At 37.9% G+C, this 144,179-nt stretch overlaps 1 protein-coding gene across 2 annotated transcripts; it reads right to left on the reverse strand.

Annotated features, from left to right (window-relative positions):
- Window positions 1–34,656: 34,656 nt before the first annotated feature.
- Window positions 34,657–121,562, reverse strand: LOC149845657 (uncharacterized). 2 transcript variants are annotated; one of them, XM_089995893.1, is made up of 10 exons: window positions 121,293–121,562; window positions 121,001–121,123; window positions 119,475–119,595; window positions 81,702–81,830; window positions 81,072–81,181; window positions 80,788–80,971; window positions 50,656–50,856; window positions 37,190–37,426; window positions 36,881–37,073; window positions 34,657–35,026 (listed from the first exon to the last, which is right to left on the reverse strand). In XM_089995893.1, the coding sequence occupies exons 1-10, from the start codon at window positions 121,349–121,351 to the stop codon at window positions 34,932–34,934; spliced, it is 1,452 nt and encodes a 483-aa protein (XP_089852019.1). In that variant the 5' UTR covers window positions 121,352–121,562; the 3' UTR covers window positions 34,657–34,931. The 2 variants fall into 2 exon arrangements, with proteins under 2 accessions (XP_089852019.1, XP_089852020.1); XM_089995894.1 differs by lacking the exon at window positions 81,702–81,830 and having other exon boundaries at window positions 121,293–121,553.
- Window positions 121,563–144,179: the final 22,617 nt, after the last annotated feature.

The following is a 144,179-nucleotide window of genomic DNA, read 5'->3' on the forward strand; positions in this document are numbered from 1 at the left end:
AAACTAAACAAAGTAAAATATGCTAAATGAGAATGAACATTAAATTATGAAATTAAAATTCCAATGAAATGAATGTGAAAACGTCAAAACAAAATGCGGAATGAAATGTGATATGAAAATTCACAAAATAAAAAGAAAACCCAAAACTAGAATGCAAGATGTGCGAAAAGGGAAAATTAGGAACATGTAAAATATGCAAAGTGTAAATGCGCAAGTGCGAAACAGTGAAACACAAATAAAAATTAGCAACGACAGGAAATGAAAGAGGAAAATAAAAATCAAAACAGTGAAACGCAAATAAAAAACAACAGAGGAAAATCAAACTTCACCCAGATGCAAAAATAAAAAACACAGCAGATGCAGATGAACAAAATGATGTGGATGATGAAATTGAAACACAATGCATATGATGAAACAGAGAAATGCAATAGAACACGATACAATGAAATGCAACACGATGCAAGTAAAAAGATGAAACAGAGAAAAAAATAAACAATGTTGTGCAGGAATTTCATGGATGAACAGGATGCAATGCACAAATGATGTTGTGATGCATATGCAGAAAGGGGAAATATGATGAATGATGAATGCAAAATCTGATGTATGGATGATGCGATGAATGAGTTTGATGGAGATGATGGAATGCGATGTGATGCAAAAAATGATGCACAAAATAAAAGAACAAATAACAATGTGAACAAAATACAGAAAATCCAATTGATGCAATGAAATGCACTGCATACAGGGATGCAGACGCAGGATGAACACGATGCTCAGACAATGAAGTGCAATGACGCTGAATAGAATGATATGCAGGTGATGGAAATGTACAAAAAGTAAAATGTGAGATGCGATAGTGAGCAGAACGTGAAATCGATGCAATGAAATAAATGAAAACAAATTGCTGAAACAAAATGAAATAGAAATCGCAGAATGAGAAGGGAGGAGAGGAGAAGAGAAGATGAGGAAGAAGACTTACCATGTGAACCAGATTGGGTTGGGAAGAGAATGGCCTCTCCCTTGCGTCACCACTTTTGTTAAGAGGAGCCATCGGTGAAGGAGAGTTTGGGAGAGAGAGGAGGGGGAAAGAAGGGGCAAGAAGAACCGATGGAGAGGGATTGGGAAGAAGAGGGAAGACCACTTGGAAATGGAGGACCCCTCTTTCAATCCCATACGTGAGATATTTAAAGAGAAGGGGTTTTGTTCTAACTCCTATTAATTTTTACCATTTCCAAAAAGGAGCTTAAAACAAAACTTTTTCCTAAAAAACTCAAAATCTACACTATTTGCCTAAACTACTAAATTTCCTAAAAACTATTGCACCAATTTATTTATTTTCAAACCTAATTAGATTAAAAATCTAAATCTTAAAGAAGAATGTGAAAAACTAATTTATAAACAACACTACTTCACAAAATTAACTTGCAATTTATGCTTTTTTCGAATTTTATCTTTTTTGCACATTTTCTCGAAACTAACAATAAACGTGGGATTTTAATGCAATTTTTTATTAGATCATGCATGAATTAGTATAAATTAAATGCTAAAATAAATGCATGATCACTTCTTAGTGAGAGAGACCAGGATTGCTTTGATATTTACTTACTAGATTTATAACAAAACTTAAATCAGATCTAGTGCAAAGCATTGCATACATCAGGCTTCTGATTGCTTGAGTATAGGGAATATTCAACTTTTCTTATCCATCTTTTGAACAATCAGCTCTTGTTAAATGGCTAATTGCAGAGGGAGCTTAGTTAGAGTAAGACTTTTTTGGTTTAATTTCATGGTAATTAGCACCATCTTCTAAGTTAGAGGAAGGTTATTTAGTATGGTAGAGATTTGCATTCATTCAAAAATATCATTTTCATCTATGGCTAAGTCCTTAGCCATTACCAGCATTCGATTTGCATGATCGACTACGTTGTCTAACTCTTTCATCCAGCATGAGTCATATTGCTCTATAAGAAGTTGAATGTGGGTTTCTGAAGTCATATTATACTTTTTTGTAACTTTTTTCATCATTCTCATTGCAGTGTCAAAGTCTTCAAACACTTGGATGAGGTCATCTTGCATAAATGTTAGAAGAGTTGCTTGAGCAACATAATCATCTTCTCTTCTTTACTTGATTTATCAGTTAGTGAAGATTTTACATTACTCAATATATATAGAGTCATGTCATGTCATGTGTTAATAAATATTCTATCTCTCTTCTCCATATTCTAAAGTTTGTCTCATTGAGTTTTTTGATTTTGGACAACTCAGTCATGACTATTTGATTGATCGTATTTTTAATTATGAATAAATATTAGAATTAATAAAACTTATTTCAATTAATGTTTATAAATGTAACTAGTTTTGATCCTTCTAAATTAGTTTAACATGCAATATGGTCTTTAAGAATGCAAGAAGTTCACAAAAATTGCTAAATATTATGCAGTATTTGACAAAAAATAGTAGGTGGTTTTCATAAACACATGACCACTTTTCTGCAATTTAAATAAAATAAAATAAGAGGTTTTGTATAAACAATCATCATATAAACCTATTTATGTAGCTTTTTGAGTTAAATAGAAAGTTTTGACCCTCTTTTTGTAATATCAGAAAAGATAAGATGCTTTGTTCTGTAGAAATTCAATAAAGCAGAACACTTTCTAAAATTTTTTAGTTTATAAAAAAAGATAAATCACCTTTCTGCAATTTTTAGAAAAGCAGAAGCCTTTCTAAGCAAAAACAAAAATAGAAACTTTAAATTTTTTTTTTTGAGTTAAACAGAAAGATTTAACCCTCTTTCTATAATTTCAAAAAATATCAATAGTATTTCCATAATTATTCAGCAAGCTCTTTATGTATATGAAATTTCTTGAGTTTAACAAAAAAAGAAGGAACCACTTTTCTATAATTTTTGAAAAATTGGTGTACTGGTTTTCTATTTTTTTTTTCAGAAAAAATGAATTAACAAAGATCATTTTTCGAAATTTTCAGAAAATTTTAGTTTCAAACTGATTTTTTTTTAGTGTCCTCCCTCTGCCATTGCAGTCACTCTCCGGTGAGAGGGCAGATGCCAAAAAGAAATAGAGAAGAAGGCAGCAACCGAACCCTCTTCATCTCCCCCTGCCTTTTTTTTTTCTTTCAGCACTATGACCCTTCCATGAAACCGGGTGGTTCGACGACAGCGTACTGCTACCTTTCTTCGTCAAGGGGCCAGGAAACCCCTATCGTCTGGTGCACATGGAGAGAGTGAGAACGACTGGGTCACCACCGGTGGTGATTTTTTTTCTTTTCTCTAACCAGAAAAAACAAAAATCGAAGAGGGCTGAACCCTTTTGCCTATTTTTTTTCAAGTTTATGCAAATTGGGAACCCTTAGTATACTGATTTTTCTAAATCCGAAAATAAAACTGACATTTTTTTTTATTTATGTGCCGATTTTCTAGCGATGAGTCTTTGTCGTGAAAGGGGTGTTCCGGTCTAATGTCACCGACATTCGATTCCTGCATCAATACACCCTCACGCACAGGCAACTTTCGACACCGTCAGAGATCTGTCGAGCCCGCTTTGATACCAATGTAGAAACTTGGATGCTCGAATGCAGAATTGCAGCGGGGTAAAGAACATGTTATGCTCGAAATCGTCAATGAGGTCAAGACTTGCAACTCTTTTACAATTTGAATATCTTTCTGTAACGGTAATTGTTACTTTTTTGTGTATGTCTGGGTATGTGTATCGTATCCTTTCACTACATTTATAGTTGTGTAAAGAGATAAAGTTTGAGACATATCACTGAGAGAAATTCCTTTATCTTTCAAGAGGCATGTCTCTTTATATTTGATTGTGATTGTTAGAATAGCCCCCAAGAGTTACCTTATGTCCTTATAGCCTTAAGTGGTCAACACTTTTGACTGTAGCATCCAGTTGGTAGGTTTAGGATGCGAAAGTACAAGGATTGCTAAGCAAATGTCATGGTGAATATTTTGCATGACAAGTGTAGTTCTAAAGGTTGTTGAGTGAGATTATATCTGCACTTGAAAGTTATGTTGCTAGTATAGCGTTCTACTAGGGGATGCCGGGGTCGCTGCTTCAATCTTCATGAGACACCAAGATTGCACCATGGTTTCTTAATCTAATTTGTTTTCATGCATCTTATATTGAAGCGTTCTTTTAGATTGTAGATTTACTGTAAATGCCATCTTCCATTAATCTTGTTTGAAGTTTTTTTTTTCAAAGGTTGTTTGCTTCTAACATGACAATTGTTAATAGTCCTGCATCTTCATACTTTTTAGTTATTTGATTCATCACTTTCTCTTCTAATTTTCGTTTAAGCTTTATCAACCTTTTATTATCTTTGAATGTTGCTAGCCGACTTCATCGACTATGGCAGAAAGGAGATTTCCTGCTATGATGGAGGAAGCAACCTTTAAAATAACAAAGACTAAAAAAGAAATATACAGAGCAAGCACGAAGTTATCTTCCAGAAATCGGAACTAGAACTTTTTTTGTCTTTAATGAGAGTCGGTGAAGTACTGGTCTGCTAAGGCAGGACAGCCACGCCCCTCTTTTTCTGTCTTAAAATATGTTATGTTACACATGGCAACCTTTTATGCTCTTTTTGGTTTGTTTTTGTTGACACGGTCATGTTCGTCGTGGCAGCACATTATCCTTTTATACAAGGTTCTGTCACTTCTGGGGTTCTAATGCTTCGTTTGATATAAGGCTGGAAAACACTAGAATCATGTTGTTGCAGTGTTATTGTTGTGCCAAGGAAGTTTACTGAGAGAGAAGAAGAAGAAAGCTTCATGGGTCCGAAACACTCTGGCAAGTTGGTAGGCTCAGTGGTGAAAACCAGGATGGTTGTGGAAGTGACGGTAAAGGTTGCATCCGGTGTCGGCACCAACAGCAACAACAAAGATTCTGCTCCCATCGAGTCCTTGGCTGCAAGCTCTGCCCCTGCTGAGCCCATGGAAGTTAACAATTCTGCTGCTGCTAAGCGGCCTCCTGACGTTGCTGATGCTGCTGCTAACGTTGGTCGGGCGACCACCATCTCTGCCAGAACCAGGACAGTGGTGGCTGTGGTTGGAGTTAATGGGAATCATGGTGTGCCAATAAAGATAGGGAAGCAAGAACAAAGGGTGCCAGCTCGAGAAGCTCCTCCCGTTAAGAGAAAAAAGGAGAAACAAAAGGAGGTAGGAAAGACTAAAGTGGAGGAGGAAGAGTCGCATGTTGAAGACAAAGAAGAGAAGCAAACACCAGCTGAAAAAGCTCCTCCGATTGAGAGCCAAAACGAGAAACAAAAGGAGGTAGAGGAGACTCAAGAGGAAGAAGGGAAGCAAAGAGCACCAGCTCAGGAAGCTCCTCTGGTTGAGAGTGAAAAGGAGAAACCAAAGGTGATAGAAAAGATTCGAGAAGAAGAAGGGCATGCTGAAGATAAAGGGAAGAAAAGGGAATCAGTTCAAGAAGCTCCTCCGGTTGAGAGAGAAAAGGAGAAACAAGAGGATGTAGAAGAGACTCAAGAAGAAGAGGGGCATGCTGAAGATAAAGGAAAGAAAAGAGCACCAGATGAGGAGCTAGAAGAGACTCAAGAGGAAGAAGAAGAGGGGCATGCTGAGGGTAAAGAAAGGAAGGAAAGAGCACCAGATGAGGAGCTAGAAGAGACTCAAGCGGAAGAAGAGGGGCATCTTAAAATTAAAGAAGGGAAGGAAAGAGCACCAAATGAGGAGCTAGAAGAGACTCAAGAGGAAGAAGAAGAAGAAGGAGCACCAGATGAGGAGCTAGAAGAGACTCAAGAGGAAGAAGAAGAAGGAGCACCAGATGAGGAGCTAGAAAAGACTCAAGAGGAAGGAGAGGGGCGTGCTAAAGGTAAAGAAGGGAAGGAAAGAGTACCAGAGGAGGAACTAGAAGAGACTCAAGAGGAAGAAGAAGAGGGGCTCTTTAAAGATAAAGAAGGGAAGGAAAGAGCACAAGATGAAGAAGCCACCCCAGTTGAGACCAAAAAAAACCAGCAGGAGGAGGTACAGGCGGAGGGAGAAGAGGGGCATGTTGAAAATAAAAAAAGAAAGCAAAGAGAAGCAGATGAAGAAGCCGCCACCATAGAGAGCCAGAAGAAACAAAGGGAGGTAGAAGAGACTCGTGGGAAAGAGGAAAAGAGCCCTGTTGAGAAGAAAGAAGGGAAACAAGAGCAAACTAGAAAAAGAAAGAGAAAAAGGAGAGGTGAAGACAAAGGAGTTGGAGCCTACAAAAGCTATGTGTACAAGGTGTTGAGGCAGGTGCACCCAGAGCTGAGCATATCTTCAAAGGCCATGGCTGTTTTGAATGGTTTCATGGCGGATATGTTTGAGAGGTTGGTCGAGGAGGCTGCGAACCTGTCGAAGCACACCGGCAAGCACACACTGTCTTCCCGGGAGATTCAAACAGCAGTCAGGTTGGTGCTGCCTGGGGAGTTAGGAAAGCATGCGGTTGCAGAAGGAAACAAGGCTGTCACCAAATATTGCGCGTATCCTGAGAGTTAGCCTTCATGTCAGTGTTAGTGTTGGTGGAATCTGGATTTTGTTTGCCTGCAGGGTTCAAATATTTCTGTACTTTTTGCCTTCTGTTTCGTACCTGTATCTTAATGTATATAGTGGGACTGTGTACCTGGTGCCATATTTTGTTGTATCCTAATGTATATAGTGGGACTTCACTTCGTGCCAATTTTGTTATATGATATCCCCTTGCTTTCTGGTTTTAAATTGAATCATAGTTCCTCTGGTTATAGTTTTGCTGTTTCCTGCCGGGCTTTTTTATCTTCTTGCATTCTCAATGTTACCAAACACCTGTGCATGAGGGGGGAGATAGAGAGAGAGAAAATTGTTTGTACTTCACTTTTATCATATTATTTACATAGTTGTTTTTTATTGTAATCATCACAAACTCGATGCTGCAAATCCCATCCTTTCCCTTCAAACAAAACCATGGTCATCAAACTGTAGGGGATGTAAAATTGAACTTCCCACGTCCTGATGAAGTACAGAGTCGTGAATCCCAGCCTGGACTTTTCCAAATCGAACAGTACGAAACTGTCCTGTATCTGGTATGATCCAATTACATCATCATACTCTGTTTTATATCCATCATCTACGAAAGTCAAGCACGTGGTGTCCTCATTAACCTGCTTCATTGAATTCACGCTAATATCGTCCAATTCTTACCGTCCAGCATCAGAAGGCACACCAATTTCTCTAGTATCAATTGCTATGGCTGTGTGATCATAGCAAATTTTTTCCTCTTTTGGTATTTCTTCTTTCTTTTTCTCTTTTCCTTTCCAACCTCTATTTTTTTGTTTTGAAGGAAAAAATGAAAGACAGAAAAGAAGAGAGAAGAGAAAAGAAATGGAAGAAGAGAGAGAGGAACACTTTTGCGAAGGACTCACTTGACCTTAATTTTTGAAAAAAGATTTAAAAGATTACTAGCCTCCGTTTTGAAATATTTGCGAGAAAAATTAGGAGACGGGGCTCGCTCGTCGGTATGAGGTTCGACCGTTCCTGACGCCTTTATCAAGGATAATCGAACCAAGAATCGAATTTATGTCTTTTGCTTTGTCTTAATATTGTCTAAGAATTTATTCTAAGTCTAAAGATGCACAAGGAATCATGCTTGTGTAAATGCAAAAGATGTGTGCTCTTTTGAGAAGAATTTTTACCCAAGTGATTTTGAAATTATGAAAAATATGATGAAGAAATGGTTTTTGAAAGTTGAAGACGGATTTGGAGAATTTAGATTTTCTAACTTAAGATTTGAGTTTTGAAATAATCAAAGATTGGGATGAACTTAAATTTTGAAGAAGGGAGTTTAGGAAATAAGAATTGAAAGTTGAATATGGACTTCAAAATGGATCTAGAATTGAGAGTCAAGATGGGATTTGAAAAGTAGAATTGGATCTAAAATCTAAAGTCCTATATGGAGTTGGATCTGAAGTCTGGAATCCAAGATGACATTGGATCCGAAGTCCAAGATAGAGTTGAATTCGGAGTCTGGAATCCTAAATGGAGTTGGATCCGAAATCTGGAATCCTAAATGGAATTTAGAAGATGGATCTCGATTTTGGAAATCCAGATGAGATTTGAAGATGGACCTGGATTTTAGAAATCCAAATGAGATCTGAAGATGGATCTGGGTTTTGGAAACACAAATGGGATTTTGATTTTGGGAACCCAGATAAAATTTGAAATTGGATTTGAGAAACCTTAGATCAATTTTCAAAATTTGGGAAGAAGGATAGAGAATGAAACTTGATTTTTAAACTTTGAGTTTTGAAATCAGGAGATGAATCTGAAAATTTCAAAGTTGAATTTGAACTTTGAAATTTGATTTGAATATTGAATTGAATCCTGGAAACGAATTTGGAATTCAAGGGTTGAATTTGAACTTTGAGATTTGATTTGAAATTGGAAATTGAATTTTGAATATGAAGTTGAAATTTCAAAGTCAAATTTGACTTTGAATTTGAAGTTTGAACTTAAAAATGAGATAAAATTTTGAGAATAGAAGATGAATTTTGAATTTATAAATAAGGATTGAAGATTGATGAAGAAGGCATTTGAAGATACATCTAAAAATCACTTGGGTTTTAAAAAAAAAAATCAAAAATATAATGAAATTCTATCCTAAATGATGAATGAATTAAAAAGAATTTTGAAATTGGGTTTTGAACAACATATTTCATTCTTTAAATGAATTGAAATAAGATTGAGAACATAATACATACATCTCTGACTATGGTCATAAGATGTATTATACAATAATCGTATTTAAATTCAAGTGAAGGATAAAACACATTTCAGTGCCTTTATAGAGTTTAAAATAAAAATAACTCTCAATATACCCTGACTATGGCTATTGGTATATATTTCGAGTTAGTTTTAAGTTAAATTATAATAAAAGAAGGAAATTTCAGAAAATAAGATGATTTTTGAAAAAGATCTAGTGTGGATCTAGTGTTTTTTCATAAAAGATAAAAATCTTAAGCATTGCCCACATTTTGACTATGGACATCAATGTGAGTCATTTGCTTAGGATTAATTTCCTCTTATTAAAATGGTGCACGTGTCATTCATGTTTTACCATTTGTAGATTTTGAGAAATAAGATGAAATTAGTATGAAACAAATAATTTATGATATCTACAATGCTCATACATTTTATTCTAAGACTGAAAAACAAAGAATGCTTATTAATATCTAGCTATTACATCTTTGAATTAAAATGGAAATTAAAATTCCTATTCTAAGGAGTAAGATAGTATTTTCCACAGATCTCCTGCAACAATCAAGTTATCAAAAGGTAAATGAAAGATATTATGTTAAAAGACAAATGCTCATGCCTATATCTACTCTAAATGGAGAATACATGCATGAGGTGCTATACCCAGGCTAAAATAAAGAAATGTATGTGTGTATGCTCATGGAAGTGCCAACATGACAATAACATGTCAAATAGGAGGCTATGCAAAGGCGAAATGGAGAAGTATCAAATGGCTATGCAAATGTACTATAGATATGTAAATATAATTTGCGGAAATGATGAAATATGAATGCAGTACTGATGACGTGATTAAGGTGTGAAAATATAGTAAGAAATGATGAAGGTGTAATAGAGTATAGTGTGACATATATATGTTGTGAAGGTGAAGGTGTCACAAGTGCAGGGGGAAGCATGTAACAGGGTAAGGGGAAGAGGGTACATAGTGGTAGTGGTTGTTGGAAGGTGAAGCATAGCAGCAATGAGGTGGAGGACACATGTTGTGATATGGGATGTATTACTACAGTAGGTAAATGTTACACTGAAGATGTTGTTTTGAAGAAAGCATTAAGTGCCCAAATGTTGTGGGCAGGTGCAACAACAAGTTGTATGCTGCAAGTGGCATGCTGCAAATGGGGTGTATATGTACTGCTGCAAGTGGAGTGGTAGTGATGATAGCAAACTACAGTGAAGGGTGTTGTAGGTGAAGAGGGCAATGAGGCTGCAGCAAGGATGCATGAATGTTGTGTATAGGAGAATGAAGTGAAAGATCACTGCTACAATTATAGTAATTAGATAGTGCTAAGTGTGAAGGTGGATATGTGCAAGATGGTTGTTGTGAAATGCCATGGCATGTGCAACAAGAAGCACAGAGGTTGCAGCTGAGTGTTGCAACAGTGAATGCATGAGGGTGAATGGTAGGTATTGTTGTAATTGTAGAAATGAGGTGAGGCATTGTGTGTAGGGAAAGATAGGGGTGTAGCAGATGGAGATGGCGGGAATATGAAGATGGTGTTGCGAACTATATTGATATCCAGAGGGGATAACAAGCAGGAGAGATTATGACTATCGAAGATGGTGAAAACAACAACTAAGATGCAGTAAGGCGGAATGAGGTGTTGGAAGTGAAGTGATAGGTGCAACAGGGGTGATATAGATATTGTGGAGAGTGTGTGAGGAAATATACTGAATATGAACTATAAAATGAAATGAACAAGCTGTGTGGTTAATTTTAACCTTAGTGTTTATAAACCAAGATTTGACTCAACAACATGTCTAAAGCTCATATCCGATTCAACAACATACTTAATAGGCTCAATCAAGATCATTTTGGTACCATCCATTGGGGTATTATAACTACATATCATCATGGACAATCTCATTGCCTGCAGATCTCAAACTCCCACCTGATTTGGAAATATTGTAGAAGACGATGATTCTTTGGATTTTTACTGTTGGGTCAGACTTGTTGGGAAAAACCCTTTTGGATGTTGTTGGGACATGCTTATGAGAGTCAAAACGTAAACTAGATGTAGACACCTAACCAACAAATTATTACTTTATATTAATTAAATTACAACTAGCAACATAAACTGATCCAGGGGAGCAAACAACCAAATGAACTAAATAACTAATATGTGATCACCTTAACACAGGTACAAAGAGAAAATATGAAAAGATAATTTCATTAAATCAGGAACGCCATCAGATTAATGTTGATTCAAAAGAGGTATATAGAAGAGGCATGCTGGTATAATCAGACTAATATATTCGATATGAACAACTAATGAAATGAGAGGACAGATTTAATACTATTTAGCCTACAAGAAAAGAATTAACATCAACTGGCACAACGTATGTAGGGAAGAGCTGCATAAGCTAAAAAAAAATGAAAAGACATTTAGATGATATGTAATAAAGCAAAATGTATGACAGGGAATTAAGCAAAGATCAGTGATGTTGTGATAGCTTGTATTTGTAAGCAAATGTAGAGTATAGAGAGTGCTAAACAAAATATGCGATGAGGTGGTGGGTGACTTTCAGTAACATGGGGAATTTTCTGGAGGGAACCATGAAGTATGACCAAAGGTTGCCATTGGTGGAGTTTCCTTTATCCCATCAATCAGAAATTGCTCTCTCTCCTGAAGTATTCGAGAGCAAGGCCCAACCTTAAAAGATCGAGTGTCATGTTCTAAGCAAAAGGAAAGAAAATGTCAGTATTTAAACTAATCAAACCCTGGTCATCAATGTCACAATGTGGCCAATCATTATGAGGTAATTCTGAGGGAGACGCTCCACTGAATTTTCCATTACCCTCAGCTTCAGATATGCCATATCCACTTCCAGATGTCGACTCTGGGAATTGCATGGCCTCCACTTCATTAATCATTCTAGTGCTTGGAGGTGATACACTAACTGCCTTTATCTTACTAGGGTAGGACCCGGCCTTGGCGTGACTGTTAGGTGAAAGTTAGCAGAGAGAGAGATATGCAGGGATATGGGTCATGGATGGAATGCTTTACAGAAAATGGAATGTTGAGACTATAGCTAACAAAATGCTACTACTAGTGATGATATGCTCATGGTACAAGGACTGCAAGTGAAAAGGGAATGATATAGAAGTAAAACAGATATTGTGAGTGTGGTAAGTGAAGGTGTGTGCACTAGTGCTAGGTGTTTGGTAGGTGCAAAAAGGTAGATGTAAAGATAACATGCTACTGTTGCTGTAATAGAAGCAGCAGAGGGTTTTGCAGTAGTGTGAAAGGATATCATTATACGCAATGGCTGAAGCAACCGATTCATCTAAGTCTCAGAATTATCGATGCCTATTGTGCCACCATGTCCAACAATATGGGAACCTTGTGGATTCAGGTGTTTTCGCAAGTCAGGTTAACCTTTTATACTAACAAACCTGGTGAGTTGTTTGAATAGATTACCATGGCCATTTATGTTTGCTAAGACCTGATCTACTTGAACCTTATTTTATAATGAGACAAAAGCCTGTTGGGATTTGACAGGAGCCTCAAGCCATCTCTCCCATGTCATTCTTTGAGAAAGAAAAAAAAACAAAGAATAAATAAGAAAACCCATTACAGGATAATTAACTAAAAAAAATACATACTCAGAGTAGATAGAACAGTGTCCTTTGATATTTCTAAAGTTGTGAAACAAATAAACGTCAATGGGATTGTAAAAAAAATTATTGCAAACGACCCAATTGAACTGTATTTGATCCTGGAATTCTGAATGATTCATATTATCCCTGAAATGATTTCCTAATTAAGATCTGTTATGACTCCAGCCCTTATTCTTGATGGATCCAACAGGGCCCTTCTCAGAGGAATCAACATGCAATGTTCCAAAAAAATCCTTCATGACAACAGATTCTATGTGGATTGAATGAGCAATTCAAGGCTAAACAAGTGAAGACACTGGGTAAAAGGGGACGAGTGCATTGCTATAATAAAAATAAATCAGAAAAGACATTTGGATATCACCATTCAACAGATTTCAGAGAAAAATAAAATAAAATAAAATAAAATCTAGCGCTAGTCAGTTACAGACAATATGATGCATAACATAAAGCAACAAATGGAACATAAAGCAGAGATTTGGAATAAACTAGGAAAATCGATAGGGTAACTGAGAAATCATGTACAATAAGCAATTGGACTGAAAACAGGAAGCAATAAAAGGGATGACAGGGGATAAAACAGGAAATTAATGGGAGATCGTCAATAGGCATCAAAGCTAACCAGAATAAAAATGGAAATCAGAAAACATATAGAAATCCAAATAAAAGTAAAACAAGAAAGAAGTGATTAAGAAGCAAAGTATGATCCGAAACAGGAACCAGACAAAAGAAATAATAAAAAATAATAATAATAATAATAAAAAAGAGAAACAGGAAAGAAAACAGAAATCAGAATAGATTAACACGAAATAAAATAGCAGTTGAAGCTAGGATGAAAGTAAAAGATGAAGTGACTCCAAGACAGGAAGCAGAGCGTGGATCAAAACAAGAATTGAACAACAAAAAAAGAAAAGAAAAGAAATCTAAACAAATTAAAATAGAATGTCAAGCAAAAATTGAAAATAAGCTAAAAACAGGAAAGAAACAACTCAAAGAAAAGGAAGCAAATGCTAATTAGAATCAGAATAGATAGAAAATCGGAATAATAGTAGAAAATCAGATAAGATAAAAATCGGCTATAGACTGAAATCATAAAGAAAACAATAAAATATTAAAGAAGAACTAAAAATATATTGGAATCGATCATTCCCTTGATGTTGCACAGTGTAATCCGACATTGCTATATGCAAATCGGGGTTACAGGGTATGCATTAATGGGGCAAAACCGAGGAATCTAAGAAATTGAAAACGACAACAGGAAAGAAAGGAGAGGTTCTTACCGGATTCTTTGCTTTAACTGAAGGAAGAGAGGTGTCTTCTATATTCTTGTTTGCAGAAGACGATTGATGCCTTCAGTTGATCAGATATAACAGGGGAAAAGAGAAAACTCAGAGTGGAAGAAGAAGGGAGGCAGAAGAAGAGGTAAGAAGGGCATGTGATTGTCGATCAGAGTAATAGAGGGGTGAAGTGCGGTCGTGCAAAGAGAAGAGGAGTGCAGGGGTGAGAAGCGGTTTTTCATAAAGTAGATAAACTATTTTTTCCTGAATTTTGGATGGAAAATCCAAAAATATGAGAAAAGTATGAGTACTTTTATCAAGCGGGACCCAAACGAGGCTTTTGAAATTTTCTTGTAAAAATATTTGTTTTTGAAATTTAAAAATTTTTTGAAAATAAGGTTTTGGAAAAAACACTGGGTTAAATTTGGAAATTGATTTTCAGAAATGGATCTGGATCCAAGTGTTTCAGAAAATATTGGGTTTGGATCTCAATTTGAGATTGAATCCAAAAAATATTTTTTTTTTATTTTTTGAAAAATAAGAGATCCGGGATCAGAATTGGATCTAGATATCCGATTTGGATCAGAAATTGGGTTAGAATTGAGTCTGGATTCCAGTGAATCCGAGAAATAAATAGATTTTTGATTAAAGATTGACCTGATTTATTCAGAGAATGGGCCCAGGGTCAAAAAGGGTTTTTTTTGGAAATTTTGGGGTGTTCACAGGCTACCAGCCCTATCCCTCATTAATGGTGTGGGGAAGTGAAATAGCCATCCACTGCTTCCCATTAATGCAGGAAAAGTTGAAGGGTCATCCCTATCCCTCCATTAATGATGTGGGGAAGTGTAATAGCCACCCATTTTCCATTAATGTAGAAAGTTGAAGGGTCAAAACCTCTTTAGTTTCTGGGATGAGTCTAGAAAGCTCACATATAAAAGGTTCACATCTAGAAGGCTCAATGACATCTATAAATAGGGGTGCAGAGGCTGTGTGCTAGGAAAAAAAGAGCAGAGTGTTCTGAGTAGAGTGGATGTGTGTAGCATGAAGAGAGAGAAGTAAGAGAGTGGAGAGAAGAAGAGGAAGGAAGAAGGTTCATCACCACACATTGATCCTTAGAGAGATGTGTTGGTTGGGGTGTGGGTTTTGACTCGGGTTGTACACCCGAGAGGTAATCTTGTATTCCTCTCTTCCTGTGATTCTTTTGTTGTTATTCTCTTTAGCTTTGGGCATTTGACATTGTACTCTCTACTCTTATTATAGTGGATTATTCTCTTTGTGCCCCGTAGATGTAGGTCGTGTTGACCGAACCACGTAAACCCTTGTATCATAATTTGATTGTGCCTTTGTTAAATTCTATATTGCTTCCGCGTGAGTTTTTGTTACCCTCATTACTCAACAAGTGGTATCAGAGGTAGTTCATGAAAAGTCATGTCTTCTAAGTCAGTTAGCTCCAAGTTTGAGGTGGAGAGTTTTGATGACAAAAAAAACTTCTCCTTATGGCAAAGAAGGGTGAAGGCTCTACTTGCACAAGCAAGGGTTGCACAAGGCTCTTGTCAAGAAGGCAAATAAGTCATAGACCATAACCGATGATGAATGAGATGATCTTGACTTGAGGTTGCTGGTGTGATTGAGTTGTGTCTATCAGATGATGTCATATGTAATGTGATGGAAGAGAGAACATTGGCGGGATTGTGGTTGCGGCTAGAGAGCCTTTATATGACCAAGAACTTGTTCAACAAGTTACACCTCAATAAACAACTTTATAGTCTTCGTATGAAGGAAGGTACTCTCATTCTTGACCATCTCAGTGTGTTTAATAAGATTATTATTGGTCTGTTTAGTTTGGATGTTAAACTTGAAAATGAGGATAAAGCTTTGTTGTTACTAACCTCATTGTCCCCGTCCTATGAATATCTTATGACAACCATAATTTATGAAAAAAAATATTGGATATGGAAGATGTCACATGTGCGCTCATTTCAAATGAAATTAGGAGAAGACCATCATCAAATGAGGATTCTGGTGAAGGATTGATGGTGAGTTCATCCAAAGGCAGGGGTCGGTCAAAGGACAGAAAAAATAACCGCAGATATAGGAGCAACTCCAGGTCAAGGAAGGGCATCACTTGCTATAATTGTGGAAAGAAAGGGCACTTCTAGAATCAATGCAAAGAGCCAAAGAAAAATCAGGAAAAAGGAAAACAAAAAAGAATCATTAGAAACCAAAGAAGATACCACAACCATAGTTGAAGGTAAACTTGTGATTTTGTCTACTACTAATGATCCATGTATCTGTGTGTGTCAGGATATAGATTGGGTCATAAACACAGAAGCCTCATACCATGCCACACCACAGAGAGAGTATTTCAGTACATACAAGACCGATAATTTTGGTGTTGTCCGAATGAGAAACACAAAAACATCAAAAATTGTAGGGATTGTAGATATTCATCTCCAAACCAGTCTTGGGTACATGTTGGTGCTCAAGGATGTCAGACATATTCCAGACTTGAGGTTGAATTCGCTTTCAGTAGGAAAGCTTGATGAAGATGACAAAAGCAGTGCTTTTAGCCAAGGACAGTAGAAACTAAGCAGCGGGTTATTAGTTTAGGCCAGAGGAAAGAGATGTTGTACTCTTTACAAAATGTAAGGTAAGGTATACAATGAACAGTTGAGGACTCTTCTATTGATTTGTGGCACAGTCAATTAGGCCACATGAGTGAGAAGGGCTTGCACATTCTTGCTAAGGGGGAGCAACTTCTAGAGTTAAAAGGTACGCATCTAAATCCGTGTATTCATTGCTTAGCTGGTAAGCAACATAGAGTATCTTTTGTTAGAAATATCTTTCATAGAAAATCTCATATTCTGGAGCGAGTTTATACTAAGGTTTGTGCTCCTGTGAGAACAAAAACTGTTAATGGTTTTACTGATATGAAAATTGTCAGTGGTGCACTTTATTTTGTTACTTTTATAGATGACTTCTTCAGGAAAGTTTGGGCATACCCTCTGAAAACCAAGGATCAGATTTTTGATATATTCAAGCAATTCCATGCTATGGTTGAGAGGGAAACAGGAAAACAACTTAAATGCATTAGGTCAGATAATGGTGGTGAGTACACAGGTTCATTCCATGAATATTATAAAATTCAAGGAATTCTCCACGAGTTGACAGTTCCAGGTACCGCTCAGCATAATGCAGTTGCAGAAAGGATGAACCGTACAATAGCAGAAAGAATCGGGTGTATGCTTGCGCAGTTCAAGTTACCAAAGAAATTCTGGAGTGAGGCTTTAATGACAACAATTGATGTGATCAACTTGTCTCCTGCTCATGCCTTAGCAAATGATGTTGCAAATAGGATGTGGTCAGGAAAGGATGTGTCCTATAAGCACCTTAGGGTATTTGGATGTAGGGCATTTACACATATCTCCAAGGAGGAGAGGTCCAAGCTTGATGATAAGACGAGGCAATGCATTTTTCTGGGATATGGTGATACTGAATTCGGCTACAGGCTATGGGATCCAGAGAAGCAGAAGGTATTCAGATCCAAAGATGTGGTATTCTTTGAAGACCAGACACTTGAAGATATCAAGAAAGATGTATCAATTCAGACTTCTGCAGGTGGATCTATCCACTTGGATTCAGTTACTTCTCAAATGGCACAAGTTGAAGGAAGAGTAGTGTAGGAAGATGATGCAGAGGCTGATGTTGATTTACCTGCAGGCCATGTTGAACAGGAAGAAGTTGAAGAACAATCTCTTCCAGAACCTCAGCTGAGAAGATTTTCCAGAGAGTCACAACCTTCCAGAATGTATTCTCCACATGAGTATGTAATGCTTACTGATGCAGGTGAACCAGAGAGTTACCAGGAAGCACAGGAGTGCGAGCAAAAAGAGCAGTGGCTAATAGCTATGCATGATGAGATGGATACATTGCAGAAGAACCACACTTATGACTTGGTGGAACTACCAGAAAGCAGAAAGGCCTTGAAGAACAAGTGGATTTTCAGGTTGAAGACTAAAAAAGAAAGTTCTCAACCAAAGTACAAAGTCAGATTGGTTGTGAAAGGCTTTGGTCAAAAGCAAGGTATTAACTTTGAAGAGATTTTCTCTCCTGTTATTAAAATATCTTCTATTTGTGTTGCTCTAGGTATTGTTGCTAGCCTGGACTTGGAGATTAAGCTGCTAGATGTGAAAACTGCTTTTCTCCATGGTGATTTGGAGGAGGAGACATACATGGAGCAACCAGAAGGCTTCAAAGTCAAAGGTAAAGAAAATCTTGTATGCAAGTTGAAAAAGAGTTTGTATGGGCTGAAGCAAGCTCCAAGACAGTGGTACAAGAAATTTGATTCATTTATGGCTAAAAATGGATACAAAAGATCGACTTCAGATCATTGTGTCTACATAAAATGGTTCAGTGAGAATTTTGTTATTCTCTTGTTATATGTTAATGATATGCTTATCCTTGAAAAAGATATGTCTATAATTGACAGGCTCAAGAAGGAACTGAGTAAGACCTTTGCAATGAAGGACATGGGGCCAGCAAAGAAAATATTGGGCATGCAGATCTCTAGTGATAGAAAAACCAAGAAGATATGGTTATCACAGGAGAAGTACATCGAGAAGGTGTTGGACAGGTTCAGTATAAACAATGCAAAGCCAGTTGGTTCTCCTTTTGCAAGTCACTTTAAGCTGAACTTAGAGCAGAGTCCATCAAGTGACGAGGAGAAGGAGAAAATGAAGAAAGTTCATTATGCTTCAGTAGTCGGAAGTTTGGTGTACGCAATGGTATGTACGAGACCAAACATCACATATGTAGTAGGTGTTGCTAGCATATTTCTTGCAAATTCAGGAAAAGAGCATTGGACAACAGTAAAGTGGATCTTTAGATATCTTAGAGGAAGCTCCAAAGTTTGTTTAAGCTTTGGGGGTGGACCACATGTCTTAACAGGTTACACAGATGCAGATATGGCTGGAGATATTGATACAAGGAAGTCCACATCAGATTTTGTACTCACTTTTGCAGGGAGAGCTGTATCATGGCAGTCAAAATTGCAAAGGTGTATTGCTTTGTCTACTACTGAGGCAGAGTACATTGCTCTTACAGAAGCTTACAAAGAGATGCTATGGATGAAAAGATTCTTGAAGGAGTTGGGTTTAGAGCAAGACAAGTACTTGGTGTACTACGACAGTCAGAGTGTCATTCATCTCGCCAAGAATCTAAGTTTTCACTCAAAGTCAAAGTATATAGATATCATGTTCTATTGGATCCGAGATGTGTTTGAGAAAAATGTACTTCATCTTGCAAAGATCTCCATAAATGATAATGGTGCAGATATGCTGACAAAAACCTTATCGATGGAGAAACAAAATACATGTCGGCAGCTGGCTGGCATGGACTCTAGTTGATTAGTTAAATTGGAGTATCCCCTTGGGTTGGAAGGGGAGATTGTTGGGTCCAGCCCTATCCCTCATTAATGGTGTGAGAAAATGGAATAGCCACCCACTACTTCCCATTAATGCAGAAGAAGTTGAAGGACCAGCCCTATCCCTCCATTAATGATGTGGGAAAGTGTAATAGCCACCCACTTCCCATTAATACAGGAAGTTGATGGGTCAAAACCCCTTCAATTTCTGGGATGAGTCTAGAAGGCTCACATCTAGAAGGTTTACATCTAGAAGACTCTATGACATCTATAAATAAGGGTGCAAAGGCTGTGTGCTAGGAAGAAAAGAGCAGAGTGGCTGTGTGCAGCATGCAGAGAGAGAAGAAGTAAGAGAGAGAGAGAGTGGAGAGAAGAAGAGGAAGGAAGAAGGTTCATTACCACACATTGATCCTCAGAGAGAGGTGTTGGTTGTAGTGTGGGTTTTGACTCGGGTTGTGCACCCGAGAGGTAATCTTGTATCTCTCTCTTTCTGTGATTTCTTTGTTGTTATTCTCTTTAGCTTTGGGCAAGCTATTGAATGTTGTACTCTCTACATTGTACTATCTACTCTTATTATAGTGGATTATTCTCTCTGTGCCCCATGGATGTAGGTCGTGTTGACTGAACCACGTAAACCCTTGTGTTGTGATTTGATTGTGCCTTTGTTAAATCCTATATTGCTTCGGCATGAATTTTTGTTACCCTCATTACTCAACAATGGCCTTGAGTGGGATGAAGTCGTCAAGGGGGTGATTTGGATACTTTACAAGTTGAGTGTAGGCAAGCATAGAGGTGATCTCAAGCTGTGTTGGTGGTAGGAGGAAGAATGGTCCATCACCAAAGAATAGCACTCCTTGCGAGGTTGCTGTGCTTGGCAAACAAACAACAAACTTCTTCTTGAGCTCAGGCATGGCCGTCGCGAAGAGTGATGGACGAGTGAATTTAGTAGGACTAAAGGGAGCCACACCTTGGTCATGGTTGGGCAAGGAAGCAGAGAAGGGGGGGAGGGGCACAGGCAGAGAGCAGATGTGGGATGGGAACTGGTCTAGTTGGGTTTTTTCCATTGGTGGAGTTTAGTGTGAGGGTGGAGTGGGAGAGGTCTGTTGTGGTGCACTTTTGATTGATGGTGTTCTGCAGAGGAATGGTACAGGCATCTCTTGTATTGAGGGGGGTCAGCATGAAAAGTTGACAGAAGGGTCAGATAGTGCAGAGCATTGAGGAGAGTTGCAGGGGAAGGTGGGGTAGGATGGTAGGCAGGATTGCCACAGTACGCAGCTACTTAGATCTATAACAAACGAACGACCATTGTTGACAGATAAAGTGTAGAGGGAAGTAGACTGGTCTATCTTGATCGGTGAAGTGAGGGCGCGGGTGCAAAGAGGTGAGTTGGCGGTTAGTATACAAGGGATGATGGTAGACAGGAAGATGGCCTGAGTTTGTGCCATGGTGATTGGTGTTGCAAGGATGAATGGTTGCAGAGATGGGAAGATATATGTGGTCGAGTTGAGTTGACTTTGTTAATGAGATTAGTCTCTTAGCTTGAATGCATATAATTAATGAAGCCAAAGCAAATTGTGGCATCACTCGGTCAACCATGAGGAAGACATGATGTAAGACCCACAATTTTTTAGAAAATTTCTGAATAAAATTCATGAGGCATTTACCAATAAAAATAGCATTTTTTCTCAAAATGCGAAACAAATCAATTCCTTTGAGCCAGTTATACTTAGGATATTCGTCGATTCGCGAATATATGCTCAAACACTCTGGAATCCATAACTTCCTACCTGAACGAAATCAAGAGATTTCCTCGAGCCAACTTTCTTAGTTACGTCAATACGAGGAGAATGGCGTACTCAGAATTTTTTAGAAAAAAAAATCGTCGAAAACCCAAAATTTTTGCAGGACCCACGAAAATATTGGTGGAACCCATAGAAATATTTCTCAGAAAAATATTCTAGAATATTCTAGAATGTGTCAGCACCTTGCAGCACCTTCCAGAGCCTTCCAGCATGTTATAGCACCTTCCATGGAAGGAATTCTCAGAAAAGCCAGAGGCATTTGGGTAAATGGGGTTGCTTAGCCCCTAAGCAACCTCCCCTATAAATAGAGGAGCCCCCCTCTCTCTAAAAATCGCCACCCCTTTTCTCTCTCTAGCTTCTCTCTCTAGAAAAACCTCCCCTACCTAGCTTAGCCCACCTGAGCCCACCTAACCTGGTCTGAGTCTGCCTGATCTGGTCTTAGCCTACCTGACCTAGTCCTAACCCACCTGACCTAGGTCTGAACCCACCTGATCTATCTTAAACCCAGTTGACTTGACTTGAACCTGGTTTGATTCAAAGTCAAAGTCCAAGTCCTTTTTTGTCCGAAGTCCAGAGTTGATCCTTTTCGAAGTTGAGCCTCGTTCGAAGCATCGAAGCGTTCTGGAGTCGTTTCTTCCTCAAATCGAAGTAAGTTCGCTTTATTGATACATCTCTCTCAAGTATTTGATTGTTTGTATATAGCATATACTTTCTGAAGTAGTATCTTGCTTTAGTTCTTGATTGAGCCCTTTTTGGACACATCGGTGTTCACTCACTCATCTCGTAACTATCGTCGGATATATATATGTTCAAATACGCAGTATATGCGTTCTTTAAAATGGTATCTTGCCTTAGTTCTTGGTTGAGCCCTTCAGAACATTTCGATGTTCACCCGCTTGCCTTGTAACTATCGTTGGATGTGGATCTAAGTGTATATCTGTTGATTCTGCCGACGCGTCCTATATCACACAGGCTATGTAATTTACCTTTGTCGTTGCGTCGTATGATGCCAAGGCTCATGCTTTCTGCAATTTCCGATTATGCATTTACTTACAATGTCGTGTTGAATGACACCAAGGCTCCTGCTTTCTGCAAATATATATGTAGAATATTTCATTCAGTTACACACCCTGAACAATAGTATATGCATTTTCTTACGCCGCCGCTGTATAAAGCACAAGCTTCTGCTTATACTAAATATATGGCGCGTAAATGAGCGTTCAAATGGAGACCAACTCCAAATCGCCAATGCGATTCCCTTACCCCTCCTCGTTCAAGATTCTGCTTGACAAATGAACCCCTATTGAAAAGGCTTCGCTTTTTGGCAAAATGCTCTTTACGTAAAGACTAAGTCAATTATGTATGGCCTGGCTATGACCCAAGGTTCCTGCAACCTTGATGGATGCAAAGTACGCACAACGGTGCACATTCATTTCCCGAGTTAAGCGTAGCGATTTCCTGCCAAAGAGGGGAGATGTCGCTGAAATGGATAAAAGAAACGCACGCTTTCTCTGTTAAAGAGAGGAAGTACTGCTGAAATTTCTGAAGAAGCCAAGAATGGCTCAGAAAGAACATAGCAGGATACTTTGTCATACAGCAGAGTGCTACCCAGTTCATGGAATGCCTTCTACAACGTAGAAGGGTTCGTCGCACCGCTGCCGATAGAGCAGGGGAGGTGCTGACGAAATGGTTGGCAGAAGAGCTGCCGGAACCAGTTGAACGGCATAATGATGTTCGTTGATAAAACGATGCCAGAACGGCTCGTATCCCTGTGCCTGCAAGGGCACCTTACTCGTAAGGGCCGCTGAGCCAGAGTAGAGGTTGCACCTTGGCTAAGTTTGGACTCATTGCGTAAAAATACGCCGAGTAGCCGATCTATTTAGATCGAGTCATATGCATGCTCATTAAGAACGATTACGCAACCAGACTCGTAAGGGCCGAAGAGCCAGAGTGTGTTGTTTCCACCCAAAGAGGTGTGATGCTCGTGGTGGCCGCAGTGCCAAGAGAGGTGTTCTGCATGCATATGAATAAGACTTAAGGTCGCACATACCCCGCGGTTGAAAATCATGTTAGGGGTACCCCCTCAGTTAATGACTGTGTTGGGGCAGACTGAATGGGGTCGGGTACATACTTCCGTAGTGATGAGGCATGGGCTGCCTGAATGGCATGCTTATATTTGTCCAAGTAATTGTAAGACTGGCAGACCCCTTCAGGAATTATGCTCACTGTAGAATGACAGTGATGGTACAACCTTGAGTGACACGTATTTTACTTTGGACCTGCTAGAGTTCACGATGACCTTAGTCACTCATGGGGTTTGGGGTCGTGGTTATCCTTAAGATCTAAGGATTGAACCCAACTACTGCAAGTAGAGGATGCATCCGAATATGGGCCTAGTAGGGTTCTCCCAGTTGAAACACACTGCCCTACTATAGATAGGGTCAACAAGCCTCTGAGGTATCTAAAATACATAGAATAATCAACCCCCAGAATGTCGAGTTGATGCCTGGACAATTGTTTCGCCTGCGTACCAAGGGTGGAAGAGGTTAAATATCGAAATAATGCATTAGCTTAGGTACAACAATGTTTGAATGTATGAGTGGATGTACGTGTTGAGTCAGTCTTGCATAACCTTTGTGAAGGTGTCATGATCGGTATACGAATGGACCGACTGGGCAAAGACCCGTGTTGTATCCGCACGACTAAGCGAAGCTCGAGGAGCTATCCTTAGATACGTGGGATACTGATGTGTCAAGTATGAAGACTTGAGCTAGACATCCCTTTGAGACCCTGAAGAGGCTTGCTCTAAGTCATGAAGACTTGAGCGGATGTTCAACTCATAGCCCTGAGGAGGCTCTTACAATATACGCTAAGTCTTAGAGGCTTGAGCGTCGTATTACGAACTGCGACCCTGAGTGGTCATTGTATGTACTTGAGTTGAATGGATATGTGATTGCATGCTTACCAGACCATCAGTGGTTCTGACCCCGTTTAATGGAGATTTCAGGTGTTGGACCTGCATGGCAATATGCAGAACAAGGCGGCATCGAGTTCCAGGGTTTCTCTAGACAGAGTTGTACTGCTTCCTTTTATTGAACCTATACTGCATTTTCAAGCAGTGATGTTATAATAAACATGTGGTTTTCGATAAAATGGAACACTTCGGTGGTCAATGAGTTGCTTGGCTACATACCTGCAACATGCTCGGAGTTTTCTAAATCTGACGACTCATTATCGTCTGATTCCGCTGCTAAAAGCTTTTCTAAGTTCCGCTGCAAAGAAAAAAAAATCATGAAAATTTTTAACTTAGCTTTGTTTTGGAAATCTGGGGCGTTACACATAATGTGAGGCAACTGGTCTTTAATTACTTTTTATGCATAACTGGATTAGGATTTGACAATAACCACTACTCCATTGATTGTAAACTTTGACAAGAGAGCAAACGACGCTAAGGTTGCCAAGATATAGGATGAAGTTGTTTAATTGGTTCAAACAGGGAAACGTGTTGATGAGGGTGTCATACTGTATAAGGAAAATTTATATGGGGAAAAATGATGATCGCACTATACGACAAAAATGTGTTTTTTTGAAATGCTAATAACTTTTAAAATCCCCCATGTCCAAATTTGTAAATATCTGCCTTTAAAAGACCTTTTTATTTTTTGCTCATGCAAATTTTCACTAGATATATAAATTTTCTTTCAAATATATGATTGTTTTTTGAAAAATAGTCTTTGTTCTTAAATCTATATATCTTCAATCCGATATTGAGAACTTGAGTTTTTACGATCGTTGAAAAGCTAAGATATATACCTACAACTTTCTTGTTTTGAGATAGAACCGAAAAACCCTCTAGGGTTCACGTTTATGAGTTCTAAAACTAGAACTGAAACATGCACTATACTGGAACAACTGAACAATTATATATCTTTCGAAGGACGTTTTGACTGAGAAAATAAAGTATTTCAGAAAAAAACTAGACAGAAATTTCTTTTCAACAACACCTGATTTGCTGGAAAATGATGATAAGTCTATGACACATCCTCGACAAAGTTCCTAAAACAGAAAATGAACAGGCGCAGTTGCACTTGTTCTATCTATTTTATGTTATTTTCGATCACAAGCACCAAAAATCCAAAAAAAACAAAAACAAAAAGGATAGAGACAAATCAAGACATTAGTTTTTTAATACCACCAAGATCACCTTGATATGACGAGTAGTTTATAAAAAACATCATTTGAAAGATAGTTCGATTGTTTAAGTTTGTAGAGCATATTTTTATTTCAATTTTGGAACTCAAAAACATGAACCCTAGAAGGATTCTCGGTTCTAGCACAGAATAGATAAGTTAGAGGCATGTGGTTCAGCTTTCTAATGACTACAAAAATGTAGGTTTTCAATATTAGATAAGAAATATACATATAACATAGATTATTCTACAAAAAATATGTGAATATGCAAATTTTCTCCTAAATACATGTGATTTTCTTTCCAAATATGTGATCTTCTTAAATATATAAATATGTAAATTTTCTTTCAAGTATGCATATTTTCTCACAAATATATGCAAATTTTTTTCTGAATATGCGATTTTTCTCCTATATATACAATTTTTCACCCAAATATGTGATTTTCTCTTAAATATATGTGATTTTTTTTTCAAATATACGATTTTTCTACAAAATATGTGAATGTACACATTTGAGATAAAATATATATATTTGGAAAGAAATTCACATGTTTGAGAGAAAAATCACATAATTTATGAGAAAGTTCACATATTTAAGAGAAAAATCACATATACACGATGAAAATCACACATATTTAGGAAAAAAATCACATATATTTGAGAGAAAAATCATATATTTATATATTTGAGTGAAAATTCACATATATTTAGGAATAAATTCGCATATTTGAGACGAAAAGAGTATATATATGAGGAAAAACACATTTAGGAGTAAATTCACTTATATTTGAAAGTAAATGTGCATATTTGAGAAGAAATTCACATATTTAAGAAAAAATTTGCTTGTTTGAGGAAAATCACATATATTTAGAAGAAAATTTACATATTTGGGTGAAAAATGCATATAATTAAGAGAAAATTCATATATTTAGGGAAAAAATCACATATTTGTATATTTTTTACATAACAATATCCGTTTTCATATATGTATCCCTTTAATCTAACATCGAAAACCTATATTTTTATAGTAATTAGAAAGTTGAGTCACATGCCTATAATTATCCTATTTTGAGTCAAAATCAAAAACCCATCTAGGGTTCTCATTTTTTTGTTTCAAAATCGTAATAGAAACATGCTCTACAAACTAAAATAACCAAGCCATCTATCTTTCAGAGACGTTTCTCTCCAACCACTCATCAAATCAAGGTGATCTTAGTGACATTGAAAAGCTAACATGTTGATCCATCTTTGTCCTTTTTTTCGTTTTTCCAAATTTTTGGTGCATGTGGCAGGAAAATAGCATACAATAGACAGAAAATGTGCAATTATGCATGTTCATCTTCTGTTTTAGGAACACAGTCAAAGATGTATCTCAAAGACTGTCTATCAATTTTCAGCAAATCAAGTGTCATTGAAAATGAATTTTTATCTAGTTTCTTTATTTTTTTGTATTTTTGCAAAATCTTTCATTTTTGGGTCAAAATGTCCTCTAGAAGATAGATTATTTGATTGTTATAGTTTGTAGAGCATGTTTGAGTTCTGGTTTTGGAATTCAAAAATAAGAATCGTTTAGGGATTTTTGGTTCTAACTCAAAACAAGAAAGTTATTGGCATGTATCTCACTTTTTCAATGACTATAAAAATGCAAGTCTTCAACATCGGATCAGAGAGATATAGATCTAAGAACAGAGACAGTTTTGCAAAGAAATAATAAAAGAAAATTCAAATGTGTGAAGGGTAAAAAGCTCTTTTTAAAGTCAGATATTTGCAAATTTGGACATAAGAAAGAATTTAAAAATTATGAGCATTTCAAGAAATACATTACTTTTGTTGTGCAATACGATCATTTTTTTATATATTTAAGTCTCTTAGCTTAGTGGTGTTGGCCTTGTTTTATTTATAGATCATCCAACATGGACAATATATTTAAAGAGCCTTGTTTGCTTGCCTTTGTCAACATATCCTTCAAAGTCTCTTTGCTAGATAGAAAAATATGGTGGCAAACTTTTGTTTGGATCATCGTCAATGTCTGGTTGCTTCAGGGGTCGTTCATTTCATATTGGAGAAAAAAAATCAACGAAAATTGAAATCCACTCAAAGCTCTCCCTTGAGTGAAAAATGCTTCCCCAGGGGAGGTGTGACATGTTTCCAAGAAAATAATTTATTTGAGTGAAAAATATGTGATCCCCACTTACTCTTTTCTGCCGATGTTTGTTTCAACCTAGGCAGAAAAGAGTGTTACTTTCATGTGAAAGATGTATTTCACGTGAAAGTAGGGGTGAAATAAATGACTCCTAAGAAAAGTGCTTATGCTGCTTGAAAATGAGGAAGGTTCTTTCAAAAAAGATTCTATGATATAAGGTCAGTAAAGTTAAAGAAACTTAAAGGTCTTAAGTTAGCAACCGGATCAAGTAAAACTTTTTATGTAAAATGCCTAATAATAAAGTGACACCTATCCATCTATCCTCACTCATGGGACCCACATATATTTTTGACCTAAGATAGCTTAGAACATAGGTTGTGTAAGGAGAGATGGGCCAATGAACATAGATACTAGATGGGGGTTTAGACATAGATCATAAATGCTTGAAATGGGGGCACAAGATCCCTATTTATAGTTGTAGAGATGGATCTTGAACCTAGGTTTAGTGGATTATGAGCCACAAAAAATGGATTCAGATGCCTACATTTGATTGGCCAAGGATTTGAGGTAGCACAATAATGTTGGAAAGGGTTTTTAGCTTAGGGGGCAAGAAATCAGGTTTGGCAGGCGGAGGGGGCTAAGAATTTGGTTTTAGAAGGCAGAATGGGAGGGTGACTTTTGGGCTTTTAGGTAATCTTAGGGTCCAAAACGCCTTCCAAGGGTGAGCTAGGCCTAAAATAGGCAACACTGGCTTGGGCACTGCCTAGGTTGCTTTGGCAACAACCTAGGTTTTTGCCTGTGCACAGACTATAACCTAGGTTGTCACAAATGAAATAGATTTGGATCCTGTTTGAATCCAATCCCTAGACGAAAATTGGGTTTATATAAGCACCAACTCAAACTAGATTTAGCCCAGATCCATACTGCTTGGGCCACAACTTGGCTTGGATCTAATCCAAATCCAAATTGCAAGGGCGCCAACAAAACTGGATATGATCCATATCCAATCAATTCAAATGACAACTTCAGTTTAGATCCATACTGAAATGATAATTGAGATCCAGATCCAAATAAGATGAGCGACAACGTATGTGCAACATTTCAGTATGAGTGACGACCTAGAATGGATCTGGATCCAAAACTATATTCAAATAGGTTTAAAACCTTGTTTTGGCTATAACTTATATTCTCAATATTCACTTGAAGTGATTTTTGATGTGTTGGAAAGATTATGATAACCTCTTCAACCCTTATTTTGGATAAAAAGCTTGAAAACATCATTTTTAGGCCAAAAAATGCATTTAATAGTTTTAGATAAAAGACATCAGTGTTTTAAAAAAACAAATATTTTAAAAAAATTGTAAGAATATGATTGGTCAAAATTAAGGTCGCTACAGATGTTCCTCTTTATTGTGGAGCGTGTAGAACTCAGTAATTAACAAAGAAGTATACATCGATTTTGAATAACAGGGGATAATTGAAAAAGTTGGACAACCATGAGATCTTTTCAAAAGGATTTTCTGACAATTGACAAGAAATGAAGTGCATTCCGTACCTTTGGTATATGTGTGGCTTTACACGAGGGTCTCCTAAACTTTGTACCTAACAAAGTCGGATTTACAAGACAAAGCCAAGATCTTGTCTCACACAAGGGTCTCCTTGGCTTTGTGCCTAATGTGTGTAGGTCTTGCGGAACGAGGTTACATTTATAAGACAAAACAAGTGCTTGTCAGCATGTGAAAAACATAACAAAAAAAACTATGAAAGATACATTGAAAAGATAATCATTAGTGACAGACTTTGTTTGAAAGACACTTGACTTTGAATGCTAACCAAATCATTTTGAAAAATGCACTAGTTCTTCTCTCAAAGAAGACACTGGTTTGCTTGAAGAGGATGTTTCAGATTGATTGTGTTCATCTTTTAGGACTCAGATTTCTCCTTCAGTCTGCAGGACAACCTATGAATCTAATGTTCTTTTATCTACGTGATAATTATAAGATAGGATTGGGTGGGTTTACCTAAGGTATGGTTTGCGACAAAACAGAGAACAGTTAGCATAATAATTGCAAAGATTAATGGGAATGCATGTGAAAATGGAAAGATGCATGTGACACAACTGATTGGACTCAGTTATGAACTCATAGTTAGTTCATCTGACAACTCAGATAGAACAACTCAAACTTGGATGACAAGTTGGCTAAAACAACTTAGCTTAGATGACAAGCAAGCTCAAATAACAACTTAGCTCAAACAAAAACTCAGCTCAGATGACAACGCATCTTAGACGACAACCTGGGTTGTCGCCCGGGCTGGGTTTCCTTATTTCTCAACTGTTTTCAATTTTTTAGCCTTGCCAAACTTATTTGAAGTCATTTTCTGATGAATTTCTCACTATTCTAAACTTGATTCTTCTCTAATTCGCTATGGAGATTAGATGAGAGCATGTTTTCCCTTCCTTTTGTGGCCATGAGCACGAATATTGTCAAATTTGTAGGGGAGACTATAAAACATTGAGACTTTTATGCATTTCTTCTACTTTTCATGCTTTTTTTTCGTTAATTAGGACTCCTTGCTTCTTTTGGCATGTGAAGAACATGAATCAAGTCTTTCCTTCGCGCGAGCGCGTGTGTGTGTGATTTCTTTGGGTTGGTTCCAAGCATGTGAAGGACTTTCTCATTCATCACCAATGGTACTTGACTTCGTATCCTCTTTATCGAGCAATTTGTCTTAGCAAGATTGAGTTAGACAAGAACCTTCTCAAGACATTGATGGAGCATTGGAATCCTTGCACTAGCACTTTTTGGCTTCCTTTGTTGAGATGACAATTAGGTTGGTCAAGACTGTTCATACTCTCATGCTTCGCCCTCCTACTCATGGTTCAGACATGGACAAGACTTTCTTCGTGATTAAGGGAGATTACAAGCCCTTGAGGATACTTGGGAAGCTCACGAGCAATTCTTATTGGCAACTTTCATTTCAACCTTCAGACAGGAAAAAAGGAGTTTCTTCTTTTGCCTCTTGAGCAACTCTATAATCACTTTCGCCCCCAAAAATTTTTTATGCACTCTATGCTCTAGAGAGGAACCACCTTCATGCATCATTCGTGCTTTGCACTATAGTAGTCTTCTTTTTCAATGCGGGCAACGAGATGTTTGATTTATGCTATGCTCACATGATCCAGCACTGACAGCGACTTAGCGACCGTGTCAACTTGTCAATGCCAGTGTTAGCATTCTTGTATTGGGGTACGAGTGATTTTGCTTATTCTCGTTCCCACAACTTTTTTTGATGTACTTCTTCATATATGGACCCGGGAAAAACGGGGATCTATTCAAACCGGTTCTGTTTGGACTGGGGATGGAAGATATAAAACGGGGAATAAACGGGGGTGAAGGTGAAAATCAAAACCCATACGGGGATGGACTTACTCTTGCGTCTGCCCTGCCCCGTCCCCATTTCTATCCCCGATCTCCCCGTTAATGAAATTATTAATATACACTTATATATATATAACCCTAAACCCTTTCTCTCCTTATTTTCTTTTTATTCTTCTCAAAATAGAAATAAAGTTATTTTGAGATGGGGATGAGGACAGGGACCGGGATGGAGACAGCTATTTTGAGATGGGGATGGAGGGCAAAATTTTGAGATGAGAATGGACCGGGGATGGAGGGCAAAGAGAATAGACAGGGATGGAGGGCAAAATTTTGAGACAAGGCAGGGGTAGAGACCTTGTCCCCGCACCCACTGCCATCCCTAGTCTCTTGCCATGAAATTATTCTTTGTGAGCTAAATTACTAAATTTAATTGTGATGTTTTTACGCCTGACCATTGTTTCGTGTAGGATCAGTCATTCGGGAGGAAGATTGGGATTGTGCACAAGTGAGGTCACCTCTACTTGTTTTATTACCTAGGCTAAAGACCGCAGAGTATTGTTGAGATCAATGTTGTAATTATCGTTACACTTCTATTGAAAGGGTTGGCGATACAGGTGTATTGTACCATATCGTGAGATACAGAAAAAAAAAAATCATCTGAAAATTTACAAAAAACAAGAAATATATAAAAAGTAAAAATTAGAAAATTTATAAAATAAAACAAAAAAATTAAGCATTATGAAAAATTAAATATACACATGTACTACTATAATAAGTGAACCGTGTTGTTACAACCTAAAAACTAACAAAACAAAAGGTTTACTATTAAACAGTCACATTAGATAACAACCAAAAGAAAATAGATTTGAGTAAACAAACTATAACAATCACATAATTAAAAAATAAAATAAAATTTAAAATAACTATAAAAATTATAAATATAACCACAAAGAGAAATAAAAGACATTTAAGTAGTTAAACTATATTATTAAGTAAACTTAATTATAAAATAAATTGAGCATGAATAAATATGTAACAACTATCATAAAAACTATATTTATGATGTTATAATAATGTGTCCATTACATATATCAAAAGAGTCTAAAATTAAACATTAAAAAGTAAAAGAAAAAAAAGTAATGGGTCATTTCATAGGTAGTAAGCATAAGTTTCATAATGTCTTTCACTAATTAATTTCAAATTACAATAAGCAGAAAAGTTGAATAATGTTTGCTCTTACATAATAATACTTCTATTCTTTCTTGTCTTAACTAATCACAATAAATTAATAAGAACTTTCTACTTGTTTGTTCCCATAGCTTATGAAATAAGTGAATAAGACTACTAAAATCTTATTTATGTAAAAAGTTATCATTAAAAGTGAAAAGAATCCAAAATAAATTACCTGAAATTTTACAACAAAAAAGTGAAAAAATAGTTGTATCTTACGATACAACATACGGTGTGATACTGTCCGATACACTGCATTTTCAGATTCGCAGGGGTATATCATATGACATGGGCCAGAGTTACTACGATACATTAGGATACGATACTATACTGGTAATATTGATTGAGACCACTTTTGTTGTATTCAATATTGTGACACCTTCATCTTGGTCATGTGTCTAAGTCGAAACTTCAGTTTATGTTATCTTCTACTCTTCTTAGCAATTGTAACAATGATGTGTCCAGTGGTGATAGTTGTTGAGAGAGCTATAAACTAGCTAAGAGTCATGTTCTCTCTTTCTGTCATAGGAAAGTTGAGTTTAGTGACTCTTTTGAGTTGTTCACTTTGATACATAGAGTCCCTCTCCTGTTATGTTTAGAAGAAATACATCATGCCTTGTGACTTTTATTGATGACTTTGATGCGAACCCCGTTAGGCGTTCATCAAAATCTCTAATTAAAGATATTTGATTCAAGGTCCTAATCAATGAAAGTCAAAGGAAAAAAATCTCTAATAAAAAAATAAAATAAAATACCCTAATTAAATCAACGAAAACCCTAATCAAACTAAGTATAAAAAACCCTAATTAAAAAAAATGATTCAAAGACCTAATCAAAGAAATTTCTTATTCAGAGCTAGAGCAGGCATTTCGCCACCAGCCTCTCGTTGCCCAGCCGCTGCATGGGGGGGGGGGGGGGGGGGAGAGTCAGGATTAGACCCCCTCTGGCTGAGGTTTTTTTATTTTTTTAAGTAGTGTTACCATCGTATATGTTCCCAGCATAACGGGGGGAGGCAGGGCTCACCGTTCCACGGACCCGATACATGTATTCAACATGGTTTGGCTGTTGGTGACCCCACCCACTGATTACTTGCTTCGGTGGGAAACTTTATCATAGCAAACATAATCATTCCGAGTATTAGGGCCGCCCGTGTGGCCAGCAGGGTATGTGTGAAGGTGTTAAGACGAAGATGCCGTATCAAATTCTGCTGGCGCGTGGGTGTGTTCTTAGCTTTATGGAGTATTGGGGCATGTAAGGCATGGTGGTCGTGCCCTCAGGGTTTTACCTCACAAGGGGGCAGGCCCATTAAGTAACCCCGTCTTGGTGAAGGTTTCCTAGTCTAAAAAAAAAATTTGTTCGGAGTCAACCATTAAATCGTATTTTTAATTTTTTATAATTAAAAGATAGTATTTTTAGTGAAAAATTTTAATACGCCTACTCACAGATTTTGGCATTGACAACAACAACAACGACAACAAAAACTGCTGGAACGTCGGGGTAATGGCAAAATGTGTACGTTATGTGAATGTGGTGCTGGTTTGATGGAGTTGGAATTAGAACGTGGGTATGTATGTGTCCATTGTAATTCAATTTGGAAAAAGTTCTGCTAATTATGAGTTCCATTGGACTAATTCAAACACATGCTTATGTTCACAGTTGGTATTAAAGATCGCATGCGTTAATTCCAAATTTTAGCTGGCATGGCCTGATCTCATCCTTTATAAACTTTGAGAAAAGTTTGGTTTAAAAATAGTTAAAACAGATAAGGCTGTCAACAGGTCCGGTTTGTATCAGGTACCGACCCTATCTGAACCTGAATTCCCAGGTATGGGCATGGAAATGGCTGACCTTAGTAATATTTGGGTCGACCTGAACCCGACCCAAGCAATATGCGGGTGCGGTTTGGGTCATGTTTTTTCCAAGTATCCAACTAGACCTGATTTTTTTGCCGGATACCTGACCCAACTATTATATATTGTTAATAAAAATAAAATTTTAAGATTATGTGAGTCCGGGTTTGGGATTCCATTTTCCATGACCCGACAAAATCCAAACCCGAACCCAGTTATTAGTTATCTGGATGGGTCCGGGTAAACCCTGACACGGACTTGACCCAACCCGTTGATAGCCCTAAAAAACAGAACCATGTTTTGAGAGCGGTTTTGGGGATTTTTACTTTTGCAAAATTAACATGATAGATTTGAATGACATTACGGCTCTCTTTGGTTTCTAAACATGCTTACAAAGCCCAATTGCAATACAGCAATGCAAAAACACGCTTATAAAGCCTAATTGCAACTTGAAAGACAGCATTGTGCGAGGCCCATAGTACACGAATACCGGCTTCAATCAAATCCAGGCTTTGTTATTCGCATTATGAACTTGCTTATGAGATTTACTGATGTTTGGATCCTGTTCATCCCCAAACAAACCTGACCACTCATATGATTCAACTCATCTCAAGTAGTCTCTTGACCACAAAGTTAATCTTTAGAGTTAGACATCGAATTTAATCAACCAAACATTCTAACCTTGTCTGGGTCTGGATCCCCTTGGGTCCATTTCAAATCCAACTTGTAAACTCCATTCTCAGGGTTTATACTCTCGCTGGTGTTTTCTTTCTATGCTATCACGCAGACAAACCTTCATATATCAAGGCCTCTTCCAATTTATATGAACATATCATAAACACTAGAGCTGGACCCAGATTATATTCACAGATAAGGGGTGTGCAATCGGGTCAGGCATGCGTCAGGATAAAGTTGATCTGCATTTAGATCCAAAAAGAAATGTGCAAACCGGGAAGAAAATGAATAGGACTTCTGACTTATAAAGAAGGATATCAGATCTTGGCTCGTCTATAAAGTTGCTGTTACTGCAAACCTATGTTAGGCGCTTGTTACACTCAATTACTGTGTTACATTTTAAAACTAACGAGGTCACATAATTACTAAACCAAATGAGCAATTCAACGGCAACCAGTCATCTAGACTGTGATTGGTCAAACTTACTGCATCAGTTTCTTAGTACAACAATTTCAAACCACAGTTGAATGCTTGCATGTAAGATACGCCTGAATTCTTTTAGCCTTCCTCCCAGTCTATTTCATCCTCATCTTCACCTGATTCCTCAGCTAGCGCATTCAAGTCTTGAACCTTGTGAACCTCATTTGCATTACCTGTGATGGATAATTTTTTGTCAGAATATTTTAGTGACAAAACATTTTAGCTCTCCACAGAAATTGGTGTTTGCATTCAATTTACATGTTATCAAGCTAACGTCTAGAGTCATTTTGCAGTAGATACATTAATGGACATAAGATGGGAAAAGAAAAGAAAATGACATGTAAAATAGGCAAGTGCTAAAAGATTTTCAACCATCACCAAGTTCATGGTAAATTTACAAGAGCATTAGCTAATTCCATATCATCAGAATACGAAAAGAGACATGGAAAAGATCCAATAATCCAATCAAAAGACAGTTGCATCATCATTTACATGCAAACGTCCTTTTAAATAATGCATTGTTGCTACCAAGGACCATTATATCATGAAGATGACTAACCCATGGTGCCATGAGTACAGAGAGTTATAGGCAGAAAATGTTCAGATATAAACTGTCAGAATGTCTGCAACGTCATAACCAACAGAATAGGGCTTCAATTCACCAGAACTATCTAGCTTCTCGTTTTCACCTGAACTTTTTCATTTTGCTAATAGCCAATATATTATCTTTTAACAATTCCAAATTTCCAAGTGATTGCCATCATTAAACCTGATGGTCATAAGTTCACGTCTTTTGAACATCATTATAGTCCCCACTAAGACTTATTCGTTTTGCTTTGACCAGCTATATTTATGAGACAACTCTACATGGTCAGGGAAATAGCACAAATTCTGTAGTAGTTTTATCCCTAAATTCACTTGGTGAAAATAGGTAGATGTTTAGGCAACAGCCACCCATTGACAGATCTCGGTCTTGCTTTTTCACACAACTACATTCTTACGGGGGCCCTATTTATCATGCTCCTAATAAATCTAGACAACAGTAACAGCCTTTTAGCACCTTAAGAAAACCCTGATACATGCACATGCACATGCACACACACACCCAAGAAGCTAACACAATCATTAAACTTGCACAAGTCTTCAATTCCCTTCAATTAATACTGCAATAAACGTCGTGCTGCAAACCATCCAGAAATAAATCTAACCTACATTTCAAACTACATAAGCTCATCTTTATCAGGCTCTTCATAAATCTAAACTAATGTAACCTCCATTTAGAACAAAAAACAAGGAAAAAAGACGTATATTAATTCCACAATGAACCCGAAAAAGCTATTCCATTTAAAACAAATTAGCTTTGCACTTCCACCACAGATCCAAACTAATCCCAAGACATCCACCCTTAAAATTCAGACTTTATATAATGTAACTACTGCAATTCATAATCTTGAGAGAGCATAGAATGGCAGTGGTTAGTTCACACATGAAGAACATCAGACTTGACAGAGAGTTACAACCTCTTTTAAAGAAAAAATCAACTGGCCTGGAATAAGGCTCCAATACCAGTGTTCTCCAGGGACTGAAAGACTGAAACAGGAAAGGAAGAAAAAAGGAAGAGGAGAAGAATAATTAGGTCACATCGAGGAAAAAATTCACCTAGCCTAGACGTCTCGTGTCAAATCCTGCTAGCTATATCACCAAGACACAGACATGGACATAAGAAACGTGTAATGAGAAAGATCATCCAAGAACAAACAAAGAAAGTAATATGTTACAGAAGAAATTGCCCCACATCAAACATGCCAGACATCACCATGCACAAAATGTCAGTTACATGTCCCTGTCATGCCACCAAAGGCATGGCCCAATAGAAACTATCCAAACTTGCCTAGCAAAGAGAAAGAGTAGAGAAAAACTTTACTTCAAACTTGTAGCAAGGACAAAATTAAGAAGCAACCTAACGAAAATGAGAAATTGACAATCCAAACTATGCCTTCTAACAGCACAGAAACCATCAAATCTACCTGCAGATCGAGCCTCTTCCCATTCGATATCATCATCCCCATCATCTTCTCTTTTTGCCTTCATTCCAACTTGCCGATGAGATAGTGGTTCAGAAATAGTACTCACAGTGATTGATGCAGTGGCACTATTTGCTGCTGCTGCTTTTTGCTGCCTCTCAAGAAGCGCACTGTAGTAGGCCTTGAGATACTCTTCCTATCAGAAGGCAAGAATCACAAGTTGAATGCTCTCTAAAATAATCTTGGTGCATACATGCAATATAAGGACATTTGTAAACACAGATAATCTCAGAGTCACATGCATAAAGATACCTGTAAATTCTGTGCAGCATCTTTTTCATGGTGTCCAGGCTTTTTCTCTTCATATGACCCATTTGAACCTGATAAGCCATCCATCTTACTTTCTTGCTTAACCAAACCCTGTTGCTCTTTTGTAAGATGCATTCCTTGCTTGATCATCCACGGAGGTAAAGTCTTCATCCCTGTGCCAGCAGCTACAGGTTTGGAATCCTCTTCCTTGACTTCTATACCAGAGAGAGAAACTTCCACCTGCCAAGATGCACATGCAATAACCAAAAATGATTTCTTTAATGTATGCAGAGCCTGCTAACTTCTTTAAATTGAACCATCGCCCAACACAAAGCAAGAAAAACCATTAGCAGGAGAAAAGAATAACAAAAGCTGCGATAAAAACTCAAAAAAAAGTCAACAGAACTTTCACAAAGAGTACTGTGGAAGCTAAATGCTGAATTATAAATGATGTGCTGTACTTAACAAGAGAGAAGATGAAACCAACCCTATCCGAAATATATATGGAATCATCTAAACCATACAATCAGATTTGATCTAATAATGTACATTTAATCAACTTTAGATTTAACCACATTGTAATTTAGATTAGTTACAACTTACAGGTGAGATGTCATGTATGGAGGTAACCAAAAGCACGATTGTCATTCTCGAGACCCAGTCTTGGATTGGACATGCCTGTCTCAGTGGCTCGGGCTAGTCATGGATTTTAATTTAATTTATTAAACATAAATAACAAATATATATTTTTATAAATACAAAAAAACAGACTATATTCATTTGAAATGAGGATTTCTCATATCATATATATAGACATAATTAAGAAAATGGAGATGAGACTCGGCCAAGTTCAGTCCCTAACCAAGTCATGTTATTTTTTGACTCAGTTAGGGACTGATATGATACGACTTGCTGGGTTTGCCAACTATGATCGCAAATGAAGGTTCCTATTAGGTTACTCTTTATCTGGATTTGAATTTAAAGTGAGTTTGGGCCTTTACATCAAATATAATCAAGCAGTCCAGATAATTGTGAAAATCTCTATAAAAAAGGATTTTGTGTATAAACACAATACTAGAAACACAAAGTGTGCACAAAGGCATAAAAGGAGAACTCTCACAAGTGCACAAAGGCACGGATACAAATGCACAAACGTAAAAAAATATCAACTTCAATATGTTGGGTCCCAAAAGAGGGCTTTACAAAAGTGTAAGTTACAAGGGGGTAACACCCCATATTTATAATACAAGGGAGAGAGGGAATGAGGGAGTGTTGGGCTCCCAACGGCTCTAAATAGAGCTGTTGGGAGTCCAAAGGCTCTCTCTACTTTATGCTTTTTGACTTTGGTCAAAAAAGCATAAAGCCAAATAAGTCCAAAAACTAAACTAAAAAAGAAAAAGAAACCTAACCTAGTTAAATAAACTAACCTAATCCTAACTAAACTTAAAAGTAAACTGAAACTATGAGATTACATATTGAATTATGTTACATTATTTAACACCCCCCTCAAACTTAGGGTGACATAACCGAAAGTTTGCCAAGAAGGAAGTTAAATCTTGGAGAGCACAACGCTTTGGTGAAGAAGTCTGCTAGTTGGTATTCTGATGTAACATATGGAAGGTCTATAGTTCTTCTTAAGTATTCTTCACGAACATAGTGGCAATCCATCTCAATGTGCTTCGTGCGCTCATGAAATGTGTGATTTTTGGCAATATAAATTGCACTTTTATTATCACAACATAGTTTTGTGGGCCCTTGAACTTGAATATTCATATCTTCCAGTAAGTTGCGAATCCAAACAATCTCCATGGTAGTAGATGTCATGGCTCTATATTCGGCTTCTGTGGATGAAAGTGAGACCTTATGTTGTTTCTTGCATCTTCAAGAAATTAAAGATTCCCCTAAAAAAATACAAAAACCAGTGGTGGAGTGACGGTTATTTGGGTCACCTCCCCAATCAGAGTCAGTATAAGCAATTAAATTCAATTCAGAAGAAGAAGATAGAAATACCCCATTGTTTATTGTACCGTTTATGTATCTGATGATGCGGAGAATGGCACTCATATGAACTGAAGTAGGTGCATGTTGAAACTGACTAGCAACATGTACAGCATGAGAAATATCAGGCCTCGTAATGCTGAGATACGTTAAAGATCCAACCAGTTGTCGGTAAGGTGTGGGATCTTTTAGGAGAATCCCATCATCAATCTTCATCTTTGAACCTACTATTTCAAGAGTTTCACAGACCTTGTCATCTGTGATTCCTGATCTATCAAGAATCTCACAAACAAGTTTAGTTTGAGACAAAAAATAGCCTCTGTGAGAATAGGCAACCTCAATTCCCAAAAAATATGTCAGAAATCCTAAGTCTGACATTTCAAATCTTGAAGTCAGGATAGATTTAATGCTCTTGATTCATTTGACATCATCACCTGTTATTAACATATCATCAACATATAACAGTAATATAACAATCCCTGCATCAGATTTCTTAACAAACAATGCAGTGTCAGTATAGCATGAAGTAAAACCATTTTCAGTCATTACATTATTAAACCTATCGTGCCAAGCCTTGGGAGCTTTTTTCAAGCCATAAAGAGCTTTACGAAGACAAAGAACTTTATTTTTTGGAATTTCCATACCAGGTGGAGCATCCATGTAGACTTCTTCATCAAGATCACCATTTAGAAATGCATTTTTGACATCCATTTGGTAAATATTTCATTTTCTAATGGAAGCAATGGTGACGAGACATCTAACAGTAACCATACGAGCTACTGGAGCAAATGTCTTTTCATAGTCAATCCTGTATTCTTGACTATACCCTTTAGCTACAAGATGAGCTTTATACCTCTCAAGAGAACCATCACTCTTTGTTTTGACTTTGAATACCCATCGGCATCCTATAGTTTTCTTTCCACTGGGAAGCGTTTGAAATTCCCAAGTGTTGGCTTTCCTAAGCGCTTTGAGTTCATTCTCCATGGCTTCTCTCCATTCTATACATCGTTTGGCATCTTCAAAATTTTTTGGTTCAAAATATGAGTGAATGGCACTTAAGCAAGCCCGATATTTAGGAGAGAAAGAATCAAAAGATACGAATCTAGAGGGAGTTCTTCTAGTTCTCTCGGTTCTTCTAGGATTTGAATCATGTGAGGGGATAGATTCGCTAGGTTCACTATATTGCTCAATAGCACTTCTAAAGGGGAGTCTATCTCTATGAGTATAGGTGATAGGGTCTCTAGTTATATTTTCTTCTTGAGAGGTAGTAGGGTTAGAGTTATTGTTGATTTCAACCACTTCATTGTCACTGTTATATGTTGATTCATCATCACTAGAGATATCATCTTTAGATAAAAGATCAAAGAGAAAGGAATAGTCAGCAATTTCTAAATGAGATTCATTCTTTTCAAAACCACTATCATTTTCTAAAAATGTTACATTCCTTGAGATATATAACTTATCATTTTTAGTATCATAACATCGAAACCCTTTTTGGGTTTCGGAGTAGCCAAGAAAAGCACAAGGAATGGCTTTAGGTGAGAGTTTATCATTCTTATCTGTAAGGACAAAGCACTTACAACCAAAAACTCTCAATCTATTATAATCGGGTTCTTTTTCATATAGAGTTTCGAAAGGAGAGATTTTATCTAAATTTTTGGATGGAAGACGATTAATAAGATAAACTGAAGCAAGAGCCGCTTCGGCCCAAAATTTTTTTGGAATACTTTGGGAAATAAAAAGGGTTCTAGTGGTTTCAATGATATGCCTATGCTTCCTTTCGGCTAACCCATTTTGTTGTGGGGTCTTAGGACACGATCTTTGATGGACAATACCATAGTCTTCAAGATATTTCTTAAATTCATTGGAAAGATATTCGCCTCCAGAATCGGTCCTAAAAATCTTTAAATTACTATTAAATTGATTCTTAATTATCATATGATATGATTTAAAACATGAAAACACTTCGTGCTTATGTTTAAGGAAATATATCCAACAATATCGAGAAAAATCATCTACAAAAATCACATAATAGGCAAAGCCTCCCTTGGATATGACGGGTGTCGGTCCCCAAACATCCGAATGAACAATTTCAAAAGGTTTTGTGGTAAACATAGATCTTTGTTCAAAAGGCATACTTCTCATTTTTCCAAGAATACAATCATTACAAGAGAAAGTATTTTTACAAAAAATTTTAATAAAATGCAAATAGGATAACTTGGTGATGTTGGGATGACCAAGTCTTTTGTGCCAAACATTTATGTCTTTATGTTGGGCCACATTACAAAAAGGGGTTTTAGGGATTTGGAGAGAATCCACATAGTACAAGTCTCCCTTCCTAGAGCCTTTCCCAATCAACTTCCCGGACCGGTGATCCTGTATTAAACACTTATTAGATGAAAATTGAATGTCACATCCAAGGTCCGAGAGTTGAGAGACGGAAAGTAAGTTCAAATTCAATTTAGGTATAAATCTAATTTTGGGAATAAAAAAATTTTGAGTTTCAAAGTTTTCAATCTCCTTAATTTCAAGAGAAGTGCCATCCGCAGTTGAAACAAAAGATGGTGATAAACTTTTAGAATATTCAGAAAGAGAAGAGATGTTTGGAGACATATGAAAAGATGCACCCGAATCTAAAAGCCAAGAAGTTTTACCTGGAGGAGAAGGAGTAGATACGGCGGCACCGGAAATAGCTCCCTTAAGAAGAGGTTGAAGAGCTTCCATAATTTGATTTAGAGAGAGAGCTCCACTTGTAGATTCCGCTTTTTGTGATTGAGATGTGGTTGCCATTGCAAGTAGTTTTTTCCATTTAGGACAAACTGGTTTGATGTGATCAGGTTCCTTGCAAAAGTGGCACACAATTTTGCTATTTTCCCTTCTTCCGCCTTGACCACCATTGTATCCTTGATTTTGGTTTTTAAAGTGAGGAGGTTTATATGTCCTCAAGTTGTTGCCAGGCCTAGACATGGCATTAGCTTCATCACATTCATCTTGATTTGTGGGCATTGCAAGAACACTTGGATTTTGCTTGCTAATGCCCATACGAGTTTCCTCTCCACTTAACTTGGTAATAAGATCTTCAATGGAAGGAGATGTGAAAGAAGATAGAAGAGAGGACCGAATTTGTTCAAATTCGGGTCGAAGACCATTTAGGAAGTTAAAGAAGTGATCTTCCTCTAATTGCTTGTATCTAAGTTCAATAGCTTCGCCACTCCACTTGGGCTCAAGCATGGCAAGCTCATCCCAAATAGAGGATAATTCAGCAAAGTACTCACGAATAGACATCTCATTTTGTTGTAGGGTCAAGGCCCTCTTTTGAAGATAGTACTTGTGAGATAAGTCTCGTGAAGTATACATCTTTTCAAGATAATGCCAAGCTTCGGAGGCTTTCTTGAATTTGATGATATTGGCATTGATCTTGGTTTCAACGGATGAGAAGATCCAAGATAGGATCTTGAAGTTTCTCATTTCCCATTCCTCATGTTTCTTTGAATATTCTTCAAGAACTTTTTGTCTTTCTTCTCCTTCAAGAATTTTGATTTCTCCTCTTTCAACCATCGTAATTTTTGGTTCGGGTTCCGTTATGGAACCTTGAACATATCCCCAAAGCCCCTTTCCTTTAATATGAGCTTCCATATTTCCGGCCCATACATGATAATTGGAACCATTGAGCTTAAAGCCAAGAGAGAAATGAGAGTCTTTTTCACCCATTAGAGAAATAAGATGAAGGAGAAAAATGCGTACCACAAAGAGATTTTAACTCTTACTTGTAGTAATCTTCCAAAATATTTGATGAAGAGAAGTCTTCACGCCAATCTCGAAAAAATTGAAGGCACGCTTTTCGAGACACTCAATATTGTGAAGAATCACAAGACTTTCCTTCTCAAGCAACCTTGCTCTGATACCATGTGAAAATCTCTATAAAAAAGGATTTTGTGTATAAACACAATACTAGAAACACAAAGTGTACACAAAGGCATAAAAGGAGAACTCTCACAAGTGCACAAAGGCACGGATACAAATGCACAAAGGCATAAAAGGAGAACTCTCACAAGTGCACAAAGGCACGGATACAAATGCACAAACGTAAAAAAATATCAACTTCAATATGTTGGGTCCCAAAAGAGGGCTTTACAAAAGTGTAAGTTACAAGGGGGTAACACCCCATATTTATAATACAAGGGAGAGAGGGAATGAGGGAGTGTTGGGCTCCCAACGGCTCTAAATAGAGCTGTTGGTAGTCCAACAGCTCTCTCTACTTTATGCTTTTTGACTTTGGTCAAAAAAGCATAAAGCCAAATAAGTCCAAAAACTAAACTAAAAAAGAAAAAGAAACCTAACCTAGTTAAATAAACTAACCTAATCCTAACTAAACTTAAAAGTAAACTAAAACTATGAGATTACATATTGAATTATGTTACATTATTTAACAATAATGCCATAGATTCTCCACGTAGAGTTGGTTGCACACACACACAAACGTCAAGTTAGTGGGTTTAAATGTAAAAAGATGGTAGGAATAAAAGTAAAGTGAAGACAAAGAGAAGATAATAGTGTTCTTCTCTCTTTACCATTAAACTTATAAAAATGACTTTTTAATATTATACATTGAATTCTATACCCCAAATGACAAAGGTTTAAAGTTTAAACTTAGATTAACCCCTATATATATATATATATATATATAAGATAATGGCCTTCTAAGTTGCTGTCATTGTAACGCCCCAAAAATCCAGGACTTGTAACTTTTAGAATAGTTTAGAAAGCTTTGAAATCATAGAATAATCAGAGTTTAAATAGTACTTCAGCGGAAAATGATATTTTTTAAAACCACAAAGCATGAGTTTTATACAATGTGATCATATATATATATATCAAGAATCAACTAAACCTCAAGATACGTAACTTCTATGCAGTTCGAGTTATGCACACAGGATTCAAGTCAGATATGCATTTAAGACATTCAAATCATTGCACCATCATATGCATTCACAATTTTTTTTTTTTTACATCAAATCACATCGCAGTCAACCACATCAGCGTGAAACACACGCACGAATCTTCAAGACATTTTAGTCCAATATGATATTCATCAATCATGCTACACAGGTATGATATATTCTCACAAACAATCATAATGCAACTTCCTGCAACACAGCTATGTAGGCGTGATGTATCATCAAAACTAAGTGTTTGTAATCGTGAGGTGTCATTCCTCTAAATAGTCTAAACTAATGATTTGTAGGCGTATAAGTCAACCACCTAAAAGTTATTCATTGTAGGCGTAACAAGTCAACTAATCAGTTGTAGACGTGACATGTCATTTACCTGCATAAGCATCATAATTATAAGGGTCTAGGTTGGACAAAATTCATACGTAATTTCATTGATAAACTTTTGCTTGACAAGATCCGTACTGGAAAATAAAAAGTCTTACCCAAAACTTATTAAAGTGTTTATTCGCTAATTCTCTACCTAACCCGTCATGATGAAAATAAACACGGTTCACTACTCTCATTGCTACTAGTGAAGCTTGGGTTGTTGTTGCTGACTTTCCTTCGCGATTCGCTTCTTCATATCTGCTTCCTTCTTGCGACAAACTCTGACGAAATGCCCCATATTTCCGCAATAGAAACAACCTCCAGTGTCTCGAGGGCATGGTTGTCCAGGATGACCATAATTACACTTCGAGCATTTTTTACTAGATGATCGATGTAGCTTGATTCCTTTGCCTTGCTTTTGTTTCTTAGATGGGGATCCCTGCATTCTATCATTGGCAAGTCGGCATTTGCTAACTGATTTTTTGTTCTGAATATCTTTAACGTGCCTCCCTTGCTCCAAGCCTTGTGTGGCCAGTTGCCACCTATCGTACTTTCACTTATGGCGGCATTCTTTCATTGAATGGTCCACCTTACCACAGAAAGAGCAAACCATAGAATTTCGGGGGTACAATAGATTCGAGGGAACTTGATGGTTATCCATCTGATTATCGCACTGACCCTGAAAGGTGTTCTCGCAAGCCACACTATGACTCAGGTTCTGGACCACAGATTGGAGATGAATAACTGCTCCGGTCAAAACATTTATTGCCTCACTCATCTCATTATACGACATCTAAATCGAAGCAAAATATTTTATTCAAATTAAATGCAAATCAATAAGATCAACACTTATTGTGCGATGCAGATGTCGGATGGTCAAAAAACACTATTTTCCCTGTCGCTCTGATACCAAGTTGTAACGCCCCAAAAATCCAGGACTTGTAACTTTTAAAATAGTTTAGAAAGCTTTGAAATCATACAATAATCAGAGTTTAAATAGTACTTCAGCGGAAAATGATATTTTTTAAAACCACAAGTCAATGGACCTTGAGCGCATTACAACGTAAAACTTTCCTTTGTCGAATCCCGCACAACTATTGAAATCAAATGGTTTAGAAATGGAGTTTCAATAATTGAGAATTTGTTCATGGGATTTTACAACTCATTATATTTGTTGAAACCAAAAGAAGTTTACTAAAACAGTTTTAGTTACTCAAGGTTTTAATTAAAAGAGAATTTTTGAAATACACTTCATACCAAATTTACCAACATGTCCTCAAGAGCGAAACGTCAGGGAAAGAGCTCTATCTTGATCTCATCACGCCATCGTGCCATCGCAGACTGTATTACCTATCCATTTTTTGCCCATAAAATGAGTCAGTTTCACTAAAAACTGGTAGGTGCACATACAGGACGATATAGAACATAGTTAAGCAAAATAATTTAATATGTCAAGTAGACAGGCAATTATATAGCAATTTAATTTCAACAGATTCATGGAGTAACTATCATGAGCAAAAATGCTAAAACTATTACAAGCATTTCACTAGCACAAGTAGGCTAATTATTATAAGCAAAGCACTGCATAAGCAAGCAAAATACGATGCTACATCAACCACACACACAATTCCATAAGTATTGAAACCTGTTGCATGTTATAGCTTTCATATGGGTATAACTCAACAAATTGTGTGATCGGATTTAAATTATGTTTCGATATTAACTGGCCAAGTGGGTACGCACACGGCACGACTCTAGAAACAGCCTTGACTGATCCGGGGGTTTATTATGCTATGTATTTTATGATAACCCGGATAGCTGACTGAGTCAGCACCTAAGGGGACGATCAGTGACCAAGAGAGAAATCCCCAAAGCAGCATAAACAATGGATGCATCCCGAACATGGAGAGCTACCACCTAGGATAATTATGGTAGTCCCCTTCCCCTAACTCCGATGATTGGGGAAGCCGAGTCTTTTGCTCGTAACTGCCATTAATGGCTTGTCCATCGAAGTTTTTGTACCTTCCCGTCCTCTCTCCTGACAGGAGTCAGCGATTCGAATGAGTACATCAGGGTGGTTAACTAAAGACCCATTCTACATACTCTGGTCTTTCGACCCAACTCGAGTATCTTGCCGGTGAAGGCGGAAATCATCACTTATTTAGGTGATCTCAGCATTTTGTTATTTGCACTCATCAAGGTTGTCACAACCTACTCATCCAATCATCGCAACGTAAGAAGACGTACTTGTCAAAAAGTATGGACGTACTTGTCAAAAGTACGACTACGATGAAAGGGATATGGTTTCACCAAAGAAACCCCAACAGATATTATCTGCATAAGAAGTAACACAACACAATTTGGCAAGATAAGTCTTGAATTCATTTCAATAATATTTTGCATATTTCATGATACAAGGTCGTCTCGGATCTCTCGTCCGATCAACAAAGTACTTAACACGTCGTGCATGACTAAAAGTATGCTACACGAAAAACGGGGGGTGCGTAGGCTTCTCAAAAGGAACACCCAACACACAACTTCATAACGATCAAGAGAATATAGGAATGCTCATTTGGCACGATTCATCCTTAAAAGTCACAATGTCACATTGAGTCATTCACACAAGGCACATCACTATCAATCTTGCATCCAAAATTTATCTTAATATCGACATGATTCGCACGACACGCGACACTAAGTTTAATAAATGAAGAATGGGTCCTTCAACAGAACCTCACTCGATCACAGGCTCCTGTCCCCAATCGGGGTTATTCAAATTGAGTCGCAACTTGAATCGAGGTTATAAAACATTTCTCCCAAGTGTGGACTTGGGAGGGCCCAAATGTGACTTCGCAATCCTGCGAGACTTAAAACTTAACTTTGCAAAAGTTGTGCAATTTGAAGAGCACTGGGTTGGCAGAAGGAAACTCACTTTTAAAGAACTGCAATGCACAAGCACAACTTCTAGTGTTTTGAAAACAAGTGATAACAGGTTAGGCACAAGACTACATTTATGTAAGTATATATTTACCATAAATGTGAGCATATGCAGGTTATAACATGACAAACAACTCTCGACTTGCGATGCCCCACATCGAGGAAAAAACACATAAGTAATACACGAGGTACCAAAACCATACCTTGGCCACTTAGATAGGCAAACACATAAGGTCATAAGTAATACATGAGACACGAAGTTGTGACTCACTCAAAGGAAACGTGCAGGCAAAAATATATGCAAACAAACAAGGGCATAGGTATTGCACGAAGTACGAAATCACACCTCAAACTCATAAGCAACTATGCAAAATAATAATCGAAGAATGAAATTGAACCTCGACCCATGAGCATGCAAACAAGAAAATACGCATTTCAGAAGCAATATAACTCTAAGCATGTCTAGCATGGGCATCTTAATTATTTCAACTTAAATAGGTTCATTTATTGCCTTTTGTAAGACTTTACCCTACCTCGAAATGTTGTGTAGCTGCGTACGCATACACGTGAGGATAATACGAGCATCGGGCCGCGGAGCATGAACGGGGCCTGTTGCGTAAGCTGCAAAGGTACGTTATTAGTATGCATTTAAATGAATAGGGAAAACGGTAACAAAGGACTGGGGTCTCGGCTTCTCTGCAAAACAAGGCAGGGATCAACGGTTCCTGCCGACTAAAAACAGAGCGGGGTAGGGTCCAATGACCCATGCCGCCAAAGGAAACAGGTGCAGGGGCCATCGGCCCCTGCCGAATATTTAAAGAAGGGCAGGGGCCAGACGACTAAGAGAGGGGCATGGGCCATCGGCCCCTGCTGGGTTTCCGAAAAGGGAGGCAGGAGCTGAAGGCTCCTGCTGGCTTTAAAGGAAGGGCAGAGGCCATCGACCCTTGCTGGAAAAATGAGCAGAGAGAGGGAGCGCAGGGGCCAAAGGCCCCCTGCGGCTTTCAAAAGAGGAGGCAGGGGCCAATGGCCCCTATCGTTTATGGAGAAAAAGGCCAGGGGTCATCGGCCCCTGCTGGTCTTTAAAAAAAAGGAGGGGGGCAGAGGCTAAAGGCCCCTGTCGGGCTTGAGAAAGAAAATGGCAAGGGCCATCGGCCCCTGCTGGCTTTTAAAAGAAGAGGGGCAGGGGCCGATGGCCCCTGTCGGAAGGTAAGCAGAGAGAGAGAGAGTCGCAGGGGCCTTTGGCCCCTGCCTACGGCTGTCGGGAGAGGAGAAGGTAGAAGAAGAGAGAAAAAAAACAAAATGGGAGGAAGAGAAGAGGTGGGAGGGCTTACCTGGGGTTGCCGAAGAGGAGGGAGGTCGTCGGGCTGCCTCGACAGAGAGGAGCTCGCCAGCGTCGGCGTCGGCAACGAGAGAGAGATGGAGTCGGGGAGAGAAGAGATGCAGAGGGGGAGAGACGAGAGACGGAGGTGGCATCGCGGTTCGCAGGGGCGTCGGTGCGAGGAGAAGGAGGCTCGAGAGGGAGGCATGCCCCCTCTGCCCTCCTGCGATGCTTTTAAAGAGCTCGTGGGGGGGGGGCGAAATTCGGGGAAACCCTCAAGGGTTTCCCTTATCTGCCGAGGGGGTGGAGCGGCGCGGGTGAGCTGCGGCGCACAGGGGAGGGTTTTGTTTTAAAACCCTCACCCTGCGTCGGGTTTTAAAACCCTAACGAGGGCGGGCCTGGGTCGGGTCCCGACCCGGGTCCGGTAAAAATTTTTTTTTTTTACGTGGGTTTTACAGTCATACTTGTTTTTCTTAACTAGCAGTGAATGCTCCAGAACAATGTGTACAAAAAAAAACAGTATATATTATCAACACCTTCAATAAATATCAATACTAGCACGTTTGTGTAGCCTCCAATAGTATTAAAAAGATGCACAGAAAAAAGAGCTGAATCCTTTTAAGAATCAAGGATTATAGTAGGTCGAACAAATGAAGTGGAATTAAGAATAGAATTGGGAAGTGGAAGGAGACGCAAGGATCTTCCATGTCCATGTGAAGTAGGAAGCAAGAGTGACCAAGAAAAATTAGAGAGTAAATAAGGAAGACATTTTTAAAAAGCTCAAAATTACCATTATATATGGTACCACTACTGCATACAAGATTGACTAGGATTTTTGTCCTTAAAGACACGGTTGTACAAACACCTTAAATCCAGCTAAAATTCACTATTCAACAAAGTGATAAGAACTATTGAGTATCAAATACAATGAACCTGAGCATAAAACTCTGTAACTCGTGCAGAAGACTACATAATAGTGTAGATGATGTTCAGATTCTGAGAAGAAAATTCAGCTAAACTCTTGGCTGATTCATTCTTTTAAATGAATTATTGAAAAATCTTTAAGTTTAATAAAGAAGAAAACATCATTTCCATTTTAGAAAAATAAGAACACTTAGATTGTTATTTTATATGTATCACTCAATCTAATAAAAATATCATCTGCGGTTCTCTTTGTAAATGAGTTGCTTTTAATGGGTGTACTGCCTGTGTAGAGAAGCACTACATCCTTGGAAGCATGCTTCCAATGACTAAAAAAAAATTCAGAAGAACCCAAATCTCCAGCTTCTAAGGCAACTTTCAACAAAACGAGCTTCCCAAGATATGCAGGAGCATCCAGTTACTATGGCCAAGCATGCGTTAAAAAATATCCAGGTAAATAAGACATAAAAGAAAAAACATGCAAATCAAAACAAGGAGAATATCCAATCAGAAAAGGCAAGGCCAAGTATACAACAGAAAAAAACAAAGACAGTGGACAAAAGGACAAATATTTCTAACACTCCTCAAGTGTGTGAAAGCATTAGAATTGACATTTTTACTTCAAAAAGCTGAAGTAAGAACACTGTGAGATCAGAAGTTTAATAGATGGGCCTAAGGTATATGAAACATTCACTGGGGATTAAATTTAAGAGAACGTTTAATATTTTGTGTAATAAAAATATACTACAGACTTGCTCAAGCAGATAAACATGGAGGATCTGAAAGTAGAATCTGAGGGCCCTGGTATATTTCCATTCTGAAGTAGGAAACTAGGAGACAACTAGAAATTTGCCTAATAAAGCGCTTCCAGCATTTGAAATTTACCAAACCAAATATAAAAAAGAAGAGGAACCAGACAGCACATGTTAAAAAAAGAAAAAAAGGCAAAACAAGAAATAGGTCAGGTAAGATACACTTGTCTCGCCAACAAATGGCATTGGTGTTCCACCATGCGTATGTGGTTGAGAAGACTTAGAGTCAATAGCAGTTGAATCACCATTGACAGCACGGCTGGCTACAATTGCACGAGCTTCCCATTCTTGGAGACTACCAAAATAAGGAGCTTGCAATTCTTTCACCCTCCCCAATTGATCCATCAACGGCTTCAGCTGCACCTGCAATTCGTTTTAGCTTGCATTAATTAAACATGAAAAGTAAGGGTGCAAAAATACAAAAAAAACAAAAAAATGACAAGACGTATCAAGAGGAATGATCAACAAAACTCCATCCATAAGATGTTAATAATGATCCAAAGTACATAAGGACGGAAACACAAATAAAACATTTAGTGAATTTGATGATTCATCCTCTATTGGAGTCATTTAACATGAAAATAACTAATTCATTATTTATAGCACATTTGCCACTCACATAGCTGTTTTCTAAGATATAATAAGCTTAAAAGGAAGGTAAAATGAAGATTAGGGATCCCCTCAGAACTTGAGTTGCTCCAAGTTAAATTCACTGGTCCAATATGTCACTAAGGGTGTTAATCAGGAACTCAGCCACAGCCTTGGCAGACACTACCATATATTGTTGAATTGCAGCTGAGACCTCAAAATTTGAAATGCATTTTAGAACAGATTTTGAGTTTCATTGGTTGGGAGGAACATATTTGCATACTAAAGAAAGTGTGAAGTATATCACAAATCATTCGAAAGCATTAACAATCTTTAAAATAAAGAAAAAATTGGAGCTAATAAATATTACAAAGACAATGTTCGTTTAACATTATACTACTCGGAAGCGCTTGCTTGATGTAAGGGAGAGCTTGAGGCTCACTGATAAAACTATGAAAATGAGGGCTATTACGACAAAAAAAATTTGTTTTTGACGAAGAATATTGATATTTTTTCGTTTAGCATTATTGATCACAAAACTTATTTATAAGATGATCAAATTTTGTGATCAAGAAAGCTCTATAATTGGTGAAGTTTATGAAGGCATGGACAATATGTTGGGAGAGAACAAAGACAATCTAAAAGGACAACTAAATTTATGTGAAAAGATTCATAGTAGATTGGATAGAATGAACGTGCTCTGAAATATTATGAGTCAGAGTATCTCAAGATCTCAACATTAGAAAGGGTCAAACGAGTTTCTCCTGATAAAAAATTTATTTTATCTATTTGATAAAGTTTAAACTTTAATGATTTAATTATTTTATTATTTCATTTGCATTTTCTTGTTATAGCTAAACAATTTTTTTCTTTTCTGTACAAAAAAAATAATGATATTTTAGATGGTGCAATGCTCGTGCTTGATGTCATATCTGGTAAAAATGAAGAACTCTCTTCACTTTACAGGTCACAACTTGTAGCTTTTGCATTAAGCGGAAGATTTAGCCGAAATGCAACAAAAATTGATACATTGAATCCTACAATGACAGTCCTTAATTGTTGGCATTTTTATGGTGGTGATACACTCAAGTTGAAAGCATTATCCATGAAGATTTTATCTCAACCTATCAGTATATCTTCTGTGAGCACCTATAGCTACATTCATAATGTTAAAAGAAATAGGCTCAATGAACATCGTGTTGATACCTTGGTGTATATCCATTCGAATCTTTGATTGATTGACAAGTATAATTAAAGTATTTTATACTTTTGTTTTGATATCTTATAAAATATTTATGTATCATGGATTATTTATTAGCATTCATATTTTGTATTCTTGTTATAAAAAGGTGCAACAATCATTACAAATAACCGAGTAGAAAAAGGGATATCAATCCAGAACTTCTTGTTGAAAAAAATACGTTGAGATTAGAGGACATTTATGTCACACAGACTCTTTTAACAGGGCACAACACCCGCCTCGCACCCACACCCAGGTGGGTGCGACACTTGGACACAACTTCCTTTGTGTTAAGTGAAGTCAACCACACATGTCTATTTCTATCCAAAAGTAGATTCAGTTAACCCTAATCAAGTCCATTTTTATCTATATTATATATAAATATATGAATGCACATAGTGTTAACTTAAAACTGTTAAAAAAAATTTTTATATATATATATATATATCCTCCCCGCACCTACAACATCCGCACTCATACCTGCACCCGCACCTATGTGACATAGGAGGACATCGTTGGAGAGACTTGGGTGATAGTGCACAACAATCAAGACTATGAGGTTGAAGAGGATTCAAATCAATTCAATAGATCTAAGGGTAGTAGGAAATGAAGAACTCTTGAATCTTGAATTCTTGATTATTTCTTTTGATTATGTAATTGGAGTAGTCCAACTTGGAAACTCTTATGTTGCTTTGGCCGTTTGGCAATGACTTTTATGTCATGAACTTGTAATATTTTGTTGGTTTGATTTTGGTGATAAGTACTTTTGTTTTGAAGTTTACATGCTGAAGTGAAGTAGTGAATTACGTTAATTTTAATGGTTAAATTTTATACCATTGAAATGCTTGAAATTAAATTGTGTTTTTAGTGCTTAAATGCATAATTTGTTTTGTTCACTTAAAAATTGAACTATATCTCCATGTAATCTTTTAGTTTATTGATTTTTCTATCTTTCAAAGATCACAACCTCAAATAACAAGTCATTTGATTCGTTTCTTGAAAAAGGCACACTTCTTAATCAATTTTATTAGTTTTCTTGATGTATTATTTATTAAATGCTTGCATGCATTTGTTAAATGGTTGCAATAGGGATGTGAATTATGAATTTGTTAGAACCCGACCCTGTAGAGAAACGGATTCTATAAAAGGGCCTCGAGAGGGCAACAACACGGCGCATCTTAAACACAAATAAGTAAAGAAAATGGAGGGGCATGCAACATTGAGGAAGAGAGAGAATTGTCTCTCCTGGTCGGCTACACAGGGAAGCGTGAGGTGGATAGGGAGTCGACGACAAGAGAGGGAGAAAAGACGTTCCTTCTCAGTCGATGATGGGCGTGAAAGAGAGGCAAGGAAGAAATATGTTCCCTCAGAGAACAAGAACCAAGAACGAAGCTTATAGAAATCTATTAATAAACTTCATTAAAAATTAACTTAAGCTAGATACATCTATTTATAAATTTACAAGAGGGCAAAAAAGTAAAAATACACATAGTTCCCACCCTAGAGAGGACTCTAGGGGGCATCCCACCAAAGTCCTAGACTTGGTAAGACTCCAAGCTGGGCAGGTTTTTCTGGGAGTCCTGAGAGAAAGGAAAACTCCTTCCGCGCAGTCCCAGTTGGGCGGGTGCGGATCTGGTTGGTCGGATCCAGAGCAAGAAACAGACCGTAACAAACCACCCCTCTCAAACTCGCCTTGCCCTTAAGGCGAGAACTTCGGGCACTAAGCTATTAGCTGGTCCTCCTCTTTTTTCAATCTTGCTCCACCTTGTGGGTTATGAATCCACAACAATCTCATTCCACCTTGTGGGCTATGGATCCACAATATGGAACCAAATTTCGAGGTTGCTTTATAAACTGAATGAACCAAGCAGGATCTACCCCAACATGTGTATTGAAGCCAAGAACATTCTTTTTTATCCAACCAAAGTCACGTGAGAGGCCTCCAAAGTGGATCAGGTCAAACGAATCTGGAGCAGCTAGTTGAGACAAATTAAAGGTCCATTTTGACAAAACTTGATTTGGTCAAGATAAGTTGAAGGTACGACGCACATTTGGGTTGGATAATATGGATTAGGGAAGGGTTTGAATTTGGTTAGGAAATTGGACATGAGGAGGTTTATAACAGGTAGGGCTAACTAAGGTGATTTTTTTGGATTTTTGGGACTGTCAAAGGCCTGGAATGAATTTTGAAAAATCAAACTAGGATGCAGGCCAGTATCGATCCTTCCTAAGAACAGGCAGAAATTTGGCCTAGCTTTCGAAAGTCAGATCGGGGTCAACAGTGGTCAGATTCTAACGATTCAAAAAATAATTTGGATGCACGAGAATCAAAGAAACTAATACCGGTGTGATTTCCTTGGAACGATCAGAGTAGAGATCATGGGGTGCAGATCAGCGCGGTTGATGCATATCACAGTTGGTGGCGGCTGATCTGTCGTGTAGAGTTGTGCAGGGCTTGGGTTGCGTCTGTAATGAGATATTGCGGAAATATAAAGAGTGCATACAAGCACATACAACAATGAATAAAAGAGAAAATATCACAAGTCCACGAAGGGACAATACAAGCACAAGCCTTTAAGAAGGCAACAATATACAAAGCCTCTTATTGAAAAGAGAGAGGAGCTCTCCAAGATGAAAATACACAAGGGGATCACCCCTATTTATACAAGAGAAGGAGGAGGAAAAAGGAGGGCCAAAGGGCCTCAAAAGGAGAGCCAAAAGGGGGCTCCCATAGAGTCGTTGGGAGCCCCCAACGGTCACATTTGTGACCGTTGGGGGCTCCAACGACTTCTATGTTGGAGCCCCTTTTGGTCCTCAAAAATAATAAAAAGAAAAATAATAAAATAAATAATAAAAATTACATTTGATCAAAGAGGAAAAAAATAGTTGTTTTCTAAAACAACTGTGAAATTACAAAAATACCCCTATCGGGTATTGATGTAATAAACAGAATATATATATATATATAATAGGTACATTTTAACACCCCCCCTCAAACTTTACGGGGGAAGGACGGAAAGTTTGCCGAGAAGAAACATGAACCGAGGAGCTGGAAGAGCTTTGGTGAAGAAGTCTGCCAACTGATATTCTGAAGTGACATATGGCAGAGCAATAGTTCCTCGTAAAAATTCGTCACGAACATAGTGGCAATCCATTTCGATATGCTTCGTACGTTCATGAAAAGTATGATTGCTTGCGATATAGATGGCACTCTTATTGTCGCAACACAGCTTGGAGGCTTCAGTAATATCAACTCCCATATCTTTAAGCAAACTGCGAAGCCATACAAGTTCCATTGTTGTGGTTGCCATTGCCCGGTACTCAGCTTCAGTGGATGAGAGTGAAACTTTCTGCTGCTTCTTGCATCGCCAGGCAATCAATGAGTCCCCTAAAAAGACACAAAAACCAGTAGTTGAGACTCGATCATTGGGATTACCTCCCCAATCTGCATCAGTATAAGCAAGAAGATTCAAAGGGGAAGAGGAGGATAGAAATAGCCCTTTATTGATGGTATTCCGAATGTAGCGAATGATTCGGAGAACCGCACTCATATGCACGGTTGTAAGAGCATGCTGAAATTGACTGACTGAGTGAACCACATGAGTGATATCTGGTCTGGTGATGGTTAAATATGTAAGAGACCCAATGAGTTGTCGGTACGGTGTAGGATCTTCCAGAAGAACCCCATCTTCTAACCGTAACTTGGCATTAATAACCTCGGGAGTCTCTACCTTCTTATCATCAGAAATCCCAGACTTAGAACATATATCTGCAGCAAGCTTCATCTGTGACAAAATATATCCTCTAGGAGAATATGCAACCTCAATTCCAAGAAAATATCTGAGAAAACCTAAATCAGACATATCAAAATTATCTTTTAACATATTTTTAACATTAATAATACTACTTTGATCATTTCCAGTGATAATCATATCATCAACATAAAGCAACAAAATTACGATACTAGAACCTGCATTTTTAACAAAAAGAGCAGTGTCAGTATAACAAGAATGAAATCCTAATTTTATCATGATATCACTAAAACGATCATACCAAGCCTTAGGAGCTTGTTTAAGACCATATAATGCCTTTAAAAGCCGAAGTGTTTGACCTTGCTTAATATTTATTCCGGGTGGTGGATCCATATAAACTTCTTCACTTAAACTTCCATTTAAAAAAGCATTTTTTACGTCAAGTTGATAAATAGGCCATTTTTTGGTTGATGCGACAGCTATTAAGGTTCTGACACTTGTCATACGAGCTACGGGGGCGAATGTTTCTTCGTAATCAATACCATATTCTTGGGAGTATCCCTTAGCAACCAATCTTGCTTTATATCGTTCCAACGAGCCATCGCTTTTAGTTTTAACTTTGAAGACCCAACGACAACCAATAGGTTTTTTGTGTGAGGGTAGATCAACTACTTCCCAAGTATTGGCCTTTTTTAAAGCATTTAGTTCAACTTGCATTGCTTCAACCCAATGATTAGATTTAGCTTGATTATAGTGGGTTGGTTCAAAATAAGAGTGTAGAGTTATCAAACATGCCCGATAGTTGGGAGTTAAAGAGTCATAGGAGACAAACCTATTTGGGGGTATTGATATTCTAGAAGAATGCCTAACTTGTGGTTCCTCAATGGATTCGGAAATTTGAGAGTATTTTTCGAGGGCACTAATAGGTTTTTCTTGATTTCTTCTTGAGTAAACATTTATATTGGCATTGCTATCATGAACATTTGTATTTGAATTATTATCATTTGAGAGTGTTATGTCAAGAGGGGATACCTCGTGAGTGTCATTTATGTTTTCAAGAGAATCTTCTTGTATGTCATCAATAAGATCATATAAGAATACATAATCAATTTCATTTGTCTCTTCTATTTTATCAAAACCGTTTTCGTCTTCGAGAAATGTTACATCTTTTGAAACATATAGTTTATCATTCTTAAAATCATAACATCTATACCCTTTTTTATTTTCACCATATCCAAAAAATACACATTCAATTGCTTTGGGAGATAACTTATCCCTTTTATGTAGTAGGACAAAACATTTGCACCCAAAAATACGAAGTCGATTAAAATCGGGTGAAAACTTAAAGAGTTTCTCATAGGGAGAAGCATTTTTTAACTTAGAGGAGGGCATTCTATTGATTAGATAGGTTGAGGTAAGAACGGCTTCCGCCCAAAATTTTTTTGGAATATTTCTAGACACAAGCAATGTTCTAGCGGTTTCTATAATGTGCCTATGTTTCCTTTCCGCTAGGCCATTTTGTTGAGGAGTCCTAGGACATGACTTTTGATGACAAATGCCATTTTGGCTTAAATAATTTTGGAATTCGTGAGATAAGTATTCACCACCGGAATCGGATCTTAAAATAGATATGTTACTTTGAAATTGATTTTGAACCTTTTTATGAAAATCTTTAAAGAAAGTAAATACTTCCGACTTATGACTAAGGAAATAAATCCAAACATACCGAGTAAAGTCATCAACAAACGTAACATAATATGAGTAACCCCCTTTAGACATAACCGGAGAAGGACCCCAAACATCCGAATGCACCAATTCAAAAGGCCTTGATGAGAAAAAAGATCTAGTTGGAAAAGGAATAGACTTCATTTTTCCAAAAATGCAATCTTTGCAATTAATTTCTTTTTCCTTACAAAATTTGTTTCCAAAAAGAAAGAGATACATTTTGGAATAACTTGGATGACCAAGTCTTTTATGCCAAGTTTCCATATTTTTTTCTTGGACATAAGAACAAAAAAAGTTTGTAGGGAGATCAAGATGGTCCATATAATAGAGGTCTCCCTTTCTATGGCCTTGCCCAATCCGCTTCCCGGACCGGAGATCCTGCACAAAGCAACCATTAGATGAGAAAGATATTTCACATCCATGGTCGGCAATTTGAGAAACCGAAAAAAGGTTTAAATTTAATTTGGGAACAACTCTTACTTTTGGAACACAAAAATTTTGAGAATCTTTAAAAGAGCCAATACTTGAAATTTTCAAAAAAGTTCCATCGGCCGTTGAGACACAAGAGTCCTTTGAATTGATGCAAACATCACTAAGTGCATTCTCATGAGGGGTCATATGAAAAGAAGCTCCGGAATCAAGGATCCAAGAATACGTACCGGGTGATGATGTCGAAGCAATGGCCGCACCCGATGTGGAGGAAGAAACTTTAAGCATTTGTTGGAGAGCCATAGATATTTGTCCAAGAGTTTCTTTAATGTCATTGTTTTTGCCTTCATCTTCTTTGGAGGTGGTTTCTTCAAGAGAGGCTACTTTAGGCTTGAAGGCTCCCATAAGCTTTGGACAAACGGGTCTAATGTGACCCGGCTCATTGCAATAATGACAAACAATCATTTTTCTTCCTCCATTGTAGTTCCCTTGTTTCCCAAAATGAGGCTTATAGGTTCTAACATTGTTACCCGGTTTGGATACGGCAAGGACTTCATCAACATGCTTACTCATGCCAAGCCTTGTCTCCTCTTGAGTGATTTCGGCAATAGCATCCTCAATAGGAGGAAAGATAGATCTATGGAGAAGTGAGGATCTCACTTGCTCAAATTCGGGGCGTAGCCCAAAAAGAAATTGAAACAATCGCTCTTGTTCCATTTGTTTTTGTCTTAAATCAACATCTTCCATAGAAACCCACTTTGGCTCTAAAAGAGCCAATTCATCCCATAGTGGGTTAAGGGCACTATAGTAGTCTTGAATGCTAGAATCACCTTGCTTGGTGGTTCTAACTTTTTCTTACAAGAAGTATGCTCTTGCAAGATCCTTTTGGGTATACATACCCCTCATAAAGGACCAAGCCTCATTAGCTCGACGAAATTTAGCTATATTAGCACATACCTTAAGCTCCACATTGTTCATAAACCACGCAAGGATTTTTGCGTGATTGCTTTCCCAATCTTCTACTTCCTTTTGATGATTTTCAATGGCCTTGAGACGAGCATCTCCCTCAAGAGCTTTTTCTTGATCTTCTTCCATTTTTGTGAGCATAAGCTTCGGTTCCGGAACGGTCCCCATGACATAACCCCAAAGCTTCTTCCCTTTGAGATTATTCTCCATTGCCGATGCCCACATCATATAGTTCTTTCCATTGAGTTTGAAAGAAAGATCAATCTTTGTCTCCATGATGTTGCCAAGAAGTGAGAAGATGTCCACCAAAATAAGAGATACACGAACCACACCTTTCCTTCAAGAATCGAGTGGCTCTGATACCATGTAATGAGATATTGCGGAAATATAAAGAGTGCATACAAGCACATACAACAATGAATAAAAGAGAAAATATCACAAGTCCACGAAGGGACAATACAAGCACAAGCCTTTAAGAAGGCAACAATATACAAAGCCTCTTATTGAAAAGAGAGAGGAGCTCTCCAAGATGAAAATACACAAGGGGATCACCCCTATTTATACAAGAGAAGGAGGAGGAAAAAGGAGGGCCAAAGGGCCTCAAAAGGAGAGCCAAAAGGGGGCTCCCATAGAGTCGTTGGGAGCCCCCAACGGTCACATTTGTGACCGTTGGGGGCTCCAACGACTTCTATGTTGGAGCCCCTTTTGGTCCTCAAAAATAATAAAAAGAAAAATAAAAAAATAAATAATAAAAATTACATTTGATCAAAGAGGAAAAAAATAGTTGTTTTCTAAAACAACTGTGAAATTACAAAAATACCCCTATCGGGTATTGATGTAATAAACAGAATATATATATATATAATAGGTACATTTTAACAGCGTCATCCCAAAGCAATGGTTGGTGCCTCCTGGGAACGATGCTTTGATGTCACTGTTAGAACTCAACCCTAGGAAGGAACGAATTCTACAAAAGGGCATCGAGAAGACAACAAGAGGGCGAGTCTTAAGCATAAATAGGTAAAGAAAAGGAGGGAGTGTGCAGCGTTGGGAGAGAGAAAGAGTTGTCTCTCCTGATTGGCTATACAAGAAAGCGTGAGGTGGATGGGGATTCGACGGCAAGGGAGAGACAAAAGGCATTCTCTTTGAGTCAATGACGGGTGTAGAAGAGAGGCGAGGGAGAAATATGTTCCCTCAAAGAACAAGAACAAGAACAAAAAACTAAGAACCAAGAACCAAGCTTTAGAGAAATCTCTGAATAAACTTCATTAAAAATTAACTTAAGCAAGGTATATCTATTTATAGATTTACAAGACGGGAAAAGGATAAAAACACACAGTTTCCACTAGTGTTGTATGTATCGTACTGTATTGTACGATACGGTATGATACGCATCGTTACTTTTGGGTTTTGTGATACAATACACACTCCTATCGTGATACGAGTGTGTATTGTAGCGGTATCGAGTGTATCATACGATACACCTTCAGCGCACTTTAAAAATGCTGAAAGTTATTTTTTTATTTTAGGTTTGAAATAACTTTTGAGAGTTGACTTCTCCATTTGTCTAGAAGTCATTAGAAGTGCATTTCCACAGTGTTTTTACCCAAAGAAGCGGGTTAAGGTAAAAAAATGCATTTTTACCATTTTTCCACTCAAGAAAATAGGTTAAGGTAAAAAATCTTTATTATGAGTACAATTACAAAGCTACTCAAGAAAATGGGTTAAGGTAGATTAAAGATTTATATCAAGGTAGAAATCAAGATTCACACTCCTCCAACAAAGATGGCATAAGACGATCCGGCATGGCAATGGGGCACTCAAGTAATGAGTGGAAACCGGTTGAAAATCGAGTGCAACTATTGCTATAATACTTTTGTTTATGTAGTATGAAAGTATGAGTCATGTGGCATGTTCTTAATTGCAAGATATTTAATATTTTGCATTGTTCTTGTGAGATATGAATGCAATATTATCTATAATTGTATATTAGTTGATGTTTGATGATGTCTTATGCGGCTCATAGAAACATAAATGCTTCATATGTGATTATATAGTTGTATTTTGTGCAATTCATCATTGTTTAATGTGATATGATTTTTTTAGAATTTTTGCTTTTTTTTGGATTTTTTTAGAATTTTTTTATTAAAAGTTTACAATACGATACGATGTTACTTTGGGCCCAACCAATACAGGTAACGATACGATACTTACAACCTTGGTTCCCACCCTAGAGAGGACTCTAGGGGGGCGTCCCACCAGAGTCCCAGACTGAGTAGAACTCCAAGCTGGGCGGGTTTCTCTGAGAGTCTTGGGAGAAAGGGAAACTCTATCTGCGTAGTCCCGATTAAGACCCGGGTTCGGACCCGAAGGTCCGATTAATACATGGACTCGAGTATAGTTTGTAAAATTCTATACTAGACCCAAACCCGACCCGAGTTTCGATTAAGACCCGCAATTTTTCAATGTAAAAATGATAAAAATACGGTTTTAACGAGTATGGTCCGGGTTTGGTTCATGTAGTTCTTATTGGGTCTAGGTATGATTTTTCTTATAATGGACCTGATGAGACTCGGGTCTGGACCTGATATCATACCCGAAAATTTGGTCTAAGTCTGGTTCCACCTGGGTCCGAAACCAAACCTGACCCATTGACACCCCAGTCCCAACCGGGCAGAACTCCAACTAGGCGGGTCATGGCTGAGGCGGATCTAGTTGGTCGGACACGAAGTAGGAAAGGGCTAGTAACATAATTTTTCTTGATGTATTATTTATTAAATGCTCGTAACATGATACATTTATTAAATAGTTGCAACATGAATATGAATTATAGATTTTTTTGATGTATTGTGTGTTAAATGGTTGAATGCATGTGTTAAATGGTTGCAATAGAATGCATGTTTAAATGGTTGCAACAGGATGCATTTGTTAAATGGTTGCCATAGGATGCATGTGTTAAATGGTTGCAACAGGATGCATTTATTAAATTGTTGCAACAGGAATATGAATTACGAATTTTTCTTGATGTATTTATTAAATGCTTGCAACAGCTGCATTTGCTAAACAGTTGCACATTGCATATATGATTAAGTTTTTAGCTACTCATGTTTTATTTTGTCAATGATCACATAAATCTTATGTTTTGGTAAATTAAAAGAATATATAATTACATTTTTGCTTCCCACTTGAATCCTAGGTTGTTTCCATCTTCGTTTCTCCTTCGAATGTTGGTTCGCTTCCGGTTTGATTCTTAGGTCACTTCCAGTTCGCTTTTCTACTCGCTTCCGAAACGATTTCCGATTCGCTTCTAAGTCATTACAATATATGTAACACAAACTATTCTAACAGGGCACAGCACCCGCGTCGCACCCACACCCATGCGGGTGCGACACTTGGACATGACTTCCTTTGTGTCAAGTGAAGTCAACCACACTGAGGTTCATTTTTGTCCAAAAGTATATTCAGTTAACCCTAACCAAATCTAGTTTTATCTATATTATATACATATATATAAATACATAAATAAACATACATGTATACATACATATATACATGTGAAAATCCTCCGAAGAACTGTTCCTGCACAATAAACAGACAAGAAAAGAAGAAAACAAAGAAAGCAAAAGAGAGCAAACCTATGGATTAGAAAGGAAGACGTCTCAATAGATCTGACGTCTTTTCTTATATTTATATGTATGTGACATGTAACATTATAGATCTGGATCCAGATCCATATACAAACAGTGAGTATTCTTAACATGCCCCCTCAAACTAAACATGGTGATGAACTATGGACAGTTTGGATTTCAAGTACCAATGTCGCTACACAGTAAGAGCTTTGGTAAAAAGGTTGGCAACCTGATCTTCTCCTCGAATGAATACCGGTTGAATTTCTTTTGCTTCCACATTTTCTCTGACAAAGTGTTGATCGATTTCTACATGTTTCATATGAACATGTTGAATTGGATTGGTAGAAATGGCCATTGCACTTCGATTATCACAATATAGTAGTGAGCTAGAGATGTGTTGGTAGAGACTAAAAAGAATATGCTTAATCCACGCAACCTCTGCAATAACTGCTGCCATAGCACGATATTCCACCTCTATGCTCGAACGGGCTACCGTTTTCTGCTTTCGACTAGCCCAAGACATTAAATGAGTTCTCAGAAAAACTCCATAACCAGTCACAGAGTGTCGTGTAGAGGGATCATGAGCTCAGTCAGCATCGAAGTAAGCAATAATTTTAACGGAGACTTGAGAACTCAAGAAAGTAGGTATGACATAAATAAGGCCATCTGAAAGCATACCTTTAATGTACCTGAGGACACTGCTTCCATATGTCTCACCAGTGGTTTATGCATAAACTGGGATACTTGATTCACTGAAAAAGCCAAGTCTGGGCGTATAAAAGTTAATTATTGTAAGGCTCCAACGATACTGTGATATTTCTCAGGCTCAGGCAAATCAACATCATCTGTAAAAGTATTACCCAATTGGGCCTGAATTGCCATAGGGGTATGGACGGGCTTACACTCTAGCATGCCACTACGGTAGAGTATGTCTCTAGCATACTTGTGTTGTGAAAGAATGAGTCGATTTGTTGATCCAACTGCACACCTAAGAAGAATCGAAGAGGGCACAAATCCTTCATGTGAAACCGCCCATGGAGAACGGATTTCATTTGCTTAATCTTATCACCATTGTTGCAAACAATAATAATGTCATCCACATAGACCAAGATAATAGTAATATCAGATTTGTGACAGTGAACAAGCAAATAATAGTGGTAGTGGCTACGCTCAAAACCAAGAGACCGGACCACATTAATAAAAGTGTCAAACCATGCACATGATGCTTGTTTCAGCCCATATATAGCCTTCTTCAATTTGAGCACAATAGACTGAGTATCACCCTCAGGATAGCCAAGTGCATGTTTCATATATACTTCTTCGAATAAATCACCATGAAGAAAAGCATTTTTCACATCTAACTGAAATGGATCCCATTCATTTGATATCGCTAGAGATAAAATAATACGAATTGTAACGCCCCAAAATTTAACCCACATTTTTAAGGGGATTTTTTTTTATAACAACGAAAGCAAGAAATACTATAGGGTTAACATTCCGGAACATTACAGTGGAGAGCAACCAACTCATTTATTTCATTTCAATATCAATGAATAATAACATCAGAGTTTTAAATGACAGGAGCAAGTAAATTACAATGAACCCAAACGATCCCGGGAACAGTAAATCCAAAACCTCGATCGAAGCCTCAGCCCGTAGCCGCTGATATACTCTATTCATCACCTGAAAAGTAATAAATTTATAGGAATTAGACTATAACTGTCTAAGTAGGAAAACTGTAAATTTTCTTGCAGGTATACCATGAGTCTAATATGTGATGTGGGTGTCGTGTGATTTTCATCATATACAGAAGCAAGTAAAGCAGACTATGCAACAACAATAACAGACATACACATAAGCAAGTAAAGCAGATTATGCAATAGCAACATGCACAACTTTCATGTAACAGTCACAATATGAATTAAATTATCTCACAGTGACAATTTTTAAAACATACTGAAATTTAAGGAATATACATTTTGCAAGACAAAGACAAGACTAGCAATATACTAAGTCTACTCAATGTGATACTTAATCTGTTCTAATTAGTGTTTATCTTTTCTTATCCCGTGGGTACACACGGGTCAAGGCAACCATCACAGAAGAGAACGTTCGGAGGTATATTATTCAAAGTTGTTTTATTAACCCGAACATTCTAACTGAGACTGAAATCCCAAATGAGCGACCAGTAGCCGAGAGAACCTTCCAAGGGCCAAACCAAAACAGGATGCATCCTTAACTTCTGCAGAAGAACGTGGAACTACCACCTAGGACACATAGGTAGTCCGGGTCCCCTAACTCCGAGGACGGGGGACCAACGAGCTATTTTTGCTCGAAACCAAAACACGTCTCCGGAGTTTTGTCCTACCTACCCTCTCCAAGGTAAGCCCAAGAACTGAGTGGTTTGATCTTTTCATTTAATTAATTTTCTGAAGTACAAGGGCATTTTTTTCAAACTTCCTCCTACTACCATAGTAGTAGATTCTCATCCTTATTCATTTTACCAAGGTATATACATATCCCATATGTTTCATATTGATTGCACAAACCCACTCAAAGTGCTCCGGTACCTTTAAACTAGTCAAGCACACAAGCCCCGGTACTTTTAAACCAGTCAGGCCACAAAAATTAAATTTAAGTTTCTCATCAGTATTATGATTATTACCCAGAATGCTTCGGTACCTTTAAACTGTCAAGCACCGATGCCCCGGTACCTTTAAACCAGTCGAGCACACAACATTTAAGATTAAGTTTTTCATTGATTTTACTGCCACAGCACACAAGCTAATGGCCCAAGTACCCGCATCGGGTAATCAATTCATATTGCCCACAAGGCCAGGTTTTCCCAAGTGACCGTAAGGCACACACCCAATGTGTCATTAAGAGCGTCATAGTATATTTGAACTCAATATAACAACCTTAAGCATATACAGGCTTCTGTATACGTTCATCAATGGTGTATATGGTCAGTTATCACAATTCAACATGCAAATTTGCCATAAAGCAGAAAATTGGAAAAAGTAAAACAATGTATAGGCATCAATTTCATATGCAGCTGAATAGTAACCCGAACGACCTCATAATAGGCATCAAAAAGGCATTAAGTATCAACTTGATGTGTAGCTTCCTATGAATACAGAATAGGCAGCTAACTATGCAGTGAGACTCAGATTAATGTGAATTTCATATGGAGTAGAATATCCTCATAACAGGCACCATTTTGCTAACATAATATTAAGTATGTATGCCATATTTCACAGACTTTGCTAAAATACACAGACAATAATAATAACATGATTAGGTACCCTATGCCTAAAAGAAATACATGAATTTCCAATGCAGTTCGGCTAACACACAGCCTACATTAAGCATGCTCTGTTTCACAGAAAATAACAGGCACTATTCAGCAAACATAACCTAAAATAAGCATGTTGTATTTCCCAGACTCATGCTAAAAATACATAGTCAATAATAAAACATGATCAGATACACCATGACTAAAAGAAATAAAAGTATCTCACTTACACTTCGGCTAAGCTAACATAATTTAAAGTAAGCTTACAAGTCAATCTTTCCTCTTTGTTGGGTTGTGAAATTGTACAAATCTTATATATTATCTCAGTCAAATCCTAAATTTTGGTTTCTTTTAATATTTTATGCTGAAATGCCCAAGAGTTTCAGGAACTCAATTTTTTTATAGGTTTGTTGCGGCCATAATGTTTTTGTGCATCAGTATCTGATTGCGTTATAAAGTTGACACATCAATATAGCCTGAATATATCTTGACCATCAAATGTTTGACAAATTATAGCATCAATGGAGCTCATAAGTGTGTCGGTTGGCCTCTTTGAAACCAGTGGCTGTGTTTGCCACTTCGGCCTACTTTCAAGAATGATAAATTTTGTTAACGGAGTCACAGAGATCAAGCTTGAGTTTGTTATCAGTACATGTCAAACGATTACATGTAAACAACTTATAATAAGCTAAAAAAATACACACACACACATGCACAGCATCAATCCATTCCTATTCCATTCATCCCTTCATCCCAATTACAACATGAAAAAAAATGAGCACAACACACAGTAACCATCCAAATTATCTGATTCTGCCTGTCGACATATCAAGTACTATCAATAACCAAAGTAAAGTGCACTAATCATATTGAACACCCCAAGATTTCGCCCTACTCATGCAAAAATCAATGCACAATAAATATTATTCTCTATGCCGAATACAAGCCACCAATGTTCGAACTCATATAATAGGCCTACTGATACCACCCAACTACAGCAGAACTCCCATGCACATCAACAATATACTCTCATACTAATAGATTTTAAAGAGGGTGACCAGCATGATGCACAAAATAGGCAACTTGATAGAATCAAAACAGAAAAACACATTCAGAGACTGCATTAAGCATGCTCTGGTTATACTCCCACTGCATACCGAGTCCAAGATGTATGAAATTAAAACAGGAACATCGTGGCTGTGGTGAAGTCAGGGCATATGCCCTTATCAGAAAATCTGACCCCCCCCCAAAAAAAAAAAACTTGACAGTCAAGAATCCCCCATTCTTGACAGTCAAGATCCCCAAATCGAACGATTTGGGGTTTCCAAAAATCCTCAAATCCTTTCCTTAATTAAAAACCCAACCCCCCTCCCACATCAACAATATACTCTCATACTAATAGATTTTAAAGAGGGTGACCAGCATGATGCACAAAATAGGCAACTTGATAGAATCAAAACAGAAAAACACATTCAGAGACTGCATTAAGCATGCTCTGGTTATACTCCCACTGCATACCGAGTCCAAGATGTATGAAATTAAAACAGGAACATCGTGGCTGTGGTGAAGTCAGGGCATATGCCCTTATCAGAAAATCTGACCCCCCCCCCAAAAAAAAAAAAACTTGACAGTCAAGAATCCCCCATTCTTGACAGTCAAGATCCCCAAATCGAACGATTTGGGGTTTCCAAAAATCCTCAAATCCTTTCCTTAATTAAAAACCCAACCCCCCTCCCACATCAACAATATACTCTCATACTAATAGATTTTAAAGAGGGTGACCAGCATGATGCACAAAATAGGCAACTTGATAGAATCAAAACAGAAAAACACATTCAGAGACTGCATTAAGCATGCTCTGGTTATACTCCCACTGCATACCGAGTCCAAGATGTATGAAATTAAAACAGGAACATCGTGGCTGTGGTGAAGTCAGGGCATATGCCCTTATCAGAAAATCTGACCCCCCCCCCAAAAAAAAAAAAAAACTTGACAGTCAAGAATCCCCCATTCTTGACAGTCAAGATCCCCAAATCGAACGATTTGGGGTTTCCAAAAATCCTCAAATCCTTTCCTTAATTAAAAACCCAACCCCCCCCCCCCCCCCAATCCAAGAAATTGGGGTTCTCAGTTTAGGGTTAGTCGTGGCCTTCATCATTCGAAGCCCCCCCCCCCCATGACCGACCCAAACACACCCGGACTCAGTCAATAAACCATAAGAAAAGTTATCGATCCTACCTGTTCCGGCGCTCAGAAGTTGTTGTCGCGGGTGGAGGGTCGCCGGCTCCAGTGAGGGTGGTTGCCGCAGCGAGAAATCGAGACAGGGAGGGGAACATAGAGACAGTGAGAGAGAGCGAGAAACAGAGGGAAGGAGAGAGCGGAGGTGGAGAGGAAAAGAGATGAGAGACGAGCGGCAGCGAGTTAGCGGGATGAAGAAGGGCGAGACCCCTCTCTCCCCCCCCCCCTTTTATCGAGAGGCGACCCCCCTCCCCCTTCCGGAAATGGAGGGGGGTAACACTCTGGTGGTTACAGCTTCTTGCAAGGCACGATTCTTTTAAAATCTTGTTTTATGGTTATAGCCGGGTCCGGGTCCGAACCCCGCGACTCGGGATCCAATCGAGAATTGGATCCGAGTCTGGTTATAAGAGTGGATCCGGGTCACGTTATGAAGGTCTGTTTTCGGGACATCTTTTGCAGAGTGGATCTGCAAGTCGGATCCATCTGTGGATCCTCCCCGAGCAGTTTTATAGTATATACATGTATATCTATATATGTATACACTTATACATCTATATATATAGTTCCATTGTGGGTCATGGATGCGAAAGGTGGATCCCAAGCCCATCTACATAATATTTAAAATAATTATCACTCAAAACATTAAATTAATTTAAAGTTATTGCATTTACATATACCTATAAGTTTGTACGATATAAATATATATGTAGAGAACGCTTAATGGATCCTGGATCCGAAACTTGGATCCCAGGCCCAAATCACAATATTACGAAATTTGTATATAATATTTCTAAATAAATGCATAAAAATTGCGGTTATTACACGAATCGTCCCCATTCAAACTACTAGGCTAAATGTTTCATAAAAATCGAGCCCATGTTCCTGAGTATAACCTTTGGCTACTAACCTAGCTTTAAAACGTTCAATGTTGTCATCGGATTTTTGTTTGACCTTGTACACCCAGCGACATCCAACAACATTCTTGTATGCTGGTCGAGAGATTATCTTCCATGTATTACATTCATGAAGAGTTGCTATCTCTTCATCAGTGTTTTTCAAAACATGCCTCAAGGCGCAAAAAGCGAGCCTCACCTCAAGGTGAGGGGCTTTGTGCCTTGAGGCGCAGGCATAAGGCGCAAAAGTCGTGAGGCGCACGCCTCATACGCCTTGAGGCGTAACCGCCTCACCTTGTCAATGTGTTTTTATAAGAAATCTGCTCAATGAGGTTTGGGGGGACTTTCAAATCAACTGGGGTAACATCAACTTCCCAAGAGTTGTATTGGTTTCAGCACACATGAACTGGAAAGGTAAGAGATGAAAATTTATCTGGCGAGTGTGGGGCGGATTTTTAGAGGATACACAAACCCTACTGCATTACAGGATCTATTAAGGTGGGAAGTTACAAACAGAGAATGGCCTCGATGCTCGACTGAATGGATTGGAGGTAACAGGGCCATTTTTGTGTGGATCGACTAGGCAAATCTGACCTCACAAATCACGACCCTACATGGCTGTTGGTTTCACTGTTTTTAATTCTGTATTTGTTGTTTTATGTTTAAAGGGGTCCTGATATCTCATCACACCCATTCATACGTTCTTTGTGATTTATACTGCTGAAGCAATGGAATTTGTTCTTCAAAAAAAAAATCTCATGAACTTGTTCAGCTCTTCATTTCCCTTACATGCATGACTCAAGGGAAAAAAATAATAGGTTTTGATGTTAATGAAGCCTTATATGCATATACATTATGCATATGAAAGCTTCAACTGTGTATTGTGTCACATGTCACCCGCACAGGCATGAGAGGAACAATATCACCCGTGTGATGGATAGCTTGGTTCCTCAGTATTGATAGTATATTTATCCTGGTTGCATGGGTAGGTGGTGCTTCAAATTAGTAGAACACAAGCATATGCAGATGCTACCATGGTTCTGTACTGTATTCTTTTCCTCAAAAAATTATTGTATTCTGGTGTCTTGTTTCTGAGAGAGTATTTTCAAGTCTTGCCCCTTCATATGTTACAACATTATGTTGTGTTGATGCATACGATTTTGATAGGTTTTCGCTAATTTTTGTCGTTGGTGGTTGTTCATGCTGCTGAGATTATGCAAATGGATCGGTCGATGGTTGTCGACAACAAAAACCCGAGCGAGCGGCCCCAGATTTAGAATCCACCGCAGGTCATTGTGGCACCCCCAATTAATCAAGAGGATGGAGATGGGTTGATCATAAGAAACCGGGTCGCAAACATAAGCCCAAAAAAAATTTTTTCTTCCGAGGGGTGTTGCCCTCCTATGGGCCCCCGCCAGGGGCGGCCCCCTTGGACCCCCGCCCGCTAACCACGTAGCGGGACCCACGCCGGTGGGAGCCCCCGGACCCCCCTACTGCAAGAGCAAAAACTTTGAATCAGGCTCCACAACTCATCATCTAGACAAACTGACGTACCTTGAAATCTGAAGAAGGGTTTTGGGGAGAAGGAAATGATTTTTCGGTTCTTCCTCTGTAAAAGAATGGCGAAAAGCCGAGACCCAGAGAGAGAGAGATTTTATCTGGATTTTGATAACACTTATGCTTCAGTTTTGCGTCAGTTAACTTTATTACTTGCTGAAATTGGATTGAACACAGAAGGGGGCCATGCTTTCTCTACTACATATGGCTATTCTCTGGATGTTTTTTTAGCTCTATTTTTTTTCCTGCAAATGCGGCAAGAGAATAATTTAATTGAAGAGAATTTTGGTTTTTAATGTATGAAAGACAACATAAATAAGAAGATCGCATGCTGTGATTGAATTTTGGTTTCTTAGATACTTAATTAGATCAAGTTGTTGCATTAATGTTACTTTTACATGTTAATCTCATATTTTTTAGTATTTATTTGAGAATTTTTATTTCTTGTTGGTTGTTGCTTCATCAATAAAGCATTTTTTATTTATTTATAATTTTAGATATTTTTTATAGTTATTTTTAAGTTTTCAAAAAAAAAAATTGAGGCTTACGCCTCGCCTCAGATTTTGGTGGAGCGCCTCGCTACGCCTCAACGCTTTTCACAACTCTGCTCTTCATTCATAGCATATGTCCATCAAGAATGTCTGCTAGCTTCAAGGTAAGAACGAGGCTCTTGTATAGCATCGAGAGATGTGGCATACACCTGAAAATCCAATGAAAAGGCTTCATAACCGACCCATTTATCAGGCGGGTGATAGACACGAGTGGATGTGCAAGTGGAGACAACTAGTGGCTTGATAGCATTATCATTCAAGGAGGGAACAGATGCTGAAATCGATGGACTACCAACAGCCTGATTTGGCTGAATTGTAGGCATGCTGGTATCACACATGATGGGCAGCTGGGAAGTATTATGAACAGCATCATCATTGGGTTGATTATGTAAACTTGCTGGCTGATTACTCACATCTAATGAATCCCGATTTTTTCAGATGTACACCTGCTTGAAGAACTGAAAACTGGGCTTCTGTATTGGTGGAATTGCCGACAGAGGATGATATTGCTCCACATACATTCTCATGAAAAACATGGCTTGAGATAACAATTTTATTTACAGCAAGATCAAAACATTGATACCCCATATACTCCTCGTCATAGCCAATAAATTGAACATAGTTGCTTGAGGAGATAACTTATGACACAACGAATCATCAATGTTAACAGAACATTGACACCCATATGCACGCAGCCAAGAGTAATTAAGATATAAACCATGCAGCAAAGAATACGATGAATCACTGTCAATATTGGACAAAGGCATTCTATTTATCAAATACACGGTTGTATGAAAGGCTTCCGTCCACAAAACCAGCCTTGAGATTAACACCATACATCATAGTTAATGTTGTTTCAACAATATGACGGTGTTTGCGTTCAGCCACACCATTTTGCTGAGTTTCATTATCGAGTAAAAATTGAGTGAATTGATTGGACATGTATTCACCACCACTATCACTAAGGCTAAATTTTTTTTAGAGAATTGAGTTTCAACATGAACTTTGAATCTACAGAAAACACCTTATCCTTGGATTTCAAGAAATATATCCAAGTGAAACGAGTAAAGTGATCCACAAAAATAATATAATATTTCGATTTTGATAGAGACATAACTGGAGAAGGTCCTCAAACATCTGAATGAACAAGTTCAAAAGGAAAAGAAGCTCTTTTATTAGATCTTGAAAAAGAAAGTTCATGACTCTTACAAATAAGACAATTGAAGCAAGAAGAAGATTTTTTTCTTTTGACATGAACTAATCCTTTATTAAATATAAGATTAAGAAAACTCGAATTGCAATGACCTAATCTACGATGTCAAACATCAACATATGAATGAACTTTTGGACTTGACGACGACGAAAACAACGAATGAGAGAATAGGGGCTTTAGAGCTTCATTTAGAACATATAGAGTTCTGCATCTTCTTCTCTCAGCGAGTGTCTGATTCGTGTGAATTCCCTTCACAGAAACAGAGGACGGAGAAAAAAAGACACATGAATTAGTATCACGACAAAGTTAGGAAACGAAAATAAGATTTTTATAAATGTTAGGAACAAGCAAAGTGTTGGGCAAAAAAAGAGATCCTTTAGTTGTGAAAATAATGGTTGTGCCTATGTGAGTAATATGGTGGTATTTTTCATCTCCCGTAATCACACTTCCATTACCACGATAAGGTTCAGTATGAGAGAGTTTGCCTGAATCACCTGTGACATGGTGAGCTGCCCCTAAGTTCATAAACCAGCCGTGTGAGGGGGTGTTAGGAGTGGATCCTAAAAGAGCCTAAATACTAACCTACGAATTTCCAACAAGATTATAATGTTGTTGGAAATTAAGCTGCCCAAACCCATCAGTAAGAGCCATTAAGTCATGTGAACCAGCATTAGACAGAGGATATGAGCCAGTAAGAGTAAGAACCTCAATAAAATTTGTTGGAGCATGGGGACCATTAGAGGTGGAGCAGCAAATGCAAGTGCCCGAAAATGAGGAGGAATCGGTACTGTAGGTGGGCGATAGGTAGGAATGTAATGCCAATAACAGTTGGAATAGGTATGGCCCTTCTTCCCACACATCTAACATACTACGGTTGTTTGATTGGAAAAAGAATTCGATGTGGAGAGAATACCTGCTCCACGTCCACCAAAATTATGCCTGCGGCCACACCCACTTCCTCTGTAGGGATTGAAATTTTGGGCTGCAACCATGACCTCATGATGCACTTCTTCCTTCTGAGATCCTGATGATAAATTAAACATGGCCTCATGTTCCAAGTGTAATACCCGTAAAAAATACGATGGGTAGTTTTATTCATATTGGATCGGGATCCGTTACCCGGATCCAAAAAGGGAATATATCTATATATGAGTGTTAAAAAATTATATATATAATAACAATATTTAATAAATAAATAAATAAAATTATTTTTAAGAGAATAATATTAGTATAAAAATGAATTACTTGGGGTTGGATCCGTGGTTGGACCCAAATGGATCCAACCTATAGATCCAGAATCCGTTACGGATCCACATTCATCGTGGATCTAGGGGAGAGCTAACCCGGATCCACACAATGGTGGATCCGGCATAGCGGGTCACGGGGTTTGGACCCGGATCCGGACCTGAGTCGCGCCCTGCGTACCGAGTAAGTAACACGTTAGAGGGAAAAAAATGTTTATGTTAAGGGGCATGCGAAGCCCCGATAAGATGAGAGGGGTTAGGGTGAACCCTAACCCCTGCTAAGGGATATCGCAAAGGGGGAAGGGGGCTGGAGTGCGCCGTCGGGAGGGCAGTGTGCTCCTGCCTCTTCGGGGATCAACCTCTTCAAATGGGGGTCTCGCCCTTCTTCCTCCTCACCTCCGCTCTCTTTTTCTTTGTCTCCTCTCTCGCTTCCCTCTCGGCTTTGCCCTCCCTGCGTGCGACAAAGCCTCCACGCCGGTTCTCTCTGGTACACTCTTCGACCTCTCCTCGGCGTGCAATGGTGCTGACAACGCCGGACGTCCATCGACACCGGCTCCCTCACAGTGGAGCAATCGATGCCGGCGACCTCCCAACCGCGGCAACCACCTCCTCCAATCGCCGAAAAAGGTAGGATTTCTGCACTTTTCTTGTTTGGTGTTGATTGTATCTTGCGTGTGTTGTGGGTCGGTCAAGAAAAAGGAGAAGAAATTTCTGTTAGACCCAAGATGTGCGATTTGGGGGTTTCTTGTTTTTATGCAAGAAGAGGAACTGAAGGCCATCAGGAACCCTGAGGTTTCAGGTGTCGGAAATCCCAAATTTCTGATTGGGAATATCAGATTTCCGACAGTGAGGTACGATGTATGTTAATCCCTGTTTGGGGATCTCGTTTGGGGTAAAACCCCAAACCTAGAATCAGGTAAGTCATTACTGCAAATCTGTCACCATGCTACTCGGCTCCTAGAACTGATTTTTTTTTATGTATCGTAACTCGGGTGCAAATATCAACTGTTAGTCCATTCCTGATTTTATGTTTTTCCTAAAAATCCATAAAGCCTAATGTGAAACAGTGTAGCTAATGATAGATGCATATATATACATCGATCGACTGCCATGATGATGGCCTCTTGTTGGGTTATCAAGTAAAATCGTTTTTGGTTTTTAGAAAATTAAAAATAAGTAAGAAATTTGTAATGTATAGTTACAAGTGTCTTCTTGTAATGTCTGAATGTTTTAAGTTCTGCTTGTTATAAGAATACACATGTTAAAACAAAAATTGTTTAATATATACTTGTTTAATATATCTGAGATGCCAGTCATTCTTTGTTATAAGAATACACAGTGTAATGAGTGTAAATTTCAGTATATTAGCACATTCAGATATACTTGTTTATGTCGATAACATGTAATACTTACATTCTCTTGTTCTGAGGAAATGGCATTAGTACCCATTTTGGATTTTTTTTCCATTGTTGCATCACAACATTGACTCTCAGATGTATGGGTTGTACACAACCTAATGAAGAACGAGTTCAATGACAGTTAATGGAATTCTGCTCTATGTTTCAGAATACATTGATTGTCAGTGTTAAGCATAAAGATGTTCAAGTAATTACATATTGTACATTAACTTCTGTTTATAGTTTTAAGTCCATTGATAATGTTTGAATTTTTGGGGTATTAAATAAAATCAATTGTTGCTATATACTCACAGATATGGAGACTTTTCTGTAAGTATATGACAACCAAATTTGGTTTAATAACACAGAATTGTGACTCGGTATGGAGCTTGTACATGGAAAACAGAAAATTTTCCAGTAAGTGTAAATGAAATTGCATATCAGAACTATGTATTGTATATTTTCCTGAAATTTTATTTCCAGATTATAGCGTGATGAATACTGTGGATTAGCACACCTCTATACACGAAGATTCCTTGAATGAGAATGCATTCTAGCTGCATAATTCTAATGCTAAATACATATTGGGCTAACATTCAAATGTATATTAAGCTGCACTTTTTCTGAAGTTTAAAGACATATTTCTGGATATTCAAATGTTTATTAGAATGCATATTTCTTAAAATGTTTGAATGCCTGTTATTTTGTGAAACAGAGCGTGCTGTGTGGTAGCCAAGCTGCATTGAAGATTCATGTAGTTCTTTTCGACATAGGGTACCTAGCCATGTTATTTTGATTGTCTGTGCATTTTAGTAAAGTCAGGAAAATATGGCATACATAATTTAAACTATGTTAGCAAAAGGGTGCCTGTTTCGAGAACACTTTACTTCATATGAAATCCGCCATTGATGAATGTGTACAGAAGCTTGTATATGCTTAAGATTGTCACATTGAGTTCAAATGAATGACAGTGCACTTAGTGACATATAGATATGTGCCTTTCTGCGAGGCAGTCACTTGGAAAATCTTGCCTGATGGGCAATATTGATTGAATACCCGATGCGGGTACTTGGATGGTTAACTCTGGGTTTTTGGCACAGGCTACATACATAAGTTAATTCAAAGTTAACAAATTTATGTTGATAGCTTTATCCGCTATTATATACATAAAGTTGAGTTTGAATATTTAATGGCTCATGTTAGCATGCTTGATAGTTTGTAACATGTGAAGATGTTTGATGTCCGTTAACATGTTATTGCAAAGTTTGCTTTGGGAAGTGCATATACGATATGAATGTGTGCAACCCTAAAAATTCAAGTTTTAGATTCGGGCTATGTTCATGTGTGTGGACCTTAACACATGAAAAGGTTTCCTGTGCCTACATTGATGGGACATGTTTATTTATCGTGCATTTATGGATTTATTTTGAGTACATGTGCCTACTTGAAGTCGATGTGTGTTTAGCATGTAAAATCATGCATAAATGTTCTCATGTACTTATGAATTATGGATGAATGCATGTGTGTGAAGTGATTACATAAAAGTACTTGCACGTGGATGGTAAACACATGCAAATGATTATGGTAACCCATGCACATTGTTAAATTGGTTTGAATGGATGTGCATTTGGAGGCATGCTGACCTCATTGCATAAATTGCAAGTTATGATTTTTGCATACGATGCATCGATGGTCTAAGTGAATCATCACAGACCTGGAGAGCCTTGAGCTTTGGTTCGCTCTTTCCTTAATTGTTTAAATGCATCACAAAAATCATATTTTATATTATTATTCGATATTGCACTGTTCAATGTGTTTTCACGGGCTGGAGTCTCATGATGGTTCTCGCAGGGGTAGATGCGAGCTTTTGCCTTGTTTTTGCATGCGGAACTGCAAAACTCAATAATTGGCTTTTAATAAAAAGATAATGAATAAGAACAGTGTAATATACGTTTTGGGATATCTCATCTGGAGAATGAGGATCTTAGAGTTCCGGTCTTGGGGAGACTGTGAGGATACAAAAACTTTGTATGCTGCAATTTTGTCTCCTGAACCCGATATTGAGGTTCCTTCTCCTGGCCACGGTTTTAGAAAGAGTCTGTCACTTTACCTGGGGGTGGTGTGTTGGTCACAGCTGTGAGTTTGTTTGGTACCAAGGAAATGGCACTTGTGGGCGTTGGGTGTCCCTTGTGTCCCCGACATTAGATGTGGAGGTCTAATGTTCCGATGGATGGTGTTGTTTCCTGATATCGGTCGAGGGCTAAGTTGGAACCTAGTAATAAAATACAAATTGTGTGTTAAGCTACCCTGAGAACCTACTTGACCTCGAGGATTGTACCCGTTTGGTGTATCCGCGGGCAACGGTAATTAAAAAAAGAAACTTAAATTATATGCATTTAATAGGGCATGCATATGGAAAGGGAAACTTAAGGAAGATAATAAGAGGATTCATGCATTACACATAAGTCATGCATTTTCCTGTTGTGCATTAGAACATGCATATGTTATCTATTTCCTTAATTGTTATATATTTGATGGATGCGTGATGTTTAACCTTCAATGTATATAAAGGTCTTTTTGTAATAAAATTGTGCATCATGGTATGGTTTAATGTTTCTTTATGTATAATGGATGTACCTTGTGGTATGAATGCGTATCTGAATTATGAATTGTCATAATTGCATTTCTCTAAATAATTGCGTGGATTCATATTGTGGTTGTGGGATATATAAATGTTGCTATTAATGTTATCTGTCAATTAACTTCTGATAAATTGTTGACGGTCATAGCATAGATCTTTACTTATCCTTGTATGTGCCGAAAATGATACATGACACTCATATCACATACTGGATTCATGATTTACCACATTAAAAGTTACATATTTCCTACTTAGACAGTTGTAGTCTAATCCTTATAAATTTTCAGGTGAAGAGTTGGATTTAGAAGCGGTTGCAGGATGAGACTTCGATCGAGATTTTTGGATTTACTCTTCCAGGGATAGTGTGAGGACTCTGATCTTAATTTTCATCGGTACTGAAATGAAAAGAATGTTTTGGTCTTGCTCCACCTGTAATGTTCTGGAATGCTTAGCCCTATGGTATGACTGGTTTCCGCTATAAAAAAAAATCTTCAAAAATTTGGGTTAAGATTTCGGGGCGTTACACCAAGAGCGTGGTTCTCAATTTATCAAAAGGTGGGTGAGGCGTAGTGTTAGAGTAAACAGTAATTAACATGTTATATTCTTGGCCAAGCCCTCTAATGGTTTTCGTGCATATATCTTCATCTAACAATGGTGATCTGATGCCAGCAAGTTGATCCACTAGAACCTTAATCCTATCCAGATATTCAGCTACAGGCGAATCCCCTCTTTTATAAATTTTGCTTTCAGCTGATTTATCTGGGGAGTAGAAATCTCTTCATACCATTGATGTAGAGCATCCCAAAGAACTTTTGCCGAAACTCCAGATGGGATGTGTAGAACTTCACGAGAGAGTGGCTATGATGAAGGCTACAGTCGACTGATCATTCTTCTGCCACACGATAAAATCTGGATTTCTGACCATGGTCTTCGAGGATTTCTTTGTACTTCCATTCTGCACGAAAATTGTTTGGGAAACCAGTTCCAGAGGCACAAGGATTGTCCCATCAAGATAACCGATCGGTTCATGGCTGGAAAGGAAAGGGATAATTTGTTTCTTCTAGTTGATAAAATTGGAAGAGTAAAGTTTTTCTGTAACTAAATGGTTGAGCAAAGAGGCATTGATAGCAGCCATTTGATGAGGCGACAGAAATTTTTTTAAAAAAAAGACCAACGGGCAGAGGCACGGGCACGATAAATAAAAAAAGATTCAGAGATCAATGAAAGAATGACAAAGAAAGCACACAGAATCAGTCTAATAATAAAGAGAATTTTTTTCTAACCTTAAATAATATCGGCTTTTTTTTGTTTACGCAGATTTTTGCTTTTGGTCAGATCAGAGTTCGGCAATGAGGATACACGTCAAAAGTGATACGACGTGTTTGGAAACAGAAAAAAAAATCATGTCAACTAATATTGACATTTTTTTTTAATTAAGATTACGTCAGTCATACTGATTGGACGTGATTAGGGTTTTTTTATTCAAAACTAGACTGAAGGAAACGATTTTGAAAAAGAAGTCTGATCGATTTTTTTTTTTTTAAATCGACCCAGGAGACGTCTTGCAAAGAGGAAGGAGGATCAGATTTTGCGAAGAGAAAGGAGAAGATCAGATTCAACTAGGATCTGATCAGATCTATTGTTGATTATCATATTTGAACTTGACACAAAAGAAATCACGTCAGATCTAACTAGGTTCAGATCTTATTCGAAGAGAAAGAAAAAGGGATTTAAGGTTCAAGAAAGAGGAGAAGGATTTGAAGGTGAAACGAAGAAAGAATAGCCAAGATCAATGAGGTTTACCTCTTTTCAGGCTCTGATACCATGTGAAAATCCTTCAAAGATCTGTTCCTGCACAATAAACAAGCAAGAAAAAAAGAAAACAAAGAAAGCAAAAGAGAGAAGACTTGTGGATTAGAAAGGAAGACGTCTCAATAGATCTGACGTCTTCCATATACAAACAGTAAGTATTCTTAACAATACATACATACATACATATATATATGCACCTCCGCACCAGTGTGGTGTTATTTTCTATTGATGAGGAATATCAATTGTAGATTGTTAATTTGATTTATCGCATGAATTTATGTATGATGAATTGATGATATGATAATTGTTTTTATTTCACCAGTGTTAACTTAAAATTGTTAAAAATTATATATATATATATATATGTATATACCCTCTCTGCACACGCACACACACACACCGCACCCAAGTTTTTTTAACGTGCCACATCGCCGCACCCGCACCTGTGTGACATAGATTACAATAATTCCATACAAGTCTGGAGTTATGAGGCTCAAGTCCAGGAAGAGTATAGGTGGGCTCTTATCCTCTCCAGTCCACTCATAAGAGCTTGAGAGCAGAGAGACAGGCCAGCCCCACTGTTGGGTGTTTGATAACCCAAGCTTGACACAACCTGACATCCACTAGGCCACGTTCATCCTTTGCAAACTATCCCCAAGACAAAATGCCGAAATAAATGAATATTACCCATTCAGGGTTTTCTTTTTCCTGAAAGAATTTACTTATTCAGGATTCTGGAGATATAACTGACGGTTAATGGATCAGTCCTGACCAAATTACCAAAAGCAGGGTGAAAGACTTCAGGATGCACAATTAACTAAAAGAATATGGGCCCCTAGTCAATATACCCTATCCTAATAACGATTTTAATAAAACTATCTTCAATGGGTATCTCAATTGTACTTAATGTATGTGCATCTAAGCATTGAAATCCCCATGGAAGTTCAAAAAAAATCAAGTTTGAGATATAAAATGCATGAGTAATCAATCATCACTGGAAGTAATTAAAGAAGAAGCAGAAAAGATTCAAACAACTAAAACTTGTAGCAGGAAATCGTACAAAGGCAATAATAATTTTTTCATAGAAGAAACACATAAAAAGACACAAGTTTTTACTATCAGACCTCAATCTTTTGGAGCATATCCTTAACTTTTTCTCGGCGCCGCCTCCTTGCGTTGTCATCACCATCTCCCATTTCCTCAGCAACAAGCTTATCATTTTCAGCAACAAGTTCCCCATTGCAATTTTCACAGTGAAAGTATTCATCATTTGGGCTTACTAATCGCAGTGCATCCAAAGCAGAATACCTGGACAAGTGAATGTTCTCGTCATCAGGAGTCAAGAAGTTTCTAAATCAAGAAAATAATGAAGTTACTGAAAATAAAACAATTCAGCTGATAATAGCACCTTCTCTTACAATTGGGACAAATGTATTCCTGAATTGTGTTTCTGTTGTCCAGTTCATCTTTCAGTTTTTTCTTCATGCGGTGTATTCTGTACCTCACAACATCATATATCTGCAATATAGTGTTAAACCACGTGAGAAGCATAAGAAATAAAAGATTTAACATGACTCATGTTCTAGACATAGAGAATGACAAAATAGAACATTATGCAAGAATGGACATTCGATAAGAACAATAAACAAGAACCTCGCATATATTGAATGGGAACTTATTTGACAAACTTAATACCAAGAATCCAACACAAAAGATAAGCATAGTTAAAGTTTCTTTTTAAAGAAACTAAACACAATTCCACATTCAAGACATGGCAGAGTATCAATCAAGCAAAATTGAACCATGCATCATATAATGCAAGTTGGTTAATGTAAACAGTTGTATGATTAAGTCTTAAGGTCATCTTCAATATTTTTAACTTCATAATGTTCAATGCTATGCTGCTGGCAAAACATGTACATACATTGAGGCAATGAGAACAAAGTATTACTTTAAATAGATCAATGACTGGAAGAATTTGAATCGAAGAGAATCACCACCCTTCATGTTGAGCACAATGAATCCATCAAAGGCTAACCTGAGCATAGTCCAAGCAGCAATAAGAATGCATATGCTGCTTTATCTTTTCATCACCCTCTTTACCAATATATTGACCATCACCAGTGGCAGCCACAGCGGCACTGTGAAATTTTGCCCCTTTTGCAGTCTGGAGACAAATTAACATGCAACAACATAACAGACAAATTATAATTTGCATACCCAAACACATAATGAAACCTTACTTCAGAAAGTATGCTGTGAATTAGGTTTACTACTGAAACTGATATTAGATATTCCTCTTAGAAAATTACAAATATGAGAAGCAGTTAGATGTTAGGTTCATTATGTGATTATTAATTTCAACAATGTTAAAAAGAATCACAAGCATGTAAAGCATAGCATGCATAAGGTAGTTTAAATTGTACATAAAACTAGGTTACGATACGACACTCTGAGATGAAGCTGATGCTTGGAAATTATACAATCCTTTCATATATAGTTACAGTCCAATACTCCAACAAAGTGATTCACGATTCACAAAAAAATGTTTGCCTATATCATGCTCCCAACTAGATAAAGAACAAAATTGAGATTGCATATTAGCACTTCAGCTCAACTGTAGGAAGAGGTATGTGCAAGCTGATCAGTAGTGATGCACAAGTAATGACGTACCCTAATTTTCCTTTCATTTTTGACAGTTGATCCAATGTTCTTCATCCATTCAAAAAATGCAAGAATGAATGCTATGGTATGGAAGCTTGATTATTGCAAAAAAAAATTCATAGGTTTTTCTCGATACCATGACCAGCCTTAGGCAATCCATGCCATGACAGTCTATTGAGTTTCTTCACTAAATCTGTGTATACCAGTTGTTTTCAACTCTTTCAAACAAGCAACTATTGTGAAGAATCCTTGCAAACAATCAAGTTTTCAAATAACTTGATACTTCAAATACTCAAGACACAAAATAAATGCACAGTGTTTATAAGCTTAAGGAACCAAAACTCCTTACTGTAATACATACCTTTACAATGGGCTTACAGCCCTTATTTATAAGTTTAGCAACTCATAAGAGTTGTTGGGCTGATTCCCAATGGCTCTAATTAGAGCTGTTGGGAGTCAGCCCAAAGTCTCTTATACACTGTACACAGCCAGCTACTGACTGTGTACAAAAATAGAACAAAAAAAAAAGATAAAAGAAAAAAGAAAAAGTTACAAAAATAAGAAAAATTAAAAGGAAGAATTACAATCATATTCAACTACATGAATATGCATAAAATGACTAAAATACCCCTACAGCTAATACAAGAAAGAAATATATATATATATATATATATACATATAAAATATATATTCGAAAACACATTGTCTTATGAATTACAATTTAACACCCCCCCTCAAACTTAGGGCATAATGACCGAAAGTTTGCCAAGAAGGAAATTGAATCGCAGAGAGCACAACGATTTAGTGAAGAAATCTGCCAACTGATATTCTGAAGTTACATATGGAAGATCTATGACTCCTTTCAGATATGTTTCTCAGACATAGTGGCAGTCCATCTCGATGTGTTCAGTCTGCTCATGAAATGTATGGTTTTTTGCAATATAAATTGCACTCTTGTTATCACAGCATAGCTTGGTGTGCCTTTCTACATTAATTCTCATATCTTCTAGTAGTTGATGAATCCATACAATCTCCATGATAGTAGTTGGCATGGCTCGGTATTCAGCTTCGGTAGAGGATAACGATACCTTTTGTTGTTTCTTACATCTCCATGAGATTAGTGAGTCTCCTAAAAACACACAAAAAACAGTGATGGAGTGACGGTTATTTGGATCACCTCCCCAATCAGAGTCAGTATAAGCTATTAAATTTAATTCAGAAAAAGATGATAAAAATACTCCATTATTCAACGATCTCTTTATGTATCTGATGATCCGCAGAATTACACTCATATGAACGAATGTTGGTGCATGTTGAAATTGACTGGCAGTATAAACTGCATGTGAAATATTTGGTCTAGTAATACTCAGATACATCAAGGAGCCTACAAGTTGTATGTAGAGAGTGGGGTCTTTGAGAAGAATTTCATCATCAATTTTCATTTTGGTTCCTACCATAGCAGGAGTTTCACAAATTTTATCATCTGTAATACCTGACCCGTCAAGAATCTCAGAAGCAAGTTTAGTTTGAGATAGAAAATAACCTCTATGTGAATATGCAACTTCAATTCCTAGAAAGTAGGTCAGAAATCCTAAGTCAGACATTTCAAATTTATCTTTTAAAATAGATTTTATGCTCTTAATTCATTTAGAATTGCTTCCAGATATTAGCATATCATCAACATATAAAACAATATTATTATTCCTGCGTTGGATTTTTTGACAAATAAAGCGGTGTCAGTAAAACATGAGGAGAAACCGTTTTTCAACATTACAGAGTTAAATTTGTCATACCAAGCCTTGAGGGCTTGTTTTAATCCATAAAGTGTTTTTCGGAGACGAAGTACATTTCCTTTAAGAGTCTTCATTCCTGGAGGAGCATCCATATACACTTCTTCATTAAGATCGTCATTTAAAAAGGCATTTTTAACATTCATTTGGTAGATATTCCATTTTTTAATAGAATTGATGGTAATAAGGCATCTGACAGTAATCATTCGTGCAACAGGGGCAAATGTTTCTTCATAATCAATCATGTATTCTTGATTATATCATTTGGCTACTAGACGAGCTTTATATCTTTCTAGAGATCCATCGCTCTTGGTTTTGACCTTAAACACCCATCTACACCCTATGGTTTTCTTACCCTCAGAAAGATCTTGAAATTCCCAGGTCTTCGCTTTTCTGAGAGCTCTAAGTTCATTCTTCATAGTTTCTATTTATTCAATATTTTTTTTGGCTTCTTCAAAGTTTTTGAGTTCTACATATGAGTGAAAGACACTAAGGCAAGCTCTATGTTTAGGTGTAAATGAATCATAAGAAATGAAACTAGAAGGGACTTTTCTATTTCTCTCAGTTCTTCATGGATTTGCCTCATTTGAAGAGGTAGTTTCACTAGATTCGTTATATTTTTCTATTACACTTCTAAAATTATTTTTATCTCTATGGGAATATGTGATAGGATCTCTAGTTGTTTCTTTGTCAATATGTTGATAGGTAGATGGGTGCAGTAAAGAGTTATTTTCCTCAACTTCATTATCACTAGAGTCATTATGTAGGAACTCATCATCACTAGCATCATCATTTCTAGATAATACAACAACAACAACGCCTTCATCCCAAACAATTAGGGTCGGCATTTCTAGATAATAACTCAAATAAAAAAAATAATCCATATTTTCTTCATGAGGTTCACATTTTTCAAAACCACTAACATTTTTCAGAAAACTCACATTTCTGGACACATATAATTTGTCATTTTTAATATCATAACATTGAAACCCCTTTTGAGTTTCGGAGTAACCAAGAAAAGCACATGTGATAGCTTTTGGGGAAAGCTTGTCATTCTTGTCTGTTAGAACAAAACATTTGCATCCAAAAATTTCTTAACCTATTATAATCAGGTTCTTTTGTGTACAACATTTGAAAAGGCGAAATTTTGTTTAAATTTTTGGACGGAAGTCGATTTATGAGATAGACAGATGTGAGAGTTGCCTTGGCCGATAATTTTTTTGGTATGTTATGTGAAATGAGAAAGGTTCGAGTAGTTTCAATGATATGTCTATGTTTTCTTTTGGCTAATCCATTTTGTTGAGGCATTTTCAGACAAGATTTTTGATGGAGAATACCATAACTCTCAAGATATCTTTTGAATTCATTTGATAGGTATTCTCCTTCAGAGTCAGTTCTAAGAATTTTCAAGTCACCATTAAATTGGTTTTTGATCATCATATGATATATTTTGAATGTCATAAAAACTTCATGTTTGTGGTTAAGAAAAAATATCCAACAATATCTAGTGTAATCATCAACAAAAATCACATAATACGAAAACCCCCCTTTTGATAAAACAGGTGCCGGTCCCAATACATCTGAATGGATAGTTTCAAATGATCTTGTTGTAAATATAGATATTTGATTAAAAGATAAACTTTTCATCTTTCCAAGAGTATAATCATTACATGTGAAATCACTTTTACAAAAATGTTTAACAAAAGGTAAGTAAGAAATTTTAACAATATTGGGATGTCCAAGACTTTTATGCCATACATTAATATCTTTATATTGGACAACATTACAAAAAGGGTTTTTTGAAATTTGAAGGAAGTCGACATAGTATAGATCTCCCTTCCTAGAGCCTTCCCCAATCAACCTTCCGGACTGACGATCATGTATCCAACATATATCAGATAAGAATTTTATATCACATCCATGGTTCGAGAGTTGAGAGACCGAAAGCAAATTTAAGTTTAATTTTAGTATAAATCTATTTTTTGATATAAAAAAACCTTGTTTTTCAAAATTTTCAATTCATTTTATTTCAAGAGAAGTTTCATCCGCGGTTGAAACAAAGGATGGAGAGAAATTTTTTGAATATTCGAAAAAGGAACAAATACTTGGAAACATATGAAAGGAGGCACCCGAATCTAAAAGCCAAGAAGTCTAAGCGTGAGGAGAGAAAGTTGACATGGCGGCTCCGAAAATTGCCCCCTTTAGAAGAGGTTGAAGTGCTTCCACAATTTGATGCAAAGAAAGAGCTCCATTAGAAGAAGATGAACTTTCTTCCTTTTGGGGTTGGGATGTGGTAGCCATGGCTAATAACTTCTTCTATTTTGAACAAACCGGCTTGATGTGCCCCGGTTCCTTACAAAAGTGGCATACAACTTTGCTATAGTCTCTTTTTCCGCCTTGCCCACTATTTTCTCTTGCTCCTTGATTTTGATTTTTGAAGTGGGGAGATTTGTAGGTTCTCAAATTGTTTCCCAGTCTTGAAACGACATTAACACCTTCACATTCTTCTTGGTTGGAAGGTGTTGCAAGAACACTTGGGTTATTTTTGCTTATACCCATACGAGTCTCTTCCCCACTTAATTTAGTAATTACATCCTCAAGAGAAAGGAAAGTAAAGGCGAATAGAAGAGAGGATCGTATTTGTTCAAATTCGGGTCTAAGCCCATTTAAAAAGTTGAAAAATCGATCATCTTCTAATTGTTTATACCTAAGCTCAATGGCTTCACCACTCCATTTGGGCGCAAGCATGTCAAGTTCATCCCAAATAAAGGACAACTCCGCGAAATACTCTCTAATAGTCATTTTGCCTTGTTGGAGGGTCAAGGCCCTTTTTTGAAGATAGTACTTGTGGGACAAGTCTCTTGAAGTGTACATTTTTTCAAGATATTGCCATGCTTGAGAGGCCTTTTTGAATTTGATAATGTTGGCATTAATTCTTGTTTCAATGACTGTTTCAAATATGTGGGATCTATCATTCAAAAGAATGGAGATGTAAATCATAGGATTAAGGTTGGGTGGATGAAATGGAAAAGTGCAACTGGAGTGTTGTGCGATCGTAGAATGCCATTGCGATTGAAGGAAAAGTTTTATAGGACGACAATTAGACTCGCTTTACTATATGGTACGGAATGTTGGGCTGCCAAGAGACATCATCTTCAAAAAATGAGTGTAACTGAGATGCGTATGCTTCGATAGATGTGTGGAAATACGCTAAAAGATAAGATTTGGAAAGAGAAAATACGTAAGGTAGGCGTTGCATCCATTGAAAATAAGATGAGTGATAATCGTTTACAATGGTTTGGGCATATTCGACGAAGGCCTAATGATGCTCCGGTTAGAAGGATGGAGAAATGGGAAAATCTATTAGCTAAAAGAGGGCGGGGTAGGCCTAAGAAGACTTGGATGGAGATGATAAGAAAGGATATGAATGCCTTGAACCTCACCGAGGACATGACATTAGATAGAAATGATGGGAGGAGAAGGATTCATGTGGAGGACCCAAAATGATTTTCTTTTTGGTTCATATCGTTTCCCCAATTGTTTGGGATGAAGGCGTTGTTGTTGTAATTCTTGTTTCAACGGATGAAAAGATCCATGATAGGATTTTAAAATTTCTTATCTCTCATTCCTCATGCTTCTTACGATAGTTTTCAAGCGCTTGGATTCTCTCTTTACCTTCAAGAATCTTTATTTCTCAATCTTTCTACCAAGGTAATCATTGCTTTCGGTTCCCGAATTAAGCCTTGGACATATCACTAAAGCCTTTACCCTTGATATGGGCTTCCATATTACCGGCCCAAACATGATAATTTGAGCCATTGAGTTTGAACTCAAGAGAGAAGTGAGTCTTTTTCCACCATTTTGAGAAGAAAGAAATATAGAGTGAAGAGGATCTTAACACAAACGAGTCTTTTAGAACTTACTTGATGTGGTATGATTCTTTTGATATATATTGCAAGGAGTCTCCAAGTTGAGGATCAAGAGAAAGGTAGGTGCACGCCTTTCGAGGCACACGATCTTCTTCAACAATCACCTTTCTTCTTCAATAATTTTTAACGGCTCTATACCATGTGAAGAATCCCTGCAAACAATCAAGTTTTCAAATAACTTGATACTTCAAATACTCAAGACACAAAATAAATGCACAGTGTTTATAAGCTTTACACTAAAAAAGAAGTACAATAAATGCACAGTGTTTATAAGCTTAAAGAGACAAAATTCCTTCCTGTAATACATACCTTTACAATGGGCTTACAGCCCTTATTTATAAGCTTAGCAACTCATAAGAGTTGTTGGGCTGATTCCCAACAGCTCTAATTAGAGTCGTTGGGAGCCCTTATTTATAAGCTTAGCAACTCATAAGAGTTGTTGGGCTGATTCCCAACAGCTCTAATTAGAGCCGTTGGGAGTCAACCCAACGTCTCTTATTCTTAACTATGTACAAGAGTCAGTGGTTGACTGTTGTACGCTGTACATAGTCAGCTACTGACTGTGTACAGAAATAGTACATAAAAAAAGATAAAATAAAAAGGAAAAGTTACAAAAATAAGAAAAATTAAAAGGAAGAATTGCAATCATATTCAACGACATGAATATGCGTAAAATGACTAAAATACCCATACAGCTAATACATGAAAGAAATATATATTATATATAAGTAGATGGATACATGTAAATATATAAGAAATATATATGTATATGTATCTTCTTTTATACATATAAAATATATATTAGAAAATACATTGTCTTATGGATTACAATTTAACAACTATAATCAGCCAAAAAAGGTACAACATCTGCAAGTACAATTCCTTGTCTTCAAAGAAATTTCCTCCTTTTAGATAATCCTACTTTTCTTCAAAAAAATTCCACTCAAGCTTGCTTAACGGAAGGCAAGACTGACTTCACTGCGCAAATATTAGCTCACGATGATAAAGTAGGTGAGATCCTTAGTGGGCCTAACTTTTAATTCCCTTTGCCCAAATCAAACTCATGGTTCGTCCAAGGGGGTATTAGCAAGCAGTCCTCGTAAATTTCTTATCCAATATTTTACTGCACAAAGGAATCACCTCAAATTACCTCTAGTATTCTTTCCAAAAAGGTGAAGCTTTTTGCGAAAAAGGATAAAATTCAAATCTTTTCTCTGTTGATCAACCAAAAGGATGTAAGAAATATCTTTGGTATGATTAGCGAAAGAAATATTCAATGATGTTGAAAAGCTAAAAGCGAATTGATATTGATCATAGTTATGACGCATGTTTAAAGACGATTTTTTTGGCAATCAGGCAGTGGAAATATCCCGAGCAATAAAAAGAATTCACTTTGTTCATATCTCCTCATTCATTTAAGTTGCAATTAAATATCTGCAAAAGAGATCTCTCAATCATCGCCAAGTTGAAGACTGGTGGATGAGTTAGATCTTCAGGGCCAAAGAAGATTTGGATCATCTCCGAGATGAAGGAGTTTGTGATGGATCCTTTCAGGGAAAGTTCAGATCACCGCCAAGTTGAAGGCGAATGCGACGAACCTCCCAACAAACCCTAAAAGATATTTGATTTCTGCTATCATCAAAAGATTTTTTACCAATGAGCCAATATCATCAGTATAATTCTTGAAACAAAGAAGGATCGGAGCATCTCCAAGTTGAAGGAGTTTGTGACGTACCCTTCCTAGAAAAAAAAGAAAAGTCAGGACATCTCTAAAATGAAGGATGATGTAATAAACTTCTCGCCAAAAACCCAAGAAAGCTCAATGTCTCAAAAAGAGTGAGGTTTCAACTTTCGTTGGTCGTTAAATCAAAGGTTCCAACTTTTGTTGGTCGTTAAATCAAAGGTTTCAGTTTTCACTGGTCGTTAAATCAAAGGTCTCAGCTCTCTCGTTGGTCGTTAAATCAAAGGTCTCAGCTCTTTCGCTGGTTATTAAATCAAAGGTTCCAGTTTTCACTGGTCGTTAAATTTAAAGGTTTCAGTTTGTGACTGGTCGTTAAATCAAAGGTCTCAGTTTTTCAACTGGTCGTTAAATCAAAGTTCTCAGCTCTCTCGCTGGTCATTAAATCAAAGGTCTCAGTTTGTCACTGGTCGTTAAATCAAAGGTTCCAGCTTTCGCTAGTCATTAAATCAAAGGTTCCACTTTGTCACTGGTCATTAAATCAAAGGTTTCAACTTTTGTTGGTCATTAAATAAAAGGTTCCAGTTTTTCACTGGCCAGTTAATCAAAAGTCCCAACTTTCGTTGGTCGTTAAATCAAAGGTTTCAGCTTTCGCTGATCGTTAAATAAAAGGTTTCAGCTTTCCACTGGTCGGCACGTCAAAAGGTTCCAGATTTCACTGGTCAGTCTTTCAAAATCCAGTGTTACTAGTCAGGATTTCCAAAATCAATGTTTCAACCCAAGGTCCTATCAAAATTGATATTGAGTGATGATTTCACAAAGGATTCTCGAAAACTTTGTCAATTTGCTTAAAAACATTTGTTGAAGCGCCTTTTGTTACCACAACTAAATTGGCAAGAACCATTAACTGACTCTTCCTTTTTTTTAACCACATTCTATTCAAGAATCTAACAACATGATGTTTGGTGAATGGTTCTTTTAATTTCTAGAAAAAATTGAAAACCTTTATCAATGAATTCTCATCAATTGTTTAAGTTAAAAAATTTGACCGTCATGAAGACACTTTGCTGAGTGTGTACCACCCTCTAATGCATATGCTAGTCGCACCACAACAATTCATGGGCATGGTCAAACCTATAGCATGCACACTCAACACTTTGATCCCAATATCATCCATGTTTTAGTTATATGAAGAACTCTTTATTTTGACATCAGGTATTTTTTATTTTAAAATGACAACAATCTACATTTCTCAATGATGTTGAATCTTAAGGTGGTAACTTGTGAAAAAATGGAGCTTTAAGCACTATATGTGACACACAATGTTTAAACAGTAAACACTAAATAAATCTTGCCATATCCTACTTTTCATAAAATTATCATGTTGAAAAAAGACTGAAAAAAAAAACTACTATTATTTCAATTTTACATCCCATTGTATGTATCTACATATTGTGAAAGGAATCCAATAAAAACTATTGATATCCATTCCAGACACTGTAGGTTTGGACCATGGTTGCCAGTTGAGGAAGCGGGAGCGGGAAGCGGGAGCGGGAAGCGGGAGCGGGAAGCGGGAGCGGGAAGCGGGAGCGGGAAGCGAGGCACTTTCAAAATTTTAGGAAGCAGGGAAGCGTGGGACCACTTAGGACCGATTCGGGAAGTGTCTCAGAAGCGACCTAAGAAGCGTCTCGGAAGCGAGGGGGAAGCGAAAAAAATAAAAATAAAAAATACAAAAAAATTGAAAAAAAACAGGGGAAGCGAGGGGGAAGCGCGGGGGAAGCGAGGGGGAAGCGTGGGGGAAGCGTGATGGGAAGCGCGCTTCCCATTAAAGGGAAGTGTGTCCCCCATTAAAGGGAAACGTGTCCCCCATTAAAGGGAAGTGCGCTTCCCAAAAAAGGGGGACGCTTCCCCCCACGCTTCGGAAGCGCGACGTTTCGCGCTTCCGAAGCGCGCTTCCCCTTTTAGCTAGGCGCTTCCGGTAACCCTGGTTTGGACCCAAATCATGGTGAATAAAAACAGCTTTTTGGCTGCTCTACAAGCCTTCCTTCTAACAGACAGCCTTATAGCTCTTCTGGTTTAGCATAGGTAGGATGGAAGCCCTATAGCACAACAGCATATGACTATTTGGAACAGATTTCTAATGGTAGTATGTATCTCCTGACATCAACCAACCAACATACCCTTGGAATACACTGGAGTGTTGAAAAAAAATTAAACACTCAAGTAGAGATGTGGGAAATGTTAAGGATAGGATGTGAAGGGTATTTTGGTCATTAGCAGTATTCCAGTCATATTATGACTCAGACTCTAGATGGCACCCTGCTGAGGGCATTCTGGTCATAATTGTTAAGTTATGTGTATAATTCCATATATATATAATTAATAATGTAATATAGGTTGCCGACTAGAGGTATTTTGGTCATTTTGTACATGTTAGAAAATAGGTTTTCCTTTATTTTCTTTTAATTTTTTTGTATTTTATCTCTTTGCATTCTTGTAAAATGCCTCCATATTGTAAAACCCACAAAAAAATGGATCTGGACCTGACCCAATACACCCCCCCCTCTCGTGCCTATTTAAGGAACACGGGGGGGCGGGTTTTCTCATTCGAGAAAACCCTAACCCCTGTTACTACATCCCCCTTGCTCCTCTGTCGTCGTCCGCTCTCCCCACCTGTCCGAGCTTCAGCCTGCAACTCGTCGGAGCCCTCGTCGGCCACCTCTCTTCTCCTCCCTCGCTCGTTCCCCCTTTGTCGCCCCCTTCCCTCGAGTGAGCCCTCTCATCTGCTCACCGTGTTCTGGCCACCTCCGACCCACGACCCCAAACCCCTTTTACCTCTCCATGCGTGCGTCGGCGACGCCCGATCGACGCACCACCTCCTCTCCTTCCCTCGTCCCCATTCTGCTTCGGTTAGACGGAGGAGCTCCGACACCGGTGCTCGCCCCGTTCGTCGTCTCTCTCAGGTAACTCTCTCTTTCTCCTCCTGCGTTGTCTTCTTCTTTGTCTCCTTCGTCTTCTTCTACTCTCCTTGTGCATTCCTTGGTTATGCAAGCAATCAAAAAGGCTATAGATGTCTTGAACTCAGAACTAGAAGATTATATGTGTCACAAAATGTATCCTTATTAGAAAACAAAAGTTTCTTTGAAACTAAAAACTCTCAAGGGGAACTTTGAAACTACATACTCTTTCTTGTTGGACCTATTTCCAGAAATTAATGAAGAAGAAGTTGATCAAGAAGATCAAAATAGTATAATCAACATTGAATCATCTCGTCCAAACTGCATTCAATACTCTAGAAGAGGAGATCTAGAGCAACCTTGTGCTCTAAAAATATATATTAAAATACAGGATTAAATAAGAACCAGAAAATCATCTAGAGTGTCAAAAGTACTTGAAAAAATTGTATCCTATGAATCCTTTTCACCAAAACATCAAGCATATATTTCCTTATTACACTCCTATATAGAACCACCAAACTAGAATATAGCAAAAAAACATTTAGAATGGGTCGAAGCCATGAGAACCGAGTTAAATGCCTTGAAAAAGGTAAACACGTGAACTATTCAAGACATTTCACCTGGAAAAAGGCACATAGGATGTCGATGGGTATACAAAGTTAAAACTAAGAGTGATGGCACTCTTGAACATTTTAAAGCTTGACTAGTCGCCAAAGGCTATTCCCAAGAATATGGGATAGACAACGAAGAAACCTTTGCACCAGTCATTAGAATGACCACCGTAAGAACTCTAATAGCCCTTGCCTCCATAAAGAAATGGTATATCTTTCAAATGGATGTCAAGAATGCATTTTTCAATGAAAGTCTAGTCGAAGAAGTGTATATGGAACTGAAAAGAAGTGTTTTCTCGGTTCCGGGTCATGGATCTGAAGATCCAGGACCCGTGACATCCACTTCTTCATTAATGGCATTATGTAATATTGTTTATTGTAATGAGGGGTATTTTAGTACCCTAAAATTTTGTAATCACTTGTTAATATGAAGGAATACACAGCAGCCGACCCTATTGCTGAAGGGGTATCGGCTTCTCCCATCTTCTCTCTCCCTTTCTCTCTCTCTCTCTCTGTTTTTCAGATCTCACGCGTGGAAGGACCTGGAGATTCAAGATCTAACATGGTATCAGAGCCACGCTTCAGTTGAAACTGGAATCGATCTCAAAGGTACGTCCGATAGATCTGTCCTTCTCGATTTCTTCTTCTAAGTCAAGAACATATCCCTCCATTCCCTATTTTCATTTTTTTTTTTGGGTTCACGTACGACCCATTTTTGTCTCCCCACATTCATTTCTTCTATATCAGATCTGATATCAATCAGATCTGAAGATAATCAGATCTGATTCAGATCTGACTCCTTCCCATAGTCCTCTTTTCGCCTCTTTCTATTTTTCTTTTACTTCGGTGGTGGCTGGACCTCGGTTTCCCCACAATCTTCTTTCTATCCCCTGAATAACTCAATCCACAGCTCTGGACCTCGGTTTCCCCACAATCTTCTTTCTATCCCCTGAATAACTCAATCCACAGCCTTCTACCAATCCCTTTCCTTTTCTCTTGTTTCAGTTTATTGATCTCTTTATTTCTTTCATATCAGCGTGATCTAATCACGCAGGGTCCTATTTCTCATTCTGTCACTCGCATACCTAGTTTATTGTTGTTGGTAGCAGCGTGATCTAATCACGCAGGGTCCTATTTTGATTCAGCTGCATCCTTGATCAAGCCGATACATTCATTTTCTGTTTCATTTATATCAAATGTTCCATTTCATATACAAATCAGAAATTATTTTGATTTAGCTGCATCCTTGATCAAGCCGATACATTCATTTTCTGTTTCATCTATATGATTGACATTCAATTTCCGATACATTCCATTTCATATACAAATCAGAAATCTGATTGACATTCAATTTCTGTTTCATATCAGCAATCTGAATTAGTTTCTGCAGTCTGATAGCATCGATCTGAGTTAGTTCCTGCAAAAAAAAAAAACTGCAGGTGTAAGCAGATTGCTGAATACATTCTTAATTCTGTGAAACATGAATTCACTTCCTAGTCAATCAGTTATTTCTTCCAGTTTCCTCAGTCATCTCATGTCTGAAAAATTAAATAATGGTAATTTCTTGACTTGGAAGAGGCAAATCATACCTTTCATTAGGAGTCAGGATCTTTCTGGACACCTGGATGGATCTATTCCAGTTCCTCCTGAGTTCCTATCACAAGAAGAAAGGGACAGCAAAGGGGAAGCTACTACCGTATATGTTAGAAATCCTGAATTTGTGGCTTGGATGAAAAGAGACCAAGCGCTTGTTGCTTATATTACATCAACACTGTCACAAGAGGTGCTTGTAGCTATTCCAGATGACTGCACTGCCATGCAACTTTGGAACAGACTAGTTCAGACATACTCACAGGTTTCTCAGGCCAGGATTATGTTTCTTAAAAGAGAATTTCAAATGTTAAGAAAGGATTCCATGTCCATCATGGAATATTTGAACAAAATGAAGGTTATCACAGATCAGTTAGCAGTTGTTGGAAGTACAGTTTCTGATAAAGATTTGGTACAGCAAACCCTCAGTGGATTGGGACACGACTATCATATGATTGTCACTTCTCTATTATGTTTACCTGAGCTGCCCAACTTTGAAGATCTGCGCGCAAAATTGTTACAATATGAGATGAATCTAAAGGGATTTTCTGAAGAATCATCTATGCAAACTGGGGCACAAGAAGTTCTTGCTACAGGGGTTACTTATGCACGAGGACGAGGAAGCTATGATATCAAGGGAAAAGGAGCACAAGGGAGAAGTAGTCATGGCGGTCGTGGATTATTGCCTACACCCAACTCATATACCAACTCACAAAGACAGAGGTCAATCCCTACTTGCTTTCTGTGTAATAAAAGGGGGCACATCAAAGCCAACTGCTGGTTCAATCCCTTAAATAAAGGAAAATCAACACAAACTGAAGCAAAAAGAGGCACAGACAGTACAAGGACCAATGGAGAAGTAAAAGAGTTGTTGTTGTCAGCCTTAGCAGAATTGAATCTGAAACAGAATGAGCAAGGTACTTGGTATGTGGACTCTGGCGCAGCGACTCATGTTACTGGTGATGCAGGTAAGCTCCTAAAACTTGTTCCTTACATTGGTAAAAGTAGTATAGTTACTGGAGATGGATCACACCACTCTGTCTCGCATATTGGAAACTCCATCATATCCTTGCCTGAATCTTCCATCAATCTTTCAAATGTTCTTTATGCTCCTAATATCAAGAAAAACATTGTTTCAGTTTCTAAACTTGTTGATGATGTCAAAGCCTCAGTTGAATTTACTCCTTCTTCTGTTCTTGTTAAGGATCTCTACACGAAGGAGATGTTCGCTAGAGGAAAACGACAAGGCAATATGTATGTTTTTTAAGAAGATCCTTCAGCACATGTTAGCTCTGCAGATCCAAACTTGAAGATCCAATCATCGTTGTCTTCTGAAAATCCTACCTGTGTTTTTAGTGTCTCTGAAATCAATAAGCCAAATCTTTGGTATGGTCGTCTAGGTCACTGCAGTAGTAGTTTCATTGAAAAGCTTGTTTCGAATAATCTTATTCCCAAGTCAAGTCTAGGAATAAATGTCAATGACAATAAATGTTCTAGTTGTCTCTTATGTAAGAGTCATGTTTTACCATTTCATTCTATCAATAAAAGAGTTTCAAGACCTTTTGAGACTATCTGTTCTGATGTTTGGGGGCCTGCTCCAGTTGCTTCCATGTCTGAAACTAGATATTATCTTTTATTTGTTGACAGTTATTCTCGATATTCCTGGATATTTTTCATGAAACATAAATCCGAGACTTTCAAGTTGTTCCGTAACTTCCATTCCTTTGTAAAAAACCAATTTTCTGAAAACATCCTAAGTTTCCAATGTGACGGAGGAGGTGAATTTTCTTCCATTGACTTTACTAACTTTCTTCAAAGTAATGGGATAAGAAAAAAGGTGTCTTGCCCACACACACCTCAGCAGAATGGGATTGCTGAAAGGAAGCATCGCCATATTGTTGAGAGTGCGATGAGCATGATGCATGACAGTAATCTTCCGATCACTTTATGGACAGAGGCTTTTCATTCTGCAGTCCATGTGATAAATCGATTGCCCATGACTATTTTGGAAAACAAGTCTCCTTACTTGTCTCTTTTTGGTATACACCCCAACTACTATGATTTGCATGTCTTTGGATGTTTATGCTATGTTCATGTTGACAGTTCAAGGAGACATAAGTTTTAGGACAAGGCTTTAAAGTGCAAGTTTGTGGGTTATGCTGATGACTATAAAGGGTACAGGTGCTATGATCCGGTGAGCAAGCGCATCAAAATATCAAGAAATGTCATCTTCGATGAATTGAATTTTGATTGTCGATGTACTAGTTCTTCAGAATCAAAACATAGAGTTGAGGCTTATTATCCTTGGTTGAATTATGAACTTCTCTCAGAAGCTAGTGATGCTTGCTCAAATTGCATTCAAAAGGATAAGAAACTTGTGTCTACTGATGGAATGATTGATCATGAAAATACAGACTCAACTTTGAATCCAGGAAGGTATAAAGGTCTTGTCTACACTCGACGAGAAAGAGAGTCACCCACCATAGTTGATTCAGATATGGACGCTTCCTCAACATCCAACATTGTTGATACTAGAAGATCCACACGTTCTCGCCATCCAATTGAAAGGTGGGTCAGTTATGAAAATTTCTCATTAGATTTTCAACTCTTTCTAACAGCCTTGAATAAAGAAGATGAACCCACAACGTTCTCTCAAGCATCAAATTCCAGAAGATGGATTGAAGCAATGAATGAGGAGATGGAAGCTCTACATGAATGTGGTACGTGGGATGTCGTATCAAGACCACCTGACAGAAACGTTGTTGGTTCGAAATGGGTGTACAAAATAAAGTATAAACCGGATGGGACTATAGAGCGATACAAGGTGAGACTTGTAGCCAAAGGTTTTACACAGGAGCAAGGACAGGATTATGATGAAACCTTTAGTCCAGTTGTGAGGATGGGGACAATCCGAGTCATACTTTCTTTAGCCATTGAACACCAATGGACCATTAGCCAACTTGATGTGAAGAATGCTTTTCTTCATGGAGATTTGAGAGAAGTTTACATGGAACAACCCATTGGTTACGCAGAAGGTAATCCTACAAAATATGTCTGCAGACTAAAAAGGGCGATATATGGATTGAAGCAGGCATCTCGATCTTGGTTTGACAGCTTTTCTCTTGAAATAAAAAAGTATGGTTTTAAGAAATCTCTTCTTGACCACTCCCTATTTATATTTAAGAACCAAGACACAATTACTCTGTTGTTGATATATGTGGATGATATTATCATCACTGGCAGTTCCAATGAGCACATTGAAGAAGTCAAACATCTCTTGAATCAGAGGTTCAAAATGAAGGACCTTGGCAAACTACGGTACTTTCTTGGAATTGAAGTTGACAGTTCCTCTGAAAAAATGACTCTCACTCAACATAAGTATACCATTGATGTTCTCAATAAATCGGGTATGAAAGACTGCAAGCCCTTGAGCACTCCTAGCGTTCTTCATCAAAGGCTTAGCTCTCAAGACGGAGATCCTTTTGATAATCCCACACAGTACCGTAGCATAGTGGGTATGTTACAATACCTCACTTTTACTCGCCCTGATATAGTCTACTCGGTGAATCAAGTTTCTCAGTTTATGCATGCCCCATGTGAAGGGCATATGGAAGCAGTTAAACGGATACTACGATATCTGAAGGGAACGGCTGGGGATGGTCTCACATATAAGCGAAAGACAAATGGGCAAAGTGCACATGAGATGTAACGACCCCAACTCATCCCCTTTGAAAATGCGGAATTTTTTTTTTTTCCCTAGAACAGTGCGGAAAACTTCCCAGAGACCCGGGGTCCTCAGAGTTCCAATTCCAACTGGATAGCCACAAACCACAAAGGAACTTGCAATTAACATCCATAACTAACCATTACCTTTATTCATGAATGAAAAACTAATCTCAAAAATAAAGTGTCTGACTCAAGTAACTACTGATGACATTAAGCAAATAACAAGAACACTAGACTGAAAAACCGAAATAAAGAGCCACTCTGTCCACAAAGAAGACTGTCAAACTCGTTGTGACTCTCACGCCCTCGCAGTAGCTGTCGACTTCACTGATCACCTGCTTCTGCGAAAAACCAACGAAGTAGGGTGTCAGAATCGAAATCTTGAGCACAGCTACTTCTTAATGAAACAAGTGAGATAAAGAATGAAGATGAGATATCATGCAACAATTAATGGAAATACATACAAGACAGTTTATAGCAATTGAGAATTTAATCATGCAACAATCATAATTGCTAAGCTCGCAAAGACAGTAAAGCAGTAGCATCTACTAAAATTTCAGCATGCAACAAGAATTTAACATTCAACATCTACCCTCATGTACTGAGTAAGGAAACCATTAAAGTATGCATGATCTAATGCATAACAGAAAAAATTCATGTCTTTTATGCAATGCATGAATCATTTTATTATCTTCCATTTAAGTCTTTTGTTTCTTTATGCATGCCCTATTAAATGCATACAACTTTATGTTTCTCTTTTAATTACCGTTGCCCGCGGATACACCAAACGGGTACAAACCCCGAGGTTAAGTTAGGTTCCCAGGGTAGCTTAGCACACAATTTATATTTTATTACTGGGTTCCAACTTAGCCCTCGACCGAATCACCTTCGGAACATTAGACCTCCACATCTAATGTCGGGGACACAAGGGACACCCCACGCCCACAAGTGCCACTTTCTTGGTACCAAAAACAACAGCTGTGTCAAACACACCACTCCCGGGTAAAGTGGCGGACTCTCCCTAAAACTGTGGCCAGGAGAAGGAACCTCAATATCGGGTTCAGGGGACCAAAATTAAGCACACGGAGTTTTGTATCCTCACAGTCTCCCCAAGACCGGATTTCTAAGATCCCATTCTCCAGATGGGTGATCCCAGAAGGTATATTACACTGTGCTTTATTATTTCTTTTATTTAAAATTTAATTTCTTAAATTTTGCAACATCATATGCAAAAAGACAATAAAAGCTCGCATCTACCTCGCGAGAGCCATCACAGGACTCCGGCCTGTGGAAACATATAGAACAGTGCAATAAAACTGAAATATTAATAAGGCATGATCTTTGCAATGCATTGAAATGAATGAGGGAAAACAATTCCACAACTCGGGTTTACCAAACCCTCGATGATTCATCATGATCACCGAAGCACTGATGCAAGAATCATAATCATAAGTATGCAGTGGTATTAACATGCCTGCAAGGGATAGGCATATACGTACCAAATTAACCTATTGACAATAAACATGAAATATGACATTCCCATATGCAGATTACACAACCCATGTTATACCCCATTTTTCTGTGCATATGCATGGTATGCGCATGCATGACTCTTTATGCAATTATCACCACATATGGTTCAAATCATGAATTGTAATGAGATGAATAAAAGAGCATTCATGTGTTTATGTATATGCAACCACACCTGTTAAGTCTATAAATAAGTAAGCACTCAACAACTTTGTCATGGAATAAAGTGTAAGCATGCTCAAACACACATATGAACCACATCAACGCCTAACATATGTGAAAATCAAAATTTCAGGTACATGACTTATTCCCAAGGTTTAACATGCCGTAAGAGATTTAAAAGCCTAACTTTACTAATTGCAGCCAGCCCTGTTTTTATAATTTAACACACTTATATCACTAGCATGCTACAATACCCACATGAGAAAAAAAATTGTATCTAACAGCGCAGCACAGCCCAGCCGACCCGGTCGGCTGGGTCTGACAGGGTATTCACAGGCCCCTTTTGGGCCTGTGTAAGCTGCCAGGAAGCCCCTCCTGTACAGAAAAATTTTCTGTATAAAGTATACCCAAAAGTTTTCTCAAGGCCAAGGCCCAGGCCAGCACCCACTGACTGGGTCGACTGGGCCTGCCCCAGCCCTGCCAAACCCATCCACACACACCCAGCCAAGCACTTGGCTGGGCCTGTCGGTTCGGCCAGCAGCTGACAGTCAGCCGAGAGCCACTCTGCTGGCTGCCAGCCAGCCAAACCAACAGCCGAAACCTCACTAAAAACAGATTTCACAGTTTTTTTTTTTTTAAGAACAATGCCCAGCCCAGCCGACCCTGTCGGCTGGGTCCACCAACATGTGCACAGACCCAGTTTGGGCCTGTGTATGCTGTCAAAAAGAACAGCCTACCTGCCACAAGAAAACTGATATATATATATATATATATATATATATATATATATATATATATATATATATATATATATATATATATATATATATATATATATATATATATATATATATATATATTTATTTATTTATTTATTTTTATATAAATGTTTTTGTTGCAAGCCTGCCCAGCCGACCTTGTTGGCTGGGCTTAACAGCATATACACAGGCCCAGTGTGGGCCTGTGTATGCTGTCTACAAGAACAGCATAAAAGAAGTTTTATTTACGCACACTACCTGTTAAAAATATCATGTATATATATATATATTTTTTTTTTTTGAAAAGGGGAAGAACACCCAGCCCAGCCGACCCTGTCGGCTGGGTCCAGAGGCATACACACAGGTCCAGTTTGGACCTGTGTAGGCTGTCAAAGGTGACAGCAAAACCCACCCCACAAAAACTGGATATATTTTTTTTGAAAACACATACCTGCCCCAGCCGACCCTGTCGGCTGGGTCCAACAGCTTGTACACAGGTCCAGTTTGGACCTGTGTATGCTGTCAACAACAGCAACACCACTTACTTTGCAAAACTGCAATCTTCCCTTTTTATTTTTTTGAAAAGGATACCCAGCCCAGCCGACCCTGTCGGCTGGGTCCAAGACATGTACACAGGTCCAGATTGGACCTGTGCATGCTGTCAAAGAGAACAGCAAAACACCTCTTTTGAAAAATCTGCCCCCTAGTATGTCATATATATGTATCTATATATATATATTTTTCTGAAACAACAAAAATACAGCCTATACTAATGGAATCACGGTGGAAATCGAGGGTCCACTGTTCCTCTATGGATTTCCACTAAAAGAAGCATGGAAAATCCAATCTTTACCCTATTTCTCATTTATTTCAAGAAGAAGTACCCGTACCTTTTTGGAAAAAGAAAAGAATAGAGGCTATGGGGGCGTGTGGCTGAGCTCCAATGCTTCCAACCTCCTCTTCTACCTCCTTCACTCCTCTTTGCTTTCTCCTCTTTCTCTCTCTCTTCTCTCTCTCTCTCTTTCTCTCTCACTCTCCTGTTTTTTTTTTTCTCTCCAGCCAAAAGAAAGGAAAAGGGCTGCCGCCCCCCCCTTCCTTCTCCTATTTAATGCTGGAAACTCATTAGTGAGTTTCCAGATTTGGGTCTCCCACATTAGGGAGTTTCCAAATTCTAGACTCCTTCCCTAATGTACATTTGGTTGACTATTTGACCTCCTAATCCTAAAAGGTATGAAATCCTCAATACCCTTTTTTAATTAGGGAAGAGGGCTAACCCTAAACCCTCTTAACTCTATTCTCGAAATTAATAAAAATCATTAATTTAATAAATACAATTTTTTGAATTTACTTATTAATGGGTACTCAAAAGTTCCCAAAATTGGTCATGTTGACCCTGGAGACTTTTTATATAATAATAACCCCAATTTAAAACTCCCAGCTGAATTTAAAGTCATAAAAATGTTAAGCTTGGATTTTGGATCGGATCCGGATCCAAGATCCAAACCCATACTCATACAAGATTTGGATTAAGACTTATATCCATTCCAGATTTTTGTAGGACCTAACTAGGACCCAAATCCATAAAAATTTGGATCCTATACCTTGGATTCAATCCGATCCAATTTCGGATCCGTCCCAACAAACTGCTAAAATTTTAGAAAAACGTGATTTCTGGGCCAACCGGAACTCGGATTTGAAAAAGTAAAATACCATTGCACTCAGAATTTCGAGACGCATCCAACTATATATTACATGAATATCAAATTCCGAATTTCGCCCGAATATAACCCGAACTTCGCTTGAATTTAAAGGTTGAATTTAAAACTCTTTGCCACACATCGATTGGCTTGTCTAGACCCTGATGATGAGACTTGGGTCAAACCCAAACTCTAAGACCTTGGTCTAAACTCGAGCCTCAAACGATTTTCTTACCAGACTTAGCCAAATTTCAAAGTTTTTCATGAAGTGACTAAGGTCTGAAAACACGAGATCTTACATCCCTACCCCCTTAAAAGAATTTCGTCCTCGAAATTAGAACGTACCAAATAAAAGAGGATAGTGTTGACGCATATCCGCCTCAGGCTCCCAAGTGCATTCATCTAGCCCATGATGCTGCCAACGCACCTTTACAAATGGAATCGTCCTACTGCGCAGTACCCTTTCTTGGCGTTCCACAATCTCTATCGGCTTCTCGTCCGTTGTTAAGTCAGGTTGTACCTCGATCGCCTCATAGTGAATTACGTGTGAGGGGTCAGGCACGTACTTTCTCAACATCGAGACATGAAAAACATCGTGAATCTGCGAAAACTGAGGAGGAAGGGCTACTCGATACGCAGTCTCTCCGACACGTCCAAGGACTTCGAAGGGTCCCACATACCTGGGACTCAACTTGCCTTTCTTCCCAAACCGGAAGATACTTTTCGTAGGCGAGATTCGAACAAACACGTGATCGCCTACCTCAAAACTGAGCTCTCTACGCCGCTGATCGGCATAACTCTTTTGCCTACTTTGAGCTGCAATCAACCTTTGTCGAATTAAACGTACCTGATCCGCATAGTGCTGGACGATTTCTGGAGACTCTACTGCTCTCACTCCAACCTCATCCCAACAAACCGGTGATCTACACGGTCGGCCATACAGTGCTTCATACGGGGTCATGCCAATACTAGCATGAAAGCTATTGTTATAAGAAAACTCTGCAAGCTTCACATGTTTGTCCCAATCACCGGCCCAATCCAGAGCGCACGCTCTCAACATGTCCTCGAGCGTCTGAATCGTTCGCTCTGACTGCCCGTCTGTCTGTGGATGGAAAGCAGTACTAAACTTCAAGGTAGTGCCAAGGGCTTTCTGAAGCTGGCGCCAAAATCGAGATGTGAACCTCGGATCCCGATATGACACTATCGAACGAGGCACTCCGTGAAGCCTAACAATCTCTTCTACGTAGAGATCGGCCAAACTCTCCAAGCTTTGACTAATCCTGATCGGAAGAAAATGAGCACTCTTTGTCAACCGATCCACAATCACCCATATGGCATCTCGTTGTCGTCGGGTCTTAGGCAGCCCTACGATAAAGTCCATTGAGATATCATCCCACTTCCATTCTGGAATCTCAAGAGGCTGCAAAAGTCCACCCGGTCTCTGGTGCTCAATCTTCACTTGCTGGCAAGTAAGACACCGAGATACGAACTCCGCGATGTCCCGTTTCATCTCATTCCACCAGTACGTCCTCTGAAGATCTTTGAACATCTTGGTGGAACCAGGGTGAACGGAATACTTCGACCTGTGAGCTTCACTCATCAGCTCTTCCCGTAATGCTTTAGGAACCCACCATCGGTCTCCGAACATAATGGTCCCGCTCTCCTCCCGGCGAAACTGCGCTTCTGGTTTCTGAGCACTATCGCACAACTTCTCAAAGTCCGGATCTTCTGATTGGAGTTCCTCGATTCGGTCTATGATCTCTGGTCGTGCCTGCATCCCGGCACAAAGGATGCGCTCGGAGTCATCAGAAAAAGGTTGCCATTGTACGAACTCGACCAGATCCCAACTGCGTCCAATCAAGCTAGCTGTTGTGACTGACGCCTTCCTACTAAGCGCATCAGCCACCACATTCGCCTTACCCGGATGGTAAGCGATGGAGAAGTCGTAATCCTTTAGGAATTCCAACCACCTACGTTGCCTCAAATTCAGGTCCCTCTGGGTGAAGATATATTTGAGGCTCTTGTGGTCAGACATGACCTCAAACGTTTCTCCATAAAGGTAGTGACGCCAAATCTTCAGCGCGTACACTACTGCCGCTAACTCCAAGTCGTGTGTGGGATAATTCTTCTCATGCACCTTTAGCTGTCGGGAAGCGTATGCTATGACATTTCCATGTTGCATAAGAACACAACCCAGTCCAGTCCCTGACGCATCACTATATACCACAAAACCACCCGCCCCAGAAGGCAATGTCAACACCGGCGCTGTGGTCAACCTCTTTTTTAACTCTTGGAAACTGTCTTCGCAACGAGAGGACCATTCGAACTTCACTCCTTTCTGCAACAACCGAGTCATCGGAGCCGCTATACGCGAGAAATCTTGAATGAATCGACGATAATAACCCGCCAATCCCAAGAAACTCCTAATGTCTGTCACCGTCTTCGGTTGTTCCCATGACAAAACGGCTTCCACCTTTGCTGGATCAACCTCTACACCTCTCTCGGATATCACGTGACCAAGAAACATCACCCTATCGATCCAAAACTCACACTTTAAGAATTTAGCATAAAGCTGATGTTCTCTCAGTGTCTGCAGCACGAGTCGCAAATGCTCTCGGTGATCTTCCACACTCTCCGAATATATCAGAATGTCATCTATGAACACGATGACAAAAGAATCCAGCCACAACTTGAAAACCCGGTTCATCAGATCCATAAATGCCGCAGGGGCATTTGTAAGTCCAAATGACATCACTAGAAATTCATAATGCCCATATCTGGACCTGAACGCTGTCTTAGGAATATCTTCGGTTTTAATCCTCAGCTGATGATATCCTGAACGAAGATCGATTTTCGAGAACACCTTGGCCCTTCTCAACTGATCAAACAAATCATCGATCCTAGGCAAAGGGTATTTGTTCTTCACCGTCACTTGATTCAACATGCGGTAGTCAATACAAAGTCGCATTGAACCATCCTTCTTCTTAACAAAGAGGACCGGGGCACCCCAAGGGGATACACTCGGTCTAATAAATCCTTTGTCAAGAAGCTCCTGCAACTGCTTTTTCAGTTCCCCTAACTCAGCAGGTGCCATGCGATACGGAGCGCGTGAAACTGGTGCTGTACCAGGCACTAGCTCGATCGAGAACTCAATTTCTCGATGCGGAGGCAAACCCGGCAAATCCTCGGGAAAAACATCCGGGAATTCGCGGACAACGTCTAACTGCTCCAAGGACGGCGCCTGACTGTCTTGAGCAGAAACACTGGCCAAGAATACCATGCAACCCTTCTTGTGGTACTTGGAGACCTTCAAAGCTGACACGATCTTCACCCCATCGGTTGGTCTCGTCGAATGGCACAACAATGTCGATAACTTGGGGTGCTCCAAGATTACCTTCCTGCCCCGACACTGGAGGGTCGCATTATGCTTGGACAACCAGTCCATGCCCAAGATGACATCATAGAATGTCATATCCAAAATGACCAAATCGGCCGACAACTCATGGCCTTCTATCACCACGCCTACGGACGGAAAATACTTCCCGCAGGAAGAGGATGCACTCATAGGTGACATCACATCAAGAGCCCTTTCGAGGCTAGATGGAGCCAAATCAAGCAACTTTGCAAACGAAGAGGAAATAAAGCTGTGTGTTGCACCCGAATCAAACATAACACGTGCAAAGTGTTCGGCGACTAAGAATATACCTTCGATCAGATCAGCCTGATCATCCTGGGAGGTTGTTGTCGCTGCGTAGACCCGTCCATTGGTCTTGCGCTGACCCTGCTGCTGTTGAGGCCTCTGCTGCTGTGGTTGTTGCGGCTGTCCACCCGGAACCGCAGGCTTGTTCGGACAGAAGGGGGCAATGTGCCCTGGCTGTTGGCACTGGTAGCATACCCCCTTAAACGATGGGCAAAAACCTAATGGATGATTCTTGCCACATCTGCGGCATGCCGGTTGGGCCTTCCCCTGTTGTCTCCGCGGCTGAGGTCGGCCCTGTTGCGTGCCCTGCTGTCGCCCGTCCCAGGTCCGCTGCTTCTTCCCGTTCTGCACTCCCCCTCCTGCTGGAGGATTCTTCCTGGTCCCGCCTGAAGAACCTCCTCCGCTGCCACCCTTCTTCTGAAAACCACCTTTGGATCGTTCCCAGTCCTCGGTCAGTACGGTGGCCGACTCGATCGCCTCGGCCAGGGTAGAAGGACGACCCCCGAGCACACGAGTCCGTAACCCGTCCTTCAGTCCACGAACGAATCTAGCTGCCCTTGCCTTCTCATTCTTGAAGAGGTTTGGGCTATACTTCTCAAGCCTCCGGAACTTAGTAGTGTATTCCACTAGACTCATGGTCCCCTGAGTCAGATCGAGGAACCTTTGTTGCATCTGCTCCTCGGCGTAAGGGGGAAAGTAGGCGTCCAGAAACTCCTCCCTGAACGTCTCTCAAGGAATCTCATCCCAATCAACAAATTTCACCCTTCGCAGGGTGTCCCACCAGTTCATGGCATCGCCCTTTAAGCGGTACGTGCCAAAGGGTGTCTTTCTCTCCTCAGGGACAAGTAAGACGTCAAACACCCGCTCAATCTCCTCGACCCATCTCTCGGCAGCCTCCGGGTCTGCCTTTCCTGAAAAGGAAGGCGGGTCCAACTTCAGAAACCTCTCGAACGAAACGCCACCTGCGTTGGGAACGATGTTGACCGGAGGGTCACGAGTCGCTGCCTGCACGGCTGCCTGTGCAGCCTGTGCTGCTTGGGCCGTTTGTGCAGCTTGTGCCGCCATAGTCTCTGTTAGGGTATGGATGGTCTCCATCATGAAATCTCTTTCCTCCTGCCAGTTCGTGGGAGCAGCAGTAGAAGACGAAGCGCCTCTACGGGTATAGTGCGACATCTACAATGCACCACCTTTTCAAATTAGACTATTATTGACACTACCCCTTTAGGGTTGATCATGAACAGTATTTGTTCCCGAATCACATCAGACTTTTAATTCACACCAAAGAACATTAAATTTTAAGTAACATAATCACACAGGACTTATACAAAGTAAGCAAAAGTATTAAGCAACATACCAGTGAAAAAGACTGCTCTGGAGGACGAGTCACAACTTGTTGACCCTTCAGGACAGGGCTCACATACCAATTATGATAATTAAACATTAAAAGACGATAAAATTGCAAGTATTTGTGGGGCTCTGATACCAAACCTGTAACGACCCCAACTCATCCCCTTTGAAAATGCGGAATTTTTTTTTTTTCCTAGAACAGTGCGGAAAACTTCCCAAAGACCCAGGGTCCTCACAGTTCCAATTCCAACTGGATAGCCACAAACCACAAAGGAACTTGCAATTAACATCCATAACTAACCATTACCTTTATTCATGAATGAAAAACTAATCTCAAAAATAAAGTGTCTGACTCAAGTAACTACTGATGACATTAAGCAAATAACAAGAACACTAGACTGAAAAACCGAAATAAAGAGCCACTCTGTCCACAAAGAAGACTGTCAAACTCGTTGTGACTCTCACGCCCTCGCAGTAGCTGTCGACTTCACTGATCACCTGCTTCTGCGAAAAACCAACGAAGTAGGGTGTCAGAATCGAAATCCTGAGCACAGCTACTTCTTAATGAAACAAGTGAGATAAAGAATGAAGATGAGATATCATGCAACAATTAATGGAAATACATACAAGACAGTTTATAGCAATTGAGAATTTAATCATGCAACAATCATAACTGCTAAGCTCGCAAAGACAGTAAAGCAGTAGCATCTACTAAAATTTCAGCATGCAACAAGAATTTAACATTCAACATCTACCCTCATGTACTGAGTAAGGAAACCATTAAAGTATGCATGATCTAATGCATAACAGGAAAAATGCATGTCTTTTATGCAATGCATGAATCATTTTATTATCTTCCATTTAAGTCTTTTGTTTCTTTATGCATGCCCTATTAAATGCATACAACTTTATGTTTCTCTTTTAATTACCGTTGCCCGCGGATACACCAAACGGGTACAAACCCCGAGGTTAAGTTAGGTTCTCAGGGTAGCTTAGCACACAATTTAGATTTTATTACTGGGTTCCAACTTAGCCCTCGACCGAATCACCTTCGGAACATTAGACCTCCACATCTAATGTCGGGGACACAAGGGACACCCCACGCCCACAAGTGCCACTTTCTTGGTACCAAAAACAACAGCTGTGTCAAACACACCACTCCCGGGTAAAGTGGCGGACTCTCCCTAAAACCGTGGCAAGGAGAAGGAACCTCAATATCGGGTTCAGGGGACCAAAATTAAGCACACGGAGTTTTGTATCCTCACAGTCTCCCCAAGACCGGATTTCTAAGATCCCATTCTCCAGATGGGTGATCCCAGAAGGTATATTACACTGTGCTTTATTATTTCTTTTATTTAAAATTTAATTTCTTAAATTTTGCAACATCATATGCAAAAAGAAAGATAAAAGCTCGCATCTACCTCGCGAGAGCCATCACAGGACTCCGGCCTGTGGAAACATATAGAACAGTGCAATAAAACTGAAATATTAATAAGGCATGATCTTTGCAATGCATTGAAATGAATGAGGGAAAACAATTCCACAACTCGGGTTTACCAAACCCTCGATGATTCATCATAATCACCGAAGCACTGATGCAAGAATCATAATCATAAGTATGCAGTGGTATTAACATGCCTGCAAGGGATAGGCATATACGTACCAAATTAACCTATTGACAATAAACATGAAATATGACATTCCCATATGCAGATTACACAACCCATGTTATACCCCATTTTTCTGTGCATATGCATGGTATGCGCATGCATGACTCTTTATGCAATTATCACCACATATGGTTCAAATCATGAATTGTAATGAGATGAATAAAAGAGCATTCATGTGTTTATGTATATGCAACCACACCTGTTAAGTCTATAAATAAGTAAGCACTCAACAACTTTGTCATGGAATAAAGTGTAAGCATGCTCAAACACACATATGAACCACATCAACGCCTAACATATGTGAAAATCAAAATTTCAGGTACATGACTTATTCCCAAGGTTTAACATGCCGTAAGAGATTTAAAAGCCTAACTTTACTAATTGCAGCCAGCCCTGTTTTTATAATTTAACACACTTATATCACTAGCATGCTACAATACCCACATGAGAAAAAAAATTGTATCTAACAGCGCAGCACAGCCCAGCCGACCCGGTCGGCTGGGTCTGACAGGGTATTCACAGGCCCCTTTTGGGCCTGTGTAAGCTGCCAGGAAGCCCCTCCTGTACAGAAAAATTTTCTGTATAAAGTATACCCAAAAGTTTTCTCAAGGCCAAGGCCCAGGCCAGCACCCACTGACTGGGTCGACTGGGCCTGCCCCAGCCCTGCCAAAACCATCCACACACACCCAGCCAAGCACTTGGCTGGGCCTGTCGGTTCGGCCAGCAGCTGACAGTCAGCCGAGAGCCACTCTGCTGGCTGCCAGCCAGCCAAACCAACAGCCGAAACCTCACTAAAAACAGATTTCACAGTTTTTTTTTTTTAAGAACAATGCCCAGCCCAGCCGACCCTGTCGGCTGGGTCCACCAGCATGTGCACAGACCCAGTTTGGGCCTGTGTATGCTGTCAAAAAGAACAGCCTACCTGCCACAAGAAAACTGATATATATATATATATATATATATATATATATATATATATATATATATATATATATATATATATATATATATATATATATTTATTTATTTATTTATTTTTATATAAATGTTTTTGTTGCAAGCCTACCTTCGGAGTTCCGTATGAAGTTCTATTTCCTTAAAGAAGGGACTTGGTCAACGGGTTCTTGGATTACCTATGTTAAGATGGATGTATTATTGCATGTATATATATACACGTATGTGTATATAAATATGTATATATATATATATATATATATATATTTTTTTAATATAATATATTTGTATATTTTACATATATACTATATATGTATATATATAGTATATATAATATATATATAGTTGTATATATAATGTATATACTATAGTCAACTCAGAGTTACCGAAAGCGCCTTTGCTATAGGGGAAGCGCGCTTCCCCGTTATGTGCTTCGGAAGCGCGAAACGCGGTGCTTCCGAAATGCATGGAGGAAGCGCATTTTAAATTTAGGAAGCGCGTCCCCCTTTAAAAGCGTACGGGTCCCCCTTTAATAGGGGACATGTTTCCATTTAAAGGGTTACGCGTACCCCTTTAAAGAGAAACGTGTTTCTATTTAACGAGGGACGCGTACCCTTTCAAAGGGGGGACGCTTAAAAGAAAGACGAGTTTGCCCTTTTAAAAAAAATTAACTCGTGAAAAACAAAAAACTTAAGGAAAATTTTTATTAATAAGGGGGCAAAATGGACATTGTACAAAACTCATGAAAACCTAAAAGGGTCTTAGGGTTTTAATCAGTGTTGTTAAAAACGCACCTCAAGGCGCAAAAAGCGCGCCTCGCCTCGAGGCGAGGCCCTTTTCGCCTTGAGGCGCACTTAAAAAGCGCAACAACCTCAAGGCGTATGCCTCATGCGCCTTGAGGCGTACGCCTTGAGGCGAGGCGCGCCTCAAACTGAGGCGCGCATTAAAAAATCGGATGGCCCGGACCCGAGATCGACCCGAATCCGGGCCCGTATTCTCGAAAGATCGAGAACTTGTCTTTAAAAAAGACAGACGCTTCGGGGCGAGGGAAAGCCCTCACCCCTTCTCTCTCCACTCTGTCCCCTCTCGTCCCCCGCCACTGCTCGCCGTCGGCCACCACTCTTCCACCTTCTTCTTTCCTTTGCTAAGAAGCCATCGGCGACCCGCTGGCCACCACTCTTCCACCTTCTTCTTTCCTCTGCTGAGAAGCCATCGGCGACCCGCCGGCCACCACTCGCCGCCGGCCACCACTCGCCATCGGCCAGCGACTCACCACCACCGCCGTCCATGCTGGCGACCTCTGCGCATTCCGGTGACAGGTAAGATCTGGGTGTTTTTCCCCAGCTTCTTCTTTTGTCATTTGTTCTTTGTGAAACCGTGTAACCTACGTTTATGGGGAACCCGGCTTCACTCATCCCTATATCATCCTCTGTGGTCATAACTCCCTCGGGGATCTCATTGGTACTAAGTTATTTTGATCAATCTGGCCCTATCGATGGGTTCAGCACGGTTGATTTAATAGAAATCAATCTTTTGATAGTGTTCTTTAACAAAAAAAAACATGATTTTCAATTTATTTTGACAGTGTTCTTTAACAAAAAAAACCATGTTTTTATTAATGGTTATTGATTTTTGAATCAGCAAAAAAGTCTTGCACATAAGTCGGATTCTGTCTATTCAAATGTCGATCTTCACTAAATGGATGATGTAGATCACATACACAGGGTCAAATTTGATGAAAATAACTTGCATCAGTGAGGTCCTAATTACATGTTAATCTCATATTTTTTTCGTATTTATTTGAGATTTTTTATTTCGTGTTGGTTGGCTCTTCATCAATAAAGCATTTCTTATTTATTTATAATTTTAGATCATTTTTATAGTTTTTTTTAAGTTTAAAAAAAATTTTTTTGAGGCTTACACTTTGCGCCTCGAGGCTTACGCCTCGCCTCGGATTTTGGTGGAGCGCCTCGCTACGCCTCAACGCTTTTAACAACACTGGTTTTAATTTTTGCATCCGATTCCTCTCTCTCTCTCTCTCTCTCTCTCTCTCTCTCTCTCTCTCTCTCTCTCTCGAGTTTTCGGCCACCCACTTTCGGCGACGAAAGAAATTCCGGTGACCTCGTCGCGATGAATCTGTTTAGGTACGCTCTCCTCTCACTCTATCTCGATTCTCTCCATTTCTCTCATGCTCTCTCGCATGACTACAACACAAGCCAAGCATGGCGAATCGGCGACTCTCTGGGGTGAGAAAGTAAGCCCTCAGAAATTTTTTTGCTTTTGTTGTTTTTAAGGAAAGAGTATCATGAAACAAATCTTTCATGTACTTCTGTTGCACAAACAACTGATGTTATATATTCCTAGAAGCTATGTCACACGGACTCGGCTCCAAGGTCGCCGCACCCGCGTCGACACGCACCGACACGGGTGCGGCTCGGACTCGGTCAACCCGACCCTGGGTGCGGTCAACGCACCCAGGGTCATTTTGGTCCATTTTTTGGAAATTTTCTTTTTTTGAAATTTTTTTTTTAAAAATGTTCTGGGCTACAGCTGTAAGGAAAAAAACCCATCACAACTAAAAAACCTGTACACTTTCAAGTTTTAAGTACAGAATGGGCACAACTCAAGTTTTTGTGGTTTTTTCCTGTATGAAGAAAGTGAATTATTACAGTGTATGAAGAAAGTGCCCAAAAGTGAATTATTCCTGTATGAAGAAAGTGTACAGAATGCCTTCACAACTCATCACCTGTCCCCTAATGGGCACAACTTTGACCGAGTCTTATATATATATATATATATATATATATATATATATATATATATATATTTTTTTTTTTTTATTTTTTTTTTTTAATATATATATATAGCCGAGTCCCCGTGTCCAAAATTTTTGAAATTGCGCCGCACCCGTGTCGCACCCGCACCCATGTGACATAGCCTAGAAGATACGCATCACTTGGCCCCTTTATGTTGTTCCCAAAGTGCAATGAATTTTTTCTCAAAATTCCAAACATCTTCTATCCTTCTCAAGATCCACTGTTTATATTCCTGCACACCCACGATCTTTTAGACAACCTGAAAAGTGAAAAGCTAAAACACTAGCGCATGTCACCCATGATCTTTTAGACAACTTGCCTAATCGAATTTCAATCACAAAAGAGACAATCCGCTTCACAGAAGGTTCTCGTTTTGTCAAAGGAGCGAAGTCAGAGACAGACCTACATTAGGACTGGGGGTCCTGCCCCCCTTAAAACTTATATTAGAGCACCTTTATTTGACTGCTTTCAACATAGGTAAAAAAAAAATTGTGCCAACCCAAAAAAAAAATCTGCCCCCTTAAGAAAAAAAATTTGGTTTATGTTTGCCCCCCAATAAAAGTTTATGGGTTCATCCCTGAGCGAAGTTCTAGTTTTTGTTTTTTTCTTAAGGCAAGTTGGGGTTAGACAGAACCCTACCAATTATACAATTATACCATTGGGTTTTGAACATGCAACGTCCCAACACAAGGTGACATGCACTAGTTGTTGCTACTACCAGACAAGCGAAACCCCCACTAAGTCACACGGACTCGGCTAGGGAGGCACCGCACCCGAGTCGACATGACCCGACACGGGTGCGGCTTCGGACATGGATCAGACTCGGTCAACGAGTCGAGGCCGAGTCCATCCTTGTTTTGGACTCGATCAACGTTGACTGAGTCCAAAAATGTTCATTTTTAGGGAAAAAAACCAAAAAAAAAAATGATCTTTTGATATTTATTTTAAAAAAAAAAAATTATATATATATATCATGTGTCTCAAACATAAGCCCCAGAAAAAAATCCGGGGGGCGCTGCCCCCGTACAACCCCCCGCCAGGGGCGGCCCCGCCTGGACCCCCGCCCGCTGACCGCGCAATGGGACCCGCGACGGGGGGAGCCCCCGGACCCCCATTTCTACAAAAGCAAAAGTACAATTTGCAAAGTTTGTAAAAACACTCATGCTGGTGCCAAATTTTAGAGGACAATATCCACATATATGCACACACTGAATATATTATATATATATATATTAAAAAACATATACATATATATAGCCGTGGCCCCATGTCCAAAACTTTTGAAATTGCGCCGCACCCGCACCCATGTGACATAGTACGACACTTGCTAATATATTTCATACTTCCTAGCTCTTAATATGCTGAAAGGCTATTAATAGCCCAATTTAATCATAAAAGATAATTTACTTAGGAAGAAGGTTGCAGAAATAAAAGCAGCATGATTCAAGGAAACAGAAAACATTACAAAACGAGAGCATATCAGTCCAAATCACCATGGGAAAATGCTCTAACATCCCCACCATCAACCATCCATTCTGGATATCAATGGCCCCCAACATGGCTGCCAATGACGACATTATCAATACACGGTCAGATGTTAGAGAATATAAATATATATATATATATATGAGTGGCTGTTCATGGCTTGGCTTGCCAGCTATACAAACCGCTCATGAATGAGTTCATGGCAAACCGGCCCGAGCTTAGTCATGAGCTGATTGGTTCCTTTACTAACCCTATTCCTAACTGTGGCAAATTATCTGAATTATTTGGGTTTTTTATAAAACTAGTACTTGATGTACTGCATAATCGAGCTCTTTTGTTATCTACATTCTTTTTTATTTGCCTGTTTAACAATTTTTCATAAATGCAAACTTATGAAAGAACATTCTTTCTTTTTCTCTTTTTAATTTTGTTTGCTTCATCATAGTATATTATAGATAGATCTTTCACCTCTAAGAATGATGCTTATTTAAAATTTTAAAGTGTGCATATGTTAAATGGTTGCAACAAGAATGTGAATTATGATTTCTCTTGATGTATTATTTTTTAAATTCTTGATAGTTGCAACATGATGCATTTGTTAGATAATTGCAACTTATATTATTTATTGTCTTAGATACATGTTAACGATGACATAAATCTTATTTTTTGATAAAATAAAATTATATAATTACATTTTCGCTTTCCTTTCGATTCTTATTCGCTTCTCACTCGAATCCTATGTCGCTTCCTTCTTCGCTTCCGAGACGCTTCCTGATTCGCTCCTAAGTCATCCCGCGCTTCCCGCTTCCTAAAATTTTAGAAGCGCCTCGCTTCCCGTATCGCTTCTCGCTCCCGCTTCCTCGACTAGCAACTCTGAGTCAACTATTTTTAGTTGTTGGAAAGGGTCCAACAGCTAGATTTTTAGTTGTTGGATCCTCTCCAACCGCTAGAAAGGGTATTCCCCTTCTCTCTCTTCTCTACCATAGCATGAGTGAGGCTTGAGAGAGTGATGGGTAGTTTTAGGATTATATGCGTGATTTGAGTGTATTGTAGTGCGGATTCTTTGTAATTTTTATTTATTTTTTATTATTTCAATTTCATCCTTAATGAAATTGTTTACTTTTAAGTCTTGTGTTCTATGGCCATTTGTATTGTGAATGTGTGTTTAACTACATTGTATTCTTGGTCTATGAGACACATTCTAAAGTGCATTGTGATCTGTGTCATTTCGTGACATGTTATCAAAGGAAGGCATCGGGGTCTTTGAAAAGATTTGTATTAATGAATGAAATAGATTCAAGGATTTCGCAATTCCGGTATGTATCCTTGGCTTTTTGTTTTTTATATGTATGGTAAGTTTTAAAAAGAATTATGTTAAAAATAAATTTTTTTATGTAGAAATTATTGTGTTTTGATATATATATATATATATGTATTGGATTATAGATATGTGTAGTGAAAATCTATATTTTGCAAAGATATATACACTTTTGCACACTCACTTCATTTGAATAAAAATATATTTTTATAGTATACCTTATTTATCCCCTTTGTGGGATTTGTGATTGTATTCTTTTGGAACACCTCTTCTTGGTCCCCTTTGTGAGTATTGTGAGTGTGTTCCTTAGAGGACACCTTTGTAGTTATTCACTCAAGTTGAATATGTAGCTTCTTAAAATATTATGCATTTCTTAACGTATGTATGGACTATATTTGGAATATTATGATGTGATCAAGCATGAACTTTTATCGTGGTCGATTTCTAATGAGGCCTTTTTTAATATGTTATTTCATATATATTTGAGCAATATTTGCTCTATTAAGTAAGATTATTTTCAAATGACACGTGTTGGATTCAGATTTTTGTTTTGGCATATGCTTTAAGAAGTCTTTATTGAATGGCATAAGCATGACTTGTTATTGTATAATAAATGTGCTTATCTTTTGTGATTTCTCTCTTGCGTATTGATATTTTAAATCATGCTTACTGAAGAATGTTACATTATGAGAAAAAGTCTATTTTTGATGTGATCATATATGTGTGGATCTTTATGGCTATTTGGGAGTATTTTATCAAAAACATCTATATTGTTTTTAATAAGATTGTATGTAGCCCTTAGTTGGTTTTTTTGTATGTCACCCACTAGTGGCTTTGTATCTATGTGGTTGTGAACTAGTGCATTTAAGTTTTTTTATAACCCTTTGAGAATCTCCGTATGATTGTCTTCAATTGCCTCATACTAGACTTATGATTTAGCTCTAACCACTTATCATATGTGTTTCTATCTCTTTAATGAGACTTGCGTGATTGATTGTCTTGCGTGATTTGCATTAACACTTTTCTAAGCATATGTTAATGAAATATTTCTCATTTTTGCATGTGACTCTCTTTGAGAGTTGTTGAAATGTATCTCTATCAGGGAGATTCTTTGATCTAAGCATTTCTTGACATTTGTGGGATTTTAAATCTCTTCATATTTTTTAAAAGAATTTTCATTATTATCTATTAATATTGGTTAATAAGTGATTTTTTCATTGGTCCTAAATTATTGCATGGTTCATTCATATATGCATTAGTTGTGTGTTTAAATATTGCTTCTAATTGATCCATGCTTATTCATATATTCTGTTGTGGAAAAATGATTTGTTATTTATACTCCATTGTGTGTTATTTGATCATGATATTAATGATGTTGAAAATCTATGCCTATTATGCATTAATGTGCCATTTGTGATAGATATATGTGTGCATGATTTTCATGAAATGGCTTTATCATTACTATTGCTTGCATCTCTCTTAATATTATTCTATTATGTTCTCTTGTGAATTAAGAAATTTTGATTTCTTAAAAATTTATCTATTAAGGTGAGTCTCTCAATGGCTATCATGTTTAATTTATTAAATATTTTTTATATATTGTATGATTAAAAAATATTAAATATTTTTTATATACTTTTGTGTGTTTGGTAATCTTCTCTCTATAATATATATATAAGTATAGTTATTTCTTGTTAGATTGTTGTTGTTTTGTTCTACTTACAGGTTTTAGAGAATTGATGATATTGAAGATCCTCTCTGTATCGAAGCATTTGATTGAGCATCCTTTAAAGAAACACCAAATGGAAGAACTTGATAAAGTCTATGGAGACATTTTATGTAATGGGTTTCTTCTTTTGTAATTTCAAACTTGCACTGAGTCACTATAAGTTTGAAGGGGAGTGTAAGATGGATGTATTCTTATATATTATATATATATATATATATATGTAGTTGTATATATAATATATATACTATAGTCAACTTAGCTTTACTAAGTCAACTAAAGTTGACTGTTTTTAGCTGTTAGAGAGGGTCTTCTAGCCGTTAGACCCTTTCCAACAGCTAGAAAGGGTACTCCCCTTCTCTCTCTTCTCTACCCTCTTCTCTATAAATAAGTGGGTGTGTGCATGAGTGAGGCTTGAGACAGTGATGGGTACTTTTAGGATTATGTGTGTCATTTGAGTGTATTGTAGTGAGGATTCTTTTTAAATTTTTTTTTTGTATTATTTGAATTTCATTCTTAACAAAATTGTTTACTTTTAAGTCTTGTATTCTATGGGCATTTTTATTGTGAATGTGTGTTTAACTACATTGTATTCTTGGTTTATTGGACGCATTCCAGAGTGCATCGGGATCTGTGTCATTTCATGACAACCTAAGGATATGTATTAGGGTCTGATATAGGTTCTAGGTCTCAGAGATATCAGGTTGGGTTATGGAAGAGGCCGGTGAGGTGGAACGGGCCGAACTACACATTTTCCCGAATTAACAAGGTGCGATTATGATGTTTCGGGTCCCAGACGACTTAGGCAACTTTAGAGAATGTTAGGAACTGATCTTAAGGTATGATAGAGATACAGAGAGTGATATAAATAATTGAGACACATTTGCAAAGAAGGCTTATCAGCAAAACCACGACTAGCAGGACTCCTACGTCGAATTCCAAGGTAAGGATCACTCCACAACGAAGACACAAGTACGAGAAGGGCTTGGGCCCTTGGAGGGATTGAAGGATCAGCCTAGGGAGGCCTGGTCTCACGTGAATCACATAAAGGAGAGGGCAAAACATGAGAGAGAGAGGGACGTCCAAAGAGAGAGAGATTGAGAAACTTCAATTTCTTATTCTATAATGCATAAAAGGGAACCTCGGACCTCTATTTATAAATGGGAGGCATGGGATAGAGTTCTTATCCAATCAACCTATCCTAAAGCATAAAGACTCCTACTGAAAAATAAAGACTGAATAAGGACTCTAGATTCCTTCCTATGACAGGATTCCTCTAAGAGAGACTCTTCAAAGAGCAAATCAACTAAAGACTCTTCAACAATTAATTAACTCTAATCAGCTTCTAGACTTGGGGACATCCTTTAGGACTCTCCAACATGACACGCCCTCTTAGGTAGACCTCACTCCTTAATTGGCTTGCCTTCTCTGCTTGACATGTGTCTTATTTTTCCTTCTCCTGCCTTGGACTTTGGATCTCTGACTTGTCACCCATTAGAGAAGCCATATCAGTTGTCATGTCATCATAATGGACCCACACACAAGTTGGAATCGCCCCCTATGAGCATGAGGTGGCATCTGGGATTTGGAGCGTAGATCCCGAGGCATCTCCTAGATAATCGAGTCGTAACAAAAACAAATGACCATAGACATTGCACATGAAGTAATGCAACTTCACAATAAGAAAAGTAACATATAATCACCTCCCTTCGTTGATCTCTTGTGACTAGCTTTTCTTCTTCAAAAAAGCGTAATGTACGACGGAGTTGTTTTGAGTGCAACTTCAAATCCTTTGCTAAATCTTCCTCTTTAACCCACTGACGCCTACAAAGTTTAAATAGTGTGAGTCACAAAATATTTAGCAAATGTTATGGATTTAATCAACCAACTGAATTCACTTCTTTCTCTAGAATAAACCAAGGGAATGGGACAACTTATCCAATTAGTTCACATCATTGCAGTGCATTACATATTGACCTGAACAGAAAACAAGACCAAATGGGAAGACACGAGCTTTATTCTAGACTTCATCACATATCAAGCATCTTTTTAATACCAACAAAAATTTCAAATACATGAAAATAAAGCATTGCAATATCGAGACAAATATATGCATCAAGAAGGCACTCGTTAGTTCAAATTCACCCTCCACTGTGGGTTATTCTGCCATGCAGTACCACATCATTCTTTTTGTTAAAAGTACAATATGACCTATATAGAAAAAAGTCCTGCTGATTATATTGTGAGAAGAGTATTTACTACAGTGGCTTTGACATATGAAGCCCAATTTTTTTGGGTATTTGGCTTCTGTATTGCACTTGACCTAGCACAATTTTGAGATCATAAGCATGGGCAAAGCCCAAATCCCACTGGCATACATGTGTCACATTAATGACCTACCTACCAACTTTGTAGGCCACCTTTCAAGGTGGGAACAGGTGATATAGAACAGGAACTTATATAAAACCACAGTTCAGTATACTACCGAAATGGCATGCTAACCTTTGAACATACATTAAAATAACTAGAATGTGTTTTTATGTTTTTCTTTTTCTTGGTGACAAAGAAAGAAAGTTCATTTTGATTATTTTGATACACAACTCCAGTCGCAATCCTAGATATGTTGTGTTGAAAGCCACGTTCTTGACTTTACTTTCGAGCTGCACAAATGCAGGAACTGGAATAGCTGGTGTACTGTTCCAAATTTCATATGGTCAGAGTTATGGTCCTTACCGCAAAATCACGATATCAGGCTTAAGATTCTAGTAAACCTGGTGCACCCACTATGAAATCTACAAATGGCACGAGGAAAGGAACTCAATTGCACCTACTTATCAGGAAAAGTAGGATTAGGTTGGGAAGTTGCAATGTGGAGTATCAACATGACTTCCTAACGCATCCTATTTTTCTGGATAAGCTGGCAGAGCCAAGCACCGGCTAACAGAAAGAAGAAAATTCTCAACATGTACATAGAATGTCAATAAACTAAAGATGTCTGTAATTATCAGAACCAAAATATTGGCATTACTTCTCCCAGAGAAATCGAATATCGCCCATAAGGTGCCAGACATAACCATAATTTCTTTGCAACGACCGTATACTATATTCCCAAACAGAATTGTCGAACCAACGAACAAATTATTCAAAAATTACCACAAAGTTTAATGATGGTATTGCATACGAAAGCAAAATTGATCAAAAAAAAACACGGAATTAGAAGAAATTTTACCTAGTGAGGGCGTCTAGGATCACCACTGCGATTCCTCTGTTATCACTGCGACCAGTTTTAGGCTGATTCTCTCCCTTGGTGGTTAGATCATCATAGAAAGCCCGTGCCACCAATCGCACCAACCTACGAAACCCAAACAAACCCACTGAGCCGCGCCCTATTCGCTACCAAATTTTTCTCAAAGAAAGGCAAAAAAGAACAACACTCAACAGCCAAAAACGCTAATAAGAAGGCAGTTCAAGAATCACCCAACAACCAAAATAGCTGAAGAGAGAGGATCAACGGAAGGCACCTCTTGAAGGGCTCCGAGCTCGTCAGCGTGAACCTCGGCCCGCCCACGTCAGGATTCATCTCCGCAGATCGCGACAGCTGCTTCTACCCCCAAGCAGGCGTTCGAGCCACTCTTGTTGTTTCAGAGTGAGCATCAAAGGCTCGCTACAAATGCATGCTTGCTCCCATCATCAACTGGGGAAGCTCTTTTGCTCGTCGCCGCCACGAGCGTCTCTCAGGAGAGCACACACGCCCTTCGGCTTCGGCAGACAGCGCCCCCAAAGCCCAGAACAAACACGGCTGGCTGATTGCTCCATAAATAGGAAAGAGTAATTTACAGAAAAAACATTAACTTATCCATTATTTCATAATACAGACACATATCTTAATTATTACATTCAACTGCCACAATATTTTATTTTATTTCAAATATCCGCCTGAGAAATAAAAGGATATTTGTGAACTTTTCTTTCTTTCTCTAAGAAGCAGCTCATGTTATGCTCAGAGGTAGGCAATGAACCGGGCTTGGGCATTAAAATTTGACCCCAGCTTGCCCTGACCCAGGTTTCAGGCCTAGCCCAACTCGTGTGTGTGTGTATATATATATATATATATATATATATATTAGCATGGGCCATGGCCCAACACAAATAGGTCCATGGGCATAATGGGTGGGCTGTGAGCCAAGCTTTTGCTAATGGCTCAGCTTGTCAATTGATGGTTCAGGCTTTGATCCCGCCTGCCCGGTTGGCACGGTCCATTAGTGGGTCGGGTCAGCCTTTTTCCATTATGTGTACTTCAATTTCTTCCTTTTTTTTTGGGCTAAAAGGTCAAAAGAATTATGTAAAGAATAGTGTGTTTTTGAAACATAAATTGTAAAAGTAGGCAGCGAAATGCAATTTAATGCAATGTTGTCTTGCTAAAAGTTTCCCTACCTCTGGATTGCCTTCAAATTTAAGAAAGCGTTCAATGGAAGTTTGCCATTGGTATAGCTGTAAAATAGGTATTATGAACTCAAAGCGGTAAAACCTTTAGTCAGTAGGTAACCTGGGATAAAGCTTTTAGACAACAATTATAGATTAAAAGGCCACTGCTATAAAGAACCACTGTTATAAGGTAAATATTTGGCATTAATTAAAGAACAATGACTTCGCATAAGTGTCAAACTCCTTGCATTAATGAGGGCAAGAGGTATATATGCCCGTGCTAATCCCTTGCTCAGCCGAAGCCCGGCAACTCCCTGAGGGCAAGGGATTCACCAAAGGTTTACACCATCTTAGAAAAGATAGTAACAGTAAGTATCAGGCTTGCCAGCGCGGCTAAATCTCCGATCCTGAGGGTGGTTTCTCTGTCCTTCATGAAAATAAAGTTTTTGCATATAGTGAATCTAAAGAAGTGAACTGATCATGTTTCCAAATAGATGAAAATGATGTTGGTTTGATTAGGTTAAGTGGTTAATAATTTTGAAATAAAAAAAAAAGTAATAATAAAGTGACTTTTTTGGGGCTAGGTCAGAGGAAAAAAAATTCCTCATCACGGACTGTATATTGAGGCAGCCATGGATCCTCACGGAGTTGGACTTAGACCCCTGAAAGTGGATGATAAGAGATGCCATGGCATAACTCTTTTTTTATGTGTTCCTCACATTGTGCTCGTGAGATGGGCTCCACTTTAAGGGCTAACGTCAGCCCCTTGAATGAACCAGGCTTGTTTTGGCTTCTCGAGGAACGATTGTGACTTTCAATAGGCCGTTCAACCTTTGATTGGTAAAACCCTTTAAGTCCCATCCATCGGAAACTACAACTTAGCTTTAACTCTGTCATAAGCAACACTGCCTGTGGATTTCCAATTGTGATCATCTCATATCAGGTGACAAACCATGTTAAAACTTAATTGATATGAAACTCAAAACCCAATGAGATCACTGTTTCCCGGCTTATGGAAAACCACACTGCACTGCACTGCACTGCAATGTTTCATGCACTCTAGAACTAAGAAACACTTATAAAAGATTTTTGAGCTCTGTTTGTTTCAGATGATATGGATATTTTGATTTCTTGTAGTTACTTTTAATATTTTCAAGGTAGAAATTAAAATATTTTAGCCCACAAAATTAGGTTACAAGAGGCATTGGCCTATGTCACATAGTCATGGATACTGATTAGGATTTGAAACATATACGCAACAGTGACACGAATACATATTCTTTTTGAAAAACATGGAATGATAGATTTTTTAAGATGTTTTGATATTTTGACATATATTATTATTATAACAATGTTAAAAACTCTTAAAAAATATAAAAAATAATGTTCGAATATGTCATAGAGTGTCCCCCGGCATCTCCACGTGTCCTGTCACTCTCCTAAACACGGGACCTACATAGTGTGTTTTTGTGTCGACATAGGGGTTGGCATGAGTTTGCAGCATTTATTTTTGTTATACTTCATCAATATATCACGTTTGGAAGTGAGCAAAAATCTTATGTAAAAAGAAAATTTTACATATGTGATTTTCTCATATAAAAGCCCAATTGGAGAGAGAGAGAGAGAGAGCAACTTGTTGCATGGAAATGAAATTTTTTCATACAAAAAATTTAGATATTTAGAAAAAAAATTATGTGAAAAAAAAATCTTTCATTTTAAACAATTGGAGGCAACGTTCTTTTTATCTTCTACTAAAAAACTTGGCATCTTTTGTCCACTTACAAATGTGCGCTCCAAAGGCACGTTTGAAAGCAGGAAAAAAAATCTCATAAGAAAATTTTGCTTATGAGATTTTTTCTCTTATTTGCATGAATGAGAGATTGGGTTGGGAAAATGTTAAGAGTATTCTGAATTGGGTGAGAGCTGCCCTCAAAGCTGAGTTTTTTTACAGAAAAGTTCTCTATATTTTTTATATAGAGAAGATTTCCTATCAACTATGAGGAATGTCTAGCGATCTAGTGGTATTAAAAAATTATCACTAAAACCAACGGGGGCTCCGCTTGTCTGGCAGGAGCAGTTAGTGGACTTCACCTTGTGTTGGAACGTTGCAAGTTCGAACCCCATGGTATGGTTGTATAACTGGTAAGGGGTCGGGCTAACCCCAGCTTTCTCTGACAAAAAAAATTACCACTAAATCCTATATGTTTAGTGGCAAATACAATTGCCGCTACATATTTGAAAATTGCCAGTATATCACCGTAGCCACATTGACTGGACGTTCCAGACCTTTAGTGTCATTTGTGATTGCCACTAAAGATGTTTTTCATTGCAATGCATTGTTTAGAATGAACAAAAAAGTTAAACCACTTTTCTTTCTTGACTTGTATTTTAGACCAGAGGGGTTTGAAGGAATTGGATCCTTTTCCTCGTTCGCGAATCTCCTCCCTTCTTCCACTTCGTCCCGAAGAGTAACTAGGACCAATTCAGTCACGTTTTCATGTTTCAATTGAACACTTTTCATTTTTTATTATGATCAAGGGAGAAGATTATTCTTTTTACCAAACATATGCATAGTTGGAAAGGGCCTTGGCTGCTAGGCATGCTGACGGGGTTCGATTTTCGTGGGCGTTATCTCCCTTGCACAAGCCGAAGCAAACATAGGCTCTGAGGTCGAGGGTACTAGCCCTGACTTTTATTGCAGCCGGACGACGACTATGTCTCTGCACCGGTGGGGGGTTCCACATGTTAAACATGAAAAAAAAATGCTTATAGAAGTAAAGGTTTCCCAGATCACGAGCCGTGTAAAACTGAGTTAAAACCCAAATTTTGCAAAACCCTAGTTTTAAGAAAATTGAGTTTTAGTGCCACCTAGGTGTGTCAACGGGCCTGGTTTACACAGAATCAACCCGAACCAAACTCTATAGGGTCCATGTATGGTGATAAATAAGAAGACATGAGTAAGACTCAGATCCAGAACCGAAGTTCTGATTAATACATGGACTCGGTATAGGTTGTAAAATTTTATACCAGACCATAGTTCTGATTAAGATCCGCAATTTTTCAATATAAAAATGATAAAAAATATGATTTTATCGGGTATGGTTTGGGTTTGGTTCATGTAGTTCTTATCGGGTTTGGGTATGATTTTTCTTATAGTGAATCCGACTAGATCGAGGCTCGGACCCGATACCATACCAAAAATCTGGTCCAAGTCTAGTTCCACATGGGTCCATACCAAACCCGACCCATTGACACCCCTAGTGCCACTGAAATATGAGCTATTAAACTCGTTTTTTTTTGGAATAAACTATGTTAATACCAAAAACATGATTTTTAACAAGGTTTTGGAAGTCATCCGAAGGTTCTCTAAGGAGGAGTTTAAATCCTTGTGACGCCCACCGCATGGGGCGGTCTGAAAATGGTCCCTCCAGATTTTTCGATGATCCCAAAACTTGGCAGAATCTCCCTTTTTTTTGTATTTTCTGATTTAGTGTTTTGGGAGCTATTATTGTTGCTGAGACTGTTGGATTTTAATTCATATGGTTGCACAAACATAGATCAGTATGGTGACAAGATTTTAAGGGTTTTGGTTTTTAATTCATGTTTTTTCAATTTACTAAGTTAATGTATGTTAAATTTGATTTTTTTTAGTATGCTGAGATTTTCTGAATTTTGCATTTTAATTCATCTTTTTTCAATTTACTGAGTGAAATGCATGTTAAATCCATTTTTTTTTTTTTGGGTATGCTTAGATTTTAAGGACTTTGCATTTTAATCCCTAATTTTTGCAATTTATTCATGTATCATAAATCTGAATTTCTTTTCTGCATGCTTAAAATATAAATTTATTTATTTTTTTTTATCAATATACACAAAATTTAAACATTTGTGTCCATGTTTGTCGGCGATGATGTATCAAACACTGAACAAATGGATAGTAGTATTTTGACGTGATAGCTGCAAACAAATGCCTTGTAATGTCTGCACAGGGTCAGGACAGAACAGGGTGTCCTTGTCCAGCATTGTCTGCCAGTCAGACGGGCCCTTAGAAGTTTCGTCTTCATTACAATCTTATTTCATTTTCAGCCTTTTGCATGCTCTCATCATTATGATAGTGTCACTAGACATTCAAAACCATGTCCTAATCACTAAATCTAAGGAAGACCTCTGATAAAATATACTTGTAATATTTTATCCAACTCATAGCCAGTAAATTACCTAAATGGGTTGGATCTGAAACAGTTAAAAACATGGAAAAGTCGGATCCGGTCAGATTTGCAACAGCCAAAAATGGAAAGCTTCCATCCTAGATCCGACCCCTTTTTTCGACAGAGAAAGCTGGGGTTAGGCAGGCCCCTACCAGTTATACAACCATATATCTTCGGGATTCGAACTTGCAACATCCCAACACAAGGTGACTTACACTAACTGTTCCTGCCAGACAAGGTGAGCCCCGCCCCTCTTTGCGACCTTTTTTAAGAGAAAGAAAATTCAATTTAATAGATAAAAAATACGCTTGGTGATCATAGGAGGTGACCAATCACCTCAATAACATGCAAAGGCATGGCACAATAGAAGGTGGGCCACGTAAGGCAGGGTGGTCGTGGGCCCCACCTAAGGCTTTCCTCGCTTGGGTGAGGGTTCGTCATCATAACAAAAAAAAACATGAAAAGGCAAGCACGACCAACCACAACTTTAGAAGAGCTGTTTTTGATACATAACCTGAACGATCCAGTCAATCTCCATGTTGCATCCCTAGTTATAACATAAGGGTCTTGGATCCACATTTGGTGGGTTTTTTTGTGTCCAACCGTCAAGGCCCTTAAAGTGATGCAAATTAGCTCCCATACACGCTTGTGGGCAAGGATGAAAACAGGTTGGACTTGGTTTCAATATAAACCCTACTGAATCCAACCTAATCAGATTTAGCCTAATGATGAGAAATGAAGGTAATACTTTGTGCTCTCTCTCTCTCTCTCTCTCTCTCTCTCTCTATATATATATATATATATATATAATGGGTTTAGATGATTCAGGTGCTAAAATGCTTACCCATTTAGAAACTGATTGTTTTTTATGACGAGAAACCCTCAGGAAAACCTTATGACCATCCTGCCTTAGCTGACCTGCCTCTAAAAGCTACCGACGACACACCTGTGTGCCAGTGGGGTTTGATTCGGTGCCTTCTTCTCAACACCTTCACAACCACCCTGATTTCACTTGCTTTACTGAATCTGACTGATCATACAGAGAATTGGTCAGATATCCAACCCAAACTTGTACCGTTGACATGCCTGCACATCCCACTAAGAGTTTGCAAGTTCCATCCATTTAATTGCAAAGCAAGTCTATGTTCCCCTTTCCATTCTTCGAGCTCAATTAAGGTTACCTTTGTTGCTAACAGAAGAAACAAATTGATAAATCTTTACATACCGGAATTCAGTCTTTTGAATTAAGAATTAACTTGACAGAGTTTTGGATTCAAAATTTAACGGATAAGATTAAGGTTCTGGTTAAATAGAAAAAAACTAGCATTTAGTGGTCTTTTCATTAGAATGGTCACTTTGGTATGGAAAGACTTTGTCTAGGGTTTAAAGTTTAAACACACACAGGCACATGCTCGTGCACACACATAGGCACGGATCGGTGTAGGCAGATAATATATATATATATATATATATAGCATTTGCTAACATGCTAAATGGGTTTTTTGTATTTTTTGTTATGTTTTATTTTTAAATTTTGACCCAACAAATGTGATTTATGTATTTGATTTTATGGGGATCAGCTCTTGAAGCATTCAATTCTGACACATGGGTGGGTTTTTATAAGGTTAAAAAAAATCAATAGTCTAGAATCTTTGTAAATTTTTAAATCTCCAAATATCATTTTTTTCATGGAAAACACACTATCCAAGTGTGGATTCCTAGTGAATCCACCATGCCCAATACATTTATGGGATCAAAACTGTGAAAAAAAAAACTGAAAAGCCAAAAAATACATTTAGCATGTTTCATTGAGCACGGATGTATTACACTATATATAGGGTATATAATAGTTACTAATGAGTAGAAATCATTTTTTTTTAAATCAATTTTTTGTAGATCAAATGTTACGGATGTGATCTACATGGTTTGTTTAATAGAAAACTTGTTTTGAATCATGTGATTACAAGTAATTAGGTTTTTAAAGGAGTTCAAAAATCAGCCGCCCACAATGTGCCAAATTTTCATAACTCAAACATGGCATTTTTACACTAGAAAAGCACGATCCTTAGCAAACAAAACATTCTGAAAACACACACACACACACACACATATATATATATATATATATATATATATATATATATATATATATATATATATATATATATATATATATATGTGTGTGTGTGTGTGTGTGTGTGTAAGAGAAGAGGCTGGAATAGCCCATGGGATCCAAGCAAAAACTGCTGGGTCAAGATAGTGCCACTTTTATTCATTCAAGCTATCTTACTGGCCCCAAGTTTCTGCGTATATATGGGCAGATGACCATGCAATGAAACTCAACATCCAAATTTCCCACTTCATCCAACAAACAATCACAAGCATGGGGGCTCACTGCCATCGCCTTATTCCTTGCTATGCTACCATGTTTAGCTGCCGCACAGTACTATTACAACAGTTTTGCGGTCTCACCGGTCTACTTCGACCCCAGCACCTCCCTCTACACCTTCACCCCAGGGTCTAGCCACTCATTGCTGCTAGACTTAGGCGGTTCTATGGTCTGATCCGGGTGCCAAGTTGGTTCTCACCCCCACCATTGCCTGCAACTCGGCTCAGTGCCCCTTGTTATCATCCTGATCCCCAACCCTATCATGCCATCAAGGCGTCTGCACCGGATCACCCCAGAACCCCATCAGCAGCAAACACGCCCAAGGTGACCTCACTTACACAGACCTCACCATGCTCAGCAACAGAGGGTCTACCCTCTCGTTCAGCACCATCACTTACTCTTGTGCACTATCTCACCTTCTCAAAGACCTTCCCGCTGCTGCCACGGGAGTCGCCGGGCTTAGCAAGTCCAAACTCTCCCTCAATTCGCAATTGGCCGGGTACAGCAACACGTTCGCCTTATGCCTTCCTTCTAACTCTTCCAAACCCGGCGCCGTCGTCTTCTCACCGATGCCTTATTTCTACTACTAGTACTGCTACTATGTATATTATCCTTACTGCTACTACCAATACTATGATTATCTGTATTCTCTTCCTCTTCTAGCTAACGTAGACCGTCCAAACGATTACTTCACTGATATCTCACGTATCAATATAGGTGAGTATTCCATCAAGGTTGATGGCTCCACTAGGCTCAGCATATAGCAGCTCCATACACCACTCTAGCCACCCCCATCTACACCTCCTTTCTCAAAGCCTTCAATAGCCTAACCAGCAACACATACCCCGCGCGCACCACGAGTGGCGCAGTTTGAGCTGTGCTTGAACGTGTCACAGTTCTCGCGGAACACCTGGGAGCCAAGTGTCTGGGATCTTTACACTGTGACACATGTTGTCACTCTGAGGACGGCAACGGGTTGGAATACTTGGGAGATGAAGACGGCAACGGGTTGGAATACTTGGGAGATGCGAACGGCAGATACCATGAAGCCGGTGAGCGATAATGTCATGTGCTTGGCGTTCATGGTTGGTGGGAAGAAACCCCAAGATGACATAGTTATTGGGGCATTTCTAATGAAGGAACGATTATTTACGCCTGGCTCTGATACAATGCAGTTTTCTTATATGAATCTCAATTACAGGGAGGGTGTTGTGTGTTCTCCCCCCCCCCCCCGAAGATGCACTGTTTGCTACAGTGCATGTTCGGGTCCGAATGAGTGCCACGTATATAAGCATGTGGGGCTTATATGCCCATGTGTGTCGGTATCACTTAGCATCGGAGTTCAGTGCGGTTGCAAAGACTTAAGTACCCTTTTCCGCCATTCTCTCCATGAAATGATGGTTCGATAAAAGGACAAAAATGTCCTTCATCTAGAAAAATGAGGATGATCTTAACTCTTCAAAAAGTCCAAACATTTCATTTTCAACCTAAGTAGTAAACTCCTATGATGTCAGCGGATCACTCTTTGACGACACACCATCTGCTGTAACAGGAGCTCCCTTTGACGACCCACCCTTTACCATCGTCTGCTACCGCCGGAGCACCCTTTGTCGTCGTCTCGAGTCCAGGTTCCCGCCTTGGTTTTTAGCTTGTATTACAAACATATTGTTGTCTTCTCGTTCATGCCTTGCTTTACAAAACATTCTCGGGTTCGTTCCTACCTCGTGGAGATAACTAGAAATCGATCGACTGGTTCGATCATTGGTGGGCATCATAGGGGCATTTGTCGGCCATCTCTTTTTACAGTCTTCTCTTCTTTTTCATTTTCGTTAGGCAGTATGAAAAAAAGCAATGACGCACAAATATTCCAACAAGTGCCATTAAGGCGTCATGAGTACCTTTCCATGTCATCATGCTATTGTTGAAGAACACACATCGTCGTGAGTGCCATTAAGGCATTGTTTTGTTATTGCAGTTGGATCTTGTCTTTTCGATGGTTGAAAAATTAAAGATATTTGTAAGACACTGGGACCTGTTGACAAGAATGCTTGGTTACAGATACGATGAAGGACCTCTACCCCATCCGGTATCGTTCATTCACTTAGTATATGCAATGTATTACAAATCACAGTTGTAGTAACATACTACCGATTTGTGAGATATTGTTTTGTTTGTTAATATCAATTTGTAAGCTATTATGCTGAATTTACGTATCAATTTGTAATATATTTTGCGATATGTATATCGATTTGTAAGATATTATGTGTTTTGTAGTATCGATTTGTAAGCTATTATGTTGAATTGTCGTATCGATTTGTAATATATTATGTGATATGTATATCGATTTGTAAAATATTATGTGTTTTCTAGTATCGATTTGTAAGATATTTGTGGAAAGAATTTTAAATGTATGCATACAGAAATATATTATTGCACGCTTGCGGTGGCGATTTTCGTATTCAAATCACTGCTCATTTAGCGATTTCTAATGAAATCGCTTCACAGTGTCGTAGATATAATTAAATCACTGTCACGTGAATCACTATCATCGACACACATATACGATAAATCATTTATTTTATTGGCATGGTAAATAACAACTCGATGCATAGTATAAGCAAATAACAAATTGTTGTTGCTTTTATATTGTGATTCATTCAATCGTTTCTTTGACTTGCTTAAACTTCTCGGTATCCGTTGTTATATGCATCTTGAATAAATCATAGTAAACGTATGTGTTGGCTAACGCAAATTGATATTTTGCTTATGACAGTGGTGAGCTTATCATCTCGTTGTAGTGAAGCTGATTTATCTTAATCATTGAAAATTTATGGAGAAGTGAACATCTGTACTAATGATGCACCTGAAGAAGTGAACATGTGCACTAATTATGCACATGATAAGAAGGGTGCAGAAATTGAATTTACTATTGACTTGAATGTTCCAGCAGAAGAAATGCAATTCGATAATGAGGTAGACGATCATGACAGTACACTTAAGTAATTATCGCTGCAGGATTTTGTCTTCGTTAGTTTAAAAGCGTTTAAAATCGTTTCAGCATTTTTCATTCATTAGTATAAATCATTGAAATGTTCAACATTCTTAAGTAATCATCGTTGCAGGATTTTGTCTTCGTTAGTACAAATCATTATCGCATTAGCATTTAGCATTTATTAGTATAAATCGTTCTAATGTTTAACATTCTTAAGTAATGATCATTGCATGATTTTGTATTTCTTAGTATAAATTGTTATCACTTTATCATTTAACTTTCATTAGTGTGAATTGTTGTAATCTTTAGCATTCTTAAGCAATGATCGTTGTAGGATTTTGTCTTCGTTAGTACTAAGCGTTATCGTTTTAGCATTTAACATTCATTATTGTAAATTGTTATAATATGTGGCATTCATTAGTGTAAATTATTTTAATACAAAGCACTCATTAGTAATAATCATTGTAATATGTTTAGCACTCGTTATTATAAATCATTTTAATAATTAGCATTCATTATCATGAATAATTATGTCTATACCTAAACCATAATCTCCAATGTACTGGTTGTGTGGAGACTGTATGGAGATGGGGAGGACGAGGAATAAGAGGTTGTTGTTGAGGCTACGAGATTGTCTTACTGCGACATTTGGCTATTTAGCAAATCTAAAGCCGAGTTGTATCATGGTAGTCGAGTTCTTCTACAAGCTGGTTTGGGACAGTCTACCCCAAAGCAGCCTATGGAAGTGAGAAGGAAGATGAATAGTAGTGGGGCCAAGAATGTGAATTGACACGAATGCTTTAGGAAATCATTGAATAGCTGGAACAAATGAGGTGTTTGTGCCATAGTATCTGATTATAAAGAACGACAATATGACTTCAACTATTTCAAAAAATATTAAGAACCCATGCGTCAAAATCTGGAGATTGAGAAAAAGCAACGTGAAAATATTGGAAACCCATGCGTCCCTCTCATCCCCCAGCATAGAAAAAACATTCATCGTGTCCTTCCGGCTACAACAACAATTCCCTCAGTTGCAGTACACGATGAGGAGCAAACACAACTCACAAAAAATAAGATAGTCTCCACCACAAGGTTAGAGATGTTAGAGAGGGAGAATAAGGAGTTACGAAAGTAGGTGTAGAATTTGGGGAGACAAATGTGGAAACAATATGGTGCACTTGTAGAGATGAGTACCGGTGGTTTTAATAAGACCGAGAGAACCAAGAGGCCACTGAGGAAAGAGAGTCTACCAAGAAAAATAAAGAGACGATTTGTATGTCATAGTTCATCTGAGTCGTCAAGTGCCACTGAATAAACATTATGTGATTTTTGCATCCCAATAATTATTTGTTGTAATTCAATAATTCTTTTTTGTAACATGACATTCTATAAATATATAATTTTGTTTTTTATAAGTGTAACACACTAAGTGTCACTGAACAAATCAATGTAATGTTCGGCCTTCATAAAAAAAATCGAAGAAGCCTTTAGCGTTGTGTACTGCAAAAATTATGATTTACTTTTACGAGCTGTCTTCCTATCGTGATTTACAAAAAAAATGATAAAAGGCTGAAACGATTTATATGTATAGAGGCTACGTGCTATCGCGATTTGCTTGATACTGATTGATTTGCAACCAGTTCTATACGAGATCGCGATTTGTTTTTTATAGAAGTGTTCTATCACGATCTGTACAACCACAGATATAAAGTGAAAATTATTTGTCTTATTGCAATTTGCGTTTATGAGCTTTGTCTATGTGAACGATATGTCCTATCACGATTTACACAATGACTGATTCATAAAAGGTGGAAAAGAAAAACAATTGACAAATCGACATGATGTTTAGACTTAGTAAAGTACAAATCGAGGTAACTTTATAAATACAAATCGATTTACAACTTAATACCAATTTAAGTTTTATATTAAAACAATATTTTAGTAACAGTTGCAAAACAATATTTACAATTTGGGGTTTAGGGTTTTAGGGGTTTCGGGTTTAGGGTTTAGGGTTCAGGGTTTAAGGGTTTAGGGTTTTAGAAATTTGGGTTTAGGGTTTAAGGTTTAGGGTTTGGTTTTTAGGGTTTTAGGGGTTTAGGGTTTGGTGTTTAGGGTTTAGGGTTTAGGGTTTAGGGTTTAGGGTTTAGGGTTTAGGGTTTAGGGTTTAGGGTTTAGGGTTTAGGGTATAGGGTTTAGGGTTTAGGGTTTATCGTTTAGGCTTTAGGGTTTAGAGTTTGGGATTTGGGGTTTGGGGTTTAACTTTTGGATCTATCTAAATTTCAAATGCATCCCCTTAAATAAATAGAATTTGGGTTCATTTGATACCCAAATAAATTTAATTAATATATATATATATATGTAAATGTGTATGTATATATATGTATATATATATATATATATATATATATATATATATGTATATATATATATAATAGTTTAGATTGGGTTTGGATTTGATAAGAGCTAAATGGGTCTCACAACCAACCCAATCCAATCACTCCCCCACCAAAACCCATCCAACAATCGAATACATCTCATCCCACCAAATCCGTTTGAATATCCTATTGTGATTTGCTTTTACGAGCTTTGTCTATGTGAACGATATTTCTATCACAATTTACACAATGACTAATTCATAAAAGGCAGAAAAGAAAAACAATAAACAAATTGACACGATGTTTAGACTTAGTAAACTATAAATCAAGATAACTTCATAAATACAAATTGAGGTAACTTCATAAATACAAATCGACATCTTTCACAAAGACAAACAAAGGCATATCGCTGTCGCGGTAACTTTATAACTACAAATTGACATGATTTACAACCACATTCATTTACAAAAAATGAGTATTTTAATGCAATCCAAGTCCAAATAGTGATGTGTTTCGAATGCAATCCAGGTGTGCATGAAATCCAGCTTGCTAGGATAAAAAGCTTCGAGGCAGAGCTGACAAAGTTACACAAGGTATGGATCCTAACAGGCATAGAAGATAAAGCCCGCATGATTGTAGCATATTTGTCATGAAGTATATCAAATACTAGGCATATATTTTTCTCACTACGAAGGATGGTTTGCAAACGATGGAGGGTCTGACAGTAGGAATAGGTCAAATAGATGGTCAGCAGCATCACCCCCTGTCTATCATGCAGAATATCCATGCTTGCTCTGGTATACAAGAAAGAAGAAGAAGAAAGATGTAGGCGGAGGAGAAAAAAGAAGAAGAAGGGGAAGAAGTTGCACTGTTGCAGAAAAGAGGAAGAGAGGTTAAATAGATCAGGGTTTTAGACCTGGACAACGAGTCAGGTCAGGTAGGGTTTTACATAGAATAGGGTTTTACACATATCTCCATTAAGGTTTTACATAAAATAGGGTTTTATGCATGTGTCTAAACATCGACATGATGTTTAGACTAGGTAAAGTACAAATCAAAGTAACTTCATAAATACAAATCGATTTACAACTTGATACCGATTTAAGTAACAATTGCAAATCGATTTCACTATTTCGTTCATAATATTTTAGTAACGGTTGCAAACCGATATGAGTAAATCGCGATATTATATATCGATATCGTTCATAAAGACAAACAAAGACATGTCATTGTTGTAGTAACTTCAAAAATACAAATCGACATTCCAATAATTATTTGTCGTAATTCTATAATTCTTTGTTGTAATTCTATAATTCTTTTTTGTAACATGACAATCTATAAGTGTATATATCCTATTTTAATAAGTGTAACACACAATTGTCACTAAACAAATCGTTGTAATGTTTGGCCTTCGTAAATAAAAATAGAAAAAGAGTTTAGTGTTGTGTATTGTGAAAATTATGATTTACTTTTATGAGTTGTCTTCCTATCGCGATTTACACAAACATTGATAAAAGGTTGAAACGATTTATACATATAAAGGCTATGTGCTATCGCAATTTACTTTTATGATCTTTGTCTATGTGAACGATATATCCTATCGTGATTTACACAATGATTGATTCATAAAAGGCAGAAAGGAAAAACAATAAACAAATCTATCTGATGTTTAGACTTAGTAAAGTACAAATCGAGGTAACTTCAACGATACAAATTGAGGTAACTTCATAAATGCAAATCAATTTAGTTCAAAAAGATAAACAAAGACATATTATTGTCTCGATAACTTCATAATTACAAATCGACGTGATTTACAACCATATTTATTTACAAAAAATATGAGTATTCAGTTACAATACATCAAGACCAATGGTTTGGCTTAGATACAATACATGACCAATGGTTTGGCTTATGTAAATTAACATTTAAACCCATTTGGAGATCCAATTGGATCTAAACAAGTAAATAAGGCTTTTGGATCTACTTGAGACTTAAATGGATCTCATGAAGGTGAAATGAAATTGTTTGGATCTGAATTCAATTCGAGACATAAATAGATACTAATTAATTTGTTTGGATTCACTTATGATCTAAATGAATCTTTTAGTGTACTGTGAATTTCACTATAATATAATAAGTTTTGGATCTATCTAAATTCCAAATGCATCCTACTTAAATAAATAGAATTTGGGTTCATTTGATACCCAAATAAATTTAATTAAAATATATATGTGTAAATGTTTATCTCTCTCTCTCTATATATATATATATATAATAGTTTAGATTGAGTTTGGATTTGATGAAAGCTAAATGGGTCTCATAACCAACCCAATCCAATCACTCCCTCACCTAAATTGGATCCTACTAAGAAAATAAGATATTGAATCACGATTTACAAAATGACTGATTCATAAAAGGCAGAAAAGAATGACAATAAACAAATCAACATGATGTTTAGACTTAGTAAAGTACAAATCAAGGTAACTTCAACGATACAAATTGAGGTAACTTCATAAATACAAATCGATTTCATTCAAAAAGACAAACAAAGACATTATCGTTGCATGATACTGATTGGCTTTCAAACTGTTATAATTCCTTTTTTGTAAAAGGCAAATAAAATGACATTTTTTTAATTAATGTGCAATGTAATTTATTTGCACATAATTTTTTAAAATGAGCGGTATGTAAAATGATATTTTCTTTATAAATGAATGACATGTCACACAAGTTCAGGAGGATGTTGCTTCATTTTTCTTCGTGAGTAAGGAACAAACAAACCGACATTTTCTTTATAAACGGCATATTCATGGGTCAAACATATAACTTGCTTTGTCGTAAAGGGGGTATCGATGGCGAGGAAGAAGATGACGACAACTACACGGCCAATGACTGTGTATCAGGCATATATTTTCTAAACCTCGTGATGAGTTTCTTCAAATTTTGTATCTTTTATGTCGTATAATCGATTTGTTTTATGTACTATAGAAAGGAATTATAATATAACGTGATGGATCATTTATTGAATATTCTGCTAATATCGGTGGAACATTCATAAAAAAAAAGGTGCTCGAAAACTCAACAAAGAGCTCCAAGATAACATCAACTGGTTGCAAGATGAATTTGCAGAAGGAAACACTATCAGTAATTTTGTACGTATGAAACCATTATCAGTTATATATTTATGTATGCCATGGGTATGTATGTTAACACATGCATATTTGTTGCAAATAGACTATGTATGATTTCGTCATGTATATTCAAAGCAACGCAACAACCAATACTAGACGCATCGTCACCCCTTATTTCATGGTATATCGGTTCTCTTATATGTTTTTTTTTTTATTTACTCTTACTGCTTCGTGTTTTAACCTTAACTGTTTCGTTCAACAGAGTTTCATCCAGCGACTGCCATGCACCATTAGATTTCAAGATGGACTACAATGTTGGGGTAACGATGATCACTGCAGAGACTTTTGGTCAAGTGAAAAGGTAAGTGAAGAAACTGGTTGTCCAAGGTTTATGAGGCATAACAGTCCTAACACGATTTGTACTATCAATTTGTAAGATATTATATCAATTTAAGACATTGTTTTGAATCTTAATATTGATTTGTATGTTGATTCTAAGCTATCAATATGAATTTCTATATCAATTTGTAAGATATTTTATTATCGATTTACAGATATTGATTCCTATATTATGGGAATCTTCTGAGTATTAGGTCTTATACGTGATGGATTTACGAAAAAAATAAATATGGTGCTACAACTCATTTGACTTTCACACTCGTATACAACGTGACATTATGCATTTGGTAAGTTTCTATCTATAAGTGTATCATATCTTGTACAGTGGCCCAGAATTTACTTGCTTCTCTATTAACCACAGAAGGGATTCGTCAAAGACGTCTTGGGTGTTGACATTGGCGAGTGGAGGTTTCACTGCGTACACGCTACTCCTTTACAAAATAATGACATTGATTGTGGCATATTTGTAATAAAGTATATTGAAGCAATATACAATGGACAAGAACCTGTTTTCGACGTTGTATGCTCTACACTTAAACATGTTTTAATATCCTATGTTATTAGGGAATCAATTTATATATTGGTGTTGCATTAACTTTTTGTTACAGGATGATATACCTAGATTCTGCATAGAACTATGCAAAAAATTGACAGATTTTCTAATTGCGGAAGAGAGAAAAAATCACCCGACAAGAATACCTAGAAGGCAATGAACGATGCGACCCTCCAAGAGTAATATAATGTACAGATATTTGTAACAGATTTTTTAGACCGTGTATACAAATTTTGTAAGACTGTGTATACAAATTATGTAAATCTCTCTAGGTTGAAATAAAAATTCAATTTTACTAAACACGTCAATAAGTTGGATTGTTATTTATAGCAAAGGCAAATCATTGTTTCTGACATAGACGTCATTGTGTAAATCGCTATAAGACACTATCTGGTATAACGATTCAAATATAGTATATATACAATGATTTGTCTTATCGCAATTTACATAATGACTGATAAAAGGCAAAAAAAAGAAAGAAAAAATAAATCGACATGATATTTATTGGTAAACTACAAATCTAGGTAACTTGATAAATATAAATCGACTTACAACCAAAATTCGTTAAGTTTCATAATATAATAGTATTTGTCCTATCACGATTTGCTTTTACAAGCTTTCTCAATGTGAACGATATGTCCTATCGCGATTTACACAATGCTGATTCATAAAAGGGTCGGGTAGGGTTTTACATAGAGTAGGGTTTTACACAGATCTATATTAGGGTTTTACAGAGATTTATATTAGGGTAACTTCAACGATACAAATCGAGGTAACTTCATAAATACAAATCGATTTCGTTCATAAAGACAAACAAAGACATATTGTGGTCACGGTAAATTCATAACTACAAATTGACATAATTTACAACCATATTTATTTATTAAAAATATGAGTATTTAATTACAATACATCATGACCAATGGTTTGGCTTAGATACAAAACATGACCATCATCATAAAAGAAAACATACATCATCATTAGCATCATCCCCATGTCCAAATAGTGATGTGCTTCGAAGGCATAAGAGGCAGAGAAGATGGAGTTGTAGAATGTATGGCATCCCATTATCATCGATATCTTTTTACAGACAGACAAGATGGAGCGCGCACGATTGTAGCATATTTGTCATGAAGTATATCGAAGATTAGGCAAAAAAATTTCCAACTGTGAATGATGGTTTGCGAACGCTCGAGGGTTCGGCATATAGAGATCAAAAAGATGGTCATCAGCATCACCCCTTGTCTAATCATGCAGAATATCTATGCTTGCTACGATATAGCGACATTGATTAAGGATGATTATGGTCGTTATATTTTGCGTAAACTTCGATATACTTCACGAAAAATACGCTACAATCATATGTGTCATGAATATATCGATGTATACACAAAAGATAACCACCATAATCATCATCGAAGATTATCCAGATCTTTCCTCACGGCATGAAACAACTAGGTTAGCAGCATCAAACCCCATAAATACAAGGAAGAAGAAGAAAGAGAAGCAGAATAAGAAGAAGGTGGAGGAGAAAAAAGAAGAAGAAGAAGTTGCGCTACCGCAGAAAAGAGAAAGAGAGGTTAAATAGATTAGAGTTTTAGACCTGGACAACGGGTCGGGTCGGCTAGGATTTTACAAAGAATAGGGTTTTACACAGATCTATATTAGGGTTTTACATAGATTAGGGTTTTACGCACGTGTATACAAATTGACATGATGTTTAGACTTAGTAAAGTACAAATCGAGGTAACTTCATAAATACAAATCGATTTACAACTTGATATCCATTTAAGTAACAGTTCCAAATCGATTTTATTGTTTCGTTCACAATATTTTAGTAACAGTTGCAAACCAATATGAGTAAATTGTGATATTACATATTGATATCATTCACAAAGACAAACAAAGACATATCATTATCGCGGTAACTTCATAAAAATAAAGTGACGTGATTTACAACCACATTCATTTATAAATAATATGTGAATGCTAGATGAGACAACAATTTTTACTTTTAATAGAGTTTATTTATAAAACTTTTTGCACAATGATTCAAATACAATATATATACAACGATGTGTATATGTGAAAGCTAGATGAGACAACGATTTGTACTTAAACTTTTACCGTGAATTGTAATAATGTACAGTGCAATTTTCATCCAGTTTTGGTCGACATAGATGTCATTGCGTAAATCGTGATAAGACACTACATGTAACTCATTGACGTGGTTTACAACCACAAACGTGTCAGCACTAGTGATTTAAAACAAGCAATTTACCAAAAGGGGGAAGTCGGTAAATGCTATATTAGTAAGAACCTGTTATTATAAATCGTCATTACACGTTTAGCATTCATAAATAAAAATCACACTGAAAGGAAAAAAGTGTTCTGTATCTACAACGATTTGTACATGTGAAGGCTACAAGAGACAATGATTTTTACTTATGGTATAAGCACTGAACAACGATGATTTATCAATGGTATCAAAACTGTAGCTTTGTAGGCTAGATGAGACAACGATTTATACATGTGAAAAATACATATTACAACAATTGAACATGTTAATATAATCAAATATAATTATGTAGTTGAAGAATTCACATGCAATTCTTGTGTTTCATTGCTCACTTTTGAATTGAATTGAGTCTGTCATGAAACAGAACAATATAAGACACCATATTAAGTTTCATAAGAAATACAAACATTCTTCCAACATTGATTACATATCAAAAGACTTGTAAAACTGAGGTCATCGTTCCACTCAAATTGGTCAGGAGGATTGAAGGTTTCAACATTGTAGTGCACGTTTGTAGAGTATTGCTGTATGTTTGAAATTACACAAGTTAGATATTGATAAGCTACACGTAATGCAATTTACATGGAAAGGTATATAATATATTACATACATGTTCATGAGAAGGGCTTGGTTGCTTTTGCTTAGGGGTTGGTTGTTTCTTGGACCTATTCTTGCCACCTAATTCTAGTGCACCTTTTGTCCTCTGACCACTACGATCAGAGGCAGGTTTCCTTTTGATACCCTTCGCTAGGTAAAATTTTCCATCATAATCTACATCATTGACTCCTGACTTGTTGAAGATGATGTTTATGCTTTGGTGCAATTTCTCATGCGAGTCAAGGGAAGCATGATTTTCACCTTCGTTGTTCACTCTCATTTTCTTGAACTGGTCTTTATGAGCTGCAACAGACTGATGATGAATTAAATGCACATTTTTAAGTAACTCCCTTGATACTTTTCTCATGCATACATAGGCTTCTTCACTTTTCGATGTCAACTCTGCAACATGCATAAGTGACCTACATAGTTGTTGGTAACGGGAGGCTATGTGGCACTTCTCATCAACACCTGATGGACTGACATTATCTGGTATTTCTTGTATCTTCTCCAGATTAAGTGCCTTTAATGCAAGATAACATAAAATACCTTTGAATTCATATATTTTGCACGTGCATTCAATTGTTCTGTTGTCAATATTGTACGTAACATGTGCTTCTTAGATGCTCTTCGCCCTCCCATACAATATGGTATTTGTGCATATTCTTGGTTTGCATACATCCTTCTATGTTGCAATTCATGACCTGTATAACCTCCTTCATAATTCCTTCAAATACAATTAGTGTATACAAATCTGCAAGTCAAATCAATATTTTTATGCCCAAAGTTAATGGGCGTGCATTAAAGCATTTCACATCTTGTTCAAGCTCATTCTGTGTAAGACCGTCTGCAAAAAAATTATATTATTCCATGAAGTGAAATACTGTTAAACATGAATACAAGGTTTTCTTTAGTGTGGCATGCATAGATTCAGCTCTTTGTGTGCTTATCATACCTGCACAAAAGTATTATCTTCTATACGCCAATGTCAAATTCTCTTTGTCTGCATATAAATTTTGTAATCACACAGTCTTCATGGTCGTACATCAGAATCATTTTCTCCCAATCAGACATAAATGTGACCTCATCCACGCTCTCATGTATATACCTTGTAAACATTTATTATCAAACCCTATCTTCTGATTAAATATGTAGCATATGTTCTTTACTGCATTTTGAAAAATGCCACAAACATAGGCGATTAATCATGCATATATTTTAGGGTTTATTTCATATTAATATATGCATGATTTCATGAGAAAATGTATTAAAAAACCAAATTTGTGCTAGTTTCAAGTAAATGTGCTAAAATGATTAAAAAATAAAAAATATTTAAAAATTAGTTCTATTTTGCAATTTAATGCATATTTTAGTCATTGTCATTAATGGAGTAGTTTTAGTTTTTGAAATAATAAAAAAATTAGAGTTAAAATAGAGTTAGTTTAGATTTTTGAAAAAACACAGTCAAAATGAGGTGTTTTGTAAATAACTTTTTGAAGAAAAGGTTTTAAAATGAAATTCTTTAAAAAGAGATGGACTTATGGAAAAACTTCAACTCTTTGAATATGATACGTAGGGGGAAGAAAAGCTTGCCTTCTCCCTTGCAAAGCTCCTCCCTTCTTCCCCTTCCTCTCCACCTCTTCCTTGCCTCTTCTTCCCCTTCTCCCTCTTTTTCCTCTCTTTTCTCTTCTCTCTTTCTGGTGGAGTGAATCCAACTCTCTTCTCAACCAAATCAAGAGTGAGAATTCCTTTTCTCCCTCTTCTTCTTTTTCTCCTCTTCCTTTTCTTCTTCTTCTCCTATTCTTCTATTCTTCTTCTTGTTTTTCTGTTTTGTTTATCTGATTTCTCGCAATTAGTAGATATGATGTTTGATTTCAATTCCATGTTACATCTTGAATTCATCGTATGAAGAATTAGCATTAGCATCTAAATTTTTTGCATATTTTCCTTTCATTAAAATCATGCTTCATAGATTCATTTTGTGTATCATTTTTGTTTCATTTTTTCTGTTTGTTTGTTTTTAAGCTTTTCATATACAACATTGTAGTGTGCGTACAGTGAAATATCAGAAATCATCAGATCTGTGTTTGTGCATTCGTCAGATTTCAGCAAAAAAGTTATTGAAATTTAATCGATCATCTGCATCGATTATCATTTTTTTTTATAGATTGATCGATCATCTGGATCGATCACTGTGTTTTTCGGTGCTTACTGTGTAATTGGATTGATCATCTGGATTTCAACATTTTTATTTCCGATCGATATTGTTGTTTGAGCTCTAGTTTGTAATCAACTTTTGGCACCGATTAGAGGCCTGGATCCATTCCAGCCAATCAAAATCGTGAAGGATTTGTAGCTGGCTGGAAAACTCTGTCACGATTGGCCGGAATCCTCTGCATAAGCCGTGAAATCGTGATTCCTCTTTTTTCCGTGAATCCTCTATCACGATTTGTGTTTGAATCTAGTGAATGTCGATCTGAATCACAACATCTTCCGGTGAATGCTCTGTTTAAATTCGATGAATGTTAATGCTTACTGTTTCTGACAAATTTCTTTTGGTCGTGCTTTTCATTGATCTCTAGCGTTGTTGTTTAAACATGAGCCATGCTTTTCACTGATCTCTGACGAAAATTCGATTTCTGGCACTGAATGTTTTCAAAGCAAATCGATATCCATCAGAAATTTGAATCCGGCATCTGAATCGTGAACAATGGTAAGATGAACAGCTGGATCGTGAACATTTGGATCCATCGGCAATCTGAGTTGTATTTTTCTTTACTGATCCATCGGCAATCTAACCGTGCTCGTTACTGTTTCCAACGAAATTTCATATGAGCCATGTTTTTTTTACTGGAATCAGGCAATCTGAGCCGTACTTTTTGCTATTTTCGGTGAAATTTAATCTGAGCCCCAGATTTTTACTGATATTAACTAGATCAGATTTGAGTATTGCTGAATGTTAACTAGATTTTTACTGTTCATTTTATTGTTTACTGTTGAATGTTAACTGCAATTTTACTGTGTGTTAATCACTGAA

The sequence above is a fragment of the Nuphar pumila genome, chromosome 2, assembly GCF_984573655.1.
Source record: "Nuphar pumila chromosome 2, dmNupPumi1.hap1.1, whole genome shotgun sequence".
Classification (NCBI taxonomy): domain Eukaryota; kingdom Viridiplantae; phylum Streptophyta; class Magnoliopsida; order Nymphaeales; family Nymphaeaceae; genus Nuphar; species Nuphar pumila.

What these genes read in the sequence shown, in the direction of transcription:
- LOC149845657 (XM_089995893.1), bottom strand. Translation starts at nt 121,351, where the DNA reads ATGAATCCTGACGTGGGCGGGCCGAGGTTCACGCTGACGAGCTCGGAG. An exon ending in TGTCCCAATTGTAAGAGAAG is followed by an intron (nt 80,972 to 81,071) that starts GTGCTATTATCA and finishes TCACTTGTCCAG; the next exon opens with GTATTCTGCTTTGGATGCAC. An exon ending in GGAAGAGGCTCGATCTGCAG is followed by an intron (nt 35,027 to 36,880) that starts GTAGATTTGATG and finishes TATCCATCACAG; the next exon opens with GTAATGCAAATGAGGTTCAC.